The 144,179-nt window shown below is 39.4% G+C and overlaps 1 protein-coding gene across 2 annotated transcripts; it reads right to left on the bottom strand.

Moving 5' to 3' along the window:
- Window positions 1-25,589: 25,589 nt before the first annotated feature.
- LOC121383341 lies at window positions 25,590-138,843 on the bottom strand. 2 transcript variants are annotated; one of them, XM_041513306.1, is made up of 6 exons: window positions 138,111-138,843; window positions 33,768-34,439; window positions 30,832-30,995; window positions 30,091-30,251; window positions 28,458-28,621; window positions 25,590-27,984 (listed from the first exon to the last, which is right to left on the bottom strand). In XM_041513306.1, exons 1-6 carry the CDS (start codon window positions 138,180-138,182, stop codon window positions 27,817-27,819), a joined length of 1,401 nt encoding a protein of 466 aa, XP_041369240.1. In that variant the 5' UTR covers window positions 138,183-138,843; the 3' UTR covers window positions 25,590-27,816. The 2 variants fall into 2 exon arrangements, with proteins under 2 accessions (XP_041369240.1, XP_041369241.1); XM_041513307.1 differs by lacking the exon at window positions 138,111-138,843 and adding an exon at window positions 51,243-51,370.
- Window positions 138,844-144,179: the final 5,336 nt, after the last annotated feature.

Genomic DNA, 144,179 nt, shown 5'->3' with positions numbered 1-144,179 from the left:
TTCAGGTGACCGTCCACCGTCTTAAACACTTCAGGTGACCGTCCACCGTCTTAAACACTTCAGGTGACCGTCCACCGTCTTAAACACTTCAGGTGACCGTCCACTGTCTTAAACACTTCAGGTGACCGTCCACCGTCTTAAACACTTCAGGTGACCGTCCACCGTCTTAAACACTTCAGGTGACCGTCCACTGTCTTAAACACTTCAGGTGACCGTCCACTGTCTTAAACACTTCAGGTGAGTATCCACTGTCTTAAACACTTCAGGTGACCGTCCACTGTCTTAAACACTTCAGGTGACCGTCCACTGTCTTAAACACTTCAGGTGACCGTCCACTGTCTTAAACACTTCAGGTGACCGTCCACTGTCTTAAACACTTCAGGTGACCGTCCACTGTCTTAAACACTTCAGGTGACCGTCCACCGTCTTAAACACTTCAGGTCGTCCACTGTCTTAAACACTTCAGGTGACCGTCCACTGTCTTAAACACTTCAGGTGACCGTCCACTGTCTTAAACACTTCAGGTGAGTATCCACTGTCTTAAACACTTCAGGTGACCGTCCACTGTCTTAAACACTTCAGGTGACCGTCCACTGTCTTAAACACTTCAGGTGAGTAAGTATCCACACTTCAGGTGACCGTCCACTGTCTTAAACACTTCAGGTGACCGTCCACTGTCTTAAACACTTCAGGTGACCGTCCACGTCTTAAACACAGGTGTCTTAAACACTTCAGGTGGTGTCTTAAACACTTCCGTCCACTGTCTTAAACACTTCAGGTGACCGTCCACTGTCTTAAACACTTCAGGTGACCGTCCACCGTCTTAAACACTTCAGGTGACCGTCCACTGTCTTAAACACTTCAGGTGACCGTCCACTGTCTTAAACACTTCAGGTGACCGTCCACCGTCTTAAACACTTCACCAAACACATTCCCACGGTTACATTCGATAAAACGCAGCTACTGTACAATAAAGTTCCAAAATGTGAATATTCGTAAAACGCAGCCACGTGCAAACCATGTCACCACTGCACGTGCGTTGTCTGCACGTGCAACATGAACACCGACAGTATAAAAGTGCAGGGTGTTCGCTTGCCTGGCCTCTGTATCTGGCCGACAGTTGACAATCCAGGACATGCCACGTCTCAGTGAACCGCAGAGAAACAATGCCATCGGCCGACTAGACACAGGCGAATCTAGAATGGCCGTTGCCAGGGCATTCCATGTGTCCCCAAGCACCATCTCCAGACTGTGGGACCGTTACCAGCAACATGGATCAACACGTGACCTCCATAGATCCGGTCGACCACGGGTCATTACCCCCGGGCAGGACCGCTACATCCGGGTACGCCACCTTCGGGAACGATTGACTACTGCCACCTCCACAGCCGCAGCAATACCAGGTTTGCGCAGGATATCCGACCAGACCGTACAGAACCGCCTACGTGAGGTAGGAATTCGTGCCAGACGTCCAGTTCGAGGTGTCATCTTAACACCACAACACCGTCGACTCCGACTGCAGTGGTGCCAGATTCATCGACAATGGCCTCAACTGCGATGGAGACAGGTGTGGTTCAGTGACGAGTCCCGATTTCTGCTCCGACGTCATGATGGAAGATGTCGCGTGTATAGGCGTCGTGGTGAACGTTATGCGGCAAACTGCGTGCAGGAAGTGGACAGATTCGGCGGGGGTAGTGTCATGGTGTGGGCAGCCATCTCACACACTGGCAGAACTGACCTGGTCCACGTGCAGGGCAACCTGAATGCACAGGGCTACATTGACCAGATCCTCCGGCCACACATCGTTCCAGTTATGGCCAACGCCAACGCAGTGTTCCAACATGACAACGCCAGGCCTCACACAGCACGTCACACAACGACTTTCCTACAGAACAACAACATTAATGTCCTTCCTTGGCCATCGATATCACCGGATTTGAACCCAATTGAGCATCTATGGGACGAGTTGGACCGACGCCTCCGACAGCGACAACCACAGCCCCAGACCCTGCCCGAGCTGGCAGCAGCCTTGCAGGCCGAGTGGGCCACCATCCCCCGGGACGTCATCCGTACTCTGGTTGCTTCAATGGGCAGGCGGTGCCAGGCAGTTGTCAACACACGCGGAGGCCACACCCGGTATTGACTCCAGATGACCTTGACCTTGGTGGTGTGTCCTATCACTTACTCACAATGGACTAGAGTGAATTGTGAACAATCCTGCAACATTTGGTAATTATCGGACTCACCATTCAATAATTAAATCAATTCTCCAAATGTTACGACAATGTGGTTTTGCGTTTCTTCTTTTGAAGAGTATATATATTAGTAATATAATCGTATTTCCCTGTTAAAGAGGCTTATATATTTTGATGAGTTAAATAATTATTTTAACTTGATCATTGTCATTTAAAAGGTTAGATAGGAGAAGTGTAAAATGACAGTAATGTTTATGGAAGGACGTAGAGTTGTCACAAAATAGACCCAGATAGGTTACAAACGTAGAAGTTGTGAAATTCACTTTAAAGGCTCATGTAGCCGCGTGCGGTCTGACCGAACATTGCAACTGGTGTATCTGCGACTTGCGTTTTAGGCATATATATCAACTGTGTTCCGGCTGGCTCATGCGTTTCGCAGACTTGCGTTTTAGGCATATATATCAACTGCGTTTCGGCTGGCTCATGAGTTTCGCAGACTTGCGTTTTAGGCATATACACCAACTGCGTTCCGGCTGGCTCATGCGTTTCAAAGACTTGCGTTTTAGGCATATACACCAACTGCGTTCCGGCTGGCTCATGCGTTTCAAAGACTTGCGTTTTAGGCATATACACCAACTGCGTTCCGGCTGGCTCATGCGTTTTTGGCATATACACCAACTGCGTTCCGACTGGCTCATGCGTTTTAGGCATATACACCAACTGTGTTCCGGCTGGCTCATGCGTTTCGCAGACTTGCGTTTTAGGCATATACACCAACTGCGTTCCGGCTGGCTCATGCGTTTCAAAGACTTGCGTTTTAGGCATATACACCAACTGCGTTCCGGCTGGCTCATGCGTTTCAAAGACTTGCGTTTTAGGCATATACACCAACTGCGTTCCGGCTGGCTCATGCGTTTTTGGCATATACACCAACTGCGTTCCGACTGGCTCATGCGTTTTAGGCATATACACCAACTGTGTTCCGGCTGGCTCATGCGTTTCGCAGACTTGCGTTTTTGGCATATACACCAACTGCGTTCCGGCTGGCTCATGCGTTTCAAAGAACTTACGCTTTTGGCATATACACCAACTGCGTTCCGGCTGGCTCATGTGTTTCAAAGACTTGCGTTTTTGGCATATACACCAACTGCGTTCCGGCTGACTCATGCGTTTCGCAAACGGTAGCATCGCTCGCATCCAGTCTAGATGCTCTCATTGAAATTAATATTGTTGGGTTTTTAATTAACCGGACCGCACGCACGCGCCGCATTCAATCTATATGAACCTTAATGATTAAGGCATTAAAATACATGTAAAACTACCCGTGGTGCTTTACATTTGGTTTGTTCTTGGTTGTTGTAATGTCTCTACAAACTCCAGACAGTATGGGAAAGTGTATATAAACGTTCCCATGTTCTTGGTCGGAAGGAGTAACATGTGTGGCAGCAGTGGGCTCTCTCTCTCTCTCTCTCTCTCTCTCTCTCTCTCTCTCTCTCTCTCTCTCTCTCTCTCTCTCTCTCTCTCTCTCTCTCTCTCTCTCTCTCTCTCTCTCTCTCTCTCTCTCTCTCCATGTCTTTTCTTTTTTCTTTCTCATACAATTTATCTCTCTCACACACAGAGCACACCACACACTCAAAAACATACAGACAAATAAAAATGACAAGAAAAAGAAATGGAAAAAAAGAAATACATAAAGGAGACAAAAACAAAAACAACCTTTTTAAGGAGTGATGCTAAAATTATAAATATGAACACTATATAACCCTCATTTCCCATTTAATTTTTTTTCTCTCTCCGTCTGTTATTTAAATGGCAGTAAATTTAATAAATCTATTAAAATCTGAAAATAGAATTGTGTCGTCTGCTCCCACCTCGGGAGAAATTTTACATATTCTTACATATTGTTTTACATATTGTTACTTTTTTCCCCTTCTTTTTTGTTTAGGTCATGCATCTCTGTATAAGTAATTCACTAGTGGCTTATCAAAATGAAATGAAATAAAATAAAACAAAATGAATTAAAATTAAAATTAAAATTATATTTGTTTTTTCTACATGGTACATTTTCAGGGTATTTTACACAAGTTGGCAGAATACCTGTTGTTAATTTTCTGTCTCTGTAATCACGCTAAGGTGAGAGTATGCTGTTCACAACATTCCCGTTGCAGCAATCAAAATGTTTACTTGCACGCTTATTTTTGCGTGATTCTTGTCAACCACCACTCCAGTGTATAAATGCGCCCCTCTTATCGTCTCTGGGAAGGCCGGCGATTTATTGGGGAATCTATTCCGGTCTTTATCGATTTTGTTCAAATTCTACGATTATTCCCGGATTCGGCGTGTTTACATACTCAATGTTTGCAACGTGTATGTCTGGTGATGTCTATTTTTGGGTCCATTACATACGGTTCCGTATTTATTTTGTGGATAAAATAAACACTAGTAAATCAACAGTAATTATTAAAATCTCTTACCCTTGTACATTGGACTATATATAGGTGCTGATAGTATCACACTTTATTTAAAGTGTGGGCGCCCTCTATCTCAAATCGAAGACATTTAAATAACTGACGGACAAACAAAAATATTAAATGGGAAATGAGGGTTATATAGTGTTCATATTTATAATTTTAGCATCACTCTCACCCCTTTAAAAAGGTTGTTTTTGTTTTTATCTGCTTTATGTATTTCTTTTTTTTCCATTTCTTTTTCTTGTCATTTTTATTTGTTTGTATGTTTTTGAGTGTGTGGTGTGCTCTGTGTGTGAGAGAGATAAAATGTATGAGAAAGAAAAAAGAAAAAGGGAGAGAGAGAGAGAGAGAGAGAGAGAGAGAGAGAGAGAGAGAGAGAGAGAGAGAGACAGAGACAGAGAGAGAGACAGAGACAGAGACAGAGACAGGCAGGCAGGCAGGCAGGAGAGAGAGAGAGAGAGAGAGAGAGAGAGAGAGAGAGAGAGAGAGAGAGAGAGAGAGAGAGAGAGACAGAGACAGAGGCAGGCAGGCAGGCAGAGAGAGAGAGAGAGAGAGAGAGAGAGAGAGAGAGAGAGAGAGAGAGAGAGAGAGAGAGAGAGAGAGAGAGAGAGAGAGAGAGAGAGAGAGAGAGAGAGAGAGAGAGAGACAGACACAGACACAGACAGACATACAGACAGACACGAGAAATAGACAGAGGCAGAAAAAAGAGGGGATGGTGGGTGTTTTCTTAACTTCAGACTGCCTCAACTTAGTTAAAAATGACAGACGTTTTGAAAATAACAAAAACAGACTAGTGTTATGTTATATTGCTCAAGGCTTGGTACTCTTATCACATACATATACCCGTGCACCCATGCATCGATCCATACGTGTAAAAGAAAACAAAAATGTAAAATTATTAAATGTAGTGCTAATTAATGTAGTTATTTTTAAAATTACAAAAAGGTTTGTGAATTTCCGTGTAGCCCAAGAGCCTGAAGTGAAGCCCACGCAGTAACCGAGATCCATCACAGTGACCGATTGCGGAGTCGAAACCACCATGATGTGATCCTCACCTCACCACGCACACCACACGTCCAAACACAAGGACCGAAAGAACCTACACATATTGGCTATATAACCCTCTCAAAGTCCGGTCACGTGATATATAAAGAATATCTATTTTATAATTTACGGTATACAAACTAATTGTATTTTTAAAAAGTAGTTTATTTCAAGATAGTTTTACAAATATTAATTATATTTATGGAGTAATATACACAGGTTTTGACATTCATGTAGTTGGGAATTTCCCTACTTGCATGTTAGAACTTGATATTGAAACGAAAGTAGGAAAGTCCAGTCACTGTATTGCGTTGCTATAATATATTTAATCTGAATCAGAGGTACAAAATGGGTGGGTCTACCTTGGTTTCTTGTATTAAATGAATTATGCATATATATATATATATATATATATATATATATATATATATATATATATATATATATATATATATATATAATTTATCATCCACAGTACTAAATTGTACTGAAAACGCGTCTCTGTCGATCTTTATTTTAAAATTCTCCGGAAGCCTGTCACACACACCCTCTCCTCATTACACAATCATAGATCTGCACCTGGAGCTTGAACTTGTAAAAACAAGATATATCCCAGTTCGATAACCGTACGAAATGTGGAGCATGGGCAGGGGCAAGTCAAGTGAGTAAATCATTGCATTCGGGATAAAGCAATGGCAATGTGATTACAATTAGCTCTACTGGTTAACCAGTGGATTGCAAAGAAGCAAATGTCCCATACTGGCACATACACACTGTCACGGGGATTCTATAATACCCGTAACTGAATAAAACACGATTGTCCAAATATCTCTCCTAACTGTATATCTATTAGATCTCTCTGTAACGGGCAGTTCAAAACCGCTTTGGCTCGTCTAGGTATGATCAGAGATACGATCTTATATAAAGTATATATTATATAGCACGTTTAGTTCACTAGAAAACACAACAAAAACACAATACACTTTGGAATCTGTATTAACCTACGCTGACAAATGTACAGTCGTAGTAGTTAATTAATAACAACAATAATAACAACCCAGAACTGATCACTTAATTAGTTAATCTCTAGGTGTCTCGTTTACACAATATGCGAATCACTTCACCGTGACACAACACCCACACGTGTGATAATTGAGAAACGCTTCTAGGAGAAGTTAATTAATAAAGGAATTACCACTCTATTCCTAACTGGTTAATTTTTAATTAACCCTTACTACTCGTTCAGTAACGTGTGATAATTGAGAAACGCTGCCAGGAGAACTTAATTAATAAAGGAATTACAACACTATTCCTAACTGGTTAATTTTTAATTTTTAATTAACCCTTAACTACTCGTTCAATAACCTTGTAACACAGAATTAATACTGGTACCTATCACAATAAAGACAATAACCTACAGTTTGCCTAGGTCTTCTAGGATGGCTGGCTAAGCTTTATATTACCAAATACTCATACAATGTTAGAACAATAAGTCTACGATTTACTTCGTCAGATGACCGAAGACACTGTCTAAAGAATATTGGTATAATACAGTATTAAAATATTTAAAGTCACATCAATCACATCAAGGTTATACAACAGAGCAGAAATGATATTTACCAAAGTCCAAACGGACTAACGTTCCCCCTGGACGCCTTCCTATTTCGTTCTCCTCCTAACTCTAAAACACTAGCTATTTATTATAAATCGAAATATCGCCTGGGGGTAAATCGCGGAACCGAATGTTATCATCTGATATTCCACCTCTCCCAGAGTCGGTATCTTTCTCTCTGATCGTCAGTCTGGCTGTCGCCAATCCGCGACCAATCCCCTGGCCATAAACAGCACTACCTGAGATATTACGTAACTACTAGCCACATGGCCTCTACACCTGCTCTGGGTGTGTATTAGGCGTACCGATCTAGGACCGTCGCGCAGAAGTATTACGTAACAAGTTGCCCATCTGGGCTTAAGTGCAATGAAACTGCACACGGCCTTCTAAAACAATTAATATCGCCACAGGCGAAAACAAATTAAGAGCATGTACCGTCACACACCCCCACCTCAAAAAGGATATTTCCTCTACTCTAGGAATAGGAAAATATACTACATTAAAACAAAAAGGTGCGTTAACCGACGCATACGGGCATTTATAACACATGTAATAATAAGGTGACTACCAGTAATCACACTGAGTCTCTGAGTCCCTGGTATACAAAATAAAATATATATAAACAAAACAGAAATCAAGAATGTCAACACATTATCATAACGTTCAACTTCGGGACAGGGCATCAGCGATTACATTGGATATGCCCTTTGTATGTTCGATGGTAATTGGGTATTCTTGCAGAAGAAGACTCTTTCTCAAACTCTTTGGTTGGAGGCTTTCATTAGGATGGTCCAGTCCGCCTTCGTCTTCCTGGAACAGCACAGCTCCAGCTCCCACGTCACTGGCATCCACAGCTAGCTTGAACGGCATTCGGTAGTCTGGTGCTGCCATCACGGGAGACGAGTAGCGCCTCTGCTTGAGACGGTTGAATGACTTCTCGCATTCACCTGACCACTGGAACTTCGTTCCTTTCTTTTTCAGTGTCGCACGTTTTCCAGGTTTTCTCCGATAGGCATGCTGTCGAATCGGTGTAGCGTTGGGTTCCAAGCGCACATCTTGGCTTAAGGTGTTGGTAACCGTTGGAAGGTCTTGACAAGTGGAAACATTGTCTTGTTTCAACGTAGTTAACTTTGCTCGCTGGGGGTTCAAGTCTGCTAGAATCTGGCTGTTGGCCAATTTGATTTCCGCAGTCTTGACGTCATCACAGGAAATTGAGTGTCTCTCAATTTGGACCGGTCTCTCTGGAACTATCGGCAGTCTGTCAAAATAACCTTTTAGCAAACTGATGTGACAATACCTACTTTTCCTAACCCTATCAGGAGTGTTTATCACATACCCTGTCTCATTAACCCGTTTGTGCACAACATAAGGCCCGAAATACCTGTTCTGCACAGAACCCCGTTTAATGGGAAGGTACAGCAGCACCTTATCCCCTGGTTTAAATTCCCGACTCCTAGTCTTCCTATCAAACACTGACTTTATTTTGCTCTGAGCATGGCTCAGTTGCTTCCTATCCTTTCTATCAAACACTGATTTTATTTTGCTCTGAGCATGGCTCAGTTGCTTCCTAGCCTTCCTATCTCTAACTCTCTTATTCATTAATACTCCCTTGTCCATATCATAACCTGACATCTGATCCTCCATCTCACCCTTAGTTAACAACGTAGTGCGAACTGCCAACAAATTTGGATCAGCCCCCTGCTCTAGAACTAACTCTTGTCTATCACAAGGTAAGGCCCCTCTATCAAACACAACTGGTTCATTTCCCCTCTGCGGGAGATCAACCGGTTCCACCACATTTAATTCCTCAGTTGACTTATCTACCATTTTACTGATAACCTCATCCATTCCAATTTCATGGCTCACACACGTATCAGACAAATCACAAATATCCTCTGGGTCTCGTGCTAACCTACTGGCCATAGCCCTAGTCTTTACACACGCAGGATATTTAATCTCATCAACCTCACACTCTTCTATTGGTAAAGTGCTGTCTTTAATTAACAGTTGGTCACATTTCGGCTGACAACACTGACTAGTCAAATCATTTCCCAACAAAACTCCTATTTTTTCAACAGGCAAGTCCTTCACCACACCCATAACGACTGGTCCCGTCACAAACTTCGAACACAAGAAAACCTTATGTAACCGGACAACCATTTTTTCTCCAGTAACCGGGTTAAAGCCAAACTTCGTCCTGTATCTGAATTTTCAATACCAGCTAAACACTTTTGCGTTATCAGACTCTGACTACACCCGGTATCTCTATAGATTGATATTGCCTTAGGACACAACTCTTGTTTCACATCACAAACCATACCAGTGGACACATACGGGTTTACTTTCTCTGCCATGGGACTAACCATTAACTCTCTCGCTAACGGAGCTGACCTCACTAAACCGACCACGTGCGCATTATCGCGTTTCCTTTTAAAACAGTCCCCGACAAGATGGTTATCCTTTTTACAGTAACTGCAATGTGGACGAAAAGTTCGTGCATTGGCTGATAATGCAGGCCTATCCTTACTTTGCCCACCAGGTGCATTCCTTGCCTAACTAGCTGACCAACTAGGTGACTCTCCCCGATAGTTACTTTCCCGGGAAAAACCTGGCTGAAATTTCTTCTTATCACCCTGTTGTAAAGAGCTACCCGGTACTGCCTGAGCTTTGTGTATTAACACGTAATCATCTGCCACTATACCTGCCTCCTATATCTTTTTGACATCACGATCCTCTAAATGAATACGTAAGCTAACTGGTAATCCATTTTTAATGTCCTGTAAGATCAACAACTCCCGTAACTCGGTATATGACTCTACCTGATGAGAAATCACCCATTTATCAAACATCCCTGCCTTCTTAGCCACAAACTCACTATAAGACTGACCCTGCGTTTTTCTCAACTCGCTATACTGTAAACGATAATCCTCAGGTCGTAATTCATACGCCCTCAACACCGCCGCCTTAACTAGGTCGTACTGACTTGCTCGCTCATCACTCATTGAATTATAAGCTACACTAGCCTTCCCCTTAAACTTAGACACGGCTAACAATGTCCACTTAGACTGCGGCCAATTTAGCTGCTTAGCGGCCCGTTCAAAAAGTTGGAAGAACATATCTACCTCCTGGTCATCAAATACAGGCACTGATCTATAAGCCTCCGACATGTTAAAACCATTTCCTGCCTCTCGTCTAACTTCTTCAGTATTCAACTTTAACTCATGTTCCACTTTTAATTTTTCTAACTGGAATTCTCAATCCCTCTCTTCTCTCTCTCTATCCCTCTCTTCTCTCTCTATCCCTCTCTTCTCTCTCTCTCTCTCTCTCTCTCTCTCTCTCTCTCTCTCTCTCTCTCTCTCTCTCTCTCTCTATCCCTCTCTCTATCTTCCCTATCCCTATCTCTATCTTCTCTATCTCTATCTTCTTTCTCTTTATCTCTATCTTCTTTCTCTCTATCCCTCTCTTCTCTTTCTCTCTCTCTCTCTCTCTCTATCTAATGCACGTTCTTCTCTTTCGTACTCAAGTTTTTTAAAAGCTAATTGTTGTTCCACACTTAATTTATTTATCTCTATCTCTGGAACAATCTCACTGTCTTCCATAACAGGCCTATCACCAAAAACTTCCTGGATAATAATTGTCTTTATATCACCTAAGGTTTTAGCTGATGTTAAATCAATTTCTCGCTCACCCGCGATTTCAACTAACTCGGCCTTACGTGCTCGCTTAATCTCCACTACACTGAGCGTAGGCCTATCCAGCAAATTCTTATCCATGTTTAGATATGACGCACTTATTATTAATTAATTTTCTAGTGAACAACGTGCTACTTTTGGTAATTTGTAAAAATAATTTATAAAGCCCCCATTTACAAACAATACTTTTTTAAATATGCGTGTCCCGTTTCAGATCCGGGACGAGCGCCCCAATTTTCTACTCCTGTCACGGGGATTCTATAATACCCGTAACTGAATAAAACACGATTGTCCAAATATCTCTCCTAACACTATATCTATTAGATCTCTCTGTAACGGGCAGTTCAAAACCGCTTTGGCTCGTCTAGGTATGATCAGAGATACGATCTTATATAAAGTATGTATTATATAGCACGTTTAGTTCACTAGAAAACACAACAAAAACACAATACACTTTGGAATCTGTATTAACCTACGCTGACAAATGTACAGCCGTAGTAGTTAATTAATAACAACAATAATAACAACCCAGAACTGATCACTTAATTAGTTAATCTCTAGGTGTCTCGTTTACACAATATGCGAATCACTTCACCGTGACACAACACCCACACGTGTGATAATTGAGAAACGCTTCTAGGAGAAGTTAATTAATAAAGGAATTACTACTCTATTCCTAACTGGTTAATTTTTAATTAACCCTTACTACTCGTTCAGTAACGTGTAATAATTGAGAAACGCTGCAAGGAGAACTTAATTAATAAAGGAATTACAACATTATTCCTAACTGGTTAATTTTTAATTAACCCTTAACTACTTGTTCAATAACCTTGTAACACAGAATTAATACTGGTACCTATCACAATAAAGACAATAACCTACAGTTTACCTAGGTCTTCTAGGATGACTGGCTAAGCTTTATATTACCAAATACTCATATAATGTTAGAACAATAAGTCTACGATTTACTTCGTCAGATGACCGAAGACACTGTCTAAAGAATATTGGTATAATACAGTATTAAAATATTTAAAGTCACATCAATCACATCAAGGTTATACAACAGAGCAGAAATGATATTTACCAAAGTCCAAACGGACTAACGTTCCCCCTGGACGCCTTCCTATTTCGTTCTCCTCCTAACTCTAAAACACTAGCTATTTATTATAAATCGAAATATCGCCTGGGGGTAAATCGCGGCACCGAATCTTATCATCTGATATTCCACCTCTCCCAGAGTCGGTATCTTTCTCTCTGATCGTCAGTCTGGCTGTCGCCAATCCGCGACCAATCCCCTGGCCATAAACAGCACTACCGGAGATATTACGTAACTACTAGCCACATGGCCTCTACACCTGCTCTGGGTGTGTATTAGGCGTACCGATCTAGGACCGTCGCGCAGAAGTATTACGTAACAAGTTGCCCATCTGGGCTTAAGTGCAATGAAACTGCACACGGCCTTCTAAAACAATTAATATCGCCACAGGCGAAAACAAATTAAGAGCATGTGCCGTCACACACATACTAAACTATTACAGTATTCGCGTACATACAAAGAGATCATGGACATTTCGAATACACATACTAAACTATTACAGTATTCGCGTACTTACAAAGAGATCATGGACATTTCGAATACACATACTAAACTATTACAGTATTCGCGTACATACAAAGAGATCATGGACATTTCGAATTATTGAGTGGTACAGATACATTAAAGCTATTCTTGAACATAATTCAAACATGATATTGACATAGTTTGTGGATATCAAAATTCATGCAGAATTATTGGAACAAAAATATAAATAAAAAAACCCTCTACAGACCCAATTACCTGCCCGAGATAAAGACTTTGGTTGAGTCTGCATGGTGGTACAGTTTGACTGATCAATGACGTCGGTTGAGTCTGTATGGTGGTACAGTTTGACTGATCAATGACGTCGGTTGAGTCTGCATGGTGGTACAGTTTGACTGATCAATGACGTCGGTTGAGTCTGCATGGTGGTACAGTTTGACTCATCAATGACGTCGGTTGAGTCTGCATGGTGATATAGTTTGACTGATCAATGACGTCGGTTGAGTCTGCATGGTGGTACAGTTTGACTGATCAATGACGTCGGTTGAGTCTGCATGGTGGTACAGTTTGACTGATCAATGACGTCGGTTGAGTCTGCATGGTGGTACAGTTTGACTGATCAATGACGTCGGTTGAGTCTGCATGGTGATACAGTTTGACTGATCAATGACGTCGGTTGAGTCTGCATGGTGGTACAGTTTGATTGATCAATGACGTCGGTTGAGTCTGTATAGTGATACAGTTTGACTGATCAATGACGTTGGTTGGGTCTGTATGGTGATACAATGACGTCGGTTGAGTCTGTATGGTGATACAGTTTAACTGATCAATGACGTTGGTTGAGTCTGTATGGTGATACAGTTTCACTGATTAATGACGTCGGTTGAGTCTGTATGGTGATACAGTTTCACTGATTAATGACGTGGGTTGAGTCTGTATGGTGATACAGTTTCACTGATTAATGACGTCGGTTGAGTCTGTATAGTGATACAGTTTGACTGATCAATGACGTTGGTTGGGTCTGTATGGTGATACAATGACGTCGGTTGAGTCTGTATGGTGATACAGTTTAACTGATCAATGACGTTGGTTGAGTCTGTATGGTGATACAGTTTCACTGATTAATGACGTCGGTTGAGTCTGTATGGTGATACAGTTTCACTGATTAATGACGTCGGTTGAGTCTGTATGGTGATACAGTTTCACTGATTAATGACGTGGGTTGAGTCTGTATGGTGATACAGTTTCACTGATTAATGACGTCGGTTGAGTCTGCATGGTGATAAAGTTTGACTGATTAATGACGTCGGTTGAGTACGTATGGTGATACAGTTTGACTGATTAAAGACGTCGGTGGAGTCTGTATGGTGATACAGTTTCACTGATTAAAGACGTCGGTTGAGTACGTATGGTGATACAGTTTCACTGATTTATGACGTCGGTTGAGTCTGTATGGTGATACAGTTTGACTGATTAATGATGTTGTTTGAGTCTGTATGATAATACAGTTTGACTGATCAATTAATAATAATAACATATCATTGTTATAGTGTGTGTATGAGGTGTGCACGTGTGGTAATGTGCGTGTATGTGTATGTTTTAAGAATATGAATGCAGACATGTCTTAAATTTCAGGAATTGTTTCCTTAACTAATGAATAAATACAAAGGCTGCAATAAAGATTGTGTTGTGCTGTGCTGTGTTTTGTGTTTCGTTGTGTTCTGTGTTTTTTATACTCCACTGTATTGAAGCGAGTGTAGCACTGACGTTAGACAGTACAATCATGGCATCACATCTCTAAAGGATAATTGAGGACACACTACATAAAACTTATTTGTCGTAATTGTATCAGAAAAAACCAACCTCCACTACATACTCCCCCATACGTACTGTGGGCCACAGGCAGTTGAACTGTTACGGGTCATAACTGGGTTATAATGGTATTTTTGTTTTAAAGAACACACCCAGCCCCTACGTTCTCTCCAAATATAACAGTAAAAAATCAACCTCCACTGCATACTCCCCACTCAAATGCAGCCTTGCATCAATCACACTGTGACACAGTCATGTGATATCTGTACTTATTAACCACATTATTTAAACGTTCCAGTGGTGTGATAAACTCGCTTAATTAAACTTTACATTGACGCTGCGTCACGGCGCTGGTACTGTGACCGGAGTGGGCGTGACATCACTTCGACGTTTGAGAACAAAAGTCTCTGTGACGTTATGAACGTGACTATGTGTGATGTTTCATCGATCACCCCCTGCGTGCGGTAAAAATAGCCCGATAAATCACGGTTAGCGCCGATAGTTGAGTGTTATTGACGGATGCAAATTGGTCAATTATGCCAAACAAGCACGATGGATTAGGAGTCACGTGTGGCCACAAGATGAGTTAATCCTTTCTATTTTTAACCACGCCGAACCATGGATATATCCCTGTTACCCGAAATAAAGGCAGACCTATTGATTTAGCTTTATGTTTATTTCCAGAAAGGAAGTTAACAATGGGTTATTTTTTAACGATAGTAACTATATACACCTTTACGGATAATATAAGTACTGGCTCTCTCTGGTTGTGCAACATAGTCCAGTGGTGGAATCGCTTGCCTGGTGCGCGATTATCTGTCTACGATCAATCCCCGTCCGGGCTACCTTTCTTTCCACGACTGGTATATCATGTTTGTCCGTTTGTGTCCTGCTACTGGAGGACATATAAATAGATTTTCCTGCTAATGAGTAATAAACCCATTGTAGGTTACTCTTCGACGATAATTTTCCGAATCTTATCTTGTATCACAGGCTCAATATACCGATGTAGGTAAAAAAATCTCCATGATCGCTCGCCTAAACGTAGTGACGTTTTATTATTTATGTACAATCTCGGTAGCCCTCCTGAAATTGAATACATCTAAAAATACGTCTCTCGTCTACTCTCTGATTAAATTAGCTCCTCTAGTAGTAATACTACGTGCCGTTCAAGGGACATCTCTCTAAAAAGATTTTATCTTTGTCGTGCTCCTCTCTCCCCCTACTCTCCCTCTCTTAAAGCGTCTCTCTCTCTCTCCTAGCGTGTCTCTTGCTCGAGTTATTCTCCCTCCCTCTCCTCATCTCTCTCCCCCCGTGTCTCTCTGACTCTCTCTCTCTTTCTCTCTCTCTCTCTCCTGTTCTCTCTTTTATCTCTCCTCCATTCCACCTCTCTTTCTCCTCCTCCTCTCTCTCTGTACGTCTTTAAACGATTTTTATTCTCTCTCTATCTCTAGATCCCTTATTCCCCTCTCTCTCTCTCTCTCTCTCTCTCTCTCTGTCTCTGCTCTCCTCCCCTCTCCAATCTCTCTCATCTCTAGGCTCTCTGTCTACGTCTCAGTGACGAATCTATCTCTCTCACAGGTCTGTCGCTTCTCGCTAGTTTCTCTGTCTGTTAGTGGTCTTGTCGAATCTCTCCTCTAATCATTTCTCTGTCTGAGATGTCTGTCATTTCACAATGGTAATCTCTCTCTCTCTCCTTCTCTGTCATCATCTCTCTCTCTCCTCATCTCTCTCTCTCTCTCCTCTCTCTCTCTCTCTCTCTGTGTGGTCTGGTGTCTGTCTCTCTGTATGTGTCACTGTCTGTATCACTGTAAATGCTCTGTGCGTCTGTGTGTTCTGTCTGTATGTGTGTCACTGTTCTCTCTCCTCACTCTCGTCTTCTGTCAACTCTGTCTCCCTCTTCTCCTCTCTCTCTCTCTCTCTCTCTCTCTCTCTCTCTCTCTCTCTCTCTCTCTTCTCTCTCTCTGTCACTCTGTGTGTCTGTCCTCTGTCTGTCTTTCTCTCTCTCTCTCTCTCTCTCTCTGTCTGTCGGTCCCCTCTCTCTCTCTCTCTCTCCCTCTCTCTCACCTCTCCCTCCTTTCTCTCTCTCTCTCTCTCTCTCTCTGTCTTCTCCTCTCTCTCTCTCTCTCTCTCTCTCTCTCTCCTCTCTCTCTCTCTCTCTCTCTCTCTCTCCTCTCTCTCTCTCGCTTTTTCCTCTTTCTTAAGTTGCGATAGGCCAACGTAGGCCAGGGGCGTAGCGTTGTCTGGACCTTGGGGAAACCTCGAACCCCTCTCCAGTTTACGCCGATGGTGTCTTTAAAATAAATGACGCCAGTGACTTGTTAAAAAGGCGACCGTTCTCAACAGTTTTACAGGTTTCTATCTAGGCGTACAAACGAGTGTAGCGAACGACCGCGAGCCAATCGGGTAATCCGGGGTGGTCAGTCATAATAATTAGCGGAAACCCGACTCAGATCTGAGTGTGCTTAATACATCCTTTAGACGGTTCTTCCCTTGATTACAGCCACCGCCGCGCGACTCAGCTATTCCGGGATCAGTTCAGTATTGTTAGTGGTAAGACTGGTGTAATTTCAAACCATTGCCAGTGTTATATATAAAACCGGTGGCAATAAACTTTTTAAAGTACTGATGTACGCTTTCAAGAGCTGTACTTGGGGTATGAATGTAATATATATATATATATATATATATATATATATATATATATATGTATGTGTGTGTGTGTGGTTTTAACCTCAGAATGGGGGGGGGGGGGGTTACCGGCCTCGGTGGTGTCGTGGTTAGGCTATCGGTCTACAGGCTGATAGGTACTGGGTTCGGATCCCAGTCGAGGCATAATCCAGATACCGACTCCAAAGCCCTTGCTACCTGTCGTAAAAGAGTAGCATATGTGGCGACAGCGGGTTTCCTCTGAGAGAGAGAGAGAGAGACACAGACAGACAGACAGGCAGACAGAGACAGAAAGAGAGATAGAGAGAAAGAGAGGGAGAGATAGACAGACAGACAGACATAGAGAAAGAGAGAAATAGAGAGACGGACAGACATAGAGAAAGAGAGAAATAGAGAGACGGACAGACAGAGCGAGAGATACAGAGACAGACAGAGAGAGAAATAGAAAGATATAGAGAGAGACAGAGAAAGAGAGGGAGAGACAGGCATAGAGGAAGAGAGAGAGAGAGAGAGAGAGAGAGAGAGAGAGAGAGAGAGAGAGAGAGAGAGAGAGAGACAGACAGACAGACAGACAGCCAGACAGAAAGAGAGAGAGAGAGAGAGACATAGTGAGTCCGAAAGAGAAAGATACAGAGAGAGAGACAAAGAAAGAGAGGGAGAGACAGACAGATATACAGAGAAAGGGAAAGACAGATCAGATAAGAGAAAGACAGAAAGAAAGAGAAGGAGAGGAAAAGAAAGAAACAGAGAAAGAGAAACAATGAAAGAAAGAAAGAAAAAAGAAGAGAGAGGTAAAATTATCGAATGTGTGACACTCAGTAGCCGATGATTAAATAATCAATGTGCTCTAGTGGCGTCGTTAAACAAATGACACTAACTGTTTTGGCCAGCCTGGAAAAAGACCCTCTATTGTTAACCCTATATTATTACGGTTTTCTGATTCTGTTGTTACTGCTCCACTAGTTACTTTAGCCTGTGTCGGTCCATTGAGAGGTGTTGATCCCAGGACCATTGGCATGTTCAATCTGACTGGTACCATCTAATCGTCACATCACAGCGTTAGGGGCGGGATGTAGCCCAGTGGTAAGCGTTCGCTTGATGCGCGGTCTGTCCTGGATCGAACTCCATCGGTGGACCCATTGGGCTATTTCTCGTTCTAGCCAGTGCTCCACAACTGGTGTAACAAAGGCCGTGGTATGTACTATCCTGTCTGTGGGATGGTGCATATAAAAGATCCCTTGCTGCTAATCGAAAAGAGTAGCCCATGAAGTGGCGACAGCGGGTTTCCTCTCTCAAAATCTGTGTGGTCCTTAACCATATGTCTGACGCCATATAACCGTAAATAAAATGTGTTGAGTGCATCGTTAAATAAAACATTTCCTTCCTTCACATCATAGCACAATCATCTAAAGGCGACTCCACACGATACAAGCGGCTCGTACGAGAATAGCCGACTGCAGAGATGAATTTTACTTGTAGAATGCAACAAATAGCATTTAAGGAAATCTAGTTTTTAAAATGTTACTGGGAGCATACCCCCGAACCCCTAGAAACGTTGCTTTGCGCCCTCGTTCACAGCCAGTGCCCCCTCCCCAATTTTTACTTGTTTCCGCCGTGCCTGCGCTAACATTAGCCCTCCTTAACAGCAATGTGTGTTCAAGCGGAAGCGCTACCTGTCATCGAGGCTGCCATACCCTCACCCATTGGAATGACTTTAAAATGAAGAAAACTGAAGAACTGTTAACTATCGTCATGCAACATGAGGCCACTTGTCACCAGCTCGGCGGTGTCCACGCATAATACTTTGTCTCAAACCCACTGGCACCCAGTGTCTGTCATTTAAACATTCTTTAAATCCGATAAAGTGCCTTTAATTACATCACCGTACGACACGGCTATTTGGAGGATCGTCTAAATTTGTATTATTCGCGGTAGACTAGTACTTTTTCTACCCAGTACGTCTCAGGTAAATAAACTTTAAAGGTACCGATGCACCGATGAAGAGCCGCACCGTATGACTTGCACTCTGGTTTGAAATCAGCTCTACCGGTCCATAGGTAATGGTTATTAACCAGTGGAGCGGATTTTAATCAGATTGGTATGACTTGTTACTATTAGCCCGAGTACTCTGACCGTAATCTTGAGTGCTAGACGGACATTTGGACGGTTATGCTATCTTACGTTCAGAGTACTCGGGTTACAATCAACTCGGAGGCGGATCAACGGGGGGGGGGGGGGGGGGGGAAGCCCCTAAATTTTGTGAGTTATAATTATATTATATATATATATATATATATATATATATATATATATATATATATTTTTTTTTTTTTTTTTTTTTTTTTTTTTTTTTTTACGATCCCTCTCCAAACCTCCCCAAAGTTCCCTTGGCATTCCGCCTCATGTCACTGGGGCCCCCTCTAAATGGATTTTCTGGATCTGTGCACTTTTGCATAGTGCACTCACAGGCCTGCGTGCATGCAAAAGAATGACGAAATACGGTAATGCTAACTCGGCAAGAGGAAGAAGTCATATTGCGAGAATAACGGATGTAAGTTAATCTTAGGAAGTCGGGTATATTTATGTAGGTGGGTGTGTGTACGCATGGACAAGTATACTAATTTCACGGTCTTTTAGACTTGTTTTTATGATTGAGTGCAAATTATGTAATTGTTTTTAATTCTCAATGCCATGTCAATTGACACGTGTATATTATAAATTGTATGTAACAATGTATGTGTGGAAAGGCATTAATATAGCCCAATGGCCTGTTTGCCAATCCATTTCCTTTGTGAAATAAATATTGTTTAAACCATATTGTGACTGAACATAACGAGGTGAACCAGCACATGCACCGGAGATTCCAGCCGGTGTAAACGGAACAAGTACGTAGGAACAGTTAATAACCGCCCTCCCCCACTTCCCATGACTCCTAGGAACACAAGTACGTAGGAACAGTTAATAACCGCCCTCCCCCACTTCCCATGACTCCTAGGAACACAAGTACGTAGGAACAGTTAATAACCACCCTCCCCCACTCCTCTTGACTCCTAAGAACACAAGTACGTAGGAACAGTTAATAACCACCCTCCCCCCTCCCGCTGACGCCTAGGAACACAAGTATGTAGGAATAGTTAATAACCACCCTCCCCCCTCCCGCTGACTCCTAGGAACACAAGTACGTAGGAATAGTTAATAACCACACTCCCCCACTCCCCTTGACTCCTAGGAACACAAGTACGTATGAACAGTTAATAACCACCCTCCCCCCTCCCGCTGACTCCTAGGAACACAAGTACGTAGGAAGTTAATAACCACCCTCCCCCACTCCCCTTGACTCCTAGGAACACAGGTACGTAGGAATAGTTAATAATCACACTCCCCCACTCCCATTGACTCCTAGGAACACAAGTACGTAGAAATAGTTAATAATCACACTCCCCTTGACTCCATGGAACACAGGTACGTAGGAATAGTTAATAACCACCCTCCCCTACTCCCCTTGACTCCTAGGAACACAAGTACGTAGGAATAGTTAATAATCACACTCCCCTTGACTCCTAAGAACACAAGTACGTAGGAATAGTTAATAACCACCCTCCCCCACTCCCCTTGACTCCTAGGAACACAAGTACGTAGGAATAGTTAATAACCACCCTCCCCTTGACTCCTAATTATCTTTATAATGAGCTTAAGAACTTAAATGTCAATAAATTATCCGGAGATGACAACTTAGGTCCACGAATACTTAAGTTAGGTGCCTTGGCAATTGCTTCTTCGTTAACATTTATTTTTAACAAAATAATAGACAGTGGTATTTATCCACAATGTTTTAAAAATGCTAAAGTTACTCCAATTTTCAAGTCTGGTGACAAAACTGAAGCTACAAATTATAGGTCAATATCTGTATTGCCAACGCTGTCCAAATTAATAGAAAAACATATCTCCAAGCAATTTTATGATTACTTAACAAAATTTAACCTTTTACACTCATCTCAATCAGGTTTTAGACCAAAACACTCATGCCAAACAGCACTTATTGATATAACTGATAAATGGTTACATGAAATGAATGAAGGAAATCTAAATGGAGTCATATTTCTTGATTTCAAAAAAGCTTTTGATGTTGTAGACCATTCAATTCTGATTCAAAAGTTAAACATTTATGGCTGCAAAGGGAATGCTCTTAACTTGTTCCAATCTTATTTAACTAACAGGACACAGCAAGTCACTATAGGAATGGCAACATCAGAACCTAAATCCATTATTTATGGTATTCCACAGGGTTCCATACTAGGACCTCTTCTCTTTATACTGTACATAAATGATCTTCCACTATACATTGAACATTGTATCACAAGTATGTATGCAGATGATTCAACAATGTTCATGTCAGGGAAAACTGTTACTCAAATTCAAGATTAACTACAGCAAGATCTGAATAGTGTAGAAAAATGGTGTTCCTATAATAAAATGTTCATAAACACAAAAGAGACCAAATATATGACTATAAGAACAAGACAAAAAGTTAAAATCCAAAATGATATTTCTCTTATAATAAATTCAGAACGTCTGCAACACACTGATTGTGAAAAACCTTTAGGAATTAAAGTTGATAATAATTTAAAATGGACAAATCAGGTTAAACATGTGTGTTCCTTGATCTCTAAACGTCTGTATCTGTTATCGAAAATCATTAGGCATTTAAATTTAGATGCAAGAAAACTTTTCTACAATGGGTATATTTTACCACTCATCGATTACTGCTGTGTAATTTGGGGAAACTGTAATCAGGATGGATTAGAACGTTTACTAAAACTGCAAAAGAGAGCTGCAAGGATGGTATTAGATGTAGATCCTATTACTCCATCTGCCCAACTATTTAAACAGTTAAAATGGATGACAATGGAAACACGAATCCACTATCACAAATGTTTACAAATTTATAAATGTCTATACATTGAAGCCCCAAACTATCTTTCAAACTTATTAATATATGTTGGAGAAAACAATCCCTACAACCTTCGAAATGTAGAGGATAGAAATCTATTAATTCCAAAATCTAAAATGTCTTTATTTAAACATGCTTTCAGTTACTCTGGACCAGTACTTTGGAATCAATTACCTAAAGCTATCCGATCATCGCCAAATACTGCTGTTTTTAAATATAGACTCAAGAAAATATTTTCTAAAATAATATCATTTGTACATATGTTTATTGCCATATATGTATTTTCTATTTGTTCGTAAATGTATGTATTGTAATTCTGTATTGTTTGTACCTCAGGGCCTCAGGGAAGATTAGCTTTTGCTAACTGTGTAACCCTCACTAAATAAAGAATTTATTATTATTATTATTATTATTATTATTATTATAAGAACACAAGTACGTAGGAATAGCTAATAACGGACTATTCATCTTGAAACGATCTGAGAAACGAGCCATTCTTTCATAAATATATCATACTGGTCATTGCCCATCTTAATAAGTCTGTTCATCATATCATTGAAAGCTTGGACTTCAATGCCTCATCTATTTGCTGCTTTCTCTAAATATATTTTCCATATGTCTCAACCTGTATCTCTTGGAAATGTCTAAAAACAATAATTGTAATCTACATAATAATTACAATCATGGACGGTGCCAAAAATTTACATTCAAGTCCCACGGAATTACATATGCTCCTACACTATATTTTCAGCATGTTTCGTTATACATGTATTTGATACAAAATACATTTATTTTTGGTTTTACAAAACATAGAACTCACTGGTCAAAGTTTACTCAAACAACATGTGGGGAAAGCCTGCTAACATAATATAACATTTAAAAACTTGCCCTTCCAGTTTGTCCCTTGTCCCTTCCCCGATGTCGGCAGGTCGCAACATTCGTAACTCGCTTTTTAATTGGATTTATCCATCCTGAATATGGAATATCTAGAATTATTTTATATTAGGCCCGTAGGAACAGACCCCCCCCCCCAAGTCACACACACGAGGACAATAATTAATGTAGGTTTTCTAGCATAAGCGTACGAGACGAGGCGGGGAATGGGTGGGGGGGCAGGTGGGGCATTTGCCTTTCTAGTGCTGGATCGAATCCTCAAATCGGGGCAAAAACGATAAATATTCGGGAAACAAGTGCTAACCTGAGACCTGTTTACCACGTGTATTTCCATCATTCTACAGGTAAAATTACTTGTACTCCATATAAAAATGCGTAGTGATTCATTTGCAACTCTATATAGCTGTTTGGCAGTAATGCTAATATGAATACACATTATCCACATTCGGGCATTTGTGTCCATTCCCAGTCTGGAGCTCGACGCGGAAAGATGTGTTTGTTTCGCTTGTGCACTCTGCACGTGCTTTCGCGGCTCGACTTGGGGATCCTTCACTTCGTTGTTTTTGTCAGCGAAGTGAAGTTTTCTACTGGGATGTATGCGGCCATTGGAACTGATTGAACGCTGGAACGCTTCTCGTTTCGACAGTCTGCACCACCAGGTTGGATTCTTTTTTAGCGAGATTCCTTGCTTCCACGTCATTTCTCCGTCTGACTATGTTGACGTGGTTTTTTCGTGACTCGTATGACGGCCATTCTGCAGAACGCCACGGTTGTTCGCGTTTAGTCTCTACATGTCCGAGCCTGTCCTAGCAGCACTGGAAGATTGACCGCCCCACTCTAAGAAGAAATAGGAAGCGGGGTCGGCCCCTACTACTCTTTTTCTAGACTTTACTTTGTTTTATTGTGATACCATCTCGTTCAGACGGATCCGGCTTCTCAATATCTGTATTTCAGCACAGCACTACACCTTCAACGTCTATTGACTGTCAATCTAGGTGTTTTCTTGACGGGATGCAACCCATCTCGTCCCTACAAGCTGTGCACCCTAACGGGCTTAACAAGGCCACTCACGTGGACATATAGATCGGACTACTTTTAGACCTTCGTTCAAAAGTTTATGTCGAAATTACTTCTTTCTTTTTTTAAATATTATTAAATAGTCCGATCCTCTCTTCTTTCTCTTATTTATTTTTGGACTGTCCTAAAATGCTCCAAATTATATAAATATTCGACCGAGCAGTCAACTCTATTTTTGGCTTGTAACTTTTTTTCTTCTTTTTTATTTATTTTTGGCTTGTAACTTTTTTTCTTTAAATTCTATTAACTTTTTTACTAATTGCTATTTTCAAAATTCTGCCCATTTTCAACTCTACCCCCACCCCCTACCCCCCAATTTAATGAATAGAATTTTCTTTATTAATTATATTAATTAATTAGACATGCGCATCAAAATTTTAAAGGCCCACTATTTAATTTTTGGATGTAAATTTCAAAATTACGCGCTTAATTTTTTTCTGTCCCGGGACAAGTCCCTGGCTATTATTCGCACTCGCACTTGTATCCTATTCTATATAAATGAATATAAAATTCTGGCATGTATTCCCACTAGAGACTGCTAAAAGAAGAGAAGGTTAATATGACTCATTCGCAATGTGAAATAGAACGTAGCCCAGTGGTAAAGCGCTCACTTGATGCGCGATCAGTCTAGGATCGATCCTCGTCGGTGGGTCCATTGGGCTATTTCTCGTTTCAGCCAGTGCACCACGACTGGTATACCAAAAGGGGTTCTGTAGGACGCCTTAAAAAGCTCACAAAATCAAGTATAGAACTGTTCTTTTTAATGAGGGGACTGCCACTTGGAGACGACACATTCTTTACTTCGCATGTTGGAAGACTGCTACTCCCAATACAGGTAAAACAAACCTAAACCTGCACAAGACACAACTCATTACATAGCACCAACCCAGAGAGAGCACACGGCTGTCATACACAGAACTACCACGCTGTGTGAGCCCAGGACAACGTGTTTGAACCATAGTAGCATCTAGAAATAAATGAAAATGGTTCTTTTCAAATTGCAACTTCATGCAGTACAATTCCACATCCCAGTCCATGACTAAATTCAACAAGTTCCTTTCTCTAGACATTAGTGTAAAATATTTCAGCTATTACACCTTTTGTTTGACCATTTAATTACACATTAATTTTTTTTGCTTAAATTTATCAGTGTTTTTGGAGACTGTAGTACATGTATTTGATGGAAAACAATAATTGTATACACTTCAAAATCCACTTGTTTCTAAAGATTGGCAGGATCAAGCTCGGTAAAGTGCTTGTCCGAAGTGCTTCGACTGTAGGATCCAATCCCCATAGCAGACCCATTGAGGCTTTTCTCATCCCAACCAGTGCTCCATGACTGGTGTATACGGTCATGGTATGTGCTGTCCTGTCTATGAAAAAGTACAAATAAAAGATCCCTTGCTGTTAATATGAAAATGTAGCAGGTTTCCTCTAAGACCATGTCAGTATTACATGTCTGACATCCAAAAGCTGATGATTAATGAATCAATGTGCTCTAGTGGTGTCGTTAAACAAAACAAACTACATGTAACCATTGCTAAAATGAAAATTACCAATTATATAAGAAATAAAATACCACAAAACAAAAATTAAAAGGTATAAGAAGTTTATTTTCTTAATCACAAGTACAATAGGAAACCATGTTGAAGTGATCTTCTAACTGACACTGGAACACGCTGTTCAAAGCATGTTAAGTGTTTTACATAAACATTCTGATGGGGATTGAAAATTAATTATCAAATGCTGAGTAAAAAAAACACTGAATATTGGCTACATATTGTCAAAGCTATCTGAGCACCGATATCATAAAACCATCATAGGCTCTGATGTCACCATAACACACACCATGCCCAATGACAGTTTTAACAAATTATAGATAAGATAGATTTAAAAATATAGGTCCTGGTATCCACAAGGTCTGATGTCTACCACAGCTGCTTGTTTGTGAAATACATGTTCTATTGTAGCCGTTTACTCGTGAGAAAAACATTCATGAAATACAAGTTCTAATGTAACTGTTTACATTTACCACCCGTTTCATCAAGAAACAAGTTCTAATGTTCATGAGATGTTTTATGTATTACAGTTGTTTTAATCATGAATAGTTAAATAACACCTATCATTGGTTTTATGAAAAGTTCTTCTATAGCTGTTTATTCATTTAAAAGGTTTAACTATAGCTTTTTGTTAATGACCTACTGATTCTGCCAAACATTTCTTCATAAAGGTGGCTTTACTTTAGCTGTTTTTAATATTTTTAATCACATACATGTACTCTGAACAAAAGCTGTTTGTTTATGAGCTAGGTATAATAGTAATTAAGTTAAAAATATGTCCCACAGAGTTTACGCACACATACACAAGCACTCACACATACAGACACACGCTATATATGTCATTGTGGAGATCTGTGAAATATTTACAATGTTATGAGCAACAAACACACATTCATTCATTGTTCTCTCTCTCTCTCTCTCTCTCTCTCTCCTCTCTCCCTCTCCCTCCCTCTCCTCCCTCCCTCCCTCTCTCTCTCTCTCTCTCTCTCTCTCTCTCTCTCCCTCTCTCTCTCTCTCTCAACCATCATGATAAATTTTAGTATCAACTTCAACAACACACTTTGCAGAAATATGTACCAATAACAGTTTAACATTCTGTATTATTAATTATATATCTTTTCAGTTTAACAAAATAGAACATAAATGGAGTGTTTTTTCCCCAAACATATAAATTAAACATTAAAAAAAGAAAAAAAGATTCCAATAACAAATGCATAACAAAAGTGATCGACTATAATATATAGTATAATAAAGTGTGGAGAGAGACCAGCTCATATTAAATATACAACCATTACATGTAAAATGAAGGCCAGTTCATGTTGCACATAAATAAAAATAACACAAACACAAACAGATGCTGTTAGGGAAATACTTCATTATACTTCAAACTTGGTCTATAGGGAAATATTTCATGATCCATAGAGAAATATTTTATGTATACTGCAAACTTGATATATAGGGAACTCAAATTCTTCATTAAACTGAATACTTGATCTATAGGGAACTGAAATTCATCGTTATACTGAATACTTGATATATGGGAAAATATTTCATTACATGTATACTGCAAACTTTATGTGGAAATATTTCATAATACTGTAAACTTGATCTATTGGGAAAATTTCATGATACTTCAAATTTGATCCTTAGTGAAGCCAAATATTCCATAATACTGGAAACTTGATTTATAGGGAAATCAAATACTTCATGATATTGCAAACTTTAGCTATAAGAAAATACTCCATGATACTACAGACTTGACGTACTGGGGTATTAAATACTTTCCGATACTGATAACTTGATATAAATAGTGAAATTAAATAATTCATGACACTACAGACTTGATGTACTGGGGTATTAAATACTTTCCGATACTGATAACTTGATGAACAAAAAACATAATATTTCACTGCTACAAACTTGATGTATGGAGAAATAAAACATGTGTTTCATGATTCTCCACCTAAAGCACGATGTTCATGATACTGACAGTGGTAAACTACAGAGATTGTTTGACACACACAGACCACAGTCACAATGCCATGTTCATGATCTGCTGGTAAATGCTTGACACACACAGACCACAGTCACAATGCCATGTTCATGATCTGCTGGTAAATGTTTGACACATGCTCGTGGCATCTCATGTTTTGCTGTTCACAATCTGCTGATAAATGTTTAACACACATGCGTGACATCTCGTGATTTGCTGTTCACTAATTCTAATTGCTGATAAATGTTTAAGACCAGCGTGGCACTCTCACGACTTGATGAACAACTGCTGGTAAGTGTCTGACTCTAGGAATCGTGGGTAGGAGTCTTTCTCCATGAGAATTTTAACACGTCTCTGAGCCTCGTCAAATGTCGACCTGGATGGAGTGTCGAGGTTTCCTAACGTCTTAACACGAGTATTAGCATCGAGGTTTACCTGCAATAATGAAGATGAAATTTGGTGAAAATATGTTAATGAAATGAAATGTATAGAAATTTTAAGCCATCCTGGTGTTATATATAACTGAATTAAACCAAACCAGGTGCTTATTTCTTGAAACCATTTTGAATATTGTATGCAGGACATTCATGAATTCATACTTACTGCCATTTTGAACACAGCATTGGTGTGAAATAGTAAAAGAAACATCGGAAATAGCTTTGATAAAGACACTAGCTAATTTACTTTCTAATCCTGTGAAAAATAATGGGAATTTTGAGATGGTTTTCATAGAGTATGTTTTGCTTGACAACAATGGCAGAACATCTCATTAGATTATATAGGAGTAGAAGTTACACACTTCTATAAAGTCTAAAGATTAAGCTGCCAGGTGTGTATGGAGACCAGAGGTCTGTCAGACTGGGAAACAAAGGTGAACTGAAGTTAGAATATAATAAAATAATACACACCTCCTTTGGTGCTTGCACTGCGACAAAGTCTGTGTAGATTTTATGTGCAGCTGAGTTAAGTTTGCTGTATTTCGTTGTTTTGAAATTTTCACAGGCCATCCAAAATTCCAGATTGTCCTCACTGAATTCAGACTTCAAGAATCCATGGAAAAGTTCCAAACCAGCTGAAAGGAAAATAATACCAAACATAAAATATTGCAACATATACCTTACTACTGAAATCTGAACAACTAAATTATTTAATATATAGTTCAGATAATCTACTAAAAGTTCCAACAAAATGTCACCTCAAAATATACTGCTCACAAAAAATTAAGCTACTTAATGTGTTTTCTTTTCATAGATCATCTTTCTAGCTGTATATCAACTTACTTTAACAATATTCATAATGTACCATACACACATGCCTGAGCGAAAACAGCCCAAAATATCAGTACCGTAAATTGAACAAGAATGGACATCTACATCATTGCAATTGCAAATAAAAACACCAGATCATACTGACAATAAATTGGTTAATTGTTTTTGGTTACTGTTTTTTGGAGTGAGTATATATACATTTAATTCAGTTAAAACAATATTTATTATCACTGATTAAAAAATAAAGTGGCTTTGGGACTGGCCTACACAGTTGGTAGAGCGCTTGCTTGACATACTTCAGTCAAAGGATCAAATCCTATCAGTGGACCCATTCTCTGATGAGGTTTTAACTCAGTCCCAACCAGTGTAGAGGCACCGATTTCCCGCGATCGCGGAATCGCGGAAATACCTATCTGAAACGGAATTCCCAATTTTTTTCCAAAACATTATTTAACTTTAAATAAACCATTTCATTAATTAAAATTTATTTTTCGAACTAGAAACTATGGACACTGACATCTGCCTGTGCTACGCTACGACACTAGTACCTTTGTATGTTACGCCAAATGTTTAATGTAGAGTATCTAGACATTTTACCAGTCGTGTTTTCTTCGCTTATTCCTGGCGATTTAACGGGAAAAACCGAATATTGTGAGCTAAAATTGTCCGATATTTACTCAAGTGAAAGATATATTATGTTATGTTTGCTTATTAATTTTTAACATTTGCGGCATTGCCGTATTTCCGATGTCACAAAGGAATGCAGTAATTGCATATTGTATGCCATATCGTAAAGAAAACCAAAAATGTCCGAAGTCTGTGTCGTGGCGTATTCGTTTTTAAATTTAAACCAAAAATAAATACAAACTACTGACATGTTTTGCCTCATTGCATATTTATTTATTTTATACCAGCAAATAATTGCGGTGTGTGTGTGTGAGTGAAACAAAAACAGAATTTGTTTAATACTGAAACGGAAAAACCCAGAATTTGTAACATTATGAAACGGAAAAGGGAAAAATCTAAAACTGAAAATCAGTGCCTCTACCAGTACCCCTCGAAAGGTATATCAATTGCCACAGCATATGTTCTCCTGTCTGTGGGAAAGTGCATATAAAAGATCCCTTGCTGCTTATGACAAAATGTTGCGGGTTTCCTCGGAAGACTACATAATAGAATTATCAAATGTTTTACATCCAATAGACGATGATTACTTAAAAAATATGCTCTAGTGTTGTTGTGTATATGTGTTATGTACAACCGGTGCTGTTACCTTTGTTTGTGAGGAGGTTCTCGAACGACTGACTCCACTGGTGAACCTCGTCCAGGTTGATGTGAGTCACCTTCCCGTTCTCACCCTTCAGCGTCGCGCTCAGTGACGTGTCCGTGTGACGGCGGCGCAACGCCTGCAACTTCCGCTTCATGTTCCTGGCACTGAAATAGCAACACACCACTTGATAAAGCAAGTCTTCAGTTACATATAGGTTTAACGGTTTACAGGCAAGATCCTTTTACAGATGTACTCTATAGAATTTTTTCTTCAAATATACAAGTTCTTACAATGATTACAGGCTACTTGTTTCTGTACACCTGTTCTTGGTTGTTCTAACAATTATAGGAGTTCAAGTTTGGACACGTTTTTAGATAAAGTTAATATTGGAAACTTTTGTGTAGGCAAATGTTAAGATTAATTTAGGTGAAAATGTATTCCGAAAAAATATTCATGCGACCAAAATGTGAAAAAATTAATGTCATTCAATAAAAAAAAACCCTCAACAGTTCTGTTAAGAGAATCCGGTACCTATAAATTAATTTACATCACAAAGAACGTTCATTTTTAATCTCACAAATATATATATATTACAATATATATATATTACAAGACAAAAATTTCCAACCAGTAAGAAAAATTAAACAAATTAATAGCTTAAATGGCCAACACTACCTACAAACGTAGTGCCACAATGTTATAACTGATCATCTTCTATTGGTAATTATACACATGTAAACTTACAGGCTGCGTTTTGGTTTGGACTGTAAGCTGAAAACAGGAAGTTCTTCTGTGGCCATCATGGCTGCATCGGCAGAAGACGTTTTATGGATTGGTCTGGTCTTACGTTGTGGATTTTCTGACTCGGTTAAATCAAAACTGTTTAACCGCTCTTGCTCAATCTCACTCTGAAAAAATAGAAATCAAATACAAATTTAAAAATTAAGGCTCAAATAATCTTTAAAAAGTGAAAACTTAATATCATTGGTTTCAAATACAAACAAAAATTATTATTATATTTTTTTTTAACCTCCATGTCATGTTTCCTTGAACAAGAAGCATTCTGTAACTGCGACAAACATAATTCATATTTCCAATAAGCACTGAAACCATCATTTATATCTCTACAGCTCCGCGAGTTTTCTGCCTGACAGAATCTTACAATCGAGGCTTATAACTAGCCTAGGGAAGACCAGTTGTGACGTGCACACACGCCAGAAAAGATGTCACTCGCATAGATCTGCGTTAACGAGTAGATCTTGCTCGCTGATCAATCCAATTAAATGAGTATTTGTGGCATGGCCGAACCCTGCGCGTGACGGTGGGCTTGGAGCTATGATCTGTGCCTGGCCGTGTGTTATCATCAATCAATAACAGTTAATACTCGAGCGCCGCTTCGCCGGCAGGGAATCAACCCAGACCGGCCAGTGCGACTTGGTGATGTCTTTGATTAAAAATAGTCCAACGAGGCAAACTTCAATCAGTTTTCACCATCGAGCCTACCACTTCTCATTCTACTCCAATGACCCAGTTTGGGAAAAAATACTAAAATAGGAACAACTGCGCCCATGACCCATTTTTGAAAATAAAAATCGTATGACATTACTTTTCTGACCGAGAATATTTTGGGCATTGTTAAACTTTGTAATTAATTCTAAACAGGTAACATAGAACAAATTTAGCCATATTAATTTGAAGATTTAGCCATAGGCATATGGGCTCCCATATTTTTGTCCGAATTGAACAAAAATGTCTGAATCTGGATTACAATGTTTAATCATATTAGTATTACTGCCAAACAGCTATACAGGGTTGCAAAGAAATCACTACACATTTGTCCATGAATGACAACTAATTTTAAAAGTAGATGGCAAAACATAGTAAAAAGGTCTCAGGTTAGCACATTTTGCCGGAATATCTGTTATGGTTTTTGCCCAACTTATGGTTTTGCACCAGCACTAGGTGGGAGTTGCCTGCCCTCCCAATCTTGTATGGATTTAGCATGGAAACTACTTTCCTTTTCAATACAGTAATACTTCTTTATGCTGTTTTTAGACATGCTGATTTTGAGTAATTAAATTTGCTACTATTTTATAATTTCTTAAACCTGTAATGAAGTTCTTTGTTGTGTAAACTGATTGTCTATTTGTTGTGTAAACTGATTGTCTATTTGTTGTGTAAACTGATTGTCTATTTGTTGTGATACTAATATGAAAATACCTACATACACTAATAGGTAGGGTTCTAGATATCGCTGTTTTCACTACAACAAAGTCTTTTTTAGCACAGTAATGTTATTAACAATTTTAGAATATGTATCAGTATTGTGAAATAGATTAAAATAATTTGAAATACAACTAAACACAAACATGAGTGGTTTTGAGATGCAATAGTTTCAGATCAACATGTCCGTACTTAATTTTGGCAGCCTTACATGCACATGTATTTCTGGCACAGTGTTTATTGCCTGACTTTGGTTCAATCCAACACCATGCAATAATAGCTGGCTGTTTCAAGTAAACAAATCTCCCACTCTTCCGATCAGTAGCCTTAGATACATGTACACTTTGAAATATAAGTAACGTCGCAGAGATGAAGTACATACATGTAGATCAGTGTTACGTCAGTGTGAGGAGTTCCTTCCTTCCTCACTATCGCTAAGATGATCTAACACTCACACTACAGTTACTATGTGTTTACATTTAACTCAACGTAGTATTTAACTCAACGTAGTATTTAACTCGGATGCAGGATATAATCTAGGATCTAGGATCGATCCCATCAGTGAGCACACTGGGCCATTTCTCATTCCTGTTGGTGCTCCACAACTGGTATAACAAAGGCCATGGTGTATACTATCCTGTCTGTGGAATAATATATATCAAAGATCCCTTGCTGCTAATTGGCCTATGGCATGGTGGCAGAGGGTTTTCTCTCATTATCTGTGTGATCCTTAGCCATATGTTCACTGCCATGTAACCGTAAATTAAAATGTGTTGTGTGTGCAAAATAAAGTACCTGTGTTTTACAACTGCTTTTCAATTTTTAGCTTTTGCTTCCTAATTAAAATTTAAGAAATGAAGATTGCTTTGTACTCTACAAAATGAATTTCAAGTCTTGGTTACATATATATATATAAAATGAGCTATGAAAGGTTCCACTTTCTTCGGGGATGGGTTACAGTATTCACATTTATAGGTCTTCATTTTGTTGATATATTGCATATAGTATTTTTAGCCACATGTTAACATTGCTGCCTATGGGAATTCATTTGGTATAGTCCAACCTAAATGTAAGAAACCTGCTGCTGCCACATAGGTTATATTTAATTAAATTAAAGCCACTACACCAACTTCTCTCTTGAACACCAGCCATTAATTTTTAACTTCTCAGGACTAGATCTGGCATTCGTCAAATTTACCAATTGTAAATTTCATTTTAATTTTACAAAATAATTCCATGTAATAATTGAAATTTGTTAGAAAATAATTAGGTTTCTGCCATTTTTTAAGCTTAATAGATAATTTAATAAATGTTCCACTCAAACAGAGCTAGCCCCGCTTCTGTCCTGGACAAACTACCCAGATAACCGAGGTGTGTGCCCATGACAATGTGCTTGAACTTTAGTTAGGACATAATCATAAAACTAAATTAAAAACTTAAAATAAAATAAAACTTACCGACTCTTCTTTCTCTTTGTGTTGTTGTTGCTGTTCGACAAACAAGGCATGGGTGGGAATATCCTTAGCACACCCGGCACTATGACTCCGCCTCAGGGGGCGGGACAACATTTTGCGGAACCGCCTCTTTTTACTGTCCTTTTTGGGCGTGGTGCAGCCCTGTACGGGCTGTGGTGAGGAGGGTTCCGAGTCCGACCCCTCGGGGGTAGAGTCACAGGTGAAGGTGACGTGCAGATCTTCGTTGGGTGACAGTGTTTTCAGTGTGAATGTTTCCGACACGTCGTAGACGCCGTCATCCACCTGGGGTGAGAACGCCGACCACTCGACAGTCTGGTCGACGTTGTTATTGTCTGCCCTTGGTGAGTAGTGCTCGTTGAAGGTGAAGCGCGAGTGCAGGTCGGAGTGAGCAGTGGTTGAGCGCACCTCGTGAACCGAGGATGACGACACACACGTGTGAATGGTGCACTTCTCACGGAACTGCTGCTCCAAGTCCTGGTTGCACTTCTGGTTGAATGACGATGACGACGATGATGACGACGATGTGTGCGATGACTGGTTGTTCACCTTGGTGATGTGGTGTTTGGGGTTGGTGAGCGCGCGCACAAAGTCGTCCAGGTCAGAGGTCGACCACTGCTGGGGGAGTGGAGAGGAGGGCTCGTCCAAGTGAACTCCCTGAAAAACATAACATTTATAACATGAACTTCCTGAAAAACATAACATTTATAACATAAAACACCTGAAAAACAACAGTTATAACATGAACTCCATGAAAAAAATAACATTTATAACAGTTACATTTTGTTATCTTAGTTTTAAATCTTTTACTGTGTTAATTCTGTTAAGATTTTTAAGGTAATCCCAAAAATATAGCAATTATAAAACAAAAACAACAAAAAAAGCAACTCCCCCAACCAAAAAACCCCTAAACGAACATGTGAGGGTTCATCCCAGTAATAAATATATTGTTTTAAATGATAACCCCCAAAACTTTTTATAAAAGAATAAAATAAAATAAACAACTATATGATTTATGAATGCAACAGGTTTATCCCGGGTGAGAGTACAACCAATAGTTAAAACATATCTTTTCAGGACTCACATTGCAACAACTTGTGGTTTAGCCAATTATCAGAAATGTAGAGTATTTCCTTGAAATTTATTAAAATGTGGTTAATTTGAGGAATATTTATTAGCCAAAGACTAAATTTTGTAGTCATTTTATATAAAAATTAGCAAGCCCCGATTTTAATATCATCTAGATTCTCTTTAACAAAATTATATTACTATAAATATATTTTCCATTTTCCACAAAGAACATCAACATGTATAATAAACAGTATATTACAAATTTCTAAATAGCTATTTTTAACAGCAAAAAGTGCAATCATTAACATATGTAACCCCTTCACAATATATGATTTGAAAACCCCAAGATGTTATGTATATTAATTAGTATCGGTATAAACCAGAAGAACACCTGTCTATTAATATAAACAAAAGAACATATATACATACATTGACATGATAAAAACCACAACATACGTACAGGTATATTAATATTAACATAAACCAGAAGAACACAGGAATATTAGAAGTAGTTGTATGGAATATATATATATATATATACACACCATCATTGGCATCCAGACAGAATGATTACAGCCGTTTCAATCAGTGTTTATATTGCTTTATCTTAGTGATAAAAGATTGGAATATTCCGTCAGAGGGCCACTCCCACCACTCTCACATAAAGAAGCGTTTTGTGTGTTGGCAGTGGGAACTCCAGGAAGTGGTTATCAGTAACTGCCAGCAGCTCCCCTCCTCCACACTACCGATAAGCTCTCACCCTGGATGATGTAAGTCTATCTCAATTTAACACTTTCCTCATCAGCAGGTCATGAAAAACAACTTAATGAAACGGTCTCTTCACCAAACACACCCTTCCACGAGGACTCGGTTACCTCGAGTTACTGAAATTGTGGATAATAACTTCAAGTCTAATTTACTCTTAATGTGCACCGTTTCCAAGACTGTAAAACATCAAATACCACCTGCTTGTAAAATGTCCACTACACTCAGACTGGGAAATCTCCACAGTTGCCTAATGGAATAGTAAAAAATACCAAAATAACAATTTCTTGAAAAACGTATAATTGTTCCAGATTTAAATAATCCAGATTATAATTGTTCCTCAATTCCAAAATGTTCTGCTCTTTGCCTCATAGAAAACGGCAAACCTGTGAAAAATATTTTTTAAAAACCTTAAGGTATTCTTTGATTCTATATGGCAATTTCCAAATATAAATCTTGAAGTGTTCTTTGATTCAATGGCAATTTCCAAATATGAAATGTCCAGTATTCTTTGATTGTGTCACATTCAATGCCATCCCTCTGTTGAAGATGTACCGGTGAATACTAAGTTTAACCTGTGACAACTGAGATCTACTGCGATACGAGAGAAATAATAGCAGCCTAACGCCACTCTGAGAACTTGACCATATGTACAACTGAACAGCGCCAATGACAGGCTTTATTTAAACATGAAGCCGCTTACTTAGAACAACATGTTTTCCCGCTGTCGGCCAATCACAGAGGAGAATGGTGGCGATGGGAAAATGCAGACATTTCCCAGCTAATCCAATCAGCGCCTGCGACTATTCCTGCCGAACGTGATTACGGTTTTGTTTGGTGGGCACTAATCAATGCAGTGAGCAACAACAATGAATCATGGCGGAAAGTCAATCAGACAATGAAGTTCTGCAACACCGGGCAGGTGGTCAGAGTACTCGGTGTCCGGTGCATGCACACAAAGGTGCAACAACAGTATAGTGTGTTTCTCAGTTAGTGCGGGTGGTTTTGTAGAAAGGGTAGCCCTTACCCACTTAAAATAGATTTGTATACATGTAATAATAAAATTCTTTGCTGTGTAAACTAATAACAATTGTTATTAGATCTACTAATAAGAAAAGAAAAAGAAAGAAAGAAAGAAATGTTTTATTTAACGACGCACTCAACACATTTTATTTACGGTTATATGGCGTCAGACATATGGTTAAGGACCAAAACAGATTTTGAGAGGAAACCCGCTGTCGCCACTACATGGGCTACTCTTCCGATTAGCAGCAAGGGATCTTTTAGTTGCACTTCCCACAGGCAGGATAGCACAAACCATGGCCTTTGTTGAACCAGTTATAGATCACTGGTCAGTGCAAGTGGTTTACACCTACCCACTGAGCCTTGTGGAGCACTCACTCAGGGTTTGGAGTTGGTATCTGGATTAAAAATCCTATGCTTCGACTGGGATCCAAACCCAGTACCTACCAGCCTGTAGACCAATGGCCTACCACAACGCCACCGAGGCCAGTATAAAAGAAAAAGAAAAAGAAAAAAGAATTATAATGCTTGTTCTGAATGTGCACGTAAAACCCTATGACATGACATGACATGAATATAGAATTATAAATAGCCAAATGTATTATGGTTGGTAAACAACTACAGATGTTCAATGTAAATTATTAAATAAACATGGCTGTTTTGAGAGTGGATAAATACCTTTTATACATTGGCAGGATTCAACAAATCTACTAGCCCTTGGCTCAGGCTAGGGAACTTTTGGTCTGGCCAAGTAAATATTATCAACTGTATTACTGTAATATATAGGACACTAGCCAAGGCTTCTGTGAGGGCTAGTGACTTTCTCAAACACTTGTCCAACACTGACATTTGCAGTAGTTTAATCTGAGAAAATCCACTAATTAAATTACTATATTGTGTGTTTGTTTCATTATTCTTTACTGTTATGGCTCCCAGCACATCTAGAGTTCAACGTTCTCTCAATGTCTTGCTAACCATTTATACATGGATATATTCCAGGAAACGAATCTCAACCTAAATTCAAACCTAGCGCTGGGAATCACTGTCATTTTACAACACAGAATTTATATGCACACATCCCCCCCACCTATTTACAGTATACATGAACTGAGGAAAGATTTGAATTATTCTACTGTCATGTTCACAGAAATAGAGAACCTATAACTTTTACTAATTTTGCTTTGAATACCTATTCTTTATCTGTTTTAAACAAACAGAGTTGAAATAGTAGTTTCTGATTTAGCTACTAATATGCTGTGCATCAAATGTTAAAAAATCAGTGTAGAATATTCTATGGACACATGGATTATTGTAACACATGAACAAAGGTCCAATGGTCCTCAAATTCACAACTTTTATTTTTAAAATATAACCGTTTACCACATAAATTTAATAAGTGTATTTAAAGCTGCATAAGCAACATGGGGAACAGAATGATGGTTTGTGTGAAATATTGTCTTCTGAATAAAATTCAATTAATATTTGACAATTCAGCAAACGGAAGCCTAATGAAAGTCTATGCAGTTTGTAAACATCAAACACCAGCTGCGTGGGAGAACAGTGTGACACTTGTGTTGAAAAAATATCCACAAATATCGTGGTCACGCTATTAAACAAATATCACAGTCACTTTGGATGCGTGATACCCAACCCTTGTTGATCTCACTGGGCTATTTCAGTTAACGGAGTTAACCAAGTCCGTTCAGTTGATTGATCGATCAGAAATTAAAGACATGCGATCTGATTGGATAAATGAATACATGTTCTTCCTCCCACCATTATAGCATGCATATGTGCCTGGTGAACCTGGTAATTGCAGAAAGTGAATGGAGACATAAACAAGTCATTAACTTCCCACAGCCATAATGGCAGACACAGAGGGTGCTGTAGGTCTTCAGAGAATTCTACACACACCCCTAGAGCATCAGTAGAAACAAACTTAATTTAACACTGAAATGTTTAGCTTTATTTAAAAACATATTTATCATTAATGACATCTTAATTTAAAAGTGACGTTTGTTTTATTTTGGAGGTTTTATTTTAAAACAATATTTATCATTAATGACATTTTAATTAATTTAACAGTGATGTTTGTTTTATTTTGGAGGTTTTATTTTAAAACATATTTATCATTAATGACGTCTTAATTTAACAGTGATGTTTGTTTTGTTTCATGCTTGAAGTTTTTATTTTAAAACAATATTCATTCTAGTAATAAATGGAAGGGATTGATGGCATTACATTACATTTTTTATATTTGTTTGTGCCAGACAAAACATATCGATAGTACTGGGAGTACGACATTCACATTACTATGTTTTTTCTTCTATATGAATCAACTTTTAATAATCTATAACCCAAACTGTGCCCTGTTGTGTAAACCAAGGTTTGTAAATAGTAATCCATAACCCGAACTGTGCCTCGTTGTACAAACAGCAGATATGATGAACCGTGGAGCGGACACAAGATGGAAATGACGTCACACCAGAGTCTGTCAATAAACTTTCCCCAGGCCGATGTCGATGAGATGTCGCTGTGACGTCACACACTGGGAACCGACATGTTGAAACACACACACTGTGTCAGTGGGGTTAGTTTCTCTTTAATTAATAGCATATGTCTTGAACATATATTACTTTCACATTCATAAAAAACATGCTTTCAAAATATTATAGCTTATCTTTAGCCATTACAATGTCAAGTTTAAAATAAATAATAAATAAATACATGTAATAACTAACTAACTAACTAAATAAATAAAATGTTAACCACCAAAACTATTGTTTCCAATGAAACCCAAATAATAATCAGTTAAAACATTTGGCATCTTCTTTTCCTTTCTAAATGTTTGTTTTCTTTTTTTGCAATAAAATTAAAGTTTTTGGAGATAAAAAAAATTGACAAGTTAATATATTTCTGTGTATATAAAACTTAAATACAGTATACAATTTAAAATTCATTCATACATACTTGAATGGTGCTACTTGTACGTTTAAATAAATATATTTCTGAATACTACGTTAAGATTTACAATATAATATTAAAACTTCATTCATAATACGTTGTACATTGATGAGTAGTACAAGACATGAAATACACCATTAACCCAGTATGTATGGTACTGACGAGTTTCTTGTACACAAAATGCCAGATAGCCATTTTGGCATCAAACTCACTGGCAGTGTTTGTGAAGTGACAGCACTGTCTGGCCCACCTGTGGCCAGTATGTTATTTACCTCTCTGCTATCGGGGAGACTGGCCGTGGATTGATCAATAACACACAACAGTGCCTTGCTTACTGCTTCCCACCTCCACCGATATCACCGTGCGTAGGTGTTAATATTTCTATAATAACCTGGTTAAAACACCTGCCAAAAGCTTGCGGCTCGTGACCGATCTCCCACCTGACTAACGATAATGCTAACAAGCACCATGTTTACGTGTCCAGTTTATGCACTTTTAAAAATGTATTCCCTCTTTACTTTATTGGCGGGAATTCAGGGGTGTGGCAGGAAATGATACATGCATGTAAACATGGAAGGGGGTAAGCTGTTTTTCTCTCCAACATCCATAACTTAAAATATGACAAATTTTGTACTGAACCTTTTAAGATGAAATCTTAGAACCAGTGTACAGAGCTGTTATATTCAAACCATTAAGCCACAGTTTAAATAAATACATAAACCTACATTTCAAACACCTTTAATGGATTATTGCATAATTTCACAATACAGTGTCACATATTTCACAATACCATGTATGCAAAACAAGCATACATAGTAAGCACTGACGCAATTAACTTGTGTTCTATGTACGTAACCCATTATCCTTTTATTCCAGAAACATCTACAATGTTCACCACTCAAAAACATATTGCTCAACATTAAAGAACATATTGATCAACAATGGTGTGTAAACACGCAGTGACAAAAATCAACAACCCAAACAACCTTCATCTACATTAGAAATTGCATAAAACCTCCGTAAAACCTCTTCGCAGGAGACGAATAAAAATGGTAATGTTTTCACAACAGAAGACAAACAATTGCCCTCAAAACCGACTTGTGTTGCTTTTCTACGTCAGAGTGGCAAATCATATTACAATGTTTTTATTACAACGGAGATTCCAGCAGCGGGTTAATGAATCAAGTTAGTGAGCTGCAACAACTCCCAGCTGGATGAGGCTGGCTGTGAAACCCACTTCCACTGACTGTCAGCCCAACACAGGGAGTGAAACCCACTTCTACTGACTGCCAGGCCTAACACAGGGAGTGAAACCCACTTCCACTGACTGCCAGGCCTAACACAGGGAGTGAAACCCACTTCCACTGACTGTCAGCCCAACACAGGGAGTGAAACCAACACTTCCACTGACTGCCAGGCCCAACACAGGGAGTGAAACCTACACTTCCACTGACTGCCAGGCCCAACACAGGGAGTGAAACCCACTTCCACTGACTGTCAGCCCAACACAGGGAGTGAAACCCACTTCCACTGACTGTCAGCCCAACACAGGGAGTGAAACCCACTTCCACTGACTGTCAGCCCAACACAGGGAGTGAAACCCACACTTCCACTGACTGCCAGGCCTAACACAGGGAGTGAAACACACACTTCCACTGACTGCCAGACCTAACACAGGGAGTGAAACCCACTTCCACTGACTGACAGGCCTAACACAGGGAGTGAAACCCACTTCCACTGACTGCCAGGCCTAACACAGGGAGTGAAACCCACTTCCACTGACTGCCAGGCCTAACACAGGGAGTGAAACCCACTTCCACTGACTGACAGGCCTAACATGGAGTGAAACCCACTTCCACTGACTGCCAGGCCTAACACAGGGAGTGAAACCCACACTTCCACTGTCAGCCCAACACAGGGAGTGAAACCCACTTCCACTGACTGCCAGGCCTAACACAGGGAGTGAAACCCACTTCCACTGACTGCCAGGCCTAACACAGGGAGTGAAACCCACTTCCACTGACTGCCAGGCCTAACACAGGGAGTGAAACCCACTTCCACTGACTGCCAGCCCAACACAGGGAGTGAAACCCACTTCCACTGACTGCCAGGCCTAACACAGGGAGTGAAACCCACTTCCACTGACTGACAGGCCTAACACAGGGAGTGAAACCCACTTCCACTGACTGACAGGCCTAGGCCTAACTGCCAGGCCACAGGGAGTGAAACCCACTTCCACTGACTGACTGCCAGGCCTAACACAGGGAGTGAAACCCACTTCCACCGACTGCCAGGCCTAACCCCACTTCCACACACACACAATTTACTTTATTTTTGGAATTCAGCATTGTTTTCTAGTTTATCTTTCAATGTTTTTGTGTGTTGCCTTGTGACTGGTGGTTTGAAATAGCAGCAGTGTAAGAGCTGCACACCGATGGATTACAGCCAGCCATCTCTTCACATGAGGCTCAGTTGCACTCCAGCTAAAAATAGAGCCAATCTCTGTCATCTCATCTCAACAAAGTACAATCAATACCCACAGCATCAGGTACAAAGTGCACAAAACCTAAACAGACCGAGTCTTTGAAGATCTTTTCATCATATCAAACTCAAAGCCACTAATCCAACTTTTCCATACAATTTATTCTCAGCCAGCTCAAACATCAAGATGACCAAAACCTCAATAGATTTGCCAAACTGATCATTTCAAAAACAAAATAATAATGTGCAAGTTAACAGTAAAAATGTGGTAATAGCTTTAAAATAGTGTACACTGCCTAACAACTAGGCTGGAACTTTTACTGATCATACCGCAGGTACACTGACAATAAAAACACATTTGTACACTGCCTAACAACTAGGCTGGAACTTTTACTGATCATACCGCAGGTACACTGACAATAAAAACACATTTGTACACTGCCTAACAACTAGGCTGGAACTTTTACTGATCATACCGCAGGTACACTGACAATAAAAACACATTTGTACACTGCCTAACAACTAGGCTGGAACTTTTACTGATCATACCGCAGGTACACTGACAATAAAAACACATTTGTACACTGCCTAACAACTAGGCTGGAACTTTTACTGATCATACCGCAGGTACACTGACAATAAAAACACATTTGTACACTGCCTAACAACTAGGCTGGAACTTTTACTGATCATACCGCAGGTACACTGACAATAAAAACACATTTGTACACTGCCTAACAACTAGGCTGGAACTTTTACTGATCATACCGCAGGTACACTGACAATAAAAACACATTTGTACACTGCCTAACAACTAGGCTGGAACTTTTACTGATCATACCGCAGGTACACTGACAATAAAAACACATTTGTACACTGCCTAACAACTAGGCTGGAACTTTTACTGATCATACCGCAGGTACACTGACAATAAAAACACATTTGTACACTGCCTAACAACTAGGCTGGAACTTTTACTGATCATACCGCAGGTACACTGACAATAAAAACACATTTGTACACTGCCTAACAACTAGGCTGGAACTTTTACTGATCATACCGCAGGTACACTGACAATAAAAACACATTTGTACACTGCCTAACAACTAGGCTGGAACTTTTACTGATCATACCGCAGGTACACTGACAATAAAAACACATTTGTACACTGCCTAACAACTAGGCTGGAACTTTTACTGATCATACCGCAGGTACACTGACAATAAAAACACATTTGTACACTGCCTAACAACTAGGCTGGAACTTTTACTGATCATACCGCAGGTACACTGACAATAAAAACACATTTGTACACTGCCTAACAACTAGGCTGGAACTTTTACTGATCATACCGCAGGTACACTGACAATAAAAACACATTTGTACACTGCCTAACAACTAGGCTGGAACTTTTACTGATCATACCGCAGGTACACTGACAATAAAAACACATTTGTACACTGCCTAACAACTAGGCTGGAACTTTTACTGATCATACCGCAGGTACACTGACAATAAAAACACATTTGTACACTGCCTAACAACTAGGCTGGAACTTTTACTGATCATACCGCAGGTACACTGACAATAAAAACACATTTGTACACTGCCTAACAACTAGGCTGGAACTTTTACTGATCATACCGCAGGTACACTGACAATAAAAACACATTTGTACACTGCCTAACAACTAGGCTGGAACTTTTACTGATCATACCGCAGGTACACTGACAATAAAAACACATTTGTACACTGCCTAACAACTAGGCTGGAACTTTTACTGATCATACCGCAGGTACACTGACAATAAAAACACATTTGTACACTGCCTAACAACTAGGCTGGAACTTTTACTGATCATACCGCAGGTACACTGACAATAAAAACACATTTGTACACTGCCTAACAACTAGGCTGGAACTTTTACTGATCATACCGCAGGTACACTGACAATAAAAACACATTTGTACACTGCCTAACAACTAGGCTGGAACTTTTACTGATCATACCGCAGGTACACTGACAATAAAAACACATTTGTACACTGCCTAACAACTAGGCTGGAACTTTTACTGATCATACCGCAGGTACACTGACAATAAAAACACATTTGTACACTGCCTAACAACTAGGCTGGAACTTTTACTGATCATACCGCAGGTACACTGACAATAAAAACACATTTGTACACTGCCTAACAACTAGGCTGGAACTTTTACTGATCATACCGCAGGTACACTGACAATAAAAACACATTTGTACACTGCCTAACAACTAGGCTGGAACTTTTACTGATCATACCGCAGGTACACTGACAATAAAAACACATTTGTACACTGCCTAACAACTAGGCTGGAACTTTTACTGATCATACCGCAGGTACACTGACAATAAAAACACATTTGTACACTGCCTAACAACTAGGCTGGAACTTTTACTGATCATACCGCAGGTACACTGACAATAAAAACACATTTGTACACTGCCTAACAACTAGGCTTGAACTTTTACTGATCATACCGCAGGTACACTGACAATAAAAACACATTTGTACACTGCCTAACAACTAGGCTTGAACTTTTACTGATCATACCGCAGGTACACTGACAATAAAAACACATTTGTACACTGCCTAACAACTAGGCTTGAACTTTTACTGATCATACCGCAGGTACACTGACAATAAAAACACATTTGTACACTGCCTAACAACTAGGCTGGAACTTTTACTGATCATACCGCAGGTACACTGACAATAAAAACACATTTGTACACTGCCTAACAACTAGGCTGGAACTTTTACTGATCATACCGCAGGTACACTGACAATAAAAACACATTTGTACACTGCCTAACAACTAGGCTGGAACTTTTACTGATCATACCGCAGGTACACTGACAATAAAAACACATTTGTACACTGCCTAACAACTAGGCTGGAACTTTTACTGATCATACCGCAGGTACACTGACAATAAAAACACATTTGTACACTGCCTAACAACTAGGCTGGAACTTTTACTGATCATACCGCAGGTACACTGACAATAAAAACACATTTGTACACTGCCTAACAACTAGGCTGGAACTTTTACTGATCATACCGCAGGTACACTGACAATAAAAACACATTTGTACACTGCCTAACAACTAGGCTGGAACTTTTACTGATCATACCGCAGGTACACTGACAATAAAAACACATTTGTACACTGCCTAACAACTAGGCTTGAACTTTTACTGATCATACCGCAGGTACACTGACAATAAAAACACATTTGTACACTGCCTAACAACTAGGCTTGAACTTTTACTGATCATACCGCAGGTACACTGACAATAAAAACACATTTGTACACTGCCTAACAACTAGGCTTGAACTTTTACTGATCATACCGCAGGTACACTGACAATAAAAACACATTTGTACACTGCCTAACAACTAGGCTTGAACTTTTACTGATCATACCGCAGGTACACTGACAATAAAAACACATTTGTACACTGCCTAACAACTAGGCTTGAACTTTTACTGATCATACCGCAGGTACACTGACAATAAAAACACATTTGTACACTGCCTAACAACTAGGCTTGAACTTTTACTGATCATACCGCAGGTACACTGACAATAAAAACACATTTGTACACTGCCTAACAACTAGGCTTGAACTTTTACTGATCATACCGCAGGTACACTGACAATACTGACAATAAAAACACATTTGTACACTGCCTAACAACTAGGCTGGAACTTTTACTGATCATACCGCAGGTAAAACACATTTGTACACTGCCTAACAACTAGGCTTGAACTTTTACTGATCATACCGCAGGTACACTGACAATAAAAACACATTTGTACACTGCCTAACAACTAGGCTTGAACTTTTACTGATCATACCGCAGGTACACTGACAATAAAAACACATTTGTACACTGCCTAACAACTAGGCTGGAACTTTTACTGATCATACCGCAGCTACACTGACAATAAAAACACATTTGTTAAACTGTAGTTAGAGCCTGAAGAAAATATGGCATCTTTTAACTGAAATAAATTTACCTATTGGGATTGAATCTAATTCAGTTGGTAGAGTGTTTGCCCAAGGTTTCCCCCATCCCATGACTGGTAAATGTATATGAAAGGCCATGGTATGTGCTGTCATGTCTGTCGTAAACTGCATATAAAAGATCCCTAATTGAAAAATGTAGCAGATTTCCTTTAAGGTATTATGTATATGTCACATTGAGCAAATATTTTACATCCAATAGCATTGATTTAACAGAAATATTAATATTTGAAAAATTTATTTTATATACCCCCCCCCCCACTTTTGTTTTTTCAATACTTACAATACGATAAATGCAACTTAATTAAAATAGGTACGGCTTTTCTAATTCATTATCCTTATAAAACATTTTATAGGTATAGGTATGAGTTAAATTTCATCTAAATAAGTACGATTATCTATTAATACTCTAATAATGGATTTGACAGCCGACAGACATTTTCTTTAAGAAACATTTGTGTTTGGTGTATTCCAGTTCTAGAACTCCAAGTAACTATAAATACACATTTATGTGCCGCTTGCAGCCATGCGCTGATAATCGGAGTGTTTCTCTCATTGCTCGGCTTCGGTTCAAAGGAAGTGCGTTCGTTAGGAGATGGAAATAGAATGTTCCTGCCCGAAACATGTATCCTTGAGCAGAAACCTCCATTAACAGCTTCGCACATATTGCATACATCTGTTACATGGAATTCCCTCGGAGTGCCGCAAGCACGTGGATATTGAAGAAGATAATACTACACTTGATCCAACACATTAACAGTCATCTCCGCATCACACGTACACCAAAATAACCAAAAATCAGGTCACAGTAACAGATAAAAAAAACCCCATTTTTTAAAGTTTGGTTTGTTTAACGACACCCCTAGAGCACATTGATTTATGAATCATTAGCTATTGGATGTCGGACATTTTAATTATAACACAGTCTTTAGGGGAAACTTGCTATATTTTTCCATTGGTAGCAAGAATTAGTTTTATGCACCTTCTCAGACAGGACAGTACATACCAGTCTTGGAAATAACCAACCAAAGAATCCTTATATGTCCGAGGTGAGGTGTGTGACTAGAAAGGCCTGCTTGAACTTTAAGAGGATAGATAAGCATGAACATCAATTTAAAATGAATGAATTCAACATAATTAAAAGGACACATTTTTAAGAAACCACCCAAAAAGCAATAAAAGATAAACAAGAAAGATAAACGCAATAAAACAACAATAAATTCTCCCTCTGCCGCCACTTCCAGTTCTTATCTGACCCACAAAAGAGACAATTAAGATATAATTTTTTTTTTTTTTTTTAGGTAAGAATGTTATTTACTTTCCATCAAGTTGGATGAGTTTCCTGGAATCACCAGTGCCAAGTAGTGCAACACTCAGGTCGATGCATCAAACATGATCACTAGATATTTGTTTGAAACAGCGCCCAAGTGGCCCATTTACCCACAGACCTGGTTCCAGGAGGCAATTACCTCAATTGGGGGGCGGCTCTCACAGGGGGATATGATGGAGATAAACAGAAGATATTTGTAATTGGAACAACATGACGTCAGCGCTGTCAAAACACAGACCGAGTCCAGACAAAACCGAGTTCTCCATTGGTTTTAATTGCTGCTACATGTACAAACTTAAAAAGCGGGTAAAATAAATATTGATTTTGTTTAACACTATCCACCCATTTTATAGTGTGTTTGTGGGTAAATATTATTTCTTTTTAATTACACACCTTGATGTGATCCACCGCAAAACTAATATCAGACTAACACTGATGTACCTGTATGGAGGTATCTTTGTTTGAAATGATGTGCCAACTTACAGGTGCTCAAAAGGGATACACAAGCACGTTTATTATTAGTATTATTTTATTATTATATATATAGTAGGGGTAAAAATAAAGTTTTGGGTCACAAGTATGGTCCCTTAAACAGTTGAATCCCTGCAATAAACTTCAAGCATACTATCTGGGGAGTCTGTTCAGAACATGGGTTAGTAGATAATTGTTAGTACCAACCCACTGAGCAATCAAAACTAGTTCTAGCTCGCCACGCCACTGAGGCCAGTATGTTTTTAAATCATAACATAGATTATCAAGGCCCCATTATTTACCCTAAGATGCATTTAGTACTTATGCACTTAAGGTGATCTTAGCGCTAAGACTGCTTTGTGGACTGGGCACAGGTGTGTATTTTATGATATTCTAAACCTGTGTTTCCAGACACTTGCGTCGGTGCCTGTTAGAGAGTGTTTGAAGTGTGTTGTAATGTGATTCTAACAGAACCGTCCCGCCGTCTCGTCCCTCAACCAATTTAGTAACACGCTGCTTCATTATCTCCCAACATGCACCACACTCATTTCTTCTCCTTCAACAAGTTGCACTTTCTCACAAGCCCATCATGCTATCTCTTCATGCATTGCTGCTGCCACCCATCGTGGTGTGACTCACAAAGCACTTGAATTTGGCGGCAAAACCATTTTTATCCACAGCTCTCTTGGTGGGTAAGGGCTGGAGATTTGTGATGTATGAAGCAGCTGATTGTCTAGACTAATTACAATACTTGGCAAAAAACAGCAAAGAAAACAAATGCCAAACTTTCTTTGAGTTGTAGCAACTTGAAAGGAGTTAACTTAACGAGTTTTGCACAGTGGTCGTTTTTGCGAAATTGTTTACAATACTAAGAGGTAAAAAGTACAGAGTTAATTATCATCTGCTAAATAAGGTTGTTATATTTTTGGCACGTTTCTGTACCAGTAAATCTCCGTACAGTGTACAGGGTATTAGAGACTAATCCCAGCATGCTTGTTTGTATCCGGACACATTACAGAACCACAAACATCACCTTCACTTTCACAGCATTCAGTCTTTATAGTCTATTTGATCATGTAACAAACTATTTGCACAATCAAATAGGACTCAGTCTGAACAGAAGTGGCTCCATGTTGAGAAAAATGTTATACAAGTACAATAATGGTATAATTGATCTCAGAATATTACTTTACATCAATTTATTTTGACATCTGCAGAGCTTATTTCAAAATAAAAACTAAAATAGGATTGAAAGAATACAATGTGTACATTTAACATTTGTTAACTGTCATAATTCTGCACTTTCCCACTGGCACTGACTGAGATGGGCTAAAATCCAGCAGATACACCAAAAGCAGTTGATCCACAACTGACATTGTCACACTGGGTTGGGAATAATAAATGTATGATTTGTTGGGTGGTGGCGATTTTTTTTGTGGCGATTTTTGTTGTTGTTTAAAAATAAATAAAAAGTGGTTTATATTGTAGACATGTAAAGTGGCTGATCTAAAGTACAGAACTATTTAAATTAAATAAACATTTGTCAAAATTTGGGCGTATGATAAAAAAAAGTTGTTATTATAGTGAAAAATATGAATCCAGACTTGTAGAACTTTTATAAAATCCACTAGCCATGGGACCAATGATTTAAAACATTTACTAGCCACAATTAAAAATTCACTAGCACTACTTTAGTTTAAGTTAAAACAATTTTACTAATTAATAGTAATAACCAGATATGTCACCTAAAGAGGGAGATAGAGCAAAAAAACACCCACACTAACATTGTGGGATTGGGGTGGGGACAGGCTATTCATATTTACAAAATAGACTCAACTGCAACATTTGACCTGTTGTTTTCACTAGCCGTCGGGCATGGCAATAGTAGTTATTTACTAGCCCAACATGAATATCACTAGCCATGGGAGTGGGGCTACCATAATCTAGAAGCCCTGTGAATATTACATATGTAACATAGTTCTCCCCAGTGTAGCAATGTTAAATTAAAATAAACTGGGTGCATCGATCCAAAATTGGAGGGAACTGGAACAAACAAAATAGGAGCATTTAATCCTTTGAGCCTTGAAAGCCCAGGTGAATATTCTTCTACCACTGCGATACATTCCACAATCTAACACAAGGAGAACTAAGTATCTACGGAGATAAAACATAATCGTTTTTTAAATTTAAAATTCATGTGTACAAAACCATTACATGTGCATATACCGTAATGTGCACAATTACCCAGTCAACTAATTTAGCTACTTTGACGTTTGTTTACCACATGAAGCAGCCATGGAGATTTGTTTTGACTCTTACATCAGTTTATTATTGCACAGAATAACATCCAAATAGATTTACGCAACACCACGAAGTATGGGGAAAACAAGTTATTGAACCGATTTCTCATCCAGCTGGAACACATACTGTATAGTCCGTTAAATTATATGACTTCGCCACTCATCTGTCCCACTAAAGGGGCGGGACGTAGCCCAGTGCTAAAGTGCTCGCTTCATGCACAGTGGTTGAGATCGATCCCCGTCAGTGGGCCCATTGGGCTATTTCTCATTCCAACCAGTGCACCACAACTGCTGTGGTTTATGCTATCCTGTCTGTGGGGTGGTGCATATAAAAGATCCCTTGCTACTAATGGGAAAATGTAGCAGGTTTCCTCAAATGTTTGACATCCAATAGTCAGTGATTAATAAATCAATGTGCTCCATATTAATAATTTGCTTGCTCCAAACAGTACACTTCCTATCTGGAAATCTAGTTTAAGTTCATAAGAAAATACTGGAACATCAACACCAAGAGATGTCATATGCAAAGACAATATCAATACACCAAAAACTATTGTTAGTAATACAAAAACCTATCCTTTTAATTTAAGGAACACCGTCTAATATCTGAAATTGAAATAGCCTTATTTTTTCCAAGTGCTACAAAGTTTACTGAACAACTAATAAAAATAAATCTATCCTTATGCAACATTTGCATCAAATGAATATACCTGTAATTTAGTCATGAGAGAGAGAGAGAGAGAGTACCTTTAACATGTCCCTGTACCACTGAGGTTTTAGTGATGAAGTTAAATAAATCCTGTAATCCAAACTGAAACATAACGAAATGAAGCATGTCGAAGTACCGCAAAATAACTGAATTACTTATGATATAAATTTCATTCTTGCTCAAAGATCCTAGGTAATATATTTAAACTAAACTAAACGCAATATGGCTAAGTAGCACAAAGTCAACTGAAGGACTAACGAGCAGCCAACTCACCCTCATGTTGTCTTGGATGTGAAGAATACCCCTTGAGCGTCGTAACAATTTCATCAATACGAACTGATGGCACAAAACACTAGCAAGCTCTCCAGTGATTGTCAGTAAGTGATCTGATACTCTGACAGGCAGCAGCCAGTATATATGACGACAGCAGCTCCTCACGCCAGTGCCCTACTGAGCATGTGCAGAACAGACCTGTGAACCAATCACTCGGTTTCTGCAGCTCTCACATTCTCTCACCAGCTGTAGGCGCAGTGATGATTTTAAATGTTGTAACATTTAGAAACAAAGCTAATCAAGAGTTATGGTTAACTATAAAAACAGCACCCTCATCTATCTCTTGATGATAGAAAACGGAGAGACCAAACCCACGTATCTGGCTCACGATTAATTGCCAGGTTACTAACGTTGATGGATCATTTGTAAGATTTAGAAAGCATGTGGAATCTTGAGTTATGGTTGAATATATACATATATATAATTTAAAAACCCCCAAACACATAAATAAAGATGATAGACAGAAGAGTGAGACAAAAGGCTGCTGGTACATTTGGAAACCAAAGTAAATAATTAATTATAGAGATTTTTTTTTTTTTTTTTAATTAATCTATTTCTTGATGATAGACAGAAGACTTAGACGAAGCCCACATTTCTGGCACAGGATTAATTGTCTGATTACTAACACTGATGAACCATTTGAATTATGGTGAATTTTGTTTACAAAAACAGGTAAATCACGATGACAGACAGAAGATGGAGACGAAACCCACACACCTGGCACTCGACTAATTACCACTGGTACCGACACTGATTAAACAAATGTAAGCTTCATTATTTTTTAAACACCTGTAAATCATGATGACAGACAGAAGACTGAAAGAAAGAAGAAACCCACACTTTAGCACTGGTTAATTTTAATTTATCAACTTTCTCAGGCAATTAATACATTACTCTATTGTGCAATTCCGCATTGTACTTTTTATATTTTTGTAAACCTCACTACTAAATGTGACTGATCTAAACTGTGTCATCTTCAGTTTTATGTTTTCTAAAAAAACATTTTTACAATCTGGAATTACACAATATTGAACTTATCATGAACATACATAATAAGTTCAACATTGTGTAATTCCAGATTACCAGAATGTAAGCCCACAGATGACAGATCAAATGTCAGAATTTAATGTGCTTATATAAATACCAATAGATAGAAATAGAAATGTTTTATTTAATGACGCACTCAACACATTTTATTTATGGTTATATGGTATCAGACATATGGTTATGTACCACACAGATATTGAGAGAGAAAACCTGCTGTCACCACTATATGGGCTACTCTTTTTCAATTAGCGGCAAGGGATCTTTTATATGCACCATCCCACAGACAGGGTAGTACATACCCAGACCTGTCAACCTTTAGTCAAGAGAAAGCAGGAGGTGTGTGTTGAAAAAGCAGGAGATTTTTTTAATTCACACAATTTAACCCAAAATCGCAAGATTTAAAAAACAAAAATATTACAATAAGTTATATGAATACTTTATAATGTCATATATACTTCTTAACCTTAGATCTTGGCATTAAAAAACAAAACAAATTATATATATATATATATATTTTTTTAAATATTATTATGATTTAATACATATTTAAAAAAAAAAAATTAATTAGTACATTTACGGTATTACACTTACAGCCTACAGGTTGCGTTACATTATCATTTGTGGTTCGTGTACCTAAGTACCAAAGACAAATTTATATAAATCTTATAAATTAATATTCAGTTTTTACTATAATGAGGAACGGTGGCTTGGTACTTATTTAAAATCATAATATAATGATGCAATAAACATTGTATTTTCATTAATCATAAGTAAAACCTCATTACGGACATCGTGTGAAATATACTGGAATTATACCCATTTCCGTGAGTAACTTTATGTCAATGTCAAACACAACATTTTTTAATTGTACAAAAATAATTTCTTGAAGTGTACCCTTATAACCAACATTTTACTGCACAAACATACAAAATTAACTGACATAAGTATGTTTATACAGCTAATTGGTCTTTTCGTTGTCTTGCTGTGACATGTGATTTTAACATGCATCGTGTGTATCGCTGTCAACTCGGAGTCTGGCAGTTCAGATTCGTCATAGACTATGACTATGACCTAGCTGCATTATGTAATCCAGTGGGAAGACATTTTACAATTCAGAGGTGTTATTAGAACTAAATTGGATAGTTTTTTTTTTTTTTATATGGCAACACTGAATGTCAATACACAGCCTGTTGAATTAGCGGCAACACGCTTCGTAGCCATTATGATGACAACAAACATTATAATAACACGTCATTTTATAAACTCCATGTGCTTTTTTAACAATATAAATAGGTTATCCCACAATTCTCACTTCGGCAAAGGTTAAACAGTCGGGACAATTCGGCCTGTTACATTCTCAGAAGCCGAAAGTAGTCGACATTTTCTGAATGAGAAAAAAAGGCAGAGTTACTTCCCTTCTGTTATTTTGACAAAAGATGATCGATTTTTTTTTATGCTTACAAAAATGTCATTTAACAGGAGAAACTGTCTCCCACACAGGGGCAAAGGAGATTTGATCAAATACCGGGAGACTCCCGCGGAATCTGGGAGGGTTGACAGGTCTGCATACCACAGCCTTTGATACACCAGTCGTGGTGCACTGGCTAGAACGAGAAATAGCCCAATGGGCCCACCGATGGGGATCGACCCCAGACCGACCGTGCATCGAGCGAATGTTTTACCACTGGGCTGCCTCCCGCCCCTATATAAATAAATACCAAAGTGATGTTCAAACATCACTGGGGACATGTATTACAACTTATCCACAAAAGTACCAAAGTGAAAAAGGGTGACGGGGAATGATTAAGGCACGTGAAATAGTCATGGGACTAAACAATTAAAGAGGCCTACCGACCTAAAGAGCTCGCTAATTAATTGTCAATTTTGTCAGTAGTACAAAATTAATAAATGTTTAAAAATATTTTTTTTTAATAATATCTCCATTAGTTTATGAATACTGCTCCAAAGAATCATAATTATTGAGTTATTAATATTCAGCTACTGGATGTCAAACATTTGGTAATTAGAATCATAGTTACTGAGTTATTAATATTCGGCTACTGGATGTCAAACATTTGGTAATTTGAATCATAGTTACTGAGTTATTAATATTCGGCTACTGGATGTCAAACATTTGGTAATTAGAATCATAGTTACTGAGTTATTAATATTAGGCTACTGGATGTCAAACATTTGGTAATTAGAATCATAGTTACTGAGTTATTAATATTCGCCTACTGGATGTCAAACATTTGGTAATTAGAATCATAGTTACTGAGTTATTAATATTCAGCTACTGGATGTCAAACATTTGGTAATTTTTGACACAAAGTCTTAGAGAAAACCTGCCAGATATTTTCATTACCAGCAAGTGATCTTTCATATGTACTGTCCTATATACAGGGCAGCACATACCATGGCTTTTGATATACCAGACCTGAGGTGCATGAGTAACAGATCAAATGTGCATTGGTTTTTACCGTATCCTAACTAGTGCCCTACGACTGTCAGAATTATCAACATTCAACAGCTGATGATTAATAAATCAATGTGCTCTAGTGGTGTCCTTCAACCAACCACACTTAACCAGTTACACAATTAAAGCCCCTGAACCATCCAGCCAAGAGAAGTAGTGATAGTATTGCACACTTGTTGAACTTGCCCTAGACACCGTACCGCTAACCCCCTAACCCCACATCCCACCTGTCTATCACTTGTTACAACTGCACAGCAAACACCTGAATCAGTTCAACCGCTGCCCTATCTGTGAGACTGGTTTTATTAGTCTCCAGCAGACTTATCAGACCGGTGCACTAGACTTGGAACACGTTCAGAGAACCAGTCGACTCACAAAGGGCAGCATGTGTGAGGAACCGTCATCTCTGAACAGTTGGTCTGTGAGAGATGGAGAGATGCCAACAGATGGAGACATGAACAGATGGATAAACTTCAGAGTGGATTCAGAGTCAGATCCATCAGAACCATACAGCAAGTTCTGATAACATTATCACAGGGTTCCTACAGCAAGCACAAACACCATTCTGCAAATTGTGCTACTCTTGCATTTTTTGGCAAAATGAAAATGTCCTGAAACATAATCATCATTTGTATAATTACAACCACATCCTAAGAAGCAGACTAAATCTAAAGCTAGACAGAAAACATTTGTTCACACAGCTATCTGTATGTATTTCCAGTCTTGTCTGTGTGTCCAGTCTGTCTGTCTGTCCAGTCAGAAATAAATAAAATAATAAGCATGAATGGATGTCTAAATATTTCAATAAAATGATTTTGTAAATTTTATCATTAAAAACATACAACTTTCTAAACAATTGTCTGTCCATCTGTCTAATCCAAAAATCTGTAGCAGTAATCTAACATTTACAGATGTAAATTTCAGGGACAGGTCCAACTTGTACATGAGAAGTGTTGTGTGGTGTCCTGTTTCCATAACATCCATATTGTACAAGGTGAGAGAAGGTGAAAGTGCCAGCAGTTCAACGTCTCCTCTCGTAATCTACGCTCACGTCAAACAATTGATTTCTTATGAGATCACACAGCTGAATCAAATCTCTTCTGTATTGAGAGTGTCATCATCCCTAGACCGGTCATTAGCCTCGCTCTACACACATCCACTCTAAACTGGTGCACACTTCAACCATTTATACACGTGGACATCAATCTTTAGAAGACTGTGGACACTTTGATATCAATTGAACAGAGTAATGACACTTTTACAAGACAGTGCACACACACTTTGACAACAACTGAACATAGTAGTGCCACCTTTCTACACCCATACAACACTGTATACTTTGACATCAATTGAACAGAGTAATGACACTTTTACAAGACAGTGCACATACACTTTGACAACAACTGAACATAGTAGTGCCACCTTTCTACACCCATACAACACTGTATACTTTGACATCAATTGAACAGAGTAATGACACTTTTACAAGACAGTGCACATACACTTTGACAACAACTGAACATAGCAGTGCCACCTTTCTACACCCATACAACACTGTATACTTTGACATCCCAATGGGCGCACCGATGGGGATTGATTCCACACCAACCGCACATTGAGCGAGTGCCTTACCACTGGGCTACGTCCCGACCCCATCAGCTTCTGTATATGAAACATTTAGAAAATTCTGACACGTGTATCTTTAAAGGAAACCCGCTACATTTCTCTGTTAGCAGCGAGAGATCTCATGCATTTTTACACACAGGACAGTACATAGTATGGCCTTTGATATCCCAGTTGTAGAGCATGAGTTTGGATGCTCATGAAAATGAGCTAGTCCACCAGTGGGTTTCGATCCTACAATAGAAGACCCTCTTGGCAAGCATTAACATGTTCATTTTGTTTCAAAGTAGAATGTAGCTTATTCAAAATAGGCAGCTATGTTAATGTTCGTAAACAATGTAATTAAACAGTAATGAGGATTAGACACCAAATGGCCACGGTTTAAAATGTTATGATGCAAACGTTCCTCTACTACCCTGTACTTATCTCTCTCTGTACAGAAACTGTTGTGCAGCAGTACTCAACCCATTTGCTCTACACTGAATTAAATCCTATTCCAATAAATTTCTCATGATTGATTTTTAGCATGCATTCGAACATTAATGCTTCTTGTGCCAATATTAGGATATCAAAGAGAAGACTAAAAATAGAACGGTTCAATAATGTCCTCCAAACCATCTCGGTGTTATTGATTTCTAATATCAAAGACGTTTTCACCTAATACTGCTAAAAACACAAACCAATGTGTTAAAAACACCTCAGCACATTATTTAAACAGCCGATGTATTTTTGGTTTTTTAAGTATCAGTTACTAATGACAGATGTGAAAACAACATCTCAGCACATTGTTTAATTGTTTAATGTATTTTGGTGTTTCTAAATATCAGTTACTGTACATATAACGAGAGATGTGAAAAGAAACCAACTGCCACCACAGTATATGGGGGGGGGGGGGGGGGGGGGCTATAATGGGGGCAGGACAACTCCATGGTAAAGCGCTTGCCGTATGTGTGATCAATCCAGGATCAATCCCCATCAGTGAGCCGGTTGTCAAATGAATGAACAGGTTTCCATGTGTGCACTGACATGCTGTTTAATGTTTTCAACTTTAGGTCCTACAAAATATTTGGCTTGGGTCCAAGACTTTCATGGATATAAACTGGCAAAGAAATGTATGCTTTCATTTAAGGTCCAAAGTGTAATATATTTTTTATTTTACAAAATTATGAAATGCATGTGAATGTGAATGCGAGTGCGAGTGCAAGTGCGAGTGCAAGTGCGAGTGAGTGCCTGTGTGCCTGTGTGTGCCTGTGTGCGTGTCTGTGTGTATGTGTGTGTGTGTACATTTGTCTGATGACCAGGTCATCACCCGTGTCTATCCATGACAACACTTTGGCCTGTATTTAGCCTTTATGTTCACTAGACACGTCGCTCTTCAAAAATGAATCACATGACTTTCCCCATGGGGACAAGACTCTCTACCATTAAACACCTCTTCGACCATCATGTGTTCATGGTTGCCTGCATTTCTTCACACCCATGTCTCACTGTGTTACGCTCCGTTACGTTGAAGTGGCTTTCACAGTACGTAACAGCACCAGTCTACAAACATGAGTGGTCGGTTTAGGATTGATCCCCGTTAGTTGGCCCATTGGACTATTTCTTGTTCCAGCCAGTGCACCACAATTGGTATGACAAATGAAAAAATGTAACAGTTTCTTCTTTGAAATATGTAAAAATTACCAAATGTTTGACATCCAACAGCCGATCATTAACAGTTTTTAGTTATGACATCACTAGAACTAATGATTAATCAATCATTTTGCTCTAGTGGTGTTGTTAAACAAACCAAACTTTAACTATTAGTCGTGAGACTCTAAACATTTTCTAAGCACAGGACTGTTATTTTCAGCATAATAGTTTATTCAGCAAAAATAGTGTCAACGAGTATAATACTTAATTAAGACATAAAAGTATTACAAATTTATACCACTAAGAATACTTTAACTGTTACAACCGTTACTAAAATAGAAATCTCTTCTGCAAAGTCATTAAAGGATTTTACTATTCTCATTACCTGTCATACAAAAAATCCCATTTATCAACGGAGGATAAGCGACTCTGTCCTTGGCAGTACCACAGAACCTACTGCCCGACAAAGTACTATCTCAGTTATAACGGTTGTACAACTAGCACAGCCATCCCAACAAATTAGCTACACATCACTTTTATTATCACAGGAAAAATCATTCTTTTCAAATGTATATTGAGGTTCATTGACAAAGCGCAGATTATGGGATTGCCAACATTACAATTTGTTACAGCAGAGAGCTAACTATGGGAAAGTCTAATTGTCTGATGATCTAAATATACTGTACAGTTCTCTCAATAGAGAATTAAAAAGGAAACTATTGTATTCACGGACAGAGCAGAACCAGAAATAGAGAGTAGGACAATTCTACAGATATAGATAGTGATGACGTCATGGTCTGCTGTTGTTCACTGGCAGGAGTGTCATCGTCACTACACGTGATGTACTCGTTGAGACTAAGAGCTATTTTTACCGCACATTCAAATTGACTGATGAGAACATTAATTAATTATCAAACTGATGCTATCACATGTTGTACACGGAGGCAGGAAAACAAACAGATTGACACAGAGATGGAGGAGGAGAATGCATGATAGAGAAAAAGTCAAAGTGAAAAATTTAAATAAAAAATAAAGATAATTATAAGTGAAAAAAAACAACAACAAAAACATACAGAAAGTGATTAAATATGAGCACACTGAGACCTGGCTGGATCTTGTTACAGACATAGAATTATTAGAAAGATACAAATAGACAACTAAATTAAATATTGAACAAAAAAAGAAAGAAATGGAAAACAAGTCTTTGTTTTAAAAAAAAACCCCCAAAACCAGCATACTGTTTAATCATTAGGTATCTGGAAGTAACCTTTGATTTAAAAAATTAAAGTTTGTATTGTTTAATGACACCACTAGAGCACATTGATTTATTAATCATCGGCTATTGGAACGAAACTCACTACATTATTTCATCAGAAGCAAGGAATCTTTTATATGCAGCACCACCATCCCACAAACAGAACAGCATATACCATGGTATTTGGCATACCAATCGTCGTGCACTGGCTGGTATAAATTCTATCAATACATGTACTAAGAGATCATACAGAAACAACTGAAGCAAACGAAGATCAAGCTTTATTGCCGATATGGTTAAAAATGTCTTGGTTCGTATCAAAGTTTACATCCCACTACAATGCCAATTGGATGTAACTCTTCGATGTCACATGATGACATCATTGATTGGCACACTACAACCGTACCGGAATGTGAACCAAATGAGTTGAGTAATATAAATTAAGATCGATTATGGGTAATAAATAGGATATTAAACTCGCTATCATTTCGTATCATGTTTATGTCACTTGTGAAATAATTTTCATTGTCACATGCTAAAAGCTCATGACAATTGAAAATTATTTCACTCGGGACATAAACATGATATGAAATGGAAGCTCGTTTAATATCCTATAAATATCCAATATTTTGTTGGGTACACATAAAATGTATATATATTTTCATACAATATTGTGTTTGGTACAAATTAAATGTATATATTTTCAGGCAATATTCTTGTGAGCTATTTAACAGATCAACAGTCCGTGGAAGTAATCCTCACAAGTTAAGTTTGTTTTGCTTAACGACACCACTAGAGCACATTGATTAATTAATCATCGGCTACTGGATGTCAAACATTTGGTAATTCTGACCTGTAGTCAGAGGAAACCCGCTACATTTTTTCTAATGCAGAAATGGATCTTTTATACAAGACAGACAGGAAAGCACATACCACAGCAATTGACCAGTTGTGGTGCACTGGTTAGAATGAGAAAAAAAACAATCAGTTGTATGGATCCACTGAGGTGGTTTGATCCTGCGATGTAATCACCTGAAGTGAGCACTCAACCGACCGAGCTAATGAGAACAAAGAACTAAGAAATAACCTCATAATAAGGATGCACCGGACCGGGTATTAGCATCAAGATATACATGCTAACTATCTCAGATACAAATGAAACGGAGACCAATTAACTCATTAAATGTTGGAAGCATTTCCAAATGACCACTGACAAAGGAGTGGTAAAATGGTGGCCATATGTGTGTGGTTTTATAGGTCATGCCCGTCGTAATTTGGGCCAAATTGAAAGGTCAGTAGTTACGCTGGTTCCACAGTGCTTGGTTGCAGGGGTTTGGGAAATGGAACACGGTTAATTAAAATGAGCTAATCGATGGTGTGCACGTGCCATGACATTGTTAGTGACAAAGCGAGCAGTGTGTGGAGAAGACAAAAATACTCAGAAATATTATCAGCGTCTGACGTTGGGCGGCAAGTGAACAGTACGGTCACTGACATAGCGGAGTAATTAAACCGCTGCCACATATTACACTTTCAATCAGCAGCCATTACAGATACCATTACATATGAGAAGATTGGAGGAGGTCAATAAACTGTGGATGAACAAGCAATTTTTCTCCTGCTCCCCGCCCTCCACTTACACCACTCATATTTTTGAAATACTTTTTTATTGAAAGCACAGGCGTAGGAAGCAGGGGGCAAGGAGGGCACATGCCCCTCCACTTTTGAGATATTTTGTATTATATTTGCTTTATAATAGTGTAAACATGTGTAAATATAAAAGTGTGCCCCCCACTTTTTGGCACCTTCCTACGCCACTAGAATGGTTTCTTAAGTGTGGCTCACTGGTAGAGCAGTCAACTGAGTTCAGATAGGGTCTTATGATCAATTCCCTCCTTCCCCTTGGTAGATACATTCCCTCCTCCATTCCAACCAGTGCCCCCATGACTGGTACATCAAAGACTATGGTATGTACCGACCTGTCTATGGAAGTGATATTTAAAACAAAACCCCCAAAACAAGTTGAGATGGGTCTATGATCAATTGACTGCCCCTTGGTAGATATGTTCTCTTTTCTGTTCCAACCAGTGTCCATCACTGGTACATCAAAGGTTATGGTATGTACCGACCTGTCTATGGACAAGCGGTATTTAAAACAACCCCCCCTCCCCCCAAACAAGTTGAGATGGGTCTATGATCAATTGACTGCCCCTTGGTAGATATGTTCCCTCCCCTGTTCCAACTGACACTTCATACAGCTGATGTGAAAAGAAACCTGCAGATTTTCATAGGCTACTTCTAGCACATTCATTCATTTCATTTCAACTTATTTTCGTGCCTACTGAGGTTCAAGCATGCTGTCGTGGACACACCTCAGCTATCTAGACTGTCTATCCAACAGGTAAGTCTGTGTAAAGGTTGTACCAGCCTGAGATCTTTAACACAGCACTTCTCACGACAGGTCAACACATACCATGGTATTTGATACACTGGTCATGGCAGAGGCTGGTTCTAGCGAATGGCACAAAGGGATCTTTAATACAGCACTTCTAACAACAGGTCAACACATACCATGGTATTTGATACACCAGTCATGGCGAACTGACTGAAGCAGATGTAGACAAGTCCAGTGACACAACCCTCACACCTCCAGCGATAATCTAAACACAACTTAAACTCAATAAAATATAAAGTGTGTTTTGTTTAACGACACGACTAGAAGTCATTGATTAATCAATCATCGACTACTGGATGTAAAATATTTGGTCATTTTTATACGTAGTCTTCAAAAATGAAAATGAAAAGTTAATTGATTTTATTTGTATTTAAATTTGAAGCTTTATTTGCTGGCTGGCTATCTACATGGTGGTTTATTTGGGGGAAATTCCCAGTGCAAGGCCACTACAAAAGCCAAATCTCTGTAAAAACTGGGTAAATCGCCATCAAAGTCAAACTTGATCTGTAACAATGCATGATAAAGCTAGACACAAAATTTCAAGTCAATATCTTGAGGTGGTCCAAAAACAAAAATCATGTTGGAGTAGGGGGAGGGGGAATCTTCTCCTAGGCCAAGTTTAAGGGTCATTACTCAAAATGAAAGTCAAAGTTGATCTGTAACAGTGAAACAACAGATATACGGATAGACAGAAGGATGGTGATGAAACCTGTATTCTCCTGCGTTTGGACCGGCAGGGGACTAATAATCTGTACTTATCTGCTTGGGTTTTATTTAATGACACCACTAGAGCACATTGATTTATTAATCATCAGCTATTGAATGTCAAACATTTGGTAATTTTGACATAGTCTTAAAGAGGAAACCCGCAACATTTTTCTATTGGTAGTAAGGGATCGTTTATATGCCCCATCCCACAAACAGGACAGCACATACCACAGCCTGGCTGGAATGAGAAATAGCCCAATGGGCCCACCGAAGGTGATCGATCCCAAACCGACTGCGCATCAAGTGAGCGCTTTACCGCTGGGCTACATCTCACCCCTAAAAATACAAGTCAACACATAAACATTATTACATATACCATGAGAACTCGTTATTTTACATGACATTATTACATATACCATGAGAACTCGTTATTTTACATGACATTATTACATATACCATGAGAACTCGTTATTTTACATAAACATTATTACATATACCATGAGAACTCTTTATTTTACATGACATTATTACATATACCATGAGAACTCGTTATTTTACATGACATTATTACATATACCATGAGAACTCGTTATTTTACATAAACATTATTACATATACCATGAGAACTCGTTATTTTACATAAACATTATTACATATACCATGAGAACTCGTTATTTTACATAAACATTATTACATATACCATGAGAACTCGTTATTTTACATGACATTATTACATATACCATGAGAACTCGTTATTTTACATGACATTATTACATATACCATGAGAACTCGTTATTTTACATGACATTATTACATATACCATGAGAACTCGTTATTTTACATAAACATTATTACATATACCATGAGAACTCGTTATTTTACATAAACATTATTACATATACCATGAGAACTCGTTATTTTACAAGACATTATTACATATACCATGAGAACTCGTTATTTTACATGACATTATTACATATACCATGAGAACTCGTTATTAACTCGTTATTTTACATAAACATTATTACATATACCATGAGAACTTGTTATTTTACATGACATTATTACATATTCCATGAGAACTCGTTATTTTACATGACATTATTACATATACCATGAGAATTCGTTATTTTACATGACATTATTACATATACCATGAGAACTCGTTATTTTACATAAACATGATATATACCATGAGAACTCTTTATTTTACATAACATTATTACATATACCATGAGAACTCTTTATTTTACATAACATTATTACATATACCATGAGAACTCTTTATTTTACATAACATTATTACATATACCATGAGAACTCTTTTATTTTATATAACATTATTACATATACAGGGGTAGAATTAAAAAATTCAGGGCAAGGCCATTTTGGCTTTGGGTTTGAGGAAATTTTTCGGGCACCAAGGCCAGTGGGCAGGGCACCAAGGGCAACATTTCTTTAAAGGGTAGGGCACCAAGGCCACTTTCTGTAATGTTTTTACTGATGCGAGTGAGGGATGAGGTTCCCTGCGCAGAACAGTCTTTATAGAGCAACTGCGCAGTTACTTCTCGGCGACGACGTGGTTCTCGGATCTGTGGCTTGTAAACAATAACAATATGGCTGCGCCCATCGAAATTGCGTGTCTGAGAGTCGGCATTAATTTCTTTGGATTTCTGTTCTTATGGACGAATACACGGCAAGTGACAAATGCTGCAAAGTTCAATTGGTACCAGGCATGAGAAGGGCACTAGGGCATACAAGGAAGGCAACCACGGCTACTTATGGCCGTGGACACAGTGCAATTTATGGGGGCACTGCGTCCAGTAACAAGGGCACCAACGGCAATAGCCGTAGTGTCGTGGGCCAAAATCGATCCCTGCATATACCATGAGAACTCTTTATTTTACATAACATTATTACATATACCATGAGAACTCTTTATTTTATTTAACATTATTTTAACATGCCCTTTAAAAAGACATTAAAAATATGTGTCACTGACTCACTGTACCAAGAAACTCGGACACCATCTATAATTATACATTACAATTGCTGACCAACACTACATGGACTGGTGATACCAGCCGTACAGTGATCGAGAACCACTGACACACTAGAAGTCTGGGAGCATACCCTGAGAGGAGAGCGCCACTGGCCTAGAACTACCACCCGTCAATCACTCTCCACTGAAGGCTGGACTGCCTGGACCGGTGCAATCAGTACTGTCATCACCAAACAAAGAGTCACCAGGTGGTCTGGACAGTCACCACTGGTCAAACAATAACTTTATGATGATACAGTAATACAGGACTGTCATAATCTTCATCTTAATGGTTCAATATTAGCTTAGTTCATGAACAGCTTGATTTTATACATTGTACTTCTTGTTCATGAATAGTATCATTTAATACTTTTTTACATGTCAAAAACTGCATGATTTAAAACAATCCTCGGTTGCAGAACCACAAGATTTAATACAATGCTTAGTTCCTGAACTACGTGGTTTAACAATATTTAGTTCCAGAACTGAATGCTTTAATACAATGCTTAGTTCCTGAACTACGTGTTTTAACAATATTTAGCTCTGAACTGAATGATTTAATACAATGCTTACTTCCTGAACTACGTGGTTTAACAATATTTAGTTCCAGAACTGAATGCTTTAATACAATGCTTAGTTCCTGAACTACGTGGTTTAACAATATTTAGTTCTGAACTGAATGCTTTAATACAATGCTTAGTTCCTGAACTACGTGTTTTAACAATATTTAGTTCTGAACTGAATGATTTAATACAATGCTTACTTCCTGAACTACGTGGTTTAACAATATTTGCCCTTAACGTAGTACTAAACCAAATAACATCCTGCCACTGGTGATAAATTTCAGTGTTTGTTGTGATAAAATGTGGGTTCATCTGGTCAGTAAATTTCTGTAATTTAATTTAAACTAGTGTCAGTGTGCCAACTACCATATGTGGGGTTCTACTAAAATAGCATCACAATTTTTGTGTGGAACTACAGTATTCATAGATGCTACCCGTCATCTCTGAAATGAGCAGCTTGACCTCAATTGATTCTGGTTCACTTTAAGGGTGAAGACTGGTAGTATTTATATCCGTGGTGTTTGTGTCCATTGATACATGGCAATTAGGAGGTTGTATTCAGCCTTAAACCAATAAGTGATCAGTCCCAAATAAACATTTTGCTTCGGACACCAGGTTCAATTCCCTTCTGTGACTTAATTTTCCTCTAAATGCAATATACTTAATAACATTATCAACTATATATTTCCCCATCACTTTCTTCTGAGAAACTGAATGAAAAACAATTCTGATAATTACAAAGAAAACACATTGACTTCTAAATACAGATGAATCAGTTTCTTTTGTTCTTTCCATGCTCTGGGTTTTCCCCATAACTAGTCTCATTTTCCGCATTTTATTTAAGTATAACATTTAGCTGTTTTTTTCTGTGATGTCACCCAGTGAGAATCACGGAAATCATGTTAGAGGCAAACGTTAGTAATTATATAGAAGATATTTTGAGAAGGAAGTCTTCTGTGGTTCCTCACCAGGGAAAGACGATCCTGAATAATGACTCATTACCATGCTCACTATAGACTATAGCCAGTCTCGCAAACACCAGACTATTAAAAGCGTAATTACAGTTTAGAACAAGACACCAGCCATTGACTACCGTTGGTGCAGTAAGTGGGTCATTCAGGTTGGTAAACCAGTCACCATGGTAACGGTTGGTGCAGTAGGTGGGTCTTTCAGATTGGTAAACCAATCACAATGGTAACGGTTGGTGCAGTAAGTGGGTCATTCAGGTTGGTAAACCAATCACAATGGTAACGGTTGGTGCAGTAAGTGGGTCATTCAGGTTGGTAAACCAGTCACCATGGTAACAGTTGGTGCAGTAAGTGGGTCATTCAGGTTGGTAAACCAGTCACCATGGTAACGGTTGGTGCAGTAGGTGGGTCTTTCAGATTGGTAAACCAATTACAATGGTAACGGTTGGTGCAGTAAGTGGGTCATTCAGGTTGGTAAACCAATCACAATGGTAACAGTTGGTGCAGTAAGTGGGTCATTCAGGTTGGTAAACCAATCACAATGGTAACAGTTGGTGCAGTAAGTGGGTCATTCAGGTTGGTAAACCAATCACAGTGGTAACAGTTGGTGCAGTAAGTGGGTCATTCAGGTTGGTAAACCAATCACAATGGTAACAGTTGGTGCAGTAAGTGGGTCATTCAGGTTGGTAAACCAGTCACCATGGTAACGGTTGGTGCAGTAAGTGGGTCATTCAGGTTGGTAAACCAGTCACCATGGTAACGGTTGGTGCAGTAAGTGGGTCATTCAGGTTGGTAAACCAGTCACCATGGTAACGGTTGGTGCAGTAGGTGGATCTTTCAGGTTGGTAAACCAATCACAATGGTAACGGTTGGTGCAGTAAGTGGGTCATTCAGGTTGGTAAACCAATCACAATGGTAACGGTTGAACCATGCATGCTATATATGGACTCGGTTGGTGCAGTAAAGGGGTCTTTCAGGTTGATAAACCAACCACCATGATGATGGTTGAACCATGCATGCTATGTAGTATACACTCACAATTAATGAAGATTCATTAAATATTTTGGGCAATTGAAAAGAATGTCCCTACTCTTTGAAACTGAATAACGGAGAAAGTGTGCAATACAGAACTGTAATTTTACATAAATCAGTTTATTATGTTTTGTTTTGATGGCAAAACTTTAATTTTAATACATGGCTTAATTTTTAAAATGTTCATGATACAAAATGTAACTTAAAAGCTTGTTTTAATATCAATGATAACCTCCTTAATATCTACTGTACATACTAAACAAGGTCAGTTGGCCCATGATTTTCTTTTCCCACAGCCGACAGTTCTTTTCACCAGAAGGAAGTACACATATTTAAATGTCTCTCCTACTATAAACTTACCCAATGTCACCGACAGCTGCACCCGGCCTCGGTGGCGTAGTAGTTAAGCCATCAGACTACAGGCCAGTAGGTACATGCAGGGTTCAAAGCCCGGTGCCGGCTCCCACCCAGAGCGAGTTCTCAAGGGCTCAATGGGTGGGTGTAAGGCCACTACACCCTATTCTCTCTCACTAACCACTAACCAACTAACAACTAACCCACTGTCCTGGACAGACAGACGGCCCAGATAGCTAAGGTGTGTGCCCAGAACAGCGTGCTTGAACCTTAATTGGATACAAGTATGAAAACAAGAATGAATGACAGTTGCATCCACAGATATCAATGCATGTTTAAAAAACATTCAAAATGTTTTATTGACCTAGAACTAGAAGTTTGTGATAAAATGTTTTATTGACCTAGAACTAGAAGTTTGTGATAAAATGTTTGTAAACTTGAAACTTCAACATTAAGTTAACATGACAGGTGATGCTGCCACCGCTGATACCTATATCTCATCTTTTTACTTCATAACAGAAATAAAAGGGGGCAGAGTTCACATCCCAGTAACGACTCGGTCTATCCCTCACTTTCTCTCTCTCTGTTTGGGATCGATCCCCGCCAGTGGGCCCATTGAGCTATTTCTCATTCCAGCTAATGCACCATGACTGGTATATCAAAGGCCATGGTATGTGCTATCCTGTCTGTTGGATGGTGCATATAAAAGATCCTTGCTACTAATGGAAAAATGTAGCCGGTTTCCTCTCTAAGACAATATATCAAAATTATCAAATGTTTGACATCCAATAGCTGATGATTAATAACTCAATGTGCTCTAGTGATGTTGTTAAAAAAAACCCCACTTTTAACTATCTCTTCCTCCGGGTCCCCCCTCTCTCCCCCTCCCCCTCCCCTCTCCTCTCTCTCTCCTCCTCTCTCTCTCTCTCCTCCTCCTCTCTCTCTCCTCCTCCTCCTCTCTCTCTCTCTCTCTCTCTCTCTCTCTCCTCTCTCTCTCTCTCTCTCTCTCTCTCCTCTCTCCTTCTCTCTCTCCTCTCTCTCTCTCTCTCTCTCTCTCTCTCTCTCTCTCTCTCTCTCTCTCTCTCTCTCTCTCTCTCTCTCTCTCTCTCTCTCTCTCTCTCTCTCTCTCTCTCCCCCCCTCTCTCTCCCCCTCCTCTCTCTCTCTCTCTCTCTCCTTCTCTCTCCCTCTCTCTCTCTCTCCCTCTCTCCCTCTCTCTCTCTCCTCTCTCTCCCCCTCTCTCTCTCCTTCTCTCTCCCCCTCTCTCTCTCCTTCTCTCCCTCTCCCTCTCCCTCTCTCTCTCTCTCTCTCTCCTCTCTCTCTCACACACACTCTCACTCTTGTCTGTCAATTTCTTTCTCTCTTACTGTCTGTCTGTCTGTCTTATAACTAACCATATATTATCTTCTGTCTTATATAGACAGCCTAGGGCAGCCGGCTTGAGGTTTAACTGAACATGAGCACAAACATAAATTAAAATCAATTCAGATTATTAGGTTACAGGACTGGTTACTAACTCAATCATTTGTGTTTCACTGCTAAAAAGTGAATAAGTTAACAATTGTAAAAATCTTATTTTTATTGTAGGTTCAAAAGTCTGCCAGATCAAACAAATACCCATGCCCATGCCCATGCTCACGCCCACGCCCATCCCATCCCATTTTCACCACTAGAAATACTGAACAAAGCTGTCTATCTAATAGTCCATTAATGTCCATATTTTACCAGTATTTCAAGTATGTTTTCCATTTCATTTATTACAATGAAGCAGACAATTAGTGATTAACATTAATGTATGAGCCATTTGCACATTGATAAGTGCAAATTTATCATCAACCATATTGGATCTGACTGAACACATAATGGCGTGTCTCGCCAGTAGGAAGACAATGATCGGTATTGTGATGCTCGCGTGCACGGCCAGAGACAGACATGTGTTAATTACTGTTAATTAATCTTCTTATGATGGAAATCGGCTGACGGTCATCTCCGGTTAGTGACAGGTCAATTAGCTATGATATCATCACATTTCTCTTGTTAATCAGTGTCATAATCTGTTCAACTATCCCCAACACAGCACTTACATAATAGCACTTCACCGACGGATTTTCATGTTTATGATGGATTTTTATGTTTATGATGGATTTTCATGTTTACGGTATATTCAAATATGTTCAAGCACGCTGTCCTTGGTACTCAATTTGGCTTATGTCCAAGACAATGATTCATGTTTGTGATATGGAACTTCATACAAATGTATCGATTCTAGTCTGTGAACCCATAGGGCTATTTCTCACTCCAGCCAGTACACCACAACTGGTGTATCAAAGGCCATGGTATGTGCTATCATGTCTGTGGGATGATGCATATCAAAGATCCCTTGCTACTAATGGAAAAATGTAGACTGTATATCATCCAATAGCCGATGATTAATAATAAATCCATGTGCTCTAGTGGTGTCATTAAACAAAGCAAACTAACCTTTTTATATGCAAATGTAGTGTATTAACCTTATACCTTACCACTCAGCCTTTAAAGTTCAAGTTTGTTTTGTTTAATGACACCACTAGAGCACATTGATTTGTTCACCATCGGCTACTGGATGTCAAACAATTGGTGTTAGCCAAAACCCACTACATTTTTCTATTAGTATCAAGGGATCTGTTATATGCACAATCCCAAAGACAGGATAGCACATACCATGACCATTGATATGCCAGTCGTGGTGCACTGGTTGGAACGAGAAATAAGGATCGACCCTAGACCAAATGACTGACAACCCATTAGTTGAACGCTTTACCACTGGGCTACACCACTCGGCCATTAAAACCCACTTTGGGTAGAAGCCAAAACAACAGAGTGAACCAATAAAGTACCAATAATATTTTACTTTATAGAGATTGCCCACGAGAATGTCTGGTGCAAGTTTTCAATCTATGAAGATGATGATAAACGTTTAAAAAATTCAAAGTAAAACTTCAATTTGTTAATGTTAAAATCTATTAATTTCTGAAGATTACTAAACATAAGCCTTGTACCAGTTTCAAAATGATCCCATCAGAACTCTACAAGAAGTTACATGCAGACCTAAAAACAAAGCTGACTGACAGCAAAAACACAGACACAACAAATGGGTATTGGAAAACACCCACTGTTAAGTACCACAGCAAAGCTAATAGACTATCCAAGATTATTTTGTCCTGTAAAAATTGCTGAGTGAGTGAGTGAGTTAGTACATTGTTCACCAGTGTTTTCTTCCAAAAACCCCAGCTGAAACTGACAAGAGTAATCATGTTTGATTGGCGACCTGATCCAGCACCTGCATCATATGATTCACAGCTAACTGGCTGTATGATATTAGTTATATTTATCAACATGTCTAAATCTGATTTCACCCACATTCAGTTCTTGAAATTCGGTCAGTTTTCTTATAACATTGTGTGACAAACTAATTTTGAGGGCTATTAATTAAGTCACTGTTTACCGGCCTCAGTGGCGTCGTGGCAGTCCATCGGTCTACAGGCTGGTAGGTACTGGGTTCGGATCCCAGTCGAGGCATGGGATTTTTAATCCAGATACCGACTCCAAACCCTGAGTGAGTGCTCCGCAAGGCTCAATGGGTAAACCACTTGCACCGACCAGTGATCCATAACTGGTTCAACAAAGGCCATGGTTTGTGCTATCCTGCCTGTGGGAAGCGCAAATAAAAGATCCCTTGCTGCCTGTCGAGAAAAGAGTAGCCTATGCGGCGACAGCAGGTTTCCTCTTCAAAACAGTGTCAAAATGACCATATGTTTGACGTCCAATAGCCGATGATAAGATAAAAAATCAATGTGCTCTAGTGGCGTCGTTAAATAAAACAAACTTTACTTTTTTTTAAGTCACTGTTCGTTTGTAGGTAGTACATGCGTAGGTCTCAGTTTTTCTACATGGTGTTCAGTACAGACTTCTCGATATCCCTTCTTTCAGAAATAATCAACAACCTGTAATGTGTAGAGCTCTTACCCGAGGTGTTTGTATCATTCAACTGAATCCCCTCGGTCGACCCATTCTCGGTTGGGATCCAGCATGAAAAATAGCTAATGTATTGTTTTGTTCTGTATTTCAAACATTCATTCAAGTAATAAACATTCCAAAAGCTCATTTTAAGCAGGTTTTTCATTACGAAGCATTGGAAGATACAATTGGGGTGGGGTTGGGGGGTGACAGGTGGTAGTTGTTGTGGGGTTGGGAAGCTGTATGTTAATTTTATTTTCAACTAGGGAGTCATACATACATTATCTTGCAGTGCTCTTCTGCACCCCCCACCCCATTAACTTCCAACACATATGTAAAACAGGCACATCTTACGAGTTAACAGACCTGTGTGGTACTTGTGCTAAATGCAACTCATTAGCCTAATTAGCTGGTGCCACATCCAGTACGAGAATGGATCAATAATGGTCTCTTCTCGGCCAGAAATAACCAACGTCCACGCAGCATCATGCATGCACTTTACAACTAATGGATGAAGACAAAGCCAGAACACTGCGAGAGACTAGGAGTTCGAGAGACTTCGAGAGACTAGGAGTTCGAGAGACTAGGAGTTCTTCCAGCCAAAAGATCAGCAAAACCTGGACACTGATAGTGACGTTTATTTTGTTTAACACCACCAGTAGAGTACATTGACTAATCAATAACTGGACTTTAAACATTTAGAAACTGCGACATGTTTTTAGTGGAAACCCTCTACATCAAGGCTTCTTTATTATGCTCTTTCCCACAGACATGATTGCATATAACACAGCCTTGCATTAATATACCAGTGGTGGGGCACTGGTTGGAACAGGAAAGTAACCCTTCAAGAGAATGGGTCCACTGATGGGATTCAATCCATCAAACCAGGCACCCCAGGTGACCTCTACACAATGATCTAGATCACGACACCAGGCTCCCCAGGTGACCTTTACACAATGATCTAGATCACGACACCAGGCTCCCCAGGTGACCTCTACACAATGATCTAGATCACGACACACCGATCTAGATCCCGACACCAGGCACCCCAGGTGACCTCTACACAATGATTTAGATCCCGACAGCAAGCTCCCCAGGTGACCTCTACACACCGATCTAGATCACGACACCAGGAACCCCAGGTGACCTCTACACACCGATCTAGATCACGACACCAGGAACCCCAGGTGACCTCTACACACCGATCTAGATCACGACACTAGGCACCCCAGGTGACCTCTACACCATGGTTCATACAGACCTGGTGAACAGAAATTCCAGTACTTTTCAAGTACTTTTCAAGTATATTTTTCAGTTTTTCAAGTAGTCTTTGGCACAATGTTACAAGCAGTTTAACACACACACATCACTAGTTAACTACAGCTGACCGTTTTTCAGCACACGACTGGTTACCTGTCTCGCTCATAAACCGGTTCAACTATTAGTAATGCACTGTTTCCAGTAGACAGCAGCCCAGTCTACTTTAATCTTCACACTGTGGTGCATATAGCAAGCGCAACAAGGACTTGTATGCCAGTCTATCTATATCGTCAGCAACACATATCACTTCCGGGTTTTGATTACGATAAATACCCGAGAAATACGTCAGCAAATCCTTATTATTTTTTCCAGATTTTAATCAGTAAGAGAGACATTCTGCTTGTAAAAAAAACCTCAAGTACATTTCGGAAATTTTCAAGTAGTTTTTAATGAAATTCCAGTACTTTTCCAGGACCTTTTCTGAATTTGCAAAATTCCAGTACTTTTCAAGTACTACGTCAAAATTCAAGGACTTTTCCAGGCCCGTGCGAACCCTGTACACACCGATCTAGATCACGACACCAGGCACCCCAGGTGACCTCTACACAATGATCTAGATCACGACACCAGGCACCCCAGGTGACCTCTACACACTGATCTAGATCCCGACACCAGGCACCCCAGGTGACCTCTACACAATGATCTAGATCCCGACAGCAAGCACTACATGAAGTTTCAACAATAAAGAAGAAAGAAAGAAAGAAATGTTTTATTTAACGATGCACTCAACACATTTTATTTACGGTTATATAGCGTCAGACATATGGTTAAGGACCACACAGATGTTGAGATAGGAAACCTGCTGTCGCCATTTCATGGGCTACTCTTTTTGATTAGCAACAAAGGATCTTTTATATGCACCATCCCACAGACAGGATAACACATACTATGGCCTTTGATATACCAGTCGTGGTGCACTTGCTGGAATGAGAAATAGCCCAATGGACCGATTCCAGACCAACCACAAATCAAGCGAGTGCTGTACAACTGAGCTATACCCAGCCCCCTCAACAAAGATGTGGAGGACAAGAATACATATGTAACAATACCTGCACCTGGGTGTAACAATACCTGCACCTGGGCGTAACAATACCTGCACCTGGGTGCAACAATAACTGTAACAATACCTGCACCTGGGCGTAACAATACCTGTGCCTGGGTATAACAATACCTGTAACAATACCTGCACCTGGGCGTAACAATACCTGCACCTGGGTGTAACAATACCTGTAACAATACCTGCACCTGGGTGTAACAATACCTGCACCTTGGTGTAACAATACCTGTAACAGTACCTGCACCTGGGCGTAACAATACCTGCATCTGAGTGTAACAATACCTGCACCTGGGCGTAACAATACCTGCATCGGAGTATAACACAGACCTGTCAACCTTTAGTCAAGAGAAAGCAGGAGGTGTGTGTTGAAAAAGCAGGAGATTTTGTCAAAAAGCAGATTTTTTAAATTCACACAATTTAACCCAAAATCGCAAGATTTAAAAAAAACATTATTACAATAAGTTATATGAATACTTTATAGTGTCATATATACTTCTTAACCTTAGATCTTGGCATTTTTTTTTTTTTTTAAGGTTAAATATTATTATGATTTAATACATATTTAAAAAAAAAAATTTTTTTTATCCAAAAATGTTAAGAACATGAACAAGAAAAAAAAAAATTAATTAGTACATTTACGATATTACACTTACAGCCTTACAGGTTGCGTTACATTATCATTTGTGGTTAGTGTACCCAAGTACCAAAGACAAATTTATATAAATCTTAAAAATTAATATTCAGTTTTTACTATACTGAGGAACGATGGTGTGGTACTTATTTAAAATCATTATAATGATGCAATAAACATTGTATTTTCATTAATCATAAGTAAAACCTCATTACAGACATCGTGTGAAATATACCGGAATTATACCCATTTCCGTGAGTAACTTTATGTCAATGTCAAACACAACATTTTTTAATTGTACAAAAATAATTGTACCCTTATAACCAACATTTTACTGCACAAAGATACAAAATTAACTGACACAAGTATGTTTATACAGCTAATTGGTCTTTTCGTTGTCTTGCTGTGACATGTGATTTTAACATGCATCGTGTGTATCGCTGTCAACTCGGGAGTCTGGCAGTTCAGATTCATCATAGTTGCATTATGTAATCCAGTGGGAAGACATTTTACAATTCAGAGGTGTTATTAGAACTAAATTGGATAGGGTTTTTTTTTTTATATGGCAACACTGAATGCCTGTTGAATTAGCGGCAACATGCTTCGTAGCCATTACGATGACAACAAACATTATAATAACACGTCATTTTATAAACTCCATGTGCTTTTTTAACAATATAAATAGGTTATCCCACAATTCTCACTTCGGCAAAGGTTAAACAGTCGGGACAATTCGGCCTGTTACATTCTCAGAAGCCGAAAGTAGTCGACATTTTCTGAATGAGAAAAAAAGGCAGAGTTACTTCCCTTCTGTTATTTTGACAAAAGAGGATCGATTTTTTTTTTATGCTTACAAAAATGTCATTTAACAGGAGAAACTGTCTCCCGCCCAGGTGAAAGGAGATTTGATCAAATACTGGTTATTTAGACGCTTGGTCAACACAGAAAGCCACTGCCGCCTCACAGGCTACTCCTTCCAAACAGCAAGCAAGAGATCTTTTATAGCCTTTTTTCCCACAGACAGGTAGACAGGACAGTACATACCACAGTCTTTGATGTATCAGAAAGTCAAGAAACCCACTGCAGTCAATTAATTTAAAACCCAGCCAGGAGTCATCCATATGTATTTTTTGTACAGACAGAACAGTACACACTTTAACCTTTGATTTTGCAGGCCTGATTTTACAGTAATTATCGTTTCCCCATACCGTGTTGGTCAAATCACAAAACCAAAATTTTGTTTCCCATGATTACTATATCGAGTACAACTATTCAAGGAAAATAATATATATATTTAAAAAAAAAAAAAAATTATGTTTCTGATATCACACTTCTAAAGAGTGTGTGTGACACAATCACAAGACCCGATTCAGATTGTTGTGTTATGTTAACTGAACTGCTCAGTGTTCACGTTCAGGTAAACCCAAATCAGAACTGTAACATGTGCTCAAATCAAACGCGTTACACATTTGAACCAAAATCACTGGCACTAATTATTTGTAGTGTATCTCTTAAATATGGTAGGTGTAAACCACTTGCACCGACCAGTGATCCATAACTGGTTCAACAAAGGCCATGGTTTGTGCTATCCTGCCTGTGGGAAGTGCAAATAAAAGATCCCTTGCTGCCTGTTGTAAAAAAGAGTAGCCTATGTGGCGACAGCGGGTTTTCTCTAAAAACAGTGTCAGAATGACCATATGTTTGACGTCCAATAGCCGATGATAAGATTAAAAATCAATGTGCTCTAGTGGCGTCGTTAAATAAAAACAAACTTTACTTTACTCTTAAATATAGAGGTCAAGAACTAGTATTTAAATTCAAATATAATTTTGTAGAAAATACTTAACCTCCTAACTACAGCCACTGCAGTCGACAAATTAAAGTCAATGTCATGCATGTGCTTGAGTGCTGAAGGTGGCAATCGAATAGGCCCCACTATTTCCTGAGGTTTCCTTGTGGGAGGAAATGACTTAGGCCTAAACTATTATTTTTTATTTAGCTGTCAAAATCACAACAGCATGCATATAATGAAGAGTTGAAAATCACTGTTATATTGAGTTTGAAAATGTGTCTCTTTGCACCGATTTTTGCGATAATGTAAATCAATGGTATTAACAAGAGTACCGGTGAGGTACATGATACACCCATCAGGATGGAAAACCATATCTATATTAATGAATACGTTATGAGTATTATTCAAATCTAATTATGTGAAATATTTGCAATTGGATAGATGAACAGTTTGTTTTGGACCAACCACCATCCCAAGTTGTTCCTACATGTGAGGTTTGATGGTCCAGTATGCATCTATATGCAAGATATGGTCCAGACAAGGATTTACTGTTATGTGCAGTAGACCATGAAAAGTAGGTCACAGTGACCTAGTAATAGAACGCGGCACACTGCCATTCCAAGTTGTTCCTACATGTACGGTTTGATGGTCTGGTATATATCTGTATGCAAGATATGGTCAGGACAAGAAAAAGTTAACAGACGGACGGACAAATGCTGCCATAATGTAATACAACCCATAGATTGGCATATAAAAATGGGTTTCCATAAGTTGTTTTTACGGAATCTAAAAACAATCGGTTCCCATGATCACAAGGTACGGAACCGAAAAAAGTGTTTCCCACGAAATTTGAAATCCTATGGCCTGTGTGGTATAAAAAGAGTAAACCCACTATATAGCTGTCACCAAACTGGCTATTCCATTAAAAACAGCAAGGCGTCTTCTGTACACATTTTCCCATTCAGGACAGTACATACCACAGCTCGAGTTTCAATGGTCGGACAACTGCTAGATTCCAGGACATATTATAGGGAGGGGAGCAAGGGCAAACTGGTGCATTAACTCAATCTTGAAAATGGCACCCCTATAATAGTTTAGCATTCTTCAAGTGAAAACTGTAAACAAATTTATAAAAATGGCACTTTAATTTATTTAGGAGGGTTCCTTTATTCCCCACCGCTGGATTCACCCTTGCACTTGGCCCCTATAAAAATGGGTAATAATAAATGTAGGAATTCCACACTTCAGGTATTTCGCGGGCATTCACCTTTGTGCATGACAGCTGTTAGTGTGAAGTTATTACTGCACTTGCCAACGCACACTGATACACACACACACACTGATATGATGGAACATTTGTCATGCCAGGTAGATATATACTGGTAGATCACAATCAGATTGAAGCATGCAATGTGACCTTGACCTGCTCATCTTGACAGACTGGGCTGCCTTCCAATACCATGGTGAACGGTGCCAGAGAGCAAAAGAAAGGAATGTTGGGGCGGGGGGCAAGATAGCTAACTGACTAGGATCGAGGGTACAAACTGCCTGTATTTGTAAGAGGGTTCAGGGGCATGTTTCTTGAGAAATTTTGTAAACCTAGATGTCGTAAAATGTACTTTCCAAGTAAAATTCATCATTGCAAATTCCGGTAAATCAAACACTTTTTATATCATGTATATTTCAGAATATTTTGACTATATAAACATCACAGGCATGTAGCAAATGAAATACTAATTTGCAATTAATACAATCCCCCCAAAACAAATATGAATATTACAGCCTATAGGCCCTTAGGAATGATATCGAGTATGTGTGTGTGTGTGTGTGTGTGTGGGGTGGGGGGGGGGGATCTCTAGTGGGCGAGGTTAATTTGAAAACGGGACCATATTAATAATATTAATAAATAAATAATTTTCCAATGTACGATCTTCAAAACTTTAGCTGAACTGGTTTCACTGCCTTGGTAGAGCATTTATGTCAATTTTACAGCACTTTAGAGACATACTTCCATAGACGAATTTCAAAAATGACCCCCATAATCTTAGTTAGGTGTGCAAGTAATCTCTTGCCTTGTTTTTTTCTCAGCAAGGTCTGCAATTTGCTTCATTCTACAGTAAATTTCATCACAACAAAATGTTAATACCGGTAATTGCCAATATTTTATGGATTTGTAATTATTTGGGGGGAGGGCATGACTAAAGCCCCCCCCCCCCCCCCCCCAGCTCTGCCATGCCTGTCGAGTGTCCTCCAGTACTATTCTGATTCGAGTATTCTGTTTACAAGAGAGAAGATGGCCAGAGGATGCTGGAGACATGTCTGGTCTAACAGAGGACAATGCCACTGTGATTAGATCTCTTAAAAACAGCCAGGGCTTTGTGCAGATACACAGTTATCACTGACAGGACAGCACATACCATGACCTTTAATATGCCAGTTGTAGAGCTATAGTTGGTATGGAGTTTAAAGGAAAGGAATGTTTATTTAATAATATAATACTTCGGCTAAGGAAGGAAAGAAATGTTTTATTTAACGACGCACTCAACACATTTTTATTTACAGTTATATTGCATCAGACGTATGGTTAAGGACCACACAGATATAGAGAGAAGAAAACCGCTGTTGCCACTTCATGGGCTACTCTTTTCGATTAGGAGCAAGGGATCTTTTATATGAACCATCTCACAGTACATACCATGGCCTTTCTTACACCAGTTGTGGAGCACTGGCTGGAACGAGAAATAGCCCAATAGTCCCACCGATTGAGAGAGAGAGAGAGAGAGAGAGAGAGAGAGAGAGAGAGAGAGAGAGAGAGAGAGAGAGAGAGAGAGAGAGAGAAGAGAGAGAGGAGAGAGAGAGAGAGAGAGAGGGAGAGAGAGAAGGAGAGAGGGAGGGAGGGGTGGAGGAGGGAGGGAGGGAGGGATGGATGGGAGGTGGTACCATGTTACACTGTCCTGGGCAAATGACTCATCTATCTGGGTTGTCTGTCCAGGACAGTGGGTTAGTGGTTAGTGTAAGAGAAGTGTGTGTAGTGGCCTTAATAATTACACCTACTAAATGAGTTGTTAAAGGTGAACACAGTACCTAGCAGCCATAGGTTTACTGGCTTACCCACTACACCACAAAGTCTGTTTTGTTTAACGACACCACATTTTTCCTAATGCAGCAAGGAATCTTTCATATGCACTTTCCCACAGACAGGAAAGCACATACCACAGCCTTTGTCCAGTTGTGGTGCACTGGTTGGAATGAGAAAAAACCCAATCAGCTGAATGGATCCACTGACGTGGTTCGATCCTGAGACGTAAGCACCTAAAAGTGAACACTTAACCAACTGAGTTAAATCCCACCCCTCCTCCCCCCTACAAAGTCTGCTTCAGTCCTCTAGTGTCATGTCATGTCATAGGGTTTAACGTGCACATTCAGAGCAAGCTGTTGTAGCGTACGCCTGTCGTGGGTGCAAGTGCTTGCGGAGCAAGCTCTGTTGTCCAAGACAGAAATTTGGGGGGGGGGGGGGGGGGGGGGGGGGGGGGGCCGCCTGCACTGGCAGGTGCAAGGGAGCACCAGCAGTCCGACCGGGATCGGTAGCAGGCAGGGGGTCCTCTAGTAGCTTTGCCCTGTTTATATACTGGGTCTGGGCCAGAGATTACCCATGTAACACACTGTCAATTTTCAACATCAAATGGTTGCTATATAGAACCTGTCTTTAAATACATTTTCCAAGATCCGAAGAAGAAGTTTGTTTAAAGTTGTTTTGTTCAACGACACCACTGGAGCACACTGATTTATTAATCATCGGCTGTTCGATGTCAAACATTTGGTACTTTTGACAAGTAGTCATCAAAGGAAACCCGCTACATTTTTCCTAATGCAGCAAGGGATCTTTTATATGCACTTTCCAACAGACAGGGTAGCACATACAATGGCCTTTGATATACCAGTCGTGGAGCACTGGCTGCAATGAGAAATAGCGCAATGGGCCCAGCCCTATCCTACAAAGCTTTAGTGTGATCTTTTGAAGTTTATTTGTAACATTAAACTAACATATTACTTTGGTTACTGACTAATACTACAGAGCTTTAGTGTGATCTTTTCAAGTTTATTTGTAACATTAAACTAACATATTACTTTGGTTACTGACTAATACTACAGAGCTTTAGTGTGATCTTTTCAAGTTTATTTGTAACATTAAACTAACATATTACTTTGGTTACTGACTAATACTACAGAGCTTTAGTGTGATCTTTTCAAGTTTATTTGTAACATTAAACTAACTTCTTACTTTGGTTACTGACTAATACTACATGCCACAAAGAGAATTGGGACAGCCCTGTCTGGAACTGACGGAGTCTGTTTCACATAGTGTTCTCGGGTTTCTTATCATCACATAAATACACACTTTCCTAAATCTGACACTACAGGCCTTCAGTTTGATCCTTTTTCAGTTTAGTCTTAACATTAAACTAACACCTTAATGACTAATATAAACACTACAAGCAGAAACCTGATGCCCCCATCTGAAACTGGTGGACTGTGTTTCAGATGGGGTTTCTTCTTGTAGCATCTGTACTAGTCACAAACATACGTTTAATGTTGTAACTGAACTCGAAAATACTCAAATTAGATGTCTGTGCCATCAGGTGTAAAAAACCAACTGCATTTTAGACTGAACTTAACAAGCCTTTTAGTTGTCTGAAAATTTCAAAATTGACCGTTGTTAATACTAAGTGTGCTCTGACCCCGACCCATCAAATAAACAGGGCAGGGCTAAAACACACTCAAACTAGTACCCTTCCCAGTGTTTCAAAAGTTTGTTTTGTTTAACAACACCACTAGAGCACACTGATTTATTAATCATCAGCTATTGGTTGTCAACCATTAGTAATTCTGATATACAGTCTTAGATAAGAAACCTGCTACATTTGTCCATTAGTAGCAAGGGATCTTTTATATGCACCATCTCAGACACGATAGCACATACCATGGCCTTTGATATGTACAAGTCGTGGTGCACTGGCTGGAACGATAACAGAATTTGGATGTATTTTGGCAGGAAATAAATTAATAATCCAAAAATTACTGAGTATATACAGGGTTAGAGTTATTGTGAGTTTTATAACAACCTCACACATGGATAGCAAATATAACTGAACCAGGGGAGGTGTGTTTTCATTTGAGTTTAGAATATGCATTCTAAACCACCATCAGTGATATAAATCACAAATTAAATTACATTTCTTGGACAAACATCGTCTTGGCCGCGCTTGAGGACAGAAGGTAATAAAGAGCTTGTAGCCATAACAATCTCCACACCAGTGAGTACTTTACAGTCCAAGAATACACTGCTTCTCAGCCGCTCTCTACAGTGTGGGCTATTTTCAGACCCCAACCGTTTGTGCTGCGTTCTCACTGGTGGCCAGCCACTTGTTAAAGAAGCAAGAGAAAGAGAAGTACATTTAATATTAGCTAAGCGTTACTATATTCAGAAACATTTGTTGTTAACAAACGAAGTGGTAATAAAGCACTTTCACAAACAACCTTTAGTCTAAGCATTGTCTTCATGTTCAGATAGCGTCTGTCAATAGGCCAATAGTGTAACAAGTGTTGGCAGTTTGATTGGCAGTTGAAAGAAAAAGTAAACCGACAGGTACAAAATTATTGTAGACAAAACCCAATTTTGAGTTAGCTACTATAAGCATAAGGATGAGCAGATATGCACTGAATATATGTAAACTGATATACATGTTTCATCTTGCAAGTCAAAGCATGGTATGATTAAAATGTCTTACATACGTTAAATTGAGCATTTAAAAAAAAAAAAAAACCTTGTTCAACTAGCAACAACTACTTTTCTTTTCTTTATATGTTGTATCTACTTTTGTGCTTATATCCAATTAAGGTTTAAGCAGACTATTCTGGGCATCTCCAGGACAGGTTAGTGATTTGTTAGTTATTGGTTAGTAAGGCTACAAAACATTTAAGAGGGTCCATATTTTCAAAGCTATCTTAGCGCCATAACAACCTAAATCCATCATAGCAGCAAGGGATCTTTTATAAGCACATTTCCCACAGACAGAAAAGCAAATACAGTGGTCTATGACCAGCTTAGTGCACTGGTTGGAATGAGAAAAACCACAATCAGTTGAATGGATCCTCCGAGGTGGTTCGATCCGGCGATGCAAGCACATCAAATGAGCACTCAACTATCCGAGCTAGATCTCGCCCCCAATACTGAGACGAGGCCAATGGCCACACACTGACACAGTAGTGAGTGAGTAAAAGTTTTACACGTGCGTATATACCACGAAGGTTTCACGCACGCCTGTCACGGGCTTAATCTCTGACTTTCGCCAGTGACTAAGTCCGGGCCAGGAGGGGGGAGGGGTACGTTTGAGGTGGGCGGAATTTGGAATAAAAAATTTAGTGGTCGGTCAAAGACCTAAGACCTAAAATCCTAACGACATTCTACACTTCTACACATGTCCGGACTAAGAATTTAAAACCAAACGTTTTTGACTGCTCGGCCTAAAAGGTTTTAAGGTGATTTGAGCAATTGATCGGGCACCCAAGTAAAGTGCGTTGGACTATTTATAAAAAAATAAACATAAGATTTTGAGCCGCGGCCGAAATTTTTTTTAAAGTCCAACTAAGCCCAAAAAAAGAAAAAGGGGGTTGGCGTCTACTTTGGCGAGCCTGAAGATTCCCGGAGTAGAGGCAGGAGATGTTGGCGTCGTAGCAAAGTACGCACTACAGCACCGTAGTCGGGGCCACAGACTGCCCGGATCATCTTGTGGATGTTCTTGTTGTCCAACTTGGCCGGAAGTATGACTTGGCGGTAGGTCTTGTCCCTCTGGTGCGTCACGACTACGGTGTCATGAGTTCCAAACATCTTGTTGTGGAGTTCGTATTTGCTGCCGTCCTCCAGGGATCTCCAGTCTGTGTTGAGGTGGCTGCCTCGTAGCTGCGTCGGGTTAGTCGTGTCCCCCTGCAGTACTGGTGAAGTTGTTTATTCAGTCCGTTCACCGCGACGGTCCATTCGGACTCTTCAGGGGGAGCGACTACTACCGGGGCTGGTCTCTCGGCCTTGGCTGGCCGGTCGGTCGGTGATGTTGCCTTCCTTTTTTCTCCAACGGTGGTCGATCGGGCCGATGGCAAGGCGACTGGCTGTACCGGAGATACCGACCAGTTCTTCCTGGCCACGTGACGGTCGGTGATGGAGGGTCGTTGGGCGGTCTCACACACCGCAGTGTTGAGCTCGTCCAGTTCGGTGGCCGACGGTTCCATTGGGGCTGGTCGCGTCGTCTCAGGTTGGACTGGGGGCGGCGTCGCAGAAGGGACCGCCACTGGCGGTTGAGCCGCCAGCTTAGATCCCCCCCCGTGCCGCTCCTGGCGCAGGTTTCCTCTTCCTCCACTTCCGATTCCTTGTCGGTGAGATCGCGTCCCCGTACACCAAGGTCACGGAAGCCCGTGACCCGGTGTGCGTGACGCGATACTCACTCAGCTTTCCAAAACTGGTGAGCAGTCCCCCCAGGTGGGGGGTAAGTCAAGAGCGCAGCTAACCACGTCTACTCTCATCGCGAGTTGAGTTGAAAAGCCGACAGTAGTGGTGCATTACTTCCTGCATTTCTCTGGACATATACGCAATGTTCAACTTTGACTACTTATGTACCAGTATTCATTGTTATTCACTAGTTCCGATAGCATAAATGGCAAAGGATTACAAATTGACATTGTGAATAGGTAAGCAGGTTTAGTTTAAAAAAAAAAAAAATATTTACCCAACATGCCAAAACAAATTTACATTGGCTAAAAAAAAATGAGGAGAGGCAAGCCTCATGACTCCACCCCCCACCCTCCAATGGGTCTGTGTATTTGCTGTAGCTTTATTTCATTTTCTAGACAGAGAGTATATAAACAATGTGCTGGGGTGTTAATAAACAAAACATTTCCTTTCAACTATTCTAGACAAAGAGTATATAAACAATGTGCTGGGGTGTTAATAAACAAAACATTTCCTTTCAACTATTCTAGAAAAAGACTGGGAAGATGTGTTCGTTACTGGTTTTTTGTTTCTTTTCTTTTTTAAATTACACTTCCAGAGCCGAGGACAATGCCCTCATTTGAAAAGTGTGATAATATTGGCACCTGGAGGTAAGCGAGTACCGCGGACCACGTGTTTACCACATCAATCAGCTGATTGTGGCGCTAACCGCTGCCACAAGCCGGGCACCCAGGGGCTTCCCTTCCACACTTACCACATCAGGCAATGAACAGGCAATTTATTTCAAGCCATTCTGAGAGTCAAAGCAATTGTGGGACAACCAAGACTGGCACTGCAATCATGTAATGCCGCTTCTCTAGGGTTTCTGGTCAACCACCAGGAATCAGTCAATCAAATGTAAGCCATCACTGATGGTACGACTATACCAAATAAAATCCCATAGGCAACCATGTTAATGTTTGTTTAAAAACACTACATGTATATGCAATATATCAACCAAACTATGACCCATAAATATCAGTACTACAACTCTACCTCAAAGTATTGACTATGACCTATAAATACCAGTACTACAACTCTACTTCAAAGTATTGACTATGACCCATAAATACCAGTACTACAACTCTACTTCAAAGTATTGACTATGACCCATAAATACCAGTACTACAACTCTACCTCAAAGTATTGACTATGACCCATAAATCCCAGTACTACAACTCTACCTCAAAGTATTGACTATGACCCATAAATCCCAGTACTACAACTCTACCTCAAAGTATTGACTATGACCCATAAATCCCAGTACTACAACTCTACCTCAAAGTATTGACTATGACCCATAAATGCCAGTACTACAACTCTACCTCAAAGTATTGACTATGACCCATAAATACCAGTACTACAACTCTACTTCAAAGTATTGACTATGACCCATAAATACCAGTACTACAACTCTACTTCAAAGTATTGACTATGACCCATAAATGCCAGTACTACAACTCTACCTCAAAGTATTGACTATGACCCATAAATGCCAGTACTACACTCTACCTCAAAGTATTGACTATGACCCATAAATGCCAGTACTACAACTCTACCTCAAAGTATTGACTATGACCCATAAATGCCAGTACTACAACTCTACCTCAAAGTATTGACTATGACCCATAAATGCCAGTACTACAACTCTACCTCAAAGTATTGACTATGACCCATAAATATCAGTACTACAACTCTACCTCAAAGTATTAACTGATGAAAATGGTACCTTCCATGGCTTATTTTCAGTATAACACCCAAACACAACACCCCTAGTTTCGCACAAAATCTTACCTTACAGGTACCCCATACATGATCCAAGCACAAGGCTACTTGACAGTGGTACTAGATGAAATAAAACTGCTTAAATTTTTAGCCTAGATGAAACTAATTTTTTTTACAACCAACACACACATTTATAACCAATCACAAAACTGACCCAGCCGGAAATTATTTGGTTTAGTGCTACCTATTATCAGTTTTTGACTTGTGAGAAAACCAGAGTTCCTTAATACATTTCAGAAAAGAGCTGAGATCATAGGGCTTTATGTGCACATTCAGAACAAGCTGTTGTAGTGCACGCCACAAAAGAGCTAATACTTCTATGTATATAGGAGTTTAAATAAAAGTTTATTTTGTGGTTAGTGTTAGTGATGATGAAGTTTCAAATGAATAAAAGGAATAGGTGTTTGTCAACACCTCAGCACAGTTTAAACTACATGCAGGGAACATTTTCTTTTCAAAATCTCGATTAGTGATATTTCTAGTCAACAGTAAATTGATTGGTAACTACCTTTAAATGGTTTAAAATTGTGTAGTGATCTCTAAAAGTTGCGACGCAATACTGAACAAAATGTTCCCTGACATGTAAGCTTATTTCTAGAAGAAGAAAGGAAGGAAATCTTTTATTTAACAACACACTCAACACATTTTATTTACAGTTATATGGCATCAGACATATAGTTAAGGACCACACAGATATTGAGAGGAAACCCACTGTCGGCACTTCATGGGCTACTCTTTTTGATTAACAGCAAGGGATCTTTTATATGCACCATCCCACAGACAGGATAGTACATACCATGGCCTTTGATATGCCAGTCGTAGTGCACTGGCTGGAATGAGAAATAGCCCAATGTGCCCACCGACGTGGATTAATCCCAGACTGATCGCGCATCCAGCGAGCACTAAGTTTATTTCTAGACACCGAGAGAAACCTGATGTCAACACACATGCCAGAGATTTGGGTGAACCTTTACTACTACCACCTCATTATTCCTAATGATAAAGCAACAAAATATTTTTTATATACTTGTACTTTACCAAAGACATGACAGTACATACCACAACCTTTGATATATTTGTCATGAAGTACTGGTCGAGATGGGGAAATTCTATCACAGTCCATCAAGTCCCAGTTGATCCTGCAACCAGACACACCTCAGTTAATGGAGGTCATCAACAGGCCCACCATCTTTCACTTCGTGTCTTTTGTTTAACGACACAACTAGACCACTGATTTATTAAGCTTCTGACTACTGCAGGCAAGATGTCTCGCCCAATGTCACACCAGTCGATATATTGTACACTGTATTCAGTTCATTCCCCAATTCATATTTCCTGCCAATTTTGCACACGACTCACCAGAAAAAAAATATATCAGCAGGAAATAGATTGACTGACACTATAACTGCTTTAATTTTTCTTTTTTCAATGGAAAAAAACTTGAAATTTTGAGTTGAAAAAGTAGTTTTTGGCAAGTATTTTCACATGACACCAATGGCAGCATGTCGCAGTCATTTTCAGGGATCAATAGCTGATTGTAACAGCTAATTTAATAATAAATTTGATCATTTTACCAACAACAAAAATCACCAAATACAGGAATATGAATTGTAGTTGGTTTTTTTTTTAATTCTGTCAGAAAACCACTGTTATCGGGAATAATGGACATAAACACTGGACAGCTGGCCAAAAATGTCTGTAAGTAAATGCAACTTTTCTATTCTTTTTTTAAAATTAATTTTAATCAACATTAATTGATCTAAAATATCATAAAAATTAGAAAACCCCATGAAAATGATGCTTACATGTACCAATTCAAATATGAACTTTATTTTTATGTATTTATAAAACATTTATGTGAGTAAAAATTATAAACTTGTATCCACTCAACATGGTTTTTGTTAATCATCAGTTACTGGATGTCAAAAGTGATAATTCTTACACATTGTGGATCACTGGCTGGAACAAAAAACAGACCCCCAATGGGGATTGATATCACATTAAGCAAGCACTCTACCAATGGGCTACATCACGCCCCCTACTAGTGAACAATGTCGCCTGAATGTCATCAACACATGACCATGTTTGCCCAACAGTTATGAATACACATCTTTGGTAAACTTGCTAATGTTGTCAATAATCAAAAATAAAAAGATTGTCAATTAATTGTCCGCGCTGATCATGAAATGGACAATGATTAGACTGTGAAGGCATTTGTGCAGACAACGGCACCTGTTAGCAGATGGAGGTCGTTCACCCTGCACACCACTCCAAGAGGCGGAAGTCACGGTTCACGGATAGCCACTAATGTGGGAAGAACAACAGACATTGTAATGTTGGTTATTATAATGTCATTGTTATTATGCATTAACTGAAAGGTAAACATTGGAGAAAAGGGCAAACCAGGTCATTACCACCTCACAGTGGCGAAAGACTAACGACCGACCAAGATATCCAGGTACATTTTCTCAGCAAAACTAAAATCTTTGATCTGCTTGTACACCAATATATAATGTTAAAGTTTGTTTTGTTTAACAATACCAATAGAGCACATTGATTTATTAATCATCGGCTACTGATGTCAAATATTTGGTAATTCTGACATATAGTCTTACAGAGGAAAGCTGCTACATTTTTTCAATTGTAGCAAGGGATCTTTTTATATACACCATCCCACAGACAGGATAGCACATACCACAGCCTTTGATATATAAGAAAGGGTGCACTGGCTGGACCAAGAGATAGGTGGGATGGATGGAGTGACCACAGGGCAGGATGACAAACACTGGTCCAGGCTTAACATGGACCCCACACACCAGTAATAAAGACTACAACACAGTGGACCCCACACACCAGTAATAAAGACTTGAACACAGTGGACCCCACACACCAGTAATAAAGACTTGAACACAGTGGACCCCACACAACAGTAATAAAGACTTGAACACAGTGGACCCCACACAACAGTAATAAAGACTTGAACACAGTGGACCCCACACAACAGTAATAAAGACTTGAACACAGTGGACCCCACACAACAGTAATAAAGACTTGAACACAGTGGACCCCACACAACAGTAATAAATGACTTGAACACAGTGGACCCCACACAACAGTAATAATGACTTGAACACAGTGGACCCCACACACCAGTAATAAAGACTTGACCACAGTGGACCCCACACAACAGTAATAAAGACTTGACCACAGTGGACCCCACACAACAGTAATAAAGACTGACCACAGTGGACCCCACACAACAGTAATAAAGACTACACCACAGTGGACCCCACACAACAGTAATAAAGACTTGACCACAGTGGACCCCACACAACAGTAATAAAGACTTGACCACAGTGGACCCCACACAACAGTAATAAAGACTTGACCACAGTGGACCCCACACAACAGTAATAAAGACTTGAACACAGTGGACCCCACACAACAGTAATAAAGACTACAACACAGTGGACCCCACACACCAGTAATAAAGACTTGAACACAGTGGACCCCACACACCAGTAATAAAGACTTGAACACAGTGGACCCCACACAACAGTAATAAAGACTACAACACAGTGGACCTCACACAGCAGTAATAAAGACTTGAACACAGTGGACCCCACACAACAGTAATAAAGACTTGACCACAGTGGACCCCACACAACAGTAATAAAGACTTGAACACAGTGGACCCCACACACCAGTAATAAAGACTTGAACACAGTGGACCCCACACACCAGTAATAAAGACTTGACCACAGTGGACCCCACACAACAGTAATAAAGACGACCACAGTGGACCCCACACAACAGTAATAAAGACTTGACCACAGTGGACCCCACACACCAGTAATAAAGACTTGAACACAGAGTACCTCACACAACAGTAATAAAGACTTGAACACAGTGGACCCCACACAACAGTAATAAAGACTACAACACAGTGGACCTCACACAGCAGTAATAAAGACTTGAACACAGTGGACCCCACACAACAGTAATAAAGACTTGACCACAGTGGACCCCACACAACAGTAATAAAGACTTGAACACAGTGGACCCCACACACCAGTAATAAAGACTTGAACACAGTGGACCCCACACACCAGTAATAAAGACTTGACCACAGTGGACCCCACACAACAGTAATAAAGACGACCACAGTGGACCCCACACAACAGTAATAAAGACTTGACCACAGTGGACCCCACACACCAGTAATAAAGACTTGACCACAGTGGACCCCACACAACAGTAATAAAGACTTGAACACAGTGGACCCCACACACCAGTAATAAAGACTTGAACACAGTGGACCCCACACAACAGTAATAAAGACTTGAACACAGAGTACCTCACACACCAGTAATAGAGACTTGACCACAGTGGACCCCACACAACAGTAATAAAGACTTGACCACAGTGGACCCCACACAACAGTAATAAAGACTTGACCACAGTGGACCCCACACAACAGTAATAAAGACTTGACCACAGTGGACCCCACACACCAGTAATAAAGACTTGAACACAGTGGACCCCACACACCAGTAATAAAGACTTGAACACAGAGTACCTCACACACCTGTAATAAAGACTTGAACACAGAGTACCCCACACACCAGTAATAAAGACTTGACCACAGTGGACCTCACACACCAGTAATAAAGACTTGAACACAGAGTACCTCACACACCTGTAATAAAGACTTGAACACAGAGTACCTCACACACCTGTAATAAAGACTTGAACACAGTGGACCCCACACACCAGTAATAAAGACTTGAACACAGTGGACCCCACACACCAGTAATAAAGACTTGACCACAGTGGACCACACACACCTGTAACAAAGACGACCACAGTGGACCCCACACAACAGTAATAAAGACTTGACCACAGTGGACCCCACACACCAGTAATAAAGACTTGACCACAGTGGACCTCACACACCAGTAATAAAGACTTGAACACAGAGTACCTCACACACCAGTAATAAAGACTTGAACACAGAGTACCTCACACACCAGTAATAAAGACTTGACCACAGTGGACCCCACACAACAGTAATAAAGACTTGAACACAGTGGACCCCACACACCAGTAATAAAGACTTGAACACAGTGGACCCCACACACCAGTAATAAAGACTTGACCACAGTGGACCCCACACAACAGTAATAGAGACTTGAACACAGTGGACCCCACACACCAGTAATAAAGACTTGAACACAGTGGACCCCACACACCAGTAATAAAGACTTGACCACAGTGGACCACACACACCTGTAATAAAGACGACCACAGTGGACCCCACACAACAGTAATAAAGACTTGACCACAGTGGACCCCACACACCAGTAATAAAGACTTGACCACAGTGGACCTCACACACCAGTAATAAAGACTTGAACACAGAGTACCTCACACACCAGTAATAAAGACTTGAACACAGAGTACCTCACACACAAGTAATAAAGACTTGACCACAGTGGACCCCACACAACAGTAATAAAGACTTGACCACAGTGGACCCCACACAACAGTAATAAAGACTTGACCACAGTGGACCCCACACAACAGTAATAAAGACTTGAACACAGTGGACCTCACACAACAGTAATAAAGACTTGACCACAGTGGACCCCACACAACAGTAATAAAGACTTGAACACAGAGTACCTCACACACCTGTAATAAAGACTTGAACACAGAGTACCTCACACACCTGTAATAAAGACTTTAATACAGTGGAACCCACACACCATTAATAGAGACTTGACCACAGTGAACCCACACAACAGTAATAAAGACTTGACCACAGTGGACCCCACACAACAGTAATAAAGACTTGAACACAGTGGACCCCACACACCAGTAATAAAGACTTGACCACAGTGGACCCCACACACCTGTAATAAAGACTTGACCACAGTGGACCCCACACACCAGTAATAGAAACTTGACCACAGTGGACCCCACACACCAGTAATAGACACTTTAACACAGTGGACCCCACACACCTGTAATAAAGACTTTAACACAGTGGAACCCACACAACAGTAATACACACTTGAACACAGTGGACCTCACACACCAGTAATAGAGACTTGAACACAGTGGACCCCACACACCTGTAATAAAGACTTGACCACAGTGTACCCCACACACCAGTAATAGACACTTGAACACAGTGGACCCCACACACCTGTAATAAAGACTTTAACACAGTGGAACCCACACACCAGTAATACACACTTGAACACAGTGGACCTCACACACCAGTAATAGAGACTTGAACACAGTGGACCCCACACACCTGTAATAAAGACTTGACCACAGTGTACCCCACACACCTGTAATAAAGACTTGAACACAGTGGACCCCACACACCAGTAATAGACACTTGAACACAGTGGACCCCACACACCTGTAATAAAGACTTTAACACAGTGGAACCCACACACCAGTAATAAAGACTTGAACACAGTGGATCTCACACACCAGTAATAAAGACTTGAACACAGTGGATCCCACACACCAGTAATAGACACTTGAACACAGAGTACCTCACACACCAGTAATAAAGACTTGACCACAGTGGACCCCACACACCAGTAATAGACACTTGAACACAGTGGACCCCACACACCTGTAATAAAGACTTGAACACAGTGGATCTCACACACCATTAATAGAGACTTGAACACAGCATACCCCACACAACAGTAATAGAGACTTGAACACAGTGGACACCACACACCTGTAATAAAGACGAACACAATGGATCCCACACACCAGTAATAAAGACTTGAACACAGTGGACCCCACTCACCAGTAATAAAGACTTGAACACAGTGGACCCCACTCACCAGTAATAGACTGAAAACACCAGTAATAAAGACTTGAACACACCAGTAATAAAGACTTGAACACACCAGTAATAAAGACTTGAACACACCAGTAATAAAGTCTTGAACACAGTGGACCCCACACATCAGTAATAACGACTTGGAACACAGTGGACCCCACACACCAGTAATAGAGACTTGAACACAGTGGACCCCACACAACAGTAATAACGACTTGGAACACAGTGGACCCCACACACCAGTAATAGAGACTTGAACACAGTGGACCCCACACATCAGTAATAACGACTTGGAACACAGTGGACCCCACACACCAGTAATAGAGACTTGAACACAGTGGACCCCACACACCAGTAATAAAGACTTGAACACAGAGTACCTCACACACCAGTAATAGACACTTGAACACAGTGGACCGCACACACCAGTAATAAAGACTTGACCACAGTGGACCCCACACAACAGTAATAAAGACTTGAACACAGTGTACCTCACACAACAGTAATAGACACTTGAACACAGTGGACCCCACACAACAGTAATAACGACTTGGAACACAGTGGACCCCACACACCAGTAATAGAGACTTGAACACAGTGGACCCCACACATCAGTAATAACGACTTGGAACACAGTGGACCCCACACACCAGTAATAGAGACTTGAACACAGTGGACCCCACACACCAGTAATAAAGACTTGAACACAGAGTACCTCACACACCAGTAATAGACACTTGAACACAGTGGACCGCACACACCAGTAATAAAGACTTGACCACAGTGGACCCCACACAACAGTAATAAAGACTTGAACACAGTGTACCTCACACAACAGTAATAGACACTTGAACACAGTGGACCCCACACACCATTAATAGAGACTTGAACACAGTGGACCCCACACATCAGTAATAACGACTTGGAACACAGTGGACCCCACACACCAGTAATAGAGACTTGAACACAGTGGACCCCACACACCAGTAATAAAGACTTGAACACAGTGGACCCCACACAACAGTAATAAAGACTTGAACACAGTGGACCCCACACAACAGTAATAAAGACTTGACCACAGTGGACCCCACACAACAGTAATAAAGACTTGAACACAGTGGACCCCACACACCATTAATAGAGACTTGAACACAGTGGACCCCACACAACAGTAATAAAGACTTGAACACAGAGTACCTCACACACCTGTAATAAAGACGAACACAGTGGATCCCACACACCAGTAATAAAGACTTGAACACAGTGGACCCCACTCACCAGTAATAGACTGAAAACACCAGTAATAAAGACTTGAACACACCAGTAATAAAGACTTGAACACACCAGTAATAAAGACTTGAACACACCAGTAATAAAGACTTGAACACACCAGTAATAAAGACTTGAACACACCAGTAATAAAGTCTTGAACACACCAGTAATAAAGACTTGAACACACCAGTAATAAAGACTTGAACACACCAGTAATAAAGTCTTGAACACAGTGGACCCCACACATCAGTAATAACGACTTGGAACACAGTGGACCCCACACACCAGTAATAGAGACTTGAACACAGTGGACCCCACACACCAGTAATAAAGACTTGAACACAGTGGACCCCACACAACAGTAATAAAGACTTGAACACAGTGGACCCCACACAACAGTAATAAAGACTTGACCACAGTGGACCCCACACAACAGTAATAAAGACTTGAACACAGTGGACCCCACACACCATTAATAGAGACTTGAACACAGTGGACCCCACACAACAGTAATAAAGACTTGAACACAGAGTACCTCACACACCTGTAATAAAGACGAACACAGTGGATCCCACACACCAGTAATAAAGACTTGAACACAGTGGACCCCACTCACCAGTAATAGACTGAAAACACCAGTAATAAAGACTTGAACACACCAGTAATAAAGACTTGAACACACCAGTAATAAAGACTTGAACACACCAGTAATAAAGACTTGAACACACCAGTAATAAAGACTTGAACACACCAGTAATAAAGACTTGAACACACCAGTAATAAAGTCTTGAACACACCAGTAATAAAGACTTGAACACACCAGTAATAAAGACTTGAACACACCAGTAATAAAGTCTTGAACACAGTGGACCCCACACATCAGTAATAACGACTTGGAACACAGTGGACCCCACACACCAGTAATAGAGACTTGAACACAGTGGACCCCACACAACAGTAATAAAGACTTGAACACAGAGTACCTCACACACCAGTAATAGACACTTGAACACAGTGGACCCCACACACCAGTAATAAAGACTTGACCACAGTGGACCCCACACACCAGTAATAAAGACTTGAACACAGTGGACACCACACACCAGTAATAGACACTTGAACACAGTGGACCCCACACACCAGTAATAAAGACTTGACCACAGTGGACCCCACACACCAGTAATAGACACTTGAACACAGTGGACCCCACACACCAGTAATAAAGACTTGAACACAGTGTACCCCACACAACAGTAATAGACACTTGAACACAGTGTACCCCACACAACAGTAATAATGACTTGAACACAGTGGACCCCACACAACAGTAATAATTACTTGAACACAGTGGACCCCACACACCAGTAATAAAGACTTGAACACAGTAGACCCCACACACCAGTAATAGAGACTTGAACACAGTGGACACCACACACCAGTAATAAAGACTTGAACACAGTGGACCCCACACACCAGTAATAGAGACTTGAACACAGTGGACCCCACACACCAGTAATAGAGACTTGAACACAGTGGACCCCACACAACAGTAATAAAGACTTGGACACAGTGTAGTCGCATTCAGTACGACTACCTCCATGTCTCAACAAATCTTAATATGCACACAAAACAGGTTACAAAATAAACAAAATTGTAGTAGATCTACAAATTCAAGTGATTGTTTATATAGCATTTTGTCATGATAATGAAATACATAAATTGGCTTAAACTGAGCTTCAATTCACATTTGGTGATTAAGCAAAATCTTTGCTGACAGATGACAGACAATAGACAATAGATGACGGACGATAGACAGACGACAGACACTGGTTTAAAGGATAACAGACCAGTCTAAACAGACACCTTTCTAAAAGATCTTCCACAACCATGGAATGATGAACAAGCCAATCTACAGATCAGCATGTCTGTCCCACAATTAGCTTCAGCAGACTCCCAAAACGACCAGGTCAAACGGTCACTGGCAATGGCTATGATCAGTGACCGGTACCCAGAAGAATCTTGGATCCATGCATACACTGATGGTTCGTCAACAAATGCTGTGGCCAATGGAGGGGCAGGCATATTTATCAAGCTCCCTTCAAGAAATACCCTAACTGCAAAAGTACCAACCGGCACCCACAGTTCCAACTACAATGCAGAAACCCATGCACTTATTCAGGCTGCTACAATGATCAAGGATGCAAAAGAAGACTGTCAACAAGTTGTCTTCCTCACAGATGCTCTCTCAGTCCTACAAGCCTTGCAAGGGGAAAAACTTCCTCACCTGAATGAAGCCATGCAAGAGGTAGCAAAGGAAAGACGAGTAGCTCTACAGTGGATCCCAGCACATTGTGGGATTCCAGGAAATGAGGAAGCAGACAGGCTAGTCAAGCTAGGAGCTAATCATGTACAGCCCAGCAACAACATTAGCTTCTCAGAGAAGAAAACCTTGATAAAGGCAGCCAACAGACCCAGGACAGAACAAGATGATTACCACCTTCTCAGTCGCTTGGAACAAGTAACTCTGTTGAGACTCCGGACAGGCCACAACCGACTGAATGCTCACATGTTCAGAAAGTTTAAACTTGCAGCAACACCAACCTGCAGTTGTGGCCTGGAAGACCAAACAGCAGAACACATCTTACAGGCGTGTCCAATTCATCAAGACCTGAGACAAGCTGAGTGGCCAATCGAAACTGCCATACACACCAAACTCTATGGAAAGAGAGGCGAACTGGAAAAAACAGCTCATTTTATCTTACAGACTGGACTATTGGTCTAAATTGTGAAAGAGAAAAAAAAAAGAAAAAAAAAAAAGATGACAGACATTTGTCTGAAGGACAAAACTGGTCTAAAGGATGACACACACTGGTCTAAAGGATGACAAACAAAAGCTATTTGATTTTAGACAGGATGACAGATAGCACATACTATGGGCTTTGGTATACCAGTTAGGAATCTGTGGAAGGAGTTATTAAAGTTACAGTCTCTGGTTACCATATTATAACATCATGTACAAATATGAAATACAAGCTCAAATGCACTTTTAAAAAAACTTGTGTGTGTTCACTATCAACGGAGATGGTCAAAAGTACACTCTCGATTTGTCGTCTGTGCCGCCATTGCTCAGCAAAACACAACCGACAGCCTGTTGTCAGTTTCAGTTAACATATGCATTTGTGGATTTTAAATAGTAGGGGTCACCTCAAAAAATTTAATGAGAAATATTGCACTGTACGAAGAACGTTCTGTTGAGGATATGGTACTAGAGTCTTTCGCTAAAACAGCTTTGATCTTGTCAACGTATTATCGACAATTGTACCTTGTTATTTTAAAATTAATATTTTATAAAGTGTTAGAACTTTCAAAGTTTAGTTTGTATAAAATATTGATAATGTATTTTTTTTACTAAAGTAGACATTGAAAGATTTCACTTCTTAATTTTACGAGTGTTATAATCAACAAATTCAAATAACATATTCTTTCGTATGGAAAGTGGGGAAAGTCTGTTTGTTTTGTTTAATGACATCAATGTTAGAGTATATTGATTTATTAATGATCGGTTATTGGATGTAAAACATTTGGTAATTTCGACATATAGTTTTAGAGAGGAACCGGGTGCATGTGCATTGGAAAGGTATTGGGGGTCGAAACCCCTCCCTGCCTAAGCGAAAAACAATTGAAATATATTTTTGGGGGTAGCATGACCCCATATAAACTTCACTCAACAGTGTCTATTATCCCCATCCCTGCTAAAATCCCTACATACATGCATTGGAAACATGCTACATTTTGTTTTAGCAAGGGATCGTTTATATGCTCCATCCCAGAGACAAAATATCACATACCATGACCTTTTATATATCAGTTATGGCAAGCCCGCCGATGGGGATCAATCTTAGACCGACTGCACATTTCCACAAAAACACCTTTTTAGGTGTAAGAAATGAATAGAAATAACATATAGTCTTGATAAATGTTACGTAAATCAAAAACACTACTGTCTCCTCTCCCGCTTGAGTGTTACGTAATTGTTCACACCCCCTTACATGTAACGCGTATGCCAAGACACTGTTAAAATTTCAAGGCAAATCCCCCACCAACCCCTGGAAAGGTGTTTTATTACATACCTATTCAATCTTACTGTAGTGATAGACACATTTTGAAACCGTGTGATAAATTTATTCTGTATCGCACATGTGTGTGATATTGACCAGAACTTTTAAATGGGGAATTCCCTTTTTATTTTTACTGCATTTAGCGTCTTTTATTTACTGACATCATATATGATTTACGAAATGAAGTCACATCATATTTGAAACATTACACAAGGTTGCCGCAGAGTACGATTCTTAACATTAAGTAAATCCATGAAAGGAATTTTGATTACAGATTTAACAAAGTGTTGTTATGTCGTTAAATTAAAAAACAATAATTGTAAAACATAAAAGAAGGTATGTAATAAATACAGAACTTCACATATTGTTTTCACTTCCTATTTATTGCACTCATTTATTTTGTGAAAGAACATACCACTCGACTGCTACGTGGTCTTGTGGTATATATTCTTGTGCAAAATAAACTTGTGCAATAAATAGGAAGCGAAAATAACGTATGTGAAGTTCTGTATATATACCATACATCTATGGATATAAATATGTTTTGGAGATATGAGAGGACTCCTCAATCAAAAAGTTAAATTTGTTAAAAATCATGTGAGAACTCAGCGCCTGTGCAAATCAAGTAAAGTCCCAGTTCTACTGGTGTCCCGCTAAATGACCAAAAATAAGGCTGGCCATTGTGTTTGTAGTTGACCTAGATAATGTAGATAAGCGAGTATTGCCAAACTATAGTGATGTGGTGGACCGTATGTGTACTAAACAGAACTGGATCATCTATTCTAAATGCTTAAATAATAAAAAATATTCCAGGAACTGCAGCTTTAAAACACCAGTGACATAGATTGATGCCAGAGCACTAAACCAGAACTCTCAGCTGAATGAGTCTCTGTACAACGCCCTTCAAGTTATTAACCAGACCAAGTCCTTCTGCAAAATCTAATCAAGCCATAAAAATCATGCTTACACTTAATGGAACATGATGATAAATTAGGATTTTCTTCTACATAAAAATAAATATATTTTAACTTGTAATTTTGATACATGGTCATAATATCCAAGATCAATCAGTGCACTTGTGTGACCTACGTCAAACGAAACTCTTAATTAGCAAACCACTACACTGAAAGATGAAAAGTAATTTAAATAATGAAGTTATGTTTAAAATGTAATGTGTTATGGAGGACCGACCTCAGTGGTGTGGTGTAGTGGTTAAGCTATTAGACTTATGAAAACCGACCTCAGTGGTGTGGTGTAGTGGTTAAGCTATTGGACTTATGAAAACCGACCTCAGTGGTGTGGTGTAGTGGTTAAGCTATCAGACTTATGAAAACCGACCTCAGTGGTGTGGTGTAGTGGTTAAGCTATCAGACTTATGAAAACCGACCTCAGTGGTGTGGTGTAGTGGTTAAGCTATTAGACTTATGAAAACCGACCTCAGTGGTGTGGTGTAGTGGTTAAGCTATCGGACTTATGAAAACCGACCTCAGTGGTGTGGTGTAGTGGTTAAGCTATTAGACTTATGAAAACCGACCTCAGTGGTGTGGTGTAGTGGTTAAGCTATTAGACTTATGAAAACCGACCTCAGTGGTGTGGTGTAGTGGTTAAGCTATCGGACTTATGAAAACCGACCTCAGTGGTGTGGTGTAGTGGTTAAGCTATTAGACTTATGAAAACCGACCTCAGTGGTGTGGTGTAGTGGTTAAGCTATCGGACTTATGAAAACCGACCTCAGTGGTGTGGTGTAGTGGTTAAGCTATTAGACTTATGAAAACCGACCTCAGTGGTGTGGTGTAGTGGTTAAGCTATCGGACTTATGAAAACCGACCTCAGTGGCGTGGTGTAGTGGTTAAGCTATTAGACTTATGAAAACCGACCTCAGTGGCGTGGTGTAGTGGTTAAGCTATTAGACTTATGAAAACCGACCTCAGTGGCGTGGTGTAGTGGTTAAGCTATTAGACTTATGAAAACCGACCTCAGTGGCGTGGTGTAGTGGTTAAGCTATTAGACTTATGAAAACCGACCTCAGTGGCGTGGTGTAGTGGTTAAGCTATTAGACTTATGAAAACCGACCTCAGTGGTATGGTGTAGTGGTTAAGCTATCGGACTTATAAAAACCGACCTCAGTGGTATGGTGTAGTGGTTAAGCTATCGGACTTATGAAAACCGACCTCAGTGGTATGGTGTAGTGGTTAAGCTATCGGACTTATGAAAACCGACCTCAGTGGTATGGTGTAGTGGTTAAGCTATCGGACTTATGAAAACCGACCTCAGTGGTATGGTGTAGTGGTTAAGCTATCGGACTTATGAAAACCGACCTCAGTGGTATGGTGTAGTGGTTAAGCTATCGGACTTATGGATAGTAGATACTGGGTTTACCTCCTGGTACCAGAGTTTAACGACACTACTCCACTTCCTTATCACTAAATGATAACAACTAAAACACTAACCCACTGTCCTGGACAGACAGTCTAGATAGCTGAGGTGAGTAAACCTTAATTGAATATAAGCACAAATATAACTATAAAAGAATGGATGACAGGCAGAAAAGGAAGGAAGGAATGTTTTATGTAACGACGTACTCAACACATTTTAATTACGGTTATAGGGAATCAGACATATGGCAAAGACAACACAGATAAGAGGGTTTTGGGATTTTTTTGTTGCAGTTGTTGATGGGTTTTTTTTAGGGCGGGGTGTCTACTTCTTGTTTTTGGGGTTTTTTTTTAAAGCCTTGACTGCAGAGAAAAGGTGAGTATATTTTGGTTTTTATGTCCTCTACAATGGCCTTAGTCCTCATTGGCCATGGTGCCCTGTCAATTGCCTTGGTACAATATACAATATAGTACAATGTAGACAATATAGACAATATAGAAGAATGTACACAGACAGGCCCTGCAGCAAGAGTTCTATACAGACTAAGGATGTACAGAGGGTAGTACAAAGGGTAGTACAGAGGGATGTACAGAGGGTAGTACAGAAGGTAGTACAGAAGGTGTACAGAGGGATGTACAGAGGGTAGTACAGAGGGATGTACAGAAGGTAGTACAGAGGAATGTGCAGAGGGTAGTACAGAGGAATGTGCAGAGGGTAGTACATAGGGTAGTACAGTGGGATGCACAGAGGGTAGTACAGAGGGATGCACAGAGGGATGCACAGAGTGATGCACAGAGGGATGTACAGAGGGTAGTACAGAGGGATGTACATGGGGTAGTACAGAGGGATGTACAGAGGGATGTACAGAGGGGTGTACAGAGGGGTGTACAGAGGGGTGTACAGAGGGATGTACAGAGGGTGTACAGAGGGGTGTACAGAGGGGTGTACAGAGGGGTGTACAGAGGGGGTGTACAGAGGGTAGTACAGAGGGATGTACAGAGGGATGCACAGAGGCTAGTACAGATGGTAGTACAGAGGGTGTACAGAGGGGTGTGCAGAGGGATGTGCAGAGGGTAGTACAGAGGAATGTGCAGAGGGTAGTACAGAGGGTAGTACAGAGGAATGTGCAGAGGGTAGTACAGAGGAATGTGCAGAGGGTAGTACATAGGGTAGTACAGTGGGATGTACAGAGGGTAGTACAGAGGGTAGTACAGAGGGATGCACAGAGGGATGCACAGAGCGATGCACAGAGCGATGCACAGAGGGATGTACAGAGGGGTGTACAGAGGGGTGTACAGAGGATAGTACAGAGGGGTGTGCAGAGGATGTACAGAGGGTAGTACAGAGGGCTGTACATGGGGTAGTACAGAGGGAAGTACAGAGGGATGTACAGAGGGTAGTATAGATGGGTGTACAGAGGGTAGTACAGAGGATAGTACAGAGGGTAGTACAGAGAGATGTACAGAGGGATGCACAGAGGCTAGTACAGAGGGATGTACAGAGGGATGTACAGAGCGTAGTACAAAGGGATGTACAGAGGAGTGTGCAGAGGGGTGTACAGAGGGATGTGCAGAGGGTGTGCAGAGGGGTGTACAGAGGGGTGTACAGAGGGTAGTACAGATGGTAGTACAGAGGGTGTACAGAGGGGTGTGCAGAGGGTAGTACAGAGGGTAGTACAGAGGGATGTGCAGAGGGTAGTACAGAGGAATGTGCAGAGGGTAGTACAGAGGGTAGTACATAGGGTAGTACAGAGGGTAGTACAGAGGGGTGCACAGAGGGGTGCACAGAGGGGTGCACAGAGCGATGCACAGAGCGATGCACAGAGGGTAGTACAGAGGGTAGTACAGAGGGTAGTACAGAGTGATGTACAGAGGGTAGTATGAGATTTGTTTACTTCAGACGCAGACGGACAACAGAACAAGTTAAATCTTCTCATCAGATGGGGAGTGCTCAATGACAGCTGATCAAAGGTTTTAGAGTAATGCCGAAAACGCACCAAGAAACTGGAGCCCTGGTGGTACACGCGTACACACACGTACACATGTAACACCTCGTTAACACGCTACAAGGCAACGCATTATGCGTGTACTTGCTTCCACACGGGGCACTTAGTACAAACAACGTTATGCAATAACCTGCTCTCATAAAAGCAGATTACCGCATGATTAAAGAGGTTCGCTTGTTTCTTTTCTTATGGCCAACTGTGTAATTTACTTACGGGATTACAGCGAGTCTGCTTGTTAACAGATGAGAAAGGCACATTTCCAATGACTGCAGAACTCACTGAACTAGACATATACCTCCATCATCCACAGAGTGGCAGCCAAATCACTTTACTTTTTTTTCTACTTTGTTTTTGGGGTTTTTTGATGGGGTGAAACTTAGCCCAGTGGTAAAGTGCTCACCTGATGTAAAGTTGGTCTAGCATCGATCCCCGTCGGTGGGCCCACTGGGCTATTTCTTGTTTCAGCATAATAATGGCCATACAGAGAAAACTCATGGGTGGTGGTTTCAGAGACGTTCATACATGTAGAGTATTACCACTGAACAGAGTGCAGCAGATACCAGTGTCTTTCATATACCAGTCCCGAGCCACTGTTCTGTAATACATGTGGAGTGTTACCACTGAACAGACAGTGCAGCACATACCAGTGTTTCATATACCAGTCCCGAGCCACTGTTCTGTAATACATGTGGAGTGTTACCACTGAACAGACAGTGCAGCACATACCAGTGTCTTTCATATACCAGTCCCGAGCCACTGTTCTGTAATACATGTGGAGTGTTACTACTGAACAGACAGTGCAGCAGATACCAGTGTCTTTCATATACCAGTCCCGAGCCACTGTTCTGTAATGCATGTGGAGTGTTACCACTGAACAGACAGTGCAGCAGATACCAGTGTCTTTCATATACCAGTCCCGAGCCACTGTTCTGTAATGCATGTGGAGTTTTACCACTGAACAGACAGTGCAGCACATACCAGTGTCTTTCATATACCAGTCCCGAGCCACTGTTCTGTAATACATGTGGAGTGTTACCACTGAACAGACAGTGCAGCACATACCAGTGTCTTTCATATACCAGTCCCGAGCCACTGTTCTGTAATACATGTGGAGTGTTACCACTTAACAGACAGTGCAGCACATACCAGTGTCTTTCATATACCAGTCCCGAGCCACTGTTCTGTAATACATGTGGAGTATTACCACTGAACAGACAGTGCAGCACATACCAGTGTCTTTCATATACCAGTCCCGAGCCACTGTTCTGTAATACATGTGGAGTATTACCACTGAACAGACAGTGCAGCACATACCAGTGTCTTTCATATACCAGTCCCGAGCCACTGTTTGGAATCAGGGGTGTGACATAGCCCAGTGGTAAAGCACTTGCCTAATGCATGATCAACCTAGGATCGATCCTCATTCCAGCCAGTGCTTCAGAACTTAACTTCTGTAATAAGGAAGAAAATGTTTTATTTAACGATGCACTCATCACTATTTTATTTAGTTATATAATTAATTTTTGTTACATTCATTACAACGTAACGTCATCCGATTGGTCCAGACGTAGCAACAGGAGTTTGTTCATTTTTCGATGAACGTAAAAATTACGTCGTCAGGGAACGTCATATGTGATGACGTCATTTTATATGGGCAAGTTGTCTTAATGAGCGTTATTGTTTATGGATAAAAAATAATTCAAAATAAAGTATGATGTTTTAGTTTTATTATTAGCATGTATCATTCAAATTTAATTATAAGTATTATCTGTTATTTCATTTACGTTCATCTGGGTATGAACAAAAAAAATCATCTGCAAACTTATGTGAGAACGGCTTTGCCGATTTACAGTTTGCGGATGATTTTTTTTTGTTCATACCCCGATGAACGTAAAAGAAACAACAGACAATCCTTAAATGGCGTCAGACATATGGTTAAGGACAACACAGATATTGAGAGAGGAAACTCGCTGTCCTCACTTCACGGGCTACTCTTTTTGATTAGCAGCAAGGGATCTTTTATATGCACCATCCCATAGACAGGATAGCACATACCACGGCCTTTGATATACCAGTTGTGGTGCACTGGCCGGTACGAGAAATAGCCCACCGACGGGGATCATACCCACACCGAACGCGCGCTGTACCACTGAGCAACATCCCGTCCCCTTCTGTAATAAAGGTCATGGTATGTACTATCTTGTCTGTAGAATGCTGCATATGAGGAGTCATGGCAGCTGGTTTCCTCTTGCCTTACCCTGTGTTGTCTGATGCCATATAACCATAGATAAAAACATTTCTCTTTTCTTTCCTTATGGTTGGAGTTGGAGAAACAAGAAGTCCATAAACATTTCTGGTGCATTGTGATGCAACTATAAACCATAACTTTAACACAGAAGTTTATGTCATCACCACTGAAGGAGAGACCAAAAAGGTAATGTGGGCGCCAAAGAGAATTGAACCCATGATCCATCACTCTTGACTACTGTATACTTGATTCTATACATCCACTGGATAATGATATCCACATTTCAGTAAAACTTTAAGAAACTTTGACAAAAACGTTTATGCCTTTGCCACCACCATAGTAATACCTGTATCTTATTTTATTTAGTAAAAGTGGAACAATATAAGCAGTGAGAATCGAACCCATGACCCATTGTTCTTGACTACTGCACTCTAGGTTATATCTACATCCACTGGATAATGCTGTCCACTGTTGAGTAATCTCATTAACTAACATCACACACGACACAGTCCCACGGCTGCTTCGCTTCCAGTGCATCATTTAGCAAGAGACCGTAAACTCAGTGTAAAACATACTTTATTGCTGGAGATATCCGCATTTAGAAAGTTTAGTGATTGGGGTCTCGACTGCTCTATTTAATGTTTGGTCTATCGTCATGACGGAATCTCTCGGCGGACCAGCGAGAAGGACCAGTTATCAGAATCTGTTAAATACTCCCATAGACCGGTTTGATGCTCGGACACCAAGTACACATGTCTGCTATTCCGACACAAGTACGTGCGAGACTCCAGGGATTTTAATTAAATGAGATGCGAAGACTGACGGATTCATTTAACAACTCACCAACGTGTATTAGTTAAACACCATTGTGTTTTCAAATGCAAATGGGGAAGGCATTTTTAACAGGTTCTTTTTCGGTTTAAAAAAAAAAAAAAAAAAGGTTTCTGATGTTAAAATCATATGATCCAGTCAGTGGATGCGATGTCAGTCTAGAATTGATTCCTGTCGGTGGGCCCATTTGGGCTATTTCTCATTGCAGCCAGTGCACCACGACGGGTATATCAAAGGCTGTGGTATGTGCTATCCTGTCTGTGGGATGGTGCATATAAAAGATCCCTTGCTACTAATGAGACAAATATAGCGGGTTTCCTCTTTAAGACTATAATATGTCAAATTGTCCAAAAGTTTGACATCCAATAGATCAATGTGCTCTAGTGGTTTTGTTAAACAAAACAAACTTTAACTTTGTACCCACCACTGAAAATTGTCCCGTGCAGCAGACAAGAATACCTGACCCTTTCAACCGTGTCATCAGCAAAACAATGGTAGCACAAACAAAACAGTTAACGTCAAAGTTTGTTTTGTTTAACTACACCACTATAGCACGCTGATTTATTAAACATCGGCTATTGGATGTCAAACATTTGGTAATATTGACATAGTCTTAGAGAGGAAACCCGCTACATTTTTCCATTAGTAGCAAGGGATCTTTTTATATGCTGATATACTAGTCATGGGGCACTGGAGGGAAGCACAACTAGCCCAATTGGCCCACCGATAGGGGGAAGTAAATAGAAACCAGTACATCATACAGTTGTTGTAAACACTGTCTTATGACAAGTTACTTACTTCAGATGTCTAGTTTTGATATTGCTTACCATATTTTTCAGCATATAAGCCACTACTTTTTTACTATGAAATGCAAGGTGCGGTTTATAAAACGGTGTGGTTTATTTATGAATTTTATGGTAACCGCCGTGCATATAAACCACACCTTTTGTTTTTCATTCTCGTAATAATAATATACATGTAGCATACCAAATGACTGGGACTGAAGTATTATGATGGAATGGCTCTTTATTAATAGTCTAGTCAGGCTAGAAACAATACAACACGTGTGTATTGTTATACTTACTGTGTCAAAAATAGACTCAACCGTGAAGTTTCTTAGTTTGATTTATGTAACATTTATTGTTAGTAGTGCATCAGATGTGTTTGTCTGATGTTTTAAAATGAAGTCATTCGCCTCATAGTAATGCTGTTATAGTTTGTAGCAAACACACCCGGTATGCATATTCAGTACTCTAGATAAAAAGCCAGTGGCAGCCTAAACAATGTCATGTGACACCATTACAATGTCATGTGACACCATTACAATGTCATGGCCATTTACGCCAATTGCAAAAGCCGGACCTTAACAATGACATCAAAACAGTATCTTGATATCTTTAATGCCTCTGTTTGTTACCTGTTTGTAATTTTTAATTAATATATCCAAATTGAAGTTCAGTACAAAGCTTGCAACTTAAAATCACATAATCGGAGTACCTGTAATGTTTGTATTACGACATTTCCAATCTAATTAGCCCCTTAATTTATACAGAGCATAACGTTTCTGTATTTCCAATCTAATTAGCCCCTTAATTTATACAGAGCATAACGTTTCTGTATTTCCAATCTAATTAGCCCCTTAATTTATACAGAGCATAACATTTCTGTATTTCCAATCTAATTAGCCCCTTAATTTATACAGAGCATAACGTTTCTGTATTTCCAGTCTAATTAGCCCCTTAATTTATACAGAGCATAACGTTTCTGTACTTCACTAGATTACATGTAATTATATACATGTATATATATATAATTCTTAGCAAATATTATTTTAAAAGGCCACCGTTTAAACGTTATAAAACAATGATGAAACTGTAAACGATCAACAGGACCATGCTTAGTTTTGTTTCACTGCCAGTGGTCTATATATCTAGCTTGACCCGACCTCGTTTGAATATGTAATTTTTGCACACGGCATGCTAGTTAGGTTAAAGAGAAACACACGTGTGTAATAGAGTGAGTACTAGTAAATTTTTTATTGTGCACTTTTTTTGTTCATGCTTTGTAATCATACTTAATAAAATGCTATCAGGTTTCTTTTTTCTTTGCAACTAATACAAGATTAAGACAATGCATTACCAAGTTCTTGTTAATATTGTCATAAAAATAGCGGGGTTTGTTAACAGTGTGTTTTGTTTACGAAACTTACGATTAGGTGAAATAAAACTGAAAGCCACGTACACAATCAACAATTATTTATTGTTTGAATTTAAGGGAGAATGGATCTCTTTATTATTATTAAATACAAGCAATAATTAACTGTAATTAAGTTTGTGGCTTTATTTTAACCGCGGCTTATTTAAAGGTGCGGTTTATGTACAGATGAAGGTCAGAACTTGGTCTAAAAATAAGGGGTGCAGTTTATACATCAGTGCGTGTAATAGACCAGAAAATATGGTACATGGTATCATAATGCAATTTTTTTTAAATTAATAATAATAATAAAAATTTAAAACCTCAGATGTAAAATAATTTTTGCAAATTTTAACCACATTTTTTTTGTTTTCCTAACTAGTTGATCAAGGCTTCTTTTGAACTCAAAATCAGGCTTTCAATTTATTGATTTTTGTTAGGATTCCACCAGAATCATGTGATAGAGATATTCCAGAATTCAGTCTCTTAATCACATGCTTCCGATCCAAACTGTGAGATTACAGCAGCACATATTGGTGCTGAGTTCACAGCCTGGAAATACGATGTCACAAAGATGATGTTTAAACGTTCCATAGAACTAGTGCTGGAAATACGATGTCACAAAGATCATGTTTAAACGTTCCATAGAACTAGTGCTGGAAATACGATGTCACAAAGATCATGTTTAAACGTTCCATAGAACTAATGCTGGGAATCAGTGGGAATTCCATCATCGGTTATCAGTTATGATCAGTCAGCATCAAATGATCCACTTTCGATTACACCACCAGTTAAAATGATATAAGCATAAGAATTTGTTTCAACTGTAAGAACCATATGCATATTGTTGTTCCCTGGAATAGCCCCTACCAAATGATTTTACCTTTAACATAGGGGGCGGAAGTTTGGTCGGGTTTTTGCACTGCCTCGAGATATTGAGCTGGGATTTTGTGTGTAGCTTTATCATGTTCTGTAACAAAATAAGTTTGACTTTCTTGACAATTTACCTATTTTTCACAGGGTTTGGGTCCTTGAACTTACTAGATAGGAAAATTTGTTTTCCAGACTTTTTTGTTGTTGAAATTATGTATATTGCTTTATCACGGACTAAGCTTAACTTTCATGGCATTTTATCCTCTTTTTTTTTTTAAGAGTTATGGCCCTTGAACTTAGAATACAAATATTTATTGCGCCCAGTAGGGGACATGTATTGCTTCATCAAGTACTCTCAAAATGCCTGTTTATTCTACCACCACCACTTGAATTCAAGACACACCCATTCCCACACATATTGTTTTTAATGAATCATGTTCCAATATCTCAATATCAATATCTCATTATAGCACCCCTCCCCTACCCCCACTCCCACCACAGCCAATATATTAGGCCTCTCTTTTCTGTCTATGAACATTAATATTTATAAATTACAAAGAAAAACCCCCAGTTGAAACTTATAGTTTTAACATTACTAATTCTGTTACTCAGGCGCCATCTAAATTTCCAAATTTCCCAGGGGAGAATGTCCCCGGACCCACCTAAATAGCTTGTGTGATCGGGCAATGCACTTTATGCCTTGCAAGTTGGACCCCCACCCACCCAATGTTCCATATTTCCATCAATTCCATCATCTAAATCAAAGGAACAATTAATTAACATTTTCCCACACAGTTCATTGTGGGTTTTTATAATCGACCATCACATAAAACAAGCTAAACCGATCATGTTTCGATTATAATCAATCATTGGAACGTCACTACATAGGAAATGTTTTATTTAATGATGCACTCAACACATTTTATTTATAGTTATATGGTGTCGGACATATGGTTAAGGACCACACAGATATTGAGGGAGGAAACCTGCTGTCGCCACTTCATGGGCTACTCTTTTCGATTAGCAGCAAGGGATCTTTTATATGCACCATCCCACAGATAGGATAGCATATACCACGGCCTATGATATACCAGTCATGGTATTACTTGTTGGAGCAAGAAATGGCCTTTACCACTGAGCTACGTCTTGCTCCTTCACTACATAGAGGTACAGGATGGACTGTTTTAATTAACGACTCAAAACACATTTCTTAATCAAGGCTATATGATGTGGGACTGTTTTAATTAACGACACACAACACATGTCTTAATCACGGCTATATGGTGTCGGACTGTTTTAATTAACGACTCACAACACGTCTTAATCAAGGCTATATGGTGTTGGACTGTTTTAATTAACGACACACAACACATTTCTTAATCAAGGCTATATGGCGTCGGACTGTTTTAATTAACGACACACAACACATGTCTTAATCAAGGCTATATGGCGTTGGACTGTTTTAATTAACAACTCACAACACATGTCTTAATCAAGGCTATATGGCGTTGGACTGTTTTAATTAACGACTCATAACACATTTCTTTATCACGGCTATATGGTATCGGACTGTTTTAATTAACGACACACAACATATGTCTTAATCATGGCTATATGGTGTCATACTGTTTTAATTAACGACTCATAACACATTTCTTAATCACGGCTATATGGCATCGGACATATGGTTAAGAAGCACACAGATAATGAGAGAGGAAACCTGCTGCCTGCATGTAATAGGCTATTCTTTCCGATTAGCAGCATCACACAGACAGGATAGCACATACCATGCCAGGGCTCACACTGGAACAAATTTTGGTTTAGCTAATTTTTAGGTATGTACATGTATATCGAGTATTTCCTTGAAAATTATTAAAGTGTGGTTAATTTAAGGAATATTGTATAAGCCAAAGACTAAATGTTGTAGCCACTTTGAATAAAAATGATCAGTTGGCTAATTTGGCCATGTACAAGGCGAGCCCTACATGACCTTTGTTACACCAGTTTGGTGCTCTGCCTGGTACGAGAAATATCCAAATGGGCCCACCGTTGGGGACTGATCCTAGACCGACCGTGCATCAGGCGAGTGCTTTACCACTGGGCTACATCTAATGAGCATCCTTCATCAACTAAGCACAGCGGCGAGTGATTGCGCAAGCAGACACTGCAGTGTGCGGTGGTGATGTAAGCAGACATCTAACGACTTCAACAGAACATGAGCAGCTAATAAAGACATTACAAGTGGCAAAAAATAGAATCGCTCTCAGGTTTATCGCTTGTGTAATTCTGTTTTATTTCGACAGTCATGCTCCACAAGTCGACCAATCAACAGCAGCCAGCATGTGGTGGCCAATGACGCGGATACTCTCGTACAAGAGCCTTTTCCTTGTCGCTATTATTAGCTGCTTAATCACATTCCACATTGTTATTTATCAAAAAACTAAAAGTCAAATAGATATTCAAACTGAGACTTAAAATAAAAAATACGAAGACATTTTAAAAAGAAAGATTCCATTGTTTATATTACATAGGTAGTGGAAACGAGGGGAGTCCCACATGCAGGGTAGTACTGCCCCCCCCCCACCCCGACTCCCACCTCTGAAGATAATACATTAGCACACCCTGCTGAAAGCAAATCAATATGATAATTACATCCAGCCACTCCAGCTTATGGTGGTATTCTCCAGTGTATTAATGGTTAATTGTCATGTACAGAAAACAAATTCCACAGATTAGCAAATTACTCAAAACACAACAAAGAGAATCATGAAAAAAATTAGAAAGCAAAAAAAAGTGAAGAAAAAACCCCAGAAGAAAGTATTCAAAGAAAAAATATATATTATAAAATCAGCTACCAAAATGAATAAATTTGTATTTGAGTGAGGAGGGAAGACATTAACAGTAGGCAAGTAATCAATATTGCCATCCTTTAAGTACCCATGTGTTTAAGAATGATAATTACTTTGAATCTCAAGTATTTCAGGTTTTTCAAGTTTGCGTTGTATTTTTAAACTCATGTGTAAGCTCAGTTGAATGCATTTGATTAGATGTATGAGCTTTACGAGATTTTATCATTTCAACATGTCACTTTTATGTCAGTTTACAATCCTGATCACTTTAAACATCAAATACATTTTTGTATTTCATTTACAATAGTAATGACGTCATAGACTACGGTGGTTTTAGGATATCGCAGTGCTAAGACAGCTATGAAAATCTGTAGCCTGTTTCACAGTATATACCAAGATAAAGGGACATAATTGTCAACAGTCAACAAAGATGTCAATTCTTGTGCCCTTCTGCCTCGGACCCAGTCACTGGCGAAGTCAGAGATTGTGCCCAGGAGAGACGTGCTTGAACCATAATTGGATATAGGCACGGTAGTATGTTATTCAATCCAATCCAATTCTTGTGACTCAGATTTAAAACCTTGTTGAAAAATCTTAATGAACCTATTTTAATAAAACAAAAATTATGGTCAATCATTCTGCAGGTGCATATACACACATTATCAAGTGTTAAATTATTTGTAATATGACATACCTGTATTTGAATACCTGGGGAAGGAAAGGAATATTGATTTAACTTGCACACATACAGAAAGACAGAGAGAGGCAGAGACAGGCAAGAGTGAGGAAGAGAAAGGGACAGGAGAGAGAGAGAGAGAGAGAGAGAGAGAGAGAGAGAGAGAGAGAGAGAGAGAGAGAGAGAGAGAGAGAGAGAGAGAGAGAGAGAGAGAAAGAGAGAAAGAGAGAAAGAGAATTTACTGCCATCAAATATGCTACTCCTAAAAAGAAGGGATCTTTTAATAGTCTCTTATAGAAAAAATAATGGTCTTTGATGTACATATCCACTTTTCTCAGAGGCAGGACAGTACATACCTGGGATCTATGTCACAAAACATCGTAAGTTTATGTCTGTGACTAGCTGTTATATCAGGCATACATTTACAAGTGTTTGGCATCTATTTCACAAAGAAAATTACATCATTACAGAAGATGGAGCATTTTAAGGACAAAAGAAAATATAAATATGTGTCCTTTTAACTAGATTTGTTGTACTATAATAGTAATACAAATTGTGGTTTAGTCGTAGATTTACATTTACGTGCAAAATCAGGCTCACGATGTTTAGTGAAATTGGGCCCTGTACCATGGCCTTCGTTGGGAACTGGCTATGGCAGAGGTGAATGGACTTAGCCCAGTAGTAAAGCACTCACCTTATGCACAATCAATCTAGAATTGACCCCTGCCACAGGGATTGTGGCATTATTTCTCGAGCCACCTAATGCTTTATAACTGATGTAAAAAAAAAAAAGCTGTGGTATGTACTATCCTTTATATGGAATGGCACATAAAACATCACTTACTTCTAATCAAAAACTGTTACCCACGGAGTGGCGGCAACTGGTTTCTTCTTTCATAATCTGTGTGGTCCTTAACCTTATGTCCATATAACCAGAAATTAAAAAAAAGTTAGTTTAACAACACCACTAGAGCATATTTATAATCATTGGCTATAAGAAATCAAACATAAGGTAATTTTGATATATAGTTTTAGAGAAAAAACCCGCTAAATTTTTCCATTAGTAGAAAGGGATATTTTATATGCACCATCCCATACAGGATAGCACATACCATGGCTTTTGATACACCTGTCATGGTGCACTGACTGGAATGAGAAATAGCCCAATGGGTCATCAATGGGGTTCAATCCCAGACAGACCATGCATCTAGCTAATGCTTTACCACTGGTCTACGTCCCGCACTCCATAAATATATGCAGAGTGCATCCTCAAATAAATAACCAACCTTTCTTTCAAATGGACAAATCAGTCAAAGTCAAACTGACTGACACGACCTCTAGTGACCTCTCGTCATATTGTGTACTGGATGACCTCTAGTGATCTCTCGTCATTGTATATTGATGACCTCTAGTGACCTCTCATCATATTGTGTATTGGATGACCTCTAGTGACCTCTCATCATATTGAGTACTGGATGACCTCTAGTGACCTCTCGCCATATTGTGTACTGGATGTCCTAATGAGCTCTCGTCATATTGTGTATTAGATGACCTCTAGTGACCTCTCATATTATGTATTGGATGACCTCTAGTGACCTCTTGTCATAGTGTGTATTGGATGTCCTCTAGTGAGATCTCGTCGTATTGGATGACCTCTAGTGAGATCTCGTCATATTGTGTATTGGATGACCTCTAGTGACCTCTCATCATATTGTGTATTGGATGACCTCTAGTGACCTCATAATATTGTATTGGATGACCTCTAGTGACCTCTCATATTGTGTATTGGATGACCTCTAGTGATCTCTCATCATATTGTGTATTGGATGACCTCTAGTGATCTCTCATCATATTGTGTATTGGATGACCTCTAGTGACCTCATAATATTGTATTGGATGACCTCTTGACCTCTCATATTGTGTATTGGATGACCTCTAGTGATCTCTCATCATATTGTGTATTGGATGACCTCTAGTGACCTCTCATCATAGTGTGTATTGGATCCGACGTGGACATTTGTTTGTTTTCACCAGTACATGAGACAAGATGGTTTGTACCAGACCCTCAATCTGTACTGTAGTTTCCACCTCATTTAGCATGCACCTACTGCATTCTCCACTCACAGAGGAAACGTACGGAAGACGTCACTCACAGAATGCTGAAGTTGGTTCACAGTACAGGGCACAGAGTGTAGCCATGAAGATAATGCTTGTAAGTAATTACACACAATGTTATTCATAACATCTAAATGTACCACAACTGTGTAGCTTGCCAATCGGTGTCATTAGTCTTACGTTCGTTCACCTTTGCTCAACATGAATCACAATGTTGTGACAGAATGAGTATCACAAATACACTTAAAAGAATAAGTCTCTTTTTTTTTAAAGATATCTATATTTTTAAAGATATGCAAGAATGAGTTGTTTTTTAAAGATATTATTAAAAAAGATATAGATCAAGGATAGATGCAGAATGTTTGTCTTGTTCAGAGAAAGGGTGCAACATTAAAAAGGACACCTCCAGTATTCAGGGAAGGGATGCAATGTTCGAAAGTGCACTATCGTCTATTTTGTATATGGTAATCTTCCATAAAAATAACAAAAAACAAAGAAATTAATTATTTATGATACGCTCAAGACACACTTTTAAAACTGAAGTTGAGAGAGGCAACCTGTTTCCACTGCTCTATGGACTACTCATTTCCATTAACAGCAAAGGATCTTTTATATACACCATCCCATAGACATGGCAGCACATGCAATGGCCTTTCTTACACCAGTTGTGGAGCACTGGCTGGAATGAGAAATAGCCAAGTTGATTCACAAATGCATACCAATCCTCTACAGATCAACTGCACATGAGACGAGCACTTTACCACCAGGCTATGTCCCATCCCCAGAAATATCAAGCTGACCAAAGTTTGTTTTATTTAACTACATCACTAGAGAACATTGATTTAATCATTGGCTAATGGATATCAAACATTTGGATATTTTTCGATTAGTAACAAGGGATCTTTTATATGCACCATCTCAGACAAGACAGCACATACCACAGCCTTTAATACATCAGTCGTGGTGCACCGACTAGAACAAGAAATAGCCCAATGGTCCACATGACGGGGATGGATCCTAGACCGACCGAGCATTATGTGAGCACTAACTAAGATAAATGTTCCCCACTAAAAAAAACTGTCAATAAATTCATGTCTGTACTAATCAAAGGATGTTTTGGTTGAAATTTGAATTGGTGGGGTTACACTCTTAGCACTTTCCCCTTGCTTCAACACTGGTAGATGTATATCTAGAGATAAATAACACTTCAATGATAACTATATAGACCATTGAGAAATAAAATTACATAGTATTTGAGAAATGGGGTTGAATACTGGAGTGCAATAAAACATGAAACAGTAATACAATCACCTTGGACAAAACAAGACGACAGATTTCATAGTGTAGCCGGCAATAAAACATGAAGCAGTAATACAATCACCTCGGACAAAACAAGACGACAGATTTCAGGGTGTAGCCAGCAATAAAACATGAAGCAGTAATACAATCACCTCAGACAAAACAAGACGACAGAATTCATAGTGTAGCTGGCAATAAAACATGAAGCAGTAATACAATCACCTCGGACAAAACAAGACGACAGAATTCATAGTGTAGCCGGCAATAAAACATGGAAGCAGTAAAACAATCACCTCGGACAAAACAAGACGACAGATTTCATGGTGTAGCCATAAAACATGAAGCAGTAATACAATCACCTCGGACAAAACAAGACGACAGATTTCATAGTGTAGCCGGCAATAAAACATGAAGCAGTAAAACAATCACCTCGGACAAAACAAGACAACAGATTTCATGGTGTAGCCAGCAATAAAACATGAAGCAGTAATACAATCACCTCGGACAAAACAAGACGACAGAATTCATGGTGTAGCAGCAATAAAACATGAAGCAGTAAAACAATCACCTCGGACAAAACAAGACAGATTTCATAGTGTAGCCGGCAATAAAACATGAAGCAGTAATACAATCACCTCGGACAAAACAAGACGACAGATTTCATGGTGTCGCCGGCAATAAAACATGAAGTAGTAATACAATCACCTCGGACAAAAGAAGACGACAGATTTCATGGTGTAGCACGCAATAAAACATGAATCAGTAATACAATCACCTCGGACAAAAGAAGATGACAGATTTCAGGGTGTAGCCGGCAATAAAACATGAAGCAGTAATACAATCACCTCGGACAAAACAAGACGACAGAATTCATGGTGTAGCCGGCAATAAAACATGAAGCAGTAATACAATCACCTCGGACAAAACAAGACGACAGAATTCATGGTGTAGCCGGCAATAAAACATGAAGCAGTAATACAATCACCTCGGACAAAACAAGACAGAATTCATGGTGTAGCCAGCAATAAAACATGAAGCAGTAATACAATCACCTCGGACAAAACAAGATAGAATTCATGGTGTAACCGGCAGTAAAACATGAAGCAGTAAAACAATCACCTCGGACAAAACAAGACGACAGAATTCATGGTGTAGCCAGCAATAAAACATGAAGCAGTAATACAATCACCTCGGACAAAACAAGACGACAGAATTCATGGTGTAGCCGGCAATAAAACATGAATCAGTAATACAATCACCTTGGACAAAACAAGACGACAGATTTCATAGTGTAGCCGGCAATAAAACATGAAGCAGTAAAACAATCACCTCGGACAAAACAAGACGACAGATTTCATGGTGTAGCCGGCAATAAAACATGAAGCAGTAATACAATCACCTCGGACAAAACAAGACGACAGAATTCATGGTGTAGCCGGCAATAAAACATGAAGCAGTAATACAATCACCTCGGACAAAACAAGACGACAGATTTCATGGTGTAGCCGGCAATAAAACATGAAGCAGTAATACAATCACCTCGGACAAAACAAGACGACAGAATTCATGGTGTAGCCGGCAATAAAACATGAAGCAGTAATACAATCACCTCGGACAAAACAAGACGACAGATTTCATGGTGTAGCCGGCAATAAAACATGAAGCAGTAATACAATCACCTCGGACAAAACAAGACGACAGATTTCATGGTGTAGCCGGCAATAAAACATGAAGCAGTAATACAATCACCTCGGACAAAACAAGACGACAGAATTCATGGTGTAGCCGGCAATAAAACATGAAGCAGTAATACAATCACCTCGGACAAAACAAGACGACAGAATTCATAGTGTAGCCGGCAATAAAACATGAAGCAGTAATACAATCACCTCGGACAAAACAAGACGACAGATTTCATGGTGTAGCCGGCAATAAAACATGAAGCAGTAATACAATCACCTCGGACAAAACAAGACGACAGATTTCATAGTGTAGCCGGCAATAAAACATGAAGCAGTAATACAATCACCTCGGACAAAACAAGACGACAGATTTCATAGTGTAGCCGGCAATAAAACATGAAGCAGTAATACAATCACCTCGGACAAAACAAGACGACAGATTTCATGGTGTAGCCGGCAATAAAACATGAAGCAGTAATACAATCACCTCGGACAAAACAAGATGACAGATTTCATGGTGTAGCCGGCAATAAAACATGAAGCAGTAATACAATCACCTCGGACAAAACAAGACGACAGAATTCATGGTGTAGCCGGCAATAAAACATGAAGCAGTAATACAATCACCTCGGACAAAACAAGACGACAGAATTCATGGTGTAGCCGGCAATAAAACATGAAGCAGTAATACAATCACCTCGGACAAAACAAGACAGAATTCATGGTGTAGCCAGCAATAAAACATGAAGCAGTAATACAATCACCTCGGACAAAACAAGACAGAATTCATGGTGTAGCCGGCAATAAAACATGAAGCAGTAAAACAATCACCTCGGACAAAACAAGACGACAGAGATTCATGGTGTAGCCAGCAATAAAACATGAAGCAGTAATACAATCACCTCGGACAAAACAAGACGACAGAATTCATGGTGTAGCCGGCAATAAAACATGAAGCAGTAATACAATCACCTCGGACAAAACAAGACGACAGATTTCATAGTGTAGCCGGCAATAAAACATGAAGCAGTAAAACAATCACCTCGGACAAAACAAGACGACAGATTTCATGGTGTAGCCGGCAATAAAACATGAAGCAGTAATACAATCACCTCGGACAAAACAAGACGACAGAATTCATGGTGTAGCCGGCAATAAAACATGAAGCAGTAATACAATCACCTCGGACAAAACAAGACGACAGAATTCATGGTGTAGCCGGCAATAAAACATGAAGCAGTAATACAATCACCTCGGACAAAACAAGACGACAGATTTCATGGTGTAGCCGGCAATAAAACATGAAGCAGTAATACAATCACCTCGGACAAAACAAGACGACAGATTTCATGGTGTAGCCGGCAATAAAACATGAAGCAGTAATACAATCACCTCGGACAAAACAAGACGACAGAATTCATGGTGTAGCCGGCAATAAAACATGAAGCAGTAATACAATCACCTCGGACAAAACAAGACGACAGAATTCATAGTGTAGCCGGCAATAAAACATGAAGCAGTAATACAATCACCTCGGACAAAACAAGACGACAGATTTCATGGTGTAGCCAGCAATAAAACATGAAGCAGTAATACAATCACCTCGGACAAAACAAGACGACAGATTTCATAGTGTAGCCGGCAATAAAACATGAAGCAGTAAAACAATCACCTCGGACAAAACAAGACTACAGATTTCATAGTGTAGCCGGCAATAAAACATGAAGCAGTAATACAATCACCTCGGACAAAACAAGACGACAGATTTCATGGTGTAGCCGGCAATAAAACATGAAGCAGTAATACAATCACCTCGGACAAAACAAGAAGACAGAATTCATGGTGTAGCCGGCAATAAAACATGAAGCAGTAATACAATCACCTCGGACAAAACAAGAAGACAGAATTCATGGTGTAGCCGGCAATAAAACATGAAGCAGTAATACAATCACCTCGGAAAAAACAAGAAGACAGATTTCATGGTGTAGCCAGCAATAAAACATGAAGCAGTAATACAATCACCTCGGACAAAACAAGACGACAGATTTCATGGTGTAGCCGGCAATAAAACATGAAGCAGTAATACAATCACCTCGGACAAAACAAGATAGATTTCATGGTGTAGCCGACAATAAAACATGAAGCAGTAATACAATCACCTCGGACAAAACAAGACGACAGAATTCATAGTGTAGCCGGCAATAAAACATGAAGCAGTAATACAATCACCTCGGACAAAACAAGACGACAGAATTCATAGTGTAGCCGGCAATAAAACATGAAGCAGTAAAACAATCACCTCGGACAAAACAAGACGACAGATTTCATGGTGTAGCCATAAAACATGAAGCAGTAATACAATCACCTCGGACAAAACAAGACGACAGATTTTATAGTGTAGCCGGCAATAAAACATGAAGCAGTAAAACAATCACCTCGGACAAAACAAGACAACAGATTTCATGGTGTAGCCAGCAATAAAACATGAAGCAGTAATACAATCACCTCGGACAAAACAAGACGACAGAATTCATGGTGTAGCCAGCAATAAAACATGAAGCAGTAAAACAATCACCTCGGACAAAACAAGACAGATTTCATAGTGTAGCCGGCAATAAAACATGAAGCAGTAATACAATCACCTCGGACAAAACAAGACGACAGATTTCATGGTGTAGCCGGCAATAAAACATGAAGCAGTAATACAATCACCTCGGACAAAAGAAGACGACAGATTTCATGGTGTAGCCAGCAATAAAACATGAAGCAGTAATACAATCACCTCGGACAAAACAAGACGACAGATTTCATGGTGTAGCCGGCAATAAAACATGAAGCAGTAATACAATCACCTCGGACAAAACAAGACGACAGAATTCATGGTGTAGCCGGCAATAAAACATGAAGCAGTAATACAATCACCTCGGACAAAACAAGACGACAGAATTCATGGTGTAGCCGGCAATAAAACATGAAGCAGTAATACAATCACCTCGGACAAAACAAGACGACAGAATTCATGGTGTAGCCAGCAATAAAACATGAAGCAGTAATACAATCACCTCGGACAAAACAAGAAGACAGAATTCATGGTGTAGCCGGCAATAAAACATGAAGCAGTAATACAATCACCTCGGACAAAACAAGACGACAGATTTCATGGTGTAGCCGGCAATAAAACATGAAGCAGTAATACAATCACCTCGGACAAAACAAGACGACAGATTTCATGGTGTAGCCGGCAATAAAACATGAAGCAGTAATACAATCACCTCGGACAAAACAAGACGACAGAATTCATAGTGTAGCCGGCAATAAAACATGAAGCAGTAATACAATCACCTCGGACAAAACAAGACTACAGATTTCATAGTGTAGCCGGCAATAAAACATGAGGTAGTAATACAATCACCTCGGACAAAACAAGACGACAGATTTCATGGTGTAGCCGGCAATAAAACATGAAGCAGTAATACAATCACCTCGGACAAAACAAGAAGACAGAATTCATGGTGTAGCCGGCAATAAAACATGAAGCAGTAATACAATCACCTCGGACAAAACAAGAAGACAGAATTCATGGTGTAGCCGGCAATAAAACATGAAGCAGTAATACAATCACCTCGGACAAAACAAGAAGACAGATTTCATGGTGTAGCCAGCAATAAAACATGAAGCAGTAATACAATCACCTCGGACAAAACAAGACGACAGAATTCATGGTGTAGCCGGCAATAAAACATGAAGCAGTAATACAATCACCTCGGACAAAACAAGACGACAGATTTCATGGTGTAGCCGGCAATAAAACATGAAGCAGTAATACAATCACCTCGGACAAAACAAGACGACAGATTTCATAGTGTAGCCGGCAATAAAACATGAAGCAGTAAAACAATCACCTCGGACAAAACAAGACTACAGATTTCATAGTGTAGCCGGCAATAAAACATGAAGCAGTAATACAATCACCTCGGACAAAACAAGACGACAGATTTCATGGTGTAGCCGGCAATAAAACATGAAGCAGTAATACAATCACCTCGGACAAAACAAGAAGACAGAATTCATGGTGTAGCCGGCAATAAAACATGAAGCAGTAATACAATCACCTCGGACAAAACAAGAAGACAGAATTCATGGTGTAGCCGGCAATAAAACATGAAGCAGTAATACAATCACCTCGGACAAAACAAGAAGACAGATTTCATGGTGTAGCCAGCAATAAAACATGAAGCAGTAAACAATCACCTCGGACAAAACAAGACGACAGATTTCATGGTGTAGCCGGCAATAAAACATGAAGCAGTAATACAATCACCTCGGACAAAACAAGACGACAGATTTCATGGTGTAGCCGGCAATAAAACATGAAGCAGTAATACAATCACCTCGGACAAAACAAGAAGACAGAATTCATGGTGTAGCCGGCAATAAAACATGAAGCAGTAATACAATCACCTCGGACAAAACAAGAAGACAGAATTCATGGTGTAGCCGGCAATAAAACATGAAGCAGTAATACAATCACCTCGGACAAAACAAGAAGACAGATTTCATGGTGTAGCCAGCAATAAAACATGAAGCAGTAATACAATCACCTCGGACAAAACAAGACGACAGATTTCATGGTGTAGCCGGCAATAAAACATGAAGCAGTAATACAATCACCTCGGACAAAACAAGATAGATTTCATGGTGTAGCCGGCAATAAAACATGAAGCAGTAATACAATCACCTCGGACAAAACAAGACGACAGAATTCATGGTGTAGCCAGCAATAAAACATGAAGCAGTAATACAATCACCTCGGACAAAACAAGACGACAGAATTCATGGTGTAGCCGGCAATAAAACATGAAGCAGTAATACAATCACCTCGGACAAAACAAGACGACAGATTTCATGGTGTAGCCAGCAATAAAACATGAAGCAGTAATACAATCACCTCGGACAAAACAAGACGACAGATTTCATAGTGTAGCCGGCAATAAAACATGAAGCAGTAAAACAATCACCTCGGACAAAACAAGACTACAGATTTCATGGTGTAGCCGGCAATAAAACATGAAGCAGTAATACAATCACCTCGGACAAAACAAGACGACAGAATTCATGGTGTAGCCGGCAATAAAACATGAAGCAGTAATACAATCACCTCGGACAAAACAAGAAGACAGAATTCATGGTGTAGCCGGCAATAAAACATGAAGCAGTAATACAATCACCTCGGAAAAAACAAGAAGACAGATTTCATGGTGTAGCCGGCAATAAAACATGAAGCAGTAATACAATCACCTCGGACAAAACAAGACGACAGATTTCATGGTGTAGCCGGCAATAAAACATGAAGCAGTAATACAATCACCTCGGACAAAACAAGAGACAGATTTCATGGTGTAGCCGGCAATAAAACATGAAGCAGTAATACAATCACCTCGGACAAAACAAGACGACAGAATTCATAGTGTAGCCGGCAATAAAACATGAAGCAGTAATACAATCACCTCGGACAAAACAAGACGACAGAATTCATAGTGTAGCCGGCAATAAAACATGAAGCAGTAATACAATCACCTCGGACAAAACAAGACGACAGATTTCATGGTGTAGCCAGCAACATGAAGCAGTAATACAATCACCTCGGACAAAACAAGACGACAGATTTCATAGTGTAGCCGGCAATAAAACATGAAGCAGTAAAACAATCACCTCGGACAAAACAAGACAACAGATTTCATGGTGTAGCCAGCAATAAAACATGAAGCAGTAATACAATCACCTCGGACAAAACAAGACGACAGAATTCATGGTGTAGCCAGCAATAAAACATGAAGCAGTAAAACAATCACCTCGGACAAAACAAGACAGATTTCATAGTGTAGCCGGCAATAAAACATGAAGCAGTAATACAATCACCTCGGACAAAACAAGACGACAGATTTCATGGTGTCGCCGGCAATAAAACATGAAGCAGTAATACAATCACCTCGGACAAAAGAAGACGACAGATTTCATGGTGTAGCCAGCAATAAAACATGAATCAGTAATACAATCACCTCGGACAAAAGAAGACGACAGATTTCAGGGTGTAGCCGGCAATAAAACATGAAGCAGTAATACAATCACCTCGGACAAAACAAGACGACAGAATTCATGGTGTAGCCGGCAATAAAACATGAAGCAGTAATACAATCACCTCGGACAAAACAAGACGACAGAATTCATGGTGTAGCCGGCAATAAAACATGAAGCAGTAATACAATCACCTCGGACAAAACAAGACGACAGAATTCATGGTGTAGCCGGCAATAAAACATGAAGCAGTAATACAATCACCTCGGACAAAACAAGAAGACAGAATTCATGGTGTAGCCGGCAATAAAACATGAAGCAGTAATACAATCACCTCGGACAAAACAAGACGACAGATTTCATGGTGTAGCCGGCAATAAAACATGAAGCAGTAATACAATCACCTCGGACAAAACAAGACGACAGATTTCATGGTGTAGCCGGCAATAAAACATGAAGCAGTAATACAATCACCTCGGACAAAACAAGACGACAGAATTCATGGTGTAGCCGGCAATAAAACATGAAGCAGTAATACAATCACCTCGGACAAAACAAGACGACAGATTTCATGGTGTAGCCGGCAATAAAACATGAAGCAGTAATACAATCACCTCGGACAAAACAAGACGACAATTCATGGTGTAGCCGGCAATAAAACATGAAGCAGTAAAACAATCACCTCGGACAAAACAAGACGACAGAATTCATGGTGTAGCCGGCAATAAAACATGAAGCAGTAATACAATCACCTCGGACAAAACAAGACGACAGAATTCATGGTGTAGCCGGCAATAAAACATGAAGCAGTAATACAATCACCTCGGACAAAACAAGACGACAGATTTCATGGTGTAGCCGGCAATAAAACATGAAGCAGTAATACAATCACCTCGGACAAAACAAGACGACAGATTTCATGGTGTAGCCGGCAATAAAACATGAAGCAGTAATACAATCACCTCGGACAAAACAAGAAGACAGAATTCATGGTGTAGCCGGCAATAAAACATGAAGCAGTAATACAATCACCTCGGACAAAACAAGACGACAGATTTCATGGTGTAGCCGGCAATAAAACATGAAGCAGTAATACAATCACCTCGGACAAAACAAGACGACAGATTTCATGGTGTAGCCAGCAATAAAACATGAAGCAGTAATACAATCACCTCGGACAAAACAAGACGACAGATTTCATGGTGTAGCCGGCAATAAAACATGAAGCAGTAATACAATCACCTCGGACAAAACAAGACGACAGATTTCATGGTGTAGCCGGCAATAAAACATGAAGCAGTAATACAATCACCTCGGACAAAACAAGACGACAGATTTCATGGTGTAGCCGGCAATAAAACATGAAGCAGTAATACAATCACCTCGGACAAAACAAGAAGACAGAATTCATGGTGTAGCCGGCAATAAAACATGAAGCAGTAATACAATCACCTCGGACAAAACAAGAAGACAGAATTCATGGTGTAGCCGGCAATAAAACATGAAGCAGTAATACAATCACCTCGGACAAAACAAGAAGACAGATTTCATGGTGTAGCCGGCAATAAAACATGAAGCAGTAATACAATCACCTCGGACAAAACAAGACGACAGATTTCATGGTGTAGCCGGCAATAAAACATGAAGCAGTAATACAATCACCTCGGACAAAACAAGATAGATTTCATGGTGTAGCCGGCAATAAAACATGAAGCAGTAATACAATCACCTCGGACAAAACAAGACGACAGAATTCATAGTGTAGCCGGCAATAAAACATGAAGCAGTAATACAATCACCTCGGACAAAACAAGACGACAGAATTCATAGTGTAGCCGGCAATAAAACATGAAGCAGTAAAACAATCACCTCGGACAAAACAAGACGACAGATTTCATGGTGTAGCCAGCAACATGAAGCAGTAATACAATCACCTCGGACAAAACAAGACGACAGATTTTATAGTGTAGCCGGCAATAAAACATGAAGCAGTAAAACAATCACCTCGGACAAAACAAGACAACAGATTTCATGGTGTAGCCAGCAATAAAACATGAAGCAGTAATACAATCACCTCGGACAAAACAAGACGACAGAATTCATGGTGTAGCCAGCAATAAAACATGAAGCAGTAAAACAATCACCTCGGACAAAACAAGACAGATTTCATAGTGTAGCCGGCAATAAAACATGAAGCAGTAATACAATCACCTCGGACAAAACAAGACGACAGATTTCATGGTGTCGCCGGCAATAAAACATGAAGCAGTAATACAATCACCTCGGACAAAAGAAGACGACAGATTTCATGGTGTAGCCAGCAATAAAACATGAAGCAGTAATACAATCACCTCGGACAAAACAAGACGACAGATTTCATGGTGTAGCCGGCAATAAAACATGAAGCAGTAATACAATCACCTCGGACAAAACAAGACGACAGAATTCATGGTGTAGCCGGCAATAAAACATGAAGCAGTAATACAATCACCTCGGACAAAACAAGACGACAGAATTCATGGTGTAGCCGGCAATAAAACATGAAGCAGTAATACAATCACCTCGGACAAAACAAGACGACAGAATTCATGGTGTAGCCAGCAATAAAACATGAAGCAGTAATACAATCACCTCGGACAAAACAAGAAGACAGAATTCATGGTGTAGCCGGCAATAAAACATGAAGCAGTAATACAATCACCTCGGACAAAACAAGACGACAGATTTCATGGTGTAGCCGGCAATAAAACATGAAGCAGTAATACAATCACCTCGGACAAAACAAGACAACAGATTTCATGTTGTAACCTGCAATAAAACATGAAGCAGTAATACAATCACCTCGGACAAAACAAGACGACAGAATTCATGGTGTAGCCGGCAATAAAACATGAAGCAGTAATACAATCACCTCGGACAAAACAAGACGACAGATTTCATGGTGTAGCCAGCAATAAAACATGAAGCAGTAATACAATCACCTCATCGGACAAAACAAGACGACAGAATTCATGGTGTAGCCGGCAATAAAACATGAAGCAGTAATACAATCACCTCGGACAAAACAAGACGACAGAATTCATGGTGTAGCCGGCAATAAAACATGAAGCAGTAATACAATCACCTCGGACAAAACAAGACGACAGATTTCATGGTGTAGCCAGCAATAAAACATGAAGCAGTAATACAATCACCTCGGACAAAACAAGACGACAGATTTCATCGGACAAAACAAGACGAAAGTGTAGCCGGCAATAAAACATGAAGTGTAGCCGGACAATAAAACATGAAGCAGTAAGTAACAATCACCTCGGACAAAACAAGACGACAGATTTCATGGTGTAGCCAGCAATAAAACATGAAGCAGTAATACAATCACCTCGGACAAAACAAGACGACAGATTTCATGGTGTAGCCGGCAATAAAACATGAAGCAGTAATACAATCACCTCGGACAAAACAAGACGACAGATTTCATGGTGTAGCCGGCAATAAAACATGAAGCAGTAAAACAATCACCTCGGACAAAACAAGACGACAGATTTCATAGTGTAGCCGGCAATAAAACATGAAGCAGTAAAACAATCACCTCGGACAAAACAAGACTACAGATTTCATAGTGTAGCCGGCAATAAAACATGAAGCAGTAATACAATCACCTCGGACAAAACAAGACGACAGATTTCATGGTGTAGCCGGCAATAAAACATGAAGCAGTAATACAATCACCTCGGACAAAACAAGAAGACAGAATTCATGGTGTAGCCGGCAATAAAACATGAAGCAGTAATACAATCACCTCGGACAAAACAAGAAGACAGAATTCATGGTGTAGCCGGCAATAAAACATGAAGCAGTAATACAATCACCTCGGACAAAACAAGAAGACAGATTTCATGGTGTAGCCGGCAATAAAACATGAAGCAGTAATACAATCACCTCGGACAAAACAAGACGACAGATTTCATGGTGTAGCCGGCAATAAAACATGAAGCAGTAATACAATCACCTCGGACAAAACAAGACGACAGATTTCATGGTGTAGCCGGCAATAAAACATGAAGCAGTAATACAATCACCTCGGACAAAACAAGACGACAGAATTCATGGTGTAGCCGGCAATAAAACATGAAGCAGTAATACAATCACCTCGGACAAAACAAGACGACAGAATTCATAGTGTAGCCGGCAATAAAACATGAAGCAGTAATACAATCACCTCGGACAAAACAAGACGACAGATTTCATGGTGTAGCCAGCAATAAAACATGAAGCAGTAATACAATCACCTCGGACAAAACAAGACGACAGATTTCATAGTGTAGCCGGCAATAAAACATGAAGCAGTAAAACAATCACCTCGGACAAAACAAGACTACAGATTTCATAGTGTAGCCGGCAATAAAACATGAAGCAGTAATACAATCACCTCGGACAAAACAAGACGACAGATTTCATGGTGTAGCCGGCAATAAAACATGAAGCAGTAATACAATCACCTCGGACAAAACAAGAAGACAGAATTCATGGTGTAGCCGGCAATAAAACATGAAGCAGTAATACAATCACCTCGGACAAAACAAGAAGACAGAATTCATGGTGTAGCCGGCAATAAAACATGAAGCAGTAATACAATCACCTCGGACAAAACAAGAAGACAGATTTCATGGTGTAGCCAGCAATAAAACATGAAGCAGTAATACAATCACCTCGGACAAAACAAGATAGATTTCATGGTGTAGCCGGCAATAAAACATGAAGCAGTAATACAATCACCTCAGACAAAACAAGACGACAGAATTCATGGTGTAGCCAGCAATAAAACATGAAGCAGTAATACAATCACCTCGGACAAAACAAGACGACAGAATTCATAGTGTGGCCGGCAGTAAAACATGAAGCAGTAATACAATCACCTCGAACAAAACAAGACGACAGATTTCATAGTGTAGGCGGCAATAAAATCACAACAACTATATATACACACGTATAATCTAATATTCATATCTCTCATAATATTTTATTTTTCCAACAGTAATCTATAAACCATCTCGTCATAAGTGACATTTTTGTCAACGTTCACCACAAAGTAACAAAGTGAGTGTACACTTTGGTGCATTATCCCCAGGTCCAACGACCAAACTCGACTGGTGGCTAAAGCGCACCATGACGTCAGCCCCACCAGTGCTGGGAAGACTGAAGATCCCATTCAAACTGTAGCGTTTTCCTTCTAACGAGCTGGCACCTGATCAAAATGGCCAGCAGCCACAGCAGCATTGTCTGCACCACAGCCTATTATTATCGGCAGTGACGCAAGCAGCAGAGGCAGCACTGCAGAGTGGGAAACACTGAGGAGTAACGCCACCTGGATCAAGTGCTACAGGAAAGAAGAGTTTACGCCAGGCAGGAGGAAAGCCAGTTAATTATAACTGCTGGTAATGTCAGGGTGACGGCAGGCAAATCACCCAGTCTGTGAAGGGTTTGTGTGTGAGCCCGATGTGCTTCGTAAGAACTCTTTATAGACACAGTCAAGTCGAGGATTAACAACATGTAAAAATGCCAAAGGGCAAGACTGTCGTCAAAACAGCAGGACTGTCATCAAGGCAGCAAGATGATTGTTAAGGCAACTAGATGGTCATCAAGACAACACGACTTGTCATCAAGGCAGCTAGATGGTTGTCAAGACAGTAAATTTATCATGGCTGGTGGGTGCTAAGTTCCAAAACCAAAACCAGTACCGGTTTCAATTCAATTGACTTTTCATTCACTAACTATAAACATTGTTTTGTATCAGGCAGAATGCTCTTCGAAGTATCTGCCCAAGACAGCATGCCTTAACCATAAAAAAGTGAAGTGAAAATAACGCCAGTGTATGTGTAAGATAAAAGTCATCAAAGCTTTTGACAAAGGAGAGTGAAATTGACAGGCATGTCATTATTTTCCCCAAAATTTTAAAATTTGTTTGTGTTTGTTTTTTGGGGGTTTTTTAAAGCTCAAATTTAGTCATTTTTAATTGGTGGATATTATAATTACTGTTAGAAATGAGATGACATTTTATGATGGATTATCAGATATGTGTTTTTGTCTTGAAATTACTTTCTTCTTTTTATGGAGTTTTTCAAAACATTAAATTTCAAAATATTAAAAAAACTAAGAACTTGAAAACGAAAAATTAATGCTAAAAATTTCAAGTTTTAATGTTCATACAAATCATTTCCTGTCAAATCCTATTAAAATGTAAGTAGCTCACTGTCACATGGCTCCTCTCAAAGTTTACTGGGAGGTTTTTAAAAATACATTATGAAGAAAGGAAGACATTTTTATTTAACAACATATTCGAAAACATTTTTAATTTGGTCTGTGGTGTTGAATATATAGGAGAACATTTTCAATTTGGTCTGTGGTGTTGAATATATCGGAGAACATTTTCAATTTGGTCTGTGGTGTTGAATATATCAGAGAACATTTTCAATTTGGTCTGTGGTGTTGAATATATCGGAGAACATTTTCAATTTGGTCTGTGGTGTTGAATATATCGGAAAACATTTTTAATTTGGTCTGTGGTGTTGAATATATCGGGCAACATTTTGTCCAGTATCACATTGCGATTCACTACACAAGTTTCAAAGATTGCTACACAATATTAAAACATTAAATAGTAGCTGCTAATAAATTTTCAATTCACTAGAATTATCGCTATGGCCAAGTTAAAAAAAATGGTTTGGTTCCTGTTACATGCCATAAACAAATAGGGTAGGTAGTTAGGGAAAACTTTTTTTTTTTTTTTTTTCCACCCATTTTCGAGCTAATATTTCCTGAATAGTATAGCAGATTAATATATTAAAAGCTCTTTCTTTGTGTTACAGTGCAACTGACAATACATACTCTAATGAGAATCATTAATTATTTTCTATAAAAAAAAAACCATGTCGAAACTTAGTCCAACCACAATCGGTATTAATGTAAACACCACCTAAGTCTAATACTACACGGTAAGGTTATAAACTATGATAACACTAAAATAACACTATAATTTGTTCATTGGAAAAAGGTTTTAATATCAAAGGTCTGATCCACAACATGGGTACACCCCCTCACAACTACAGCAACAACATTGATCTTCCCGGCCTATTTCATTGCCAGTATTGCAGTAACAAAATGTACATCATGAACACAACGAAGATGTCAATAAAATTAACAAAATAAGTTAACAAAAAGAATCTCCATACTAACTATCCTCATAGCAGAGATATCAAAAGAAAACAACTATTTTCAGGAAAACAGTTTCCCTTTTGGTCGTCCATAAGGACACTGCACATTATCTTTGCACTGTTGACAAAGAGGTAAAACAGGTTTGTATTTTTGCTTTTAAAGGTCTGATCCACAACATGTTTACACCCCCTCACAACTACAGCACTGCAGACGCTATTAAATGTGAAAAGAGTTGTCATTTCTTAAGGTTTTGGGTACTACCAGTTCATTTCAAATGCCATGGATATCACCATATTTAATAATAAATACAGGGGTTATTTGTCAAACAAATGCAAAATATTGATAGAGTTGATGTCTAAATATTTAATTTAAGTAATCTTTTCAGCATAATCGGCTATTTTCATGTTTACTCTTTATGTTTAACATTGAATCGTAACTCGGTATTTCTAGAAGTTCGATTACGTTTTAGGGAAGTCCCCTATCAAAATAGACTGGAAATTTGTATCATTCTGCTTTTTAACAGTAAACTAGCATAACATTTTGAAGAATGTCAAAAATGTGCTCATTCAAATCAAATAATATTACACATGTATTTAAATCAATTTCAAATGAAACGACATTCAAGGAATCGGAACACCTCGTCACATTCCGCTACGCTTATATTTCGTGGAAATGTACGAGGAGTTCCGAATGGCTCTCGGAAGCTTTTCATTTGGAACTCTTCGGAAGTGTTCCGGGTCTTCTGGTAACGAGATCTTTGACTGATAGATCTCGTGGCATCTCTCTGCAGTTGTAGTTTTTAGAGTGGACGAAAATTAGGATTGATATTAATGGATTATTAAATAAAACAGGTGAAAAAAAAAAAGGGGTGGGAAAAGGTGAAAAAAAGTTTAGGGTCGGCACCAAAAATCTAGGGACGGTCGGGTAACCGGAACCAAACCATTTTTTTTACTACACCTAATCAAGATTTTTTTTGTTTAATGTCTCCTGTATATAATTATGGTTAAGGACCACACAGATAATGACAGAAGAAAATGCTGTGGGATGCTCTTTACAATTAGCAGTAAACAATCTGTTATATGCACCATCCCACAGACAGAATAAGACATACCACAGCCGATTGTATATCATGCAATTGTGAAAAAATGCATTATAGTGCTAAATGATGGAATGTCAAGTATTAGTTCAATAGTTTTGGTGAGAAGACCCCACAAAGTTTGTGTGCCTCACCCCAATGTGAACTGGTCAACTGATGTTTGAGGGTTGTTTAAATAAAGAAAGGAATGTGTTGTGAAATACAAAATGACGAGGGATGGGATCATATTATGCATTCCTAACATGACGGCTTTTCACTCCGGAGACACAAGATGGTCTGTGCCATTAAAGGGAGAAAACTGCCAGAGACCTTTGAAACTTGTGAGAACGATAGTGGATAGTGCTAGATAGCACATCATTCATAAAAGCCTACTTTGGTGTAACCCATTCTTGCATTAAATTTAAGACATCATTTACGGTACATGGCAGGGCTCGAAAATAGTCTGAGAAAAGAGAAAAACATTCCAATTTTTTAAACTATTCACCCTTCCCCCAAAAAGCAGGCAATTAATTGTGCTGGAGACAGCATTATGTATGATTATCTCACCTGCTATACAAGTTGTGATGTGTTATATAAATTTTAATTTGAAACCAGTTTAAATGATATCAGAGAGGAACCGACTGCTGACATATGATGCCAAACCCTCCCCTTGTCCCATGCTGTACTACTTCCAGCTGGCTACTTCCTAATTCAAGCCCTGTATAGTTATCACAGGTTACACACACAGAAAGGGTTCATCGGAATTTGGTTTTACACAATCCATAAATGGTTTACACAGTGCTCGAACACAACGACGGCATTGAATGCAATTGCCGTAATTGTGGTATGAACTGCCATTGGTCAGGAGATTTACTGATAGCAGGGTTTTTGTTACTATTAGATAAAAATTACTGCCATCAGTTTATGGGGTAATGTTTGGTTTTTACATTTGTTACAAATTGCATTTTGCATAGGTGACAAATTGTTACAGCAAAACCATTTCAAAATTGCCATAGGTAAAAAATTCTTACATTCGAACCCTGTTTACATGATGATGTTAAATTCTCAGAGGCCATCTTACACACATGGTGTTCTCTGGCAGGGGCAGGATGACAATACTCACCACAGGACTGAGGCCATCTTACACACATGGTGTTCTCTGGCAGGGGCAGGATGACAATACTCACCACAGGACTGAGGCCATCTTACACACATGGTGTTCTCTGGCAGGGACAGGATGACAATACTCACCACAGGACAGAGGCCATCTTACACACATGGTGTTCTCTGGCAGGGGCAGGATGACAATACTCACCACAGGACTGAGGCCATCTTACACACATGGTGTTCTCTGGCAGGGGCAGGATGACAATACTCACCACAGGACTGAGGCCATCTTACACACATGGTGTTCTCTGGCAGGGGCAGGATGACAATACTCACCACAGGACTGAGGCCATCTTACACACATGGTGTTCTCTGGCAGGGACAGGATGACAATACTCACCACAGGACTGAGGCCATCTTACACACATGGTGTTCTCTGGCAGGGGCAGGATGACAATACTCACCACAGGACTGAGGCCATCTTACACACATGGTGTTCTCTGGCAGGGGCAGGATGACAATACTCACCACAGGACTGAGGCCATCTTACACACATGGTGTTCTCTGGCAGGGGCAGGATGACAATACTCACCACAGGACTGAGGCCATCTTACACACATGGTGTTCTCTGGCAGGGGCAGGATGACAATACTCACCACAGGACTGAGGCCATCTTACACACATGGTGTTCTCTGGCAGGGGCAGGATGACAATACTCATCACAGGACTGAGGCCAATCTCACTAAACATCACAACTTTACATCTGCGACCAGCATACATTTACATGTGTTTGGCATATATTGCACACAGAAAATTGGAGCATTTTAATGACAAAAGAAAATGAAATATGTGTTCTTAAACTTAAAACTATATTTGTTGTACTATGATAGTAATAAGAATTGTTTTTTAATCGTAGATTTACGTTTACGTGCAAAACTCGGCTTACGATGTTTAGTGAAATTGGGCCCTGAACATTATGGTAGAGTTGTCTGTCAACAGCTAGGAATATAGACTTCACATTTTCTAAATAATTTTATAAATAATACAACCCCTCCAATTTCCCACAAGCTTTTCATTTTCCACTGCATTTTTATTGCTGTGGACTACATTGAAAAAATATTTCAGGATGTATTTTTTTGTTGTTAAAAATAAAATATACTCTGAACTGACAAGAGATTAAAATTAAATTCACAGTTATTATTAAGTATCTGAATCTCAGCACTATTGGGCATGATCATAAATACATAGAGAATAATACACGAGTGGCCGTTAGATACCATTTATCTCACAAGTTGTTTTAAAATGTATCTAACGAGTGAAAGCGAGTTGATACGTTTTTACATGAGTTGTGAGATAAATGGTATCAAACGGACACAAATGTATTATTCTATTTCTTACATATCCTAAAACCCCCCAGGTTTTAACATCTTTTTCGATTAAAAGTTATTTACAGCTGTTGCACTTGTAGCTGACTTACGCGTCACAGACACATGATTGCCATATATGTCACAGTGTAATCGATTTCCACCATGCTGTTTTTTTATTGGACATATGGCATTGGTGACTTGGTCATCACCTAGGAGCAGCCAGTCCTATATCTTGAAATTGTTAACACACGTATATGTGTAAACAACTATATGTTATCAAAAATAATGCATGGTGTTCTCACCAACAGGTGTGTAAGAAATGTAAATTACCAGTTCCAACTAGGTCATTGAACTCTGTTGACTGTTCATAACACATGCATTGCACTGGACCACTGGATTGCAGGGGGGTAACAGCTAAGACATAGTTGAACCGTGGCTATGGTGCAGTACAATGTTTTATTTTCAGTAAAATGTTTAACATACACTCCTACAAGTCACTAAGTAAAACTCGTGTGAACTGACTTTTGGTTACCTAAGATTTTGAAATATTGTCCCCTGCAGAACTTATGCCATTATTAAAGAAAATTATTTTAATTCTATATCAAATTAAATATATTCTAACACTTTGATGAAATACAATTAAAAGGTAAAGATTGAACTGGCACGTCACTGCGGACTGACTATGCTGAATGATAAATTGTAATCCCCTAACAACCCCTTTGTTCTTGATCGTGCAGGTGTCATTCGAGTTAATCCCATTGTCAAAAGAAATGTTTAAAGTCTCAGTGTATTTTAATGAAATACAGTAACATACACAGCAGAATCAACATATAATCGATCATGAGGTAATCATTACACGGTCATGTTTCACAAAGTGGTTGACAAAATCATTAATCTTACAGCATATTAGCAAGTAAAACCAATAACAAACTCATCATTCAGTAGCCCGAGTACTCTGCAATTCGAGTGACTGTCCAAATGTCCGTCTGGCTCTCCAATGGCAAAGTAATCGGGCTAATCGTTTAGAGTTGTTTACAATCCAGAGTTGGAAACATGTGCATTATTAATGGTAAAATTACCATGGAAAATGTTGTGGAAACACTGTTTTTCCAAGGCATTTATTTTGCTGTGGTCATTTGCTTAATTGCATGGGTTGTTAAATACAGGTAGTCATGATCAGCTTTCTAACAGGAAATGGGAACTCTTTATGTGCCCCTATCCCAAAGGTTCAGGCACACCCACCCCAGACTTGGCCTCTGATATCGCCAGTGACTAATTCCAGGGCAGGATGTTTGTAATAGATGATTTGTTAAGTAATAAAACAAACAAACTAATGGTCAGACAGACAAAACTAAGAGGAAATATAACAATGTTGGTATTCATGCTTTATATGCACCGTTAGCTTATTCATGTTTAAAGTAATGTGCTTCCATTTCACACAGTTCTTCTTATCAATGGACTACAAAGTCATTTAGAAAAACACTTTTGATAATGTCCAATCATTGTCTTCATTTGTCACCCCTCAGAAAAATCAATGTTTTTTCAGAGATGCATAAGCTAAAGGTTGGGATAGCACAAAATTCGGTTTCTAAATATTTTGTGGCTCATTAGCATTCTTCAGAACACAAAACATTGTGTCAACAGTTTAGGAATACTAACTAGAGATCTTCCATGGTTAGGGTCATCACATTTGCAAAATGTCTACATCAGGCTAATAAGTATACAAGTTGTGAAATAATTTGGAAACAACAAGTCTGACATCCTGAAACATTAAGTTAAGGTCAGTTACTGGAAGAACTATACACAACTAGTTACATGATCACAAAATACTGTGACCGTCTGGACAACAATATGTAGTCCTGTTACAAAGTTACTGACTGCACCAAGCATGCTTCAAAAGACAAGATAGGTTCACTGTATTTCTAACAGATAAATAACACATGTACATGGCAAACAAAATGATTTGTCATCAAATTAACTAGTGTAAGTATCACTGAGATCTTAATGATGCACAGGAACGATTTTCTATGTTGAGTATAATATATTTATCACTTCTGAAAATCAGCAATTTCTGACCTGGAACAGTAAAATGAAAGTGAAAGCTACTGTGTTCAATTTGATTGTCAGAAAGCATGTAGGGTGCATTTTCTGCAACAAATCCTGTGATTTCTGTCAATACAGAGTCTTACTTGGACAAATTAGGTTACAGTGACAATGATAGGAAGCAGGGGCAGAGAGATCTGTTTATGTGAAAAAAGCAAACCATCAATGGCAAAGAAAATCTAATCAATCTATCTCTCCCTCTCTCTGAATTAAGAAAATGCATGAATCTGAATAACCACGTTTATTCATATTACCATTACTGTCTAACAGCTATGTAGAGTTGCAAATGAAACACTGCATATTTTGACATGGATTAAAACCAATATTGTGGGTAGAATGATTTTTTAAAATGTTGAAAAGGTTTCAGGCCAGGTCATTTCACTCAAAAATGTCAGTAGTGCAAAAATTAAAAATACTTCACAAACCTGACGAACCACAATTAACTAAATTTAATAGCCCGATAGAATTTCTACTAGTCGGCCAACCTATAGAACAATATATTAATGTTTAATATTAGTTTATCCTGCAACCACTGTTTCTATGATGACGGAATGGATAAAGCAGTCATATCTGTATCTAGGTCATCGTACAATGTGACTGAAATAACAGAAATAATAGCTTTTCACCTTAATTTTTATGGTCTGCAGGATAAAGATAATAACTAGTTAATGATGTCGGATATCCAGGACACAATATTTCATGAGAACTGTTCATCTGTTCATGTGTCAGTTATGCAATTTTAAAATCACGTGAACCGCCAATCGATTAATATCATTATGTGGTGACCAATTAATTTCTAAAATTAAAAGTACCCTGTTAGAAGTCAAATTGAAAATGAGTTATTTTTTTAATACATTTGAACCACCAATGTACATGTAGCATAGAACCGTACAATTAGGTAGTTCTAACTCATCAGTTACTAGAACTATATTCACGTAACCAAACAATTGGTTACCCAAGGAAACTCCTGTGAACTGGCTTTCGGTTACCTAAGATTTTGAAATACTGTCCCCTGGATATCTGCTTTATCCTGTTACCACCGAAAGAGAAATTCCCATTCTTACCTTCACAGGAGAAAACAGATATTCGACGTCATTAACTAGTTATTCACCATCTTCACACCAAATTATATATATAACTAATTATTCACCATCTTCACACCAAATATATATATATAACTAATTATTCACCATCTTCACACCAAATATATATATATAACTAATTATTCACCATCTTCACACCAAATATATATATATATATATATATATATATATATATATATATATATATATATATATATATATATATATATATATATATATATATATAATATATATATATAATGACAAAAACATTATTAAGGACACTTGGCTAAGTGATCAGCATCAAGTAGTAAGCAAAATCAAGTCCCAAACCTTGATTCACTAATCAATGTATTTTGAAATATTATAATAAAGACAAGTTTTTCACAGTTCTTTCATATAGACAGAGTTCATAGCCTTAAAGACCAAACAAATTCAAAGAGTTTCAAAGACTTTTACCTTCCATTTTCAAAGACTTTTACACAGCAGTTCAAGACAATAGAATGCAATAAAAAAATACCAAATCAGTTCTGTCCATGGCAAAAAAATAAGCTTTTCTTACATGCATCATGACAGATTAAACCTTGTAACTGGAAAATATCAAGTGCATGCAGCTGTAAAAGATATCAGCATTGCTTTGGTTATGATTTGTGAGAATTTAAAGATTTTCAAAGAAGTTTATTACAGTTCAAAAACTTTCAAAGACCTAAAAATAATTTTTTCACATTCAAAGACTTGCAAGGACTTTAAAGACGGCTTATTATCCAAAATTCAAAACTGAAATACTGTCAGTCTGCATTTGTGCTATTTGGTTAGTTTTGAGTCAACTCCGTCACTATTGTGACCCGATTCAGATCGCACTATTAGCACGTGCCTCACCTTTCTGTGAACCCGTAGCACAAGGTAGCCTTGACATTTTTGTTTGTGTTGGGAACGTAACCACACAACAACCTGTCAGAATTACATTAGTAGGAACTATTCCCCTGTAATTAATGTGCACTCTCCATATCAAACTCCACCCGCACCTCCCCCGCACCTCCCTTAATCCGGCACATACTTTTACCCACTTTTTAAATTTTTTTAATAAAAACAATTGTACTTACTGAATCCTCTCTGTCGAGATAATCACAGCCGACTTGTATCTTGCCCTGGTTTCTTCTGATTCTGTGTGCCATGTTTACGAGCGACACGCACCCAGCGCGCTGCCAAGTCCTAATTCCTGACACTACTTGACAGCTCGATCTTCTGTGTGCACGCGCTGGCCGCCCGCAAAATCCTCCTTGTAGTAGCACACGTGATTTCACATTTCATGGACATCGGAAGTTTCTTCTCCTGTGATTCCCTCCACAACTTTAACCTTTTCCGATCGGTTGTCAATATTATTTTTTCTCAGACTAACAAATGAATGACTTTCTTTTTTCTTTCCCAAAAGGTCGAAATCGATGCCGAAATCAACAAGAAAACTTCTTCCCCCACGGCGAGTTCTTGGTACCAGGATAAACGACGATTCCAAATCTTGCGTAGGGGTGATAACTCGGGTATTGGTATCACACGTTCCGCAATAAACAAACAAATGCATAACAATCATAAATCTAAATCTGAAAACAGTTAATTTTGACCTTTATAATGTTTTGCGTTGCGGTTGCCCCCGAGATATTATGGAGAACCACGGAAAGGTCATGAGATCTAAATCGGGACGCCCACGCCGGATAATTGTGCATCCCCACAGTAACGCTATCCTACCGCCTGTTGCTGTTGGAACAATATCATAAAAACTACCGTACGTTGGTTCCGTCTGCGCGTTTTACCGTTTGTGAATCACTCTCATCTATACCCATACGCGTACGGGACGGGGGAGCAAATCCTCAAATTGTGGCAAAAACGATACAGATATTCTGGCAAAATGTGCTAAACTGAGACCTTTTTACCATGTATTTTCATCATTCTGCCAGCAAAATAGTTGTAATTCGTGTAAAAATGCGTATTGATTCGTTTGTAACCCTATATACCTTTTTGGCAGTAATGCTAATTGAAAAAAACCCCGTTGTTAACCAGATTCGGGCATTTTCGTTTAATTTGGGCAAAAACCAGCCCTATAGATGTGTTTACCCACTCACTCACCCCCTCTCTAATTTAATGGAAAGAAGAAATGATTTATTTAACGACGCATTCAACATATTTTAATTATCATCAACAAATAGAGAATAATACATCAGTGACCGTTTAATATCATTTATCTCACGAGTTGTTTTAAAATGTATCTAACGAGCGAAAGCGAGTTTTGATACGTTTTTAAACAACGAGTTGTGAGATGAATGGTATCTAACGGACACGAATGTATTATTCTATTTCTTACATATCTTCAAAAACCAGGTTTTAAGCAAATTTTAACATCTTTTTCGACTAAAAGTTATCAACAGCCGTTGCACTTGTAGCCAACTTACGCGTCACAGACACATGATTGTCAGGTTAACTATACGTCACAGTGTAATCTATTCCCACCGTGTTGATTTTCATTGGCTGCATGGTACTGGTGACCTGGTCATCGCCTAGGAATGGCCAGTCGTATATGTTAAAATTGTTAAGTTAACAACCCATGTGTTATCAAAAATAATGCATGGTGTTCTCACCAACGGGTATGTAAGAATATAATTTAATACGAAAGGCAGTTTAACAGTTTCCGATCGTTCTGGACGCTGCTCCTCTTTTTCATCTGCACTGCCGACTGCCTTCTTTGTAATTACCCGATACCGTGTAATGGTCTTTATGCGCTTAGGTCCAGTCGACTATCGTACACATATCGTGCTAAATATTTCGTACAGAGATAATTCCATAAATACAACCGTAATGGAGGCCGCCATCTTTGTTACTTGACACAGAAGTGGCCATATACACGGCGGTCGTAGCTGCTGGTTGGTTTTCTACACGGTGGTCATATTTTTAGGGGAAAGCCCAATGTAAGGCCACTACACTCCAACTAAACTTTCCCGTACGTGTAGCACTGGGTACATAGATAGTTATATAGCGTTAAGGACCACACAGATATATAGAGAGAAAACCCGCTGCTGCCAGTCAACCTTCAAGGGATATTTTATAAATTTATGCACCATCCCACAGACAGGATAGAATATACCACAGCCTTTGTTACATTAGTTGTGGCGCACTGACTAGAACGAGAAACAGCCCAAATGAGTCCACTAACGTGGATCGATCCTACGGCACATCTCGCTCTGGGTGGAAGCCAGCACCGGTCTGCGAATCCTGTACCTACCAGCCTTATGTCCGATGATTTAATCACGACACCACCGAGGCCGGTTATTTAATACAAGTACACTTGTCCTCAGCCTTGAAAGAAAGAGCGATAACTCCGCCCTAAGGGGAGATTACGCATGCGGTGCCGAGTGCGCCTGTACTCGGAAGTGCTGACGTTGTAATCTAGGATTTGGTACCTGTTTGTTTGGCCGCTGTGTGCATTTCACGTTGATTACTGCCAGATACCAGCACTGTATTAAGTGAATTCAAAAAAAGAAAAAAAAAAAAAAAGAGTTATTCCTTTCTGAAGGCTATGTAGTCATATTTTATGACCATGTACTAAATATCTACAGTGATCAATACATGATGCTAAGTCCAATGGCCATAAAAAGAATGAAAAAACAAAACCCACAACATTTTTGGTAAAGAACGTAATCCATTATACAGGCCCGTAGCCAGAATTTTGAGAGGTGGTAGTGTCGTTTAGGGTTATTGTGACGAATATTGGAGAAAAAAAAAGTCACCGGTACGGGACCCCCCCCCCCTCCCCCCCATTGGCTACGGACCTGTTATAGACATGTGAAACGGTGTGTGTGGGGTGGAAGTAAGGGTGGGGGAGGGAGACAGCACGGGGTATTTCACATGTTGGAGTTCATCCAGTGAAGTTAACCCAAACTGAGGTCCACCTTTGTAGTATGACACAAGGGTATTTCACATGTTGGAGTTCATCCAGTGAAGTTAACCCAAACTGAGGTCCACCTTTGTAGTATGACACAAGGGTATTTCACATGTTGGAGTTCATCCAGTGAAGTTAACCCAAACTGAGGTCCACCTTTGTAGTATGACACAAGGGTATTTCACATGTTGGAGTTCATCCAGTGAAGTTAACCCAAACTGAGGTCCACCTTTGTAGTATGACACAAGGGTATTTCACATGTTGGAGTTCATCCAGTGAAGTTAACCCAAACTGAGGTCCACCTTTGTAGTATGACACAAGGGTATTTCACATGTTGGAGTTCATCCAGTGAAGTTAACCCAAACTGAGGTCCACCTTTGTAGTATGACACAAGGGTATTTCACAGTTGGAGTTCATCCAGTGAAGTTAACCCAAACTGAGGTCCACCTTTGTAGTATGACACAAGGGTATTTCACATGTTGGAGTTCATCCAGTGAAGTTAACCCAAACTGAGGTCCACCTTTGTAGTATGACACAAGGGTATTTCACATGTTGGAGTTCATCCAGTGAAGTTAACCCAAACTGAGGTCCACCTTTGTAGTATGACACAAGGGTATTTCACATGTTGGAGTTCATCCAGTGAAGTTAACCCAAACTGAGGTCCACCTTTGTAGTATGACACAAGGGTATTTCACATGTTGGAGTTCATCCAGTGAAGTTAACCATGTTGGAGTTCATCCAGTGAAGTTAACCAGTGAAGTTACCTACCCAACTGAGGTCCACCTGAGGTCCACCTTTGTAGTATGACACAAGGGTATTTCACATGTTGGAGTTCATCCAGTGAAGTTAACCCAAACTGAGGTCCACCTTTGTAGTATGACACAAGGGTATTTCACATGTTGGAGTTCATCCAGTGAAGTTAACCCAAACTGAGGTCCACCTTTGTAGTATGACACAAGGGTATTTCACATGTTGGAGTTCATCCAGTGAAGTTAACCCAAACTGAGGTCCACCTTTGTAGTATGACACAAGGGTATTTCACATGTTGGAGTTCATCCAGTGAAGTTAACCCAAACTGAGGTCCACCTTTGTAGTATGACACAAGGGTATTTCACATGTTGGAGTTCATCCAGTGAAGTTAACCCAAACTGAGGTCCACCTTTGTAGTATGACACAAGGGTATTTCACATGTTGGAGTTCATCCAGTGAAGTTAACCCAAACTGAGGTCCACCTTTGTAGTATGACACAAGGGTATTTCACATGTTGGAGTTCATCCAGTGAAGTTAACCCAAACTGAGGTCCACCTTTGTAGTATGACACAAGGGTATTTCACATGTTGGAGTTCATCCAGTGAAGTTAACCCAAACTGAGGTCCACCTTTGTAGTATGACACAAGGGTATTTCACATGTTGGAGTTCATCCAGTGAAGTTAACCCAAACTGAGGTCCACCTTTGTAGTATGACACAAGGGTATTTCACATGTTGGAGTTCATCCAGTGAAGTTAACCCAAACTGAGGTCCACCTTTGTAGTATGACACAAGGGTATTTCACATGTTGGAGTTCATCCAGTGAAGTTAACCCAAACTGAGGTCCACCTTTGTAGTATGACACAAGGGTATTTCACATGTTGGAGTTCATCCAGTGAAGTTAACCCAAACTGAGGTCCACCTTTGTAGTATGACACAAGGGTATTTCACATGTTGGAGTTCATCCAGTGAAGTTAACCCAAACTGAGGTCCACCTTTGTAGTATGACACAAGGGTATTTCACATGTTGGAGTTCATCCAGTGAAGTTAACCCAAACTGAGGTCCACCTTTGTAGTATGACACAAGGGTATTTCACATGTTGGAGTTCATCCAGTGAAGTTAACCCAAACTGAGGTCCACCTTTGTAGTATGACACAAGGGTATTTCACATGTTGGAGTTCATCCAGTGAAGTTAACCCAAACTGAGGTCCACCTTTGTAGTATGACACAAGGGTATTTCACATGTTGGAGTTCATCCAGTGAAGTTAACCCAAACTGAGGTCCACCTTTGTAGTATGACACAAGGGTATTTCACATGTTGGAGTTCATCCAGTGAAGTTAACCCAAACTGAGGTCCACCTTTGTAGTATGACACAAGGGTATTTCACATGTTGGAGTTCATCCAGTGAAGTTAACCCAAACTGAGGTCCACCTTTGTAGTATGACACAAGGGTATTTCACATGTTGGAGTTCATCCAGTGAAGTTAACCCAAACTGAGGTCCACCTTTGTAGTATGACACAAGGGTATTTCACATGTTGGAGTTCATCCAGTGAAGTTAACCCAAACTGAGGTCCACCTTTGTAGTATGACACAAGGGTATTTCACATGTTGGAGTTCATCCAGTGAAGTTAACCCAAACTGAGGTCCACCTTTGTAGTATGACACAAGGGTATTTCACATGTTGGAGTTCATCCAGTGAAGTTAACCCAAACTGAGGTCCACCTTTGTAGTATGACACAAGGGTATTTCACATGTTGGAGTTCATCCAGTGAAGTTAACCCAAACTGAGGTCCACCTTTGTAGTATGACACAAGGGTATTTCACATGTTGGAGTTCATCCAGTGAAGTTAACCCAAACTGAGGTCCACCTTTGTAGTATGACACAAGGGTATTTCACATGTTGGAGTTCATCCAGTGAAGTTAACCCAAACTGAGGTCCACCTTTGTAGTATGACACAAGGGTATTTCACATGTTGGAGTTCATCCAGTGAAGTTAACCCAAACTGAGGTCCACCTTTGTAGTATGACACAAGGGTATTTCACATGTTGGAGTTCATCCAGTGAAGTTAACCCAAACTGAGGTCCACCTTTGTAGTATGACACAAGGGTATTTCACATGTTGGAGTTCATCCAGTGAAGTTAACCCAAACTGAGGTCCACCTTTGTAGTATGACACAAGGGTATTTCACATGTTGGAGTTCATCCAGTGAAGTTAACCCAAACTGAGGTCCACCTTTGTAGTATGACACAAGGGTATTTCACATGTTGGAGTTCATCCAGTGAAGTTAACCCAAACTGAGGTCCACCTTTGTAGTATGACACAAGGGTATTTCACATGTTGGAGTTCATCCAGTGAAGTTAACCCAAACTGAGGTCCACCTTTGTAGTATGACACAAGGGTATTTCACATGTTGGAGTTCATCCAGTGAAGTTAACCCAAACTGAGGTCCACCTTTGTAGTATGACACAAGGGTATTTCACATGTTGGAGTTC

This window comes from Gigantopelta aegis, chromosome 10, assembly GCF_016097555.1.
Source record: "Gigantopelta aegis isolate Gae_Host chromosome 10, Gae_host_genome, whole genome shotgun sequence".
Taxonomy (NCBI): Eukaryota; Metazoa; Mollusca; class Gastropoda; order Neomphalida; family Peltospiridae; genus Gigantopelta; species Gigantopelta aegis.
This window is presented reverse-complemented; position numbering and strand designations above follow the sequence as displayed.

Bases quoted from the DNA above. Each gene is read 5' to 3' on its own strand.
- LOC121383341 (XM_041513306.1), bottom strand. From the start codon at position 138,182: ATGGCACACAGAATCAGAAGAAACCAGGGCAAGATACAAGTCGGCTGT. The intron at 28,622-30,090 runs GTAACAGCACCG...TTTTCCTTTCAG, and splicing joins GAACCTCCTCACAAACAAAG to CTGGTTTGGAACTTTTCCAT. The intron at 27,985-28,457 runs GTGTGTATTATT...TCATTATTGCAG, and splicing joins CAGTGCAAGCACCAAAGGAG to GTAAACCTCGATGCTAATAC.